The sequence below is a fragment of the Oncorhynchus mykiss genome, chromosome 24, assembly GCF_013265735.2.
Source record: "Oncorhynchus mykiss isolate Arlee chromosome 24, USDA_OmykA_1.1, whole genome shotgun sequence".
Classification (NCBI taxonomy): domain Eukaryota; kingdom Metazoa; phylum Chordata; class Actinopteri; order Salmoniformes; family Salmonidae; genus Oncorhynchus; species Oncorhynchus mykiss.
The window spans coordinates 23,654,245-23,777,613 of NC_048588.1; the positions used below are offsets into that span (position 1 = coordinate 23,654,245).

The following is a 123,369-nucleotide window of genomic DNA, read 5'->3' on the forward strand; positions in this document are numbered from 1 at the left end:
TCTTTCCTTTGATCCGTGTGCCAAATGGCCTCCCATCTGTGCTGCATGTGGAGGTACAGTGGAATAAATCTGTGTGCTGTGTGGTGTGTGTGTATGTGTGGAGGTACAGTAGAGTGGGAGGCAGATGTTGGCACACTGTGTTCATCATTCTCCATGTCATCACAGCATCTGCCTCAATACTCCTCAAGGCATTGTGGTCTAACCACAACAGCTGTTTATCACAGAGAAGGGATGCCAGGGGCTTCCAACACCACTTTACCATCTCCACTTTGTGAGTTACAGTGCCTTCAGAAAATATTCACACCCCTTGACATGTTCCACCCAAAGATTGTGTTACAGCCTGATTTTAAATTGATTAAATTTAGATTTTATGTCACTGGCCTACACACAATACCCCATAATGTTAAAGTGGAATTATGTTTTTAAATTTTTTATGAAAAACATGATGCATTCAACTCCTTTCTTATGTCAAGCCTAAATAAGTTCAGGAGGAAAAATGTTCTTAACAAGTCACATAATAAGTTGCATGGACTGTGTGCAATAATAGTGTTTAACATGTTTTTGAATGACTAACTCATCTCTGTGACCCACACATACAAATATTTGTAAGGTCTCTCAGCTGAGCAGTGAATTTCATACACAGATTCAACCATTAAACACCAGGGAGGTTTTCCAATGCTTTGCAAAGAAGGGCACATATTGGTAGATGGGTCAAAGTAAAAAATTTTTTTTTAAAAAAGACAATGGATATCCCTTTGAGCAATGTAAAGTTATTTATTACACTTTGGATGGTGTATAAATACACCCAGTTACTATAAAGATGCAGACGTCCTTCCTAACTCAGTTGACGGAGAGGAAGGAAACTGCTCAGGGATTTCACCATGAGGCCAATGGTGACTTTATAACAGTTGCAGAATTTATGGCTGTGATAGGACAAAACGGAGGATGAATCAACAACATTGTAGTTACTCCACAACACAACCTAAAAGACAAGGTGAAAAAAAGGAAGCCTATACAGAATACAAATATTCCAAAACATGCATCCTATTTGCAACAAGGCACTAAAGTAAAACTGCTGAATATTTGTCAAACAAATAATCTTTATGTTCTGACTACAAAGCGTTATGTTTGGGGCAAATCTAACACAACACATCACTGAGTACCACTTTTCATATTTTCAAGAATGCTGGCATGCATCATGTTATGGGTATGCTTGTCATCGTCAAGGACTAGGGAGTTTTTTTAAATAAAAATAAACTGAATAGAAGCACAGGCAAAATCATAGAGGAAAACCTGTTTCAGTCCGCTTTCCAACAGACACTCGGAGACAAGTTCACCTTTTAGTGGGACAATAACCTAAAAAACAAGGCCAAATCGGTTGCTTACCAAAACGACATTGAATATTCCTGAGTGGCATAGTTACAGTTTAGACTTAAATTGACTTTAAAATCTATGGCAAGTCAAGAAAATGTCTGTCTAGCAATGATCAACAACCAAATTGACAGAGCTTGAAGATTTTTTTAAATAAAAATATTGTACAATCACAGTCTGCAAAGCTCTTAGAGACTTACCCAGAAAGACTTGCAGCAGTGACATGTACTGATTGACTCACAGTACCAGTCAAAAGTTTGGACACACCTACTCATTCAAGGGGTTTTCTTTCTTTTAGAATAATATTGAAGACATCAAAACTATGAAATAACACGTATCGAATCATGTAGTAACCTAAAAAGTGTTAATAAAATCAAAATATATCTTATATTTGAGATTCTTCAAAGTAGCCACCCTTTGCCTTGATGACAGCTTTACACGCTCTTGGCATACTCTCAAGCAGCTTCATGAGGTCGAACACTTGGAATGCATTTCAAACCTCTCTGGGATAGGGGGCAGTATTTTCACGTCCGAATGAAAAGCGTGCCCAAAGTAAACTCCCTGCTAGAAGCTAGGATATGCATATTATTAGTAGATTTGGATGGAAAACACTCTAAAGTTTCTAAAACTGTTTGAATAATGCCTGTGAGTATAACAGAACTGTTTTGGCAGGCAAAACCCCGAGCACAATCCATCCAGGGAAAACATTTTTTGAGGTCAATCTGTTTCCATTAGGTTTCTATGGCAAGCCTGTTTTAATAGAAATATGCTTGCAGTTCCTATGGCTTCCACTAGATGTCAAGTCTTTAGAAATTGGTTGATGTTTTTCCTTTGAGTAACGAAGAAGTAGCTCTTTCCTTTCTGGGAGTCGAGCCAAGTGGACTCTTTTGTTTGCGGCGCACGACCTGAAGCTCGCTCCACTTTGATTTTATCCGCTATTGAATACAGTTTATCCAGTCTTAAATTTGATCAATTATTTACGTTTTAAAATACCTAAAGTTGTATTAGGAAAATTGTTTGAAATGTTTGGACCAAGATTACAGGTAATTTATTATATACTTTGTAGTCATTTTGGGTGAGATGGAACCGGTGTTTTTCTGAATCAAACGCGCCAAATAAATTGACATTTTGGGGATATAACGACGGGATTAATCAAACAAAAGAACCATTTGTGATGTTTATGGGACATATTGGAGTGCCAACAGAAGAAGATCTTCAAAGGTAAGGCATGAATTATATCTGTCACACCCTGACCATAGTTTGCTTTGTATGTTTCTATGTTTTGGTTGGTCAGGGTGTGATCTGAGTGGGCATTTTATGTTGGATGTCTTGTTTGTCTATTTCTATGTCTGGCCTGATATGGTTCTCAATCAGAGGCAGGTGTTAGTCATTGTCTCTGATTGGGAACCATATTTAGGTAGCCTGGGTTTCACTGTGTGTTTGTGGGTGATTGTTCCTGTCTCTGTGTTTGCACCAGATAGGACTGTTTAGGTTTTCACACATTTATTGTTTTGTTAGTTATTTCATGTCTAGTGCCTTTATTAAAGAACATGAATAACCACCACGCTGCATTTTGGTCCGCCTCTACTTCACCACAAGAAGACCGTTACAATATCGTTATTTCTGAGTTTTGTGTCGTGCCTGGCGGGTTGAAATATGATTGTTATGTGTTTGTTTGATGGGGTGCTATCCTCAGATAACAACATGGTTTGTTTTCGCCGTAAAGCTTTTTTGAAATCTGACACGGTGGCTGGATTAACAAGAAGTTAAGCTTTATTTTGGTCTATTGTACTTGTGATTGTATGAAAGTTAAATATTTATAATAATTTAATTTGAATTTGGCGCTCTGCCATTTCATTGGATGTTGTCAAATCAATCCCGCTAACGGGATTTGATCCATAAGAAGTTAACAGGTGTGCCTTGTTAAAAATGATTTGTGGAGTGTATTTCCTTCTTAATGCGTTTGAGCCAATCAATTGTGCTGTGACATGGTAGGGGTGGTATACAGAAGATAGCCCTATTTGGTAAAAGACCAAGTCCATATTTTGTCAAGAACAACTCAAATAAGCAAAGAGAAATGACAGTCCATCATTACTTTAAGACATGAAGGTCAGTCAATCTGGAAAATGTCAAGAACTTTGAAAGTTTCTTCAAGTGCAGTCGCAAAAACCATCAAGCGTTATGATGAAACTGGCTCACGAGGTTCTCCACAGGATGGGAAGACCCAGAGTTACCTCTGCTGCAGTAGATAAGTTAATTCAAGTTACCAGCCTCAGGAATTGCAGCCCAAATACATTTTTCATAGAGTTCACGTAACAGACACATCTCAACATCAACTGTTCAGAGAAGACTGCGTGAATCAGGCCTTCATATAGGGGCTCAGGGCCAGACCCAGATGCAGACACGTGAGGCAGATGGTTTGAGTGTTTGATATTTATTAGTTCCAAAAAGGGTTAGGCAAGAGAATGGTCTTGGACAGGCAAAGGGTTAAACCCAGATCAGAGTCCAGGAGGTACAGAGTGGCAAGCAGGCTCAAGGTCAGGGCAGGCAGACTGCTCAGGCAGACGGGTACAGAGTCTAGAAAACAGGCAAGTGTCAAAACTGGGAGGACTATTTTTTTAAACAAGACAATGACCCAAAACATCTCCAGGCTGTGTAAGGGCTATTTGACCAAGAAGGAGAGTGATGGAGTGCTACATCAAATGACCTGGCCTCTACAATCACCCAACCTCAACCCAATTGAGATGGTCTGGGATGAGTTGGACTGCAGAGTGGAGGAAAAGCAAAGCTGTCATCAAGGCAAAGGGTGGCTACTTTGAAGAATCTCAAGTATAAAATATATTTGTATTTGTTTTTTGTTTACTACATGATTCCTTATGTTATTTCTTAGTTTTGATGTCTTCACTACTATTCTGCAATGTAGAAAATAGTAAAAATAAAGAAAAACCCTTGAATGAGTAGGTGTGTCCAGACTTTGGACTGGTACAGTATGCAAATGAGACATGAAACATGTTTTCACTTTGTCAGTATTGGGAATTGTGTGTAGATGGGTGAGATTTTTTCTTGAATCCATTTTGAATTCAGGCTATAACACAACAAAATGTGGAATGAGTCAAGAGTTATGAGTACTTTCTGAAGGCACATTACATACAGGAGAGTTTACCGAGCAGAGGATTTAACAATATTTCAGACATGTGTACAATAACATTGATATCCAATGTTTCTTTTTTACTCTATGTTTATTCACCAGTCAGGGACATTCTATTGTGCTGATGAAGGACAAAATATGTTATGCATCGCCAAGTCCTGGCAATAAAACTGTGAGTCCCATATACTGTACCATGATAACATCATACATAATCAGATCTTTCAATACTGTTTGTAAACAGGCTAATAATATTTCCAGTTTGTAGTTTGTCATTTATAGCATAGCCATACATGCCAGATAAATGTGATAAAGGGCTATGTACAGGATCATATCTCTATCCATTGCGCTACAGTTGTTGGCTTGTAGCGTCGACATTTCATGCTTCTCACATTGCCCTTAACCTTTGAAACCCAATGAGGATGAGACAGGGAACATGCATTTGTCATTTATGACAAAGAACCATGAAATGTCAACGCTACAAGCCAACAACTGTGTAGCCATTGATATGATCCTGTACATAACATTTTATGTGGGGGACAGGGAATCAATCTGTGTCTTTCATTTTGAAAATGATTAGGTCTGCTGTGTATGCTTCTGTAAAAAGCCATTTGATTTCTGAAACAAATGACCGCCAATATATGTCAAGCCGTCAATATGTCAAAGGTAACCTTTTGAGGAAATTTATGAAATTAGAATGCCCAGACAAGATTTGAGAGCAGTGGAGTGTATCATCACTGGTCATCAGTTTGAAGCTATACCGTCCAGTGGTTTTAATTTGCTGCCACAGAATTTGAGTTGATATAGGAAGTCAGTGGAAAGGCTTGTGTGAAGAAAATTGGTATTCACAGCCACAGCTTCATAGGAAATTGTATGTTTTTTGTAAACTTTAAAAAGGATAGTGTCAAAGCAGATAATCCTGACTAAACAATGAGGGGTTAGATGATAAGATGTTAAAGGTCATTTTACAATAGTTCCTGTCATGCCTGATCGTGACTTGTTGTACATGTCACTTGTTATCCACATTGTATTAGGCGGTACACAAGAAAGGGTCTGTGGAGGTACAGATAAACCAGTCTTGATTGTTCCACCAATTAATTAGGGAACATCCGTCGTAAATACTGGGGACTGCTTTAGACCTGTCTGTCCATATTCTGTACAGTAACTTGTTCACACAAATCTACCATTAGTAAATGCATGATCTTAAACGATACATTTCAAGTTGTCTGTCAAGTATCTCATTGTAGTTTTCAACCATACATTCATGACATCTTCCAATGAGAGTGTTGTCTCACTCCCCAGAGATTTCTAAGAAATATATGGATGAACAGTCCTCATTTATTATATGTAAATTCCATAAGGTGTATGATTTGTCCACGGCACTCATATAAATTCCACCGTTTATATTCCCAAAGATAAGTCTTTCTGTGCCAATATGGGAACACTGGGTCTTCCAGCTGAGAGAGATAATTTGTTCTTTGATCTATGCCTGAGGTTTCAGCTTTCACAAGCACAAGTGCAAACTGTGGCCTGTTAAATAGCTCCTTCTGTTGACATTCCTTATGTATTTTTTATGTGGAGCTCATGAAAAGTTTTCAGAGATTCAGATTGCACAGCGGATATGTTATGCATATTCACCAGACAGATTTTCTCTGTCAGATCTGCCCAAATCATGAAAATAGGATAAGTTCCTCTTGTTACAGTTGGGATTTCATCTCTAATTTGAATGAAATGTTTAATGAGTTGGAGGTTCTGTAGTGTGTATTGCATTCATAAACTATTCATAGCTACCAATGATTGAGAGGTGAAATACTGTTAGGTTTAATATTCTTACTGTATGTGCAGTGGCGGAACTAGAGTTTTCTACATTGCTACTTCAGAGGTTCCATAGTCCATGACAGAAAATGAGCGTGTAACCCTAACCTGGCATCTACAGAGCAGTGATAATTCACTTAACCTGGAGATCTTCAATATGGCAGATAGTGTGGTCCAAAAGGGTTACTTCACTAGAATTCTTTAACATATTATGAATAGTCAGTGTCTCTACCTCGGAACTGCAGCTCAATTTCTTTCTCTCTCACATACGCATGCACGCATGCACGCATGCACGCATGCGCACACACACACACACACACTGGAGAGACTCTCCCTGTAGCGCTGTCTTAGGCGTCTCACAGTACGGACATTGCAATTTATTGCCCTGGTCACATCTGCAGTCCTCATGCCTCCTTGCAGCATGCCTAAGGCATGTTTACGCAGATGAACAGGGACCCTGGGCATCCTACTTTTGGTGTTTTTCAGAGTCCGTAGAAAGGCCTCTTTAGTGTCCTAAGTTTTCATAACTGTGACCTTAAGACAGGGTCCTGAAAAAGGGACTTTCTTTTTTTGTTTGAGTTTAGTTACCCCACATTCGTATAGTGAACATTCGTATATTGTAGCTAAACATTTGAAAAGTGTAACTTACGTCACTGCACTGTTTATGCGTGTACTACTAGCACAGATGTAAACATAATGTTAGGCAAAATTGGGAACCAATTTCTCTAATCTGATTAACTGTCTGTTAATGGAGCCAAAGGTCTAACGTTAACTCACACAGCAACTCAACTTTCGTAAAAATTGTTCAGGAAACCTAAACCCGATGCTAAACCTAAAACTTACTTCAAATATGATGCTTTCGCCAATAGCAAAAAGATCGCATGGAGCTGTGGAAATATTCTCTCTTCTTCTTCTGTATGTTCTTCTGATTCTCCTTCTTCTGTATCTCACAACCAACGTTAATATTCCCTCTTCCTCGTCCTCGATTTGAAAGATGCGCTGCCGAACGTCAAAGTAAATGCGTCTTTCAACAAGAGGTGAAATGAGGTCTATCAGCATCAAACTGCCAGTCGCAAATTACATTTTGGGGTGGCCAATCAGATGTCAAGGGTGTCCAGTGTCACCCCGGACACCCTTCTGGCTCCGTCCCTGTGTATGTGTAGTATTGTCTGTAAGTGGGCCACACAGAATACATTCTCCTTTCAACATGTTATTGTCCTTGATGCTTTGGGTTGCCTGAGGTACTTGAGTAACTCGTTTTCCGTGTTAAAAAAATATGCAGAAAAAATAAAGTGTCCTTTATCAGTAGATGTTTTGAGCTGTGACATGCCACATGTTATCACCGAAGAGTGAAGTGGAAGGTTTCAACCACTGTCAATTTCATCCATGGTCCGGTCGGCTCTGACAACAAACTGTGGAACAATGTTTTTGTCTTATTCCATCTGACCGGTCATAGTTGACAAGAGAGTGCTGTGTAAAAATGTATCTGAACTGAGATGATGAAATGTGTGTCTGATCAGCAATGAAATAGCAAAGAATCATGAGGTAGTCTAACATTGAACAGTCTGCTGAGTGCCTCTCCAACTACTGCATCAAACGGGGTTAATTCTGTCCATGGTCATTTCAGATTACATTATAAACTCCATTATGCCCAATTAAATGCACTAACAGCACTCAATGAATTGATCACATATAATACTGAGCTTGACTTTTCCTGTTGACTTCGTCATAACCTACTGTTGGATTCCTTCCATAGATCTCATTACTAATTGGCTAATGAGTCAATTTAATAGGAATGGGTCCAATCTATAATAGGCAATTGAAGGGTTTTCTTCCACCTGGACACTAATACTTCATGACCAAGGACATTACACAAAACACACAAAAAAAATAGACATTTGTTTTATTTACAATGGGGTCCGAAATGATTGACACCCTTGAAAAATATGAGCAATAATGACTATAAAATAAATAATTCATAGTGATAGCGAGCTGTGTTGTATGCTCAAAATAATTGGGAAATTATATTATTTTATACAAATACATTTGCTCAGAGATAGAGATTTGTGAATCACATGTAATACTTTTTTTTCAGAAATGTAGGGGTCAAAATTATTGACATCCCTAAATATTCTTATACTGTAAATCTTGTAAATGCCCCAAAAATTCCCAATAGAAATGAATGGTAAATAAGGTGTCGTTTTGGAGTCACTTTCATTTGAAATAAGAATAGAATATCTTTCTTAACACTTCTACATTAATGTGGTTACTACCATGATTACGGATAATCCTGAATTAATATTAAATAATGATGACTATGAAAGTTACAGAGGGTTAAAGATCATACCCACAAGACATGCTAATCTTCTGTGTTATTGGTAATCGTGAAAAGTTTAATGGCCAATTGCAGTTTTTATTGGGCACAAAATCAACAGAAACACATCCAAAACTAACTGCAAATGCTCCCAACAGAGAGAAAACAGTAGACGGCATGTGTCAAAAAGTGATTGATGAGGTATTTTATGGGTCACGTGTTTATGCCCATATATGTACATCCTGGACGGAAGTTCTCACGGTATTGAGTGAGTGTTTATGTAACCTGATAGTGCAGCTGTTCCTTTGAAGTAAAACCTGTGTTTACATTAAAGCTGTCAAGGTGATTGATGGGTAGTGACCTCGTTGAACTGTGGAATGTGTTTGAAGCAATGTTTTTTTTCTAACCAATTCAGCAGTACACAAGACAACACAACATTAAACAATACAGTACGGTGACAAACCGTCCCCACAAACCACAAACTGTTAGGGCCTACATAAAGCTATCCCAACAGCAGAGCTTTCTTTTCAGCACCATCGAGTGAATCCTTACCACCACTACACCTGGCTATCAGCGGAGTCTTGTCTGGCAGCGAAACAGTTCATTGAGCCTCATATACTGCCTTTTTTTTAACATAGCTGATATGGCTGACTTGCTTAAACAAATGTGGTTTCTACTGTCAATTGTGATGTACAAACTATAGCATAAGGGAACACCGAGTGGATAAGAGGCAAGCCATAATTTCGATTAAAACATTAATGAGCTGGCTAGGACGGACGTAGTCAATTTAACTACTTGTTCAGCACTTTTTGAAATGTAACCCTAACCTGGCATCTACAGAGCAGTGATAATTCACTTAACCTGGAGATCTTCAATATGGCAGATAGTGTGGTCCAAAAGGGTTACTTCACTAGAATTCTTTAACATATTATGAATAGTCAGTGTCTCTACCTCGGAACTGCAGCTCAATTTCTTTCTCTCTCACATACGCATGCACGCATGCACGCATGCGCACACACACACACACACACTGGAGAGACTCTCCATGTAGCGCTGTCTTAGGCGTCTCACAGTACGGACATTGCAATTTATTGCCCTGGTCACATCTGCAGTCCTCATGCCTCCTTGCAGCATGCCTAAGGTATGTTTACGCAGATGAACAGGGACCCTGGGCATCCTTCTTTTGGTGTTTTTCAGAGTCCGTAGAAAGGCCTCTTTAGTGTCCTAAGTTTTCATAACTGTGACCTTAAGACAGGGTCCTGAAAAAGGGACTTTCTTTTTTTGTTTGAGTTTAGTTACCCCACATTCGTATAGTGAACATTCGTATATTGTAGCTAAACATTTGAAAAGTAACTGACGACACTGCACTGTTTATGCGTGCACTATTAGCACAGATGACAACACAACATTAAACAATACAGTACGGTGACAAACCGTCCCCACAAACCACAAACTGTTAGGGCCTACATAAAGCTATCCCAACAGCAGAGCTTTCTTTTCAGCACCATCGAGTGAATCCTTACCACCACTACACCTGGCTATCAGCGGAGTCTTGTCTGGCAGCGAAACAGTTCATTGAGCCTTAATGAGCTGGCTAGGCCGGACGTAGTCAATTTAACTACTTGTTCAGCACTTTTGAAATGTACAGCAACATAATTCAGAACATGGGCCATTCTTACAGTATTCTACGGTTCATTTATCCTACGGTTCTAGTCAGAACCGTAGGATAAATGAAGGGGGCATATAAGCAGACAATGAAAGCTCTTACAGTATTCAATGATTATATTTCTCTAAAACAGGCTATAGGCTAAAATGTTCAACACCAAGTCAGAACAGTAGGCTAAGTTATGAGGGGGAAAGGGATCAAATTATTAGGGTGAGGCACATGGTCTGCTAACAGCTTACTACACTTATTATTACTTTCTTAGCTACAGTATGGCATATAACATAATTTATGCAGCAGCATACAATACATTTGTGGAATCATCCTGTTCTGCTGTGCTCACTTGAACAGGAAGGTGGAAAGGCGGTCCTTCTTTTGGGCAAATCTTTTCATCAAACTTTGTCATCGAAGTCTGGCATTCTATAGATTAGTTGTGTTTTCAAGACAACTGGGAAGTGAAAAAAAACAAGGTTGAATCATGACATCAGTGATCTTCAAGTCGGAGCTCTAAAAAGAGGCCATTGTTCCCGACTTCGGATTCCAAGTTGGATAATCGTTCAAAACATATTTTTTCAGAGTTCCCAGTTGTCTTGAACTCACTGAAGTAATATTTCCCAGTTACGATTTAACAGTTGTTTTGAACGTGGCAGAAGTCAAAAGAGACCCTTAACTTCTTATGGCTGGGGGAGAGTATTGAGTATCTTGGATGAATATGTTGCCCAAACTAAACGGTCTGCTCCTCAGTCTCAGTTGCTAATATATGCATATTATTATTAGTATTTGATAGAAAACACTCTAAAGTTTCCAAAACTGTCAAAATATTGTCTGTGAGTATAACAGAACTGATATTGCAGGCAAAACCCTGATGAAAATCAAACAAGGAATTGGCTTCTATTTTGAAAACTCCATGTTCCATAGCCTGCCTTTGCTCCATTTAAAGGGATATCAAACCAGATTCATTTTCCTATCGCTTCCTCAAGGTGTCAACAGTCTTTAGACATAGTTTCAGGCTTTTATTTTGAAAAATGAGCGAGAAAGATAACATTGTGTCATTGTATGGCCGGGTGCCAGCAGCGTTTTGTATGTGTAACAGAGCTTGGGCAGGCATTGCCTTTCCCTCTCCAACTGAAAAAGACAGTTGCGGTTGATATATTATCAACTATATATTTTAAAAACGACCTGAGGATTGATTATAAAAAACGTGTTCATAATGTTTTGTCGAGCGATCAATAAACTTACACAAACGCTTGGATTGCTTTCGTGTCAAAATATGACACGACAGGTGGATTAACAAAAGGCTAAGCTGTGTTTTGCTATATTGCACTTGTGATTTCATGAATATAAATATTTTTAGTAATATTATTTGACTGTGGCGCTATGCAATTCAGCGGTTGTTGATGACAATTATCCCGTTAACGGGATGGCAGCCATAAGAAGTTAAACCCAGACTTGGACCACACACACATGCCACTGAAATAGCAGGCTAGTGCTTGCTTTGCAATGCTAGCATTTAGCAACTGATTTCTTCCAAACCACTCATTGTTGAGTTGGCGATTTCCAACGTGTTGTGTAATGTTTATGTCCAATGGCCGATAAGCACCGATCTGTTTTATCTATAATTTATCTTCAAATGACAACGATTAAAAAGGATTTTCAGGAAGATTGTTGACTTGATTCATGATGATGACTGCTTGTCTAGCTTGCTAGCTAAGATTTTGAAAGTATGATGTCAATTCAAAGCTACGAAATGTATGAGTCCACGTGTTAATGTGTAACCTTGAATTATAAAACCAGTGATCTGCCATATACAGTTGAAGTCGGAAGTTTACATACACTTAGGTTGGCGTCATTAAAACTAGTTTTTCAACCACTCCACACATTTCTTGTTAACGAACATTATTTTTGGCAAGTCATTTAGGACATCTACTTTGGCATTGACACAAGTAATTTTTCCAACAATTGTTTACAGACAGATTATTTCACTTTTAATTCACTGTATCAAAATTACAGTGGGTCAGAAGTTTACATACACTAAGATGAATGTGCCTTTAAACAACAATTTCCAGAAAATTATATAATGGCTTTAGAAGCTTCTGAAAGGCCAATTGACGTAATTTGAGTCAATTGGAGGTGTGCTTATGGATGTATTTCAAGGCCTACCTTCAAACTCAGCCATGATGTCAAGCCTCTTGCTTGACATCATGGGAACATCAAATTAAATTAGCCAACACCTCAGAAAATAAACGTAGACCTCCACAAGTATGGTTCATCCTTGGGAGCAATTTCCAAACACCTGAACGTACCACGTTCATCTATACAAACAATAGTACACAAGTATAAACACCATGAGACCACGCAGCCGTCATACCGCTCAGGAAGGAGACACGTTCTGTCTCCTGGAGATGAATGTACTGTGGTGTAAAAAGTGCAAATCAATCCCAGAACAACAGCAAAGGATCTTGTGAAGATGCTTGGAGGAAACAGGTACAAAGTATCTATATCCACAGTAAAACAAGTCCTTTATCAACATTATCTGAAAGGTCGCTCAGCAAGGAAGAAGCCACTGCTCCAAACCAACATAAAAAAGCCAGACCACGGTTTGCAACTGCACATGGGGACAAAGATCGTACTTTTTGGAGAAATGTCCTCTGGTCTAACAAAGCAAAAAATAGAACTGTTTGGCCCTTATTACCATTGTCATGTTTGGAGGAAAAAGGGGAAGCTTGCAAGCCGAAGAACACCATCCCAACCGTGAAGCATGGGGGTGGCAGCATCATGTCGTGGGGGTGCTTTACTGCAGGAGGGACTGGTGCACTTCACAAAATAGATGGCATCATGAGGATAGAAAATTATGTGGATATATTGAAGCAACATCTCAAGACATCAGTCAGGAAGTTAAAGCTTGGTCGCAAATGGGTCTTCCAAATGGACAATGACCCCAAGCATACTTCCAAAGTTGTGGCAAAATGTCTTAAGGACAACAAACCCTGACCTCAATTCTATATTTAATTTGTGGGCAGAACTGAAAAAGCGTGTGCAAGCAAGGAGGTCAACAAACCTGACTCAGTTACACCAGCTCTGTCAGGAGGAATGGTCCAAAATTCACCCTACTTGCTTGTGGAAGGCTACCCGAAACATTTGACCCAAGTTAAACAATTTAATGGCAATGCTACCAAATACTAATTGAGTGTATGTTATCTTCTGACGCACTGGGAATTTGATGAAAAAAATAAAAGCTGAAATAATAATTTCCTCTACTATTATTCTGACATTTCACATTTCATAAAATGAAGTGGTGATCCTAACTGACCTAAGACAGGGAATTTTTACTAACATTAAATGTCAGGAATTGTGAAAAATGTATTTGGCTAAGGTGTATGTAAACTTCCGACTTCAACTGTATAACACCATTTTATCTGTGGCCAATGACCTTGAGCGTTGGATGGGCACTTTTAATGTATATCTATGGCAGCACCCAAAGGGCCAGAATTTTCGAGCCCTGCCCGTGAATTTTGCTGTGACAGTGTCCCTATGAGTGACAGAACACTGAGACAATCATGGCGCAACTAGAGAACATTTACTAGCCCTACACTCCGTATTTTCCGCTAGCTGCCCCACCACCACAGAAAGCACTGAACTAGGCTGAAACACCAGCATTTTGGAGGTGCCTTCGTCAAGAATGCAAAACAGAGACCATATTTGTACCTGGCTTTATTAACTCAAATAATATATTTTTTACACTGTTTGTTTACAGTAACATTAAAACATTTGAACACACCTACTCATTCCAGGGTTTTATTTGATTTATTCATTTTTATTATTTTCTACATTGTAGAATTATAGTGAAGACATCAAAACTATGAAATAACAGGTACGGAATCATGTACTAACCAAAAAAGTGTTCAACAAATTGAAATATATTTTATATTTGAGATTCTTCAAAGTAGCCACCCTTTGCCTTGATGACAGCTTTGCACACTCTTGGCATTCTCTCAACCAGCTTCATGAGATGAGAGAGTCACCTGGAATGAATTTCAATTAACAGATGTGCCTTTTTAAAAGTTAATTTGTGTAATTTATTTCCTTTTTAATGCATTTGAGCCAATCAGTTGTGTTGTGACAAGGTAGAAGATACGCAGTAGATAGTCCTATTTGTTAAAAGACCAAATACATATTATGGCAAGAACAGCTCGAATAAGTAAAGAGAAAGGACAGTCCAACATTACATTAAGACATGAAAGCTAGTCTATAAACAGTTGCAGTGACATTCTACTGAAATGGATACTTGCAGGGTGGAGTCTTTTGTTAAGACATGTAACTAGCTAGCTAGCTTAACAATGGACCATAATCACAACTCATGACGTTACTACTATGCATGAATCTGCAGGTAGCTAACCAAACAGGTTCTATGGCTATAACTAGTCAAGCAAATTGTCTGAGATATGAAGAATAAGGTCATACACAACATTAGCTAGCGACCCAGCCAACTAATGTTAGCTAGCTAAAAGTACCCTTGAAATGAAACCACTTTCTGTCAAAATTAGAAACCTGTAATATGTGAAAATGTAGCTAGCTAGACTATCTTACCAGTATACATCATGGTTGGACGCGTCTCCTGCCATGCATGGTTGCCCTTAGTTTGACGATGTAATCCAGACTGGTGTTCTCGCCATCTCCTTAGCAATCATACTCCAATTCCACTGATTTCAAAACTCGGTCCTCCAGAGAGTGGAGAGCACACACATAACATTAGCTAGCAAGCCAGCCAGCTAGTGTTAGCTAGCTAACAGTACACTTTAACTTGACATTAGGTTTGTATTCTACTACGAAATACGTTTAAAAAAACCTGCGTTTGACACGATGACCTAGACATACTGACCAGCTCCAATAGACAGACACGTGCTATATGGCAGACCAATCCAAACTCATCTCTCGGTATGTCCAGCCCATTCATTATCTCAGCCAATCAGGGCTAGCGGGAAGGTTGCTTGCTTTTTCTATGGCTAAACCAACTCGTAATTTAACAATTTTATTTGTGTTACAGATGGCATACAAGTTTGATATTAAGGCACATGAAAGTTCACATGTTCCAGAAGGCATTTCTGCCTCAAAACGCATTTTGATCCAAAAATATGTTTTACGTTCAAACAGCTCTCCTGTGAAGTCGTGACATGCGACATACGCCTGGTTCCCTGAATCGGGTCACATTTGTTTTTCAACACGACAATGAGCCAAAACACACCTCCAGGCTGTGTAAGGGCTATTTGACCAAGAAGGAGAGTGATGGAGTGTTGCATCAGATGACCTGGCCTCCACAATCACCCCACCTCAACCCAATTGAGATGGTTTGGGATGAGTTGGACCACAAAGTGAAGGGAAAGCAGTCATCAAGTGCTCAGCATATGTGGGAACGTCTTCAAGACTGTTGGAAAAGCATTTCCCATGAAGCTGGTTGAGAGAATGCCAAGAGTGTACAGAGCTGTCATCAAGGCGAAGGGAAGCTACTTTGAAGATTCTAAAACATAAAATATATTTTGATTTGTTTAACACATTTTTTGGGTACAACATGATTCCAAATAAATGTGTTATTTCATAGTTTTCATGTCTTCACTGCAGAACTTTTGACTGGTACTGTATATATAGATTTTTTTAGCTAAAGAGGGGGGCTCAAAACTCTACCCCACCTGCCCTGAATGATGGGTTGCCAATGCTAACAAAGATATATTGCATGTCTGGCCCTGCTTTGTACACAAACATTTTGCAGGAATAACTTCCAGCAGCACCAGCAGAACTGTATACTAAAAAGCTGATGACTTTACCTCCAGAGTCCCAGCCTCCTAGTCAGTGTAACTAGGCTGTTACCAGGCTGAAGGACATGACTGGGACTGCTGTACTGATTGATTGTGTTGTCTCTGACTGATTGCCTGTCTGACCCCGTGTGATGGCCTATTTTGCATTGAAGGCTCGTATGAAGCAAGACAACACTGCACAAACAGATGAGTGTAGGTATAGGGTGAACATGCAAATTGTGTGTGTTGTATACAGAAGTAATTTGAAATACTCCCTCCCTCACCCCTAGTTGTTGATGCCAGTGAGTGAGCCCTGAGGAGAAAGTCGGGTATATATTTTAGGAATTAAGTGAGCAGGAGATGAATGCACAGACATGATGGTTATTTTATGGGGCAATATGAAGACTTGATGTATGATGATGAGCACATTTTAATAAATACTTAATCATGAGAGGACTCTTTTTATTCCCCATGAACATGATGAGTTGCTTTGGCAGCCACACATTTTATTTTGCAGTCAAATCAAAGGGGAAATGTCTGCCATTGGCTATGGAGTGGCATCTATCTATTTGCCATCATACAAGTGACAAAGTCAATTTGGCAAAACCATGCAGTACAGTAGTTTAACATGGATCAATTTACCACACACTAAAGGAAGGTTATTATAAATTACGTGAAATGACAACAAAGATTTAAACAGCATTTGTTGCATTTAAAATTTCTTCAACAATTCAAATTAAATTGTTTAGTAGGCCGTCATTGTAAATAAGAACTTGTTCTAAACTGACTTGCCTAGTTAAATAAAGGTGAAATAAAATAATTACACATTAATTTGCAAATACAGTTCAGAATACACATGCTTTGTTGTGATATCATTTTACACTTTAACCATAGCTACTTCAGTAAAAGGTGGTGTGAATACCTCTCAAAGAAAACCAGGAAGGAATGGAGGACAGTTCCATTTCATTTTCCAGTCACACGTAAAGCGTACACAATTCCATCTTAAACCCCATTGTGAGGCGAAGCAGAGGCATCCATTACTTTCTCCCGGTATCTGATTTCTTCCAGGCACGCCACTCAGTCAGCACAACATGCCAGGCATGCTGGGAATGATCTCCATGTACCTGATTATCACCTAGCCTGCATTAGTCCAACCAATCCCCAACAGGCTGCCAGTCTACCTACAAACTAATGGTATCAGGTGGCCCCAGGGAAAAATAACCCCCATAGTTCTGTTCTCCCCACCGTTCCGTTCTGCATGGATGAAAGGACAGTCTGAGATCTGACTGATGCTTTTCCATGACCTACTGTCTTATTACACTTCCTGGACTCTGACACATTATCCAAACCAATCAGAATGTGGGCTGTTGTTTTAAATTGGCCTGTTTGTCTGTGTGTCTCTGCAGGCATCTGTGAAATGTTAAAATCCTCAGGCGATGAAGCAGGGTTAGTCATAACCTTGACTTTTTGTTGGATGTTTTCCATGATAGTTTGACTGGCAAGTGAGCCATCCAAAACGAATTCCTCTTATTAAAATGGCTGTTAATAATTTAAATGGCGATGCATTTTTCATGCTGTACTTCCCATTTCCTACTCAAATCTACTCTGAGAGGTACAGTGGTTATCACTTTCGCATTGTTACTGCCCTCTCTAAGATCTGTCAAAATCTGCTAATTAATTTTCACCCTTTGGTTATTAGCCACATTTTATATAAATCTAAGCAGTTCACATTGAAAATGGGCTCTGTTATATTATTTGAATGAGTGCCCGCTCTCCAAGCCTGCCTTTTCTTTCAGTTAATCTGCTTATCGTTCACAGATAGGGCACTTGAATGGGACTCGATAATGGTGCCAGGCTCATATAATGGTGTTTTCAATACTAACCTTTGGGAACTGTGTGTCTGTAAATGATGTATGCATATGCATTAGCCTCAAGTTTTATATGAACAATAATCTTCGAGAAAGTACTTCAAAACATTCATCCCTTTAGCCTATTGAGATGCTGATGTCCACAGCCCGGGTATCTCTAAACAATGACAAAGAAGTTCATGTAGCTTGAAATAATGTTAGTATTCATTTGAATGTACAGTAATATCACATTGACAGGGATGATGTTTTCTGCTGAGAGTTGAGGTTGTTGAAATGGAAAAAGTTGTTTGTTTACATGCTGTAGCTTCCACAGTTAGTAATGCCTGCCTCATGAGCTGGATAGCAGCCATTCGACGGGGATCAACAAGCCTATTCCCCTTAGTTTGATTTATGATGGCCTTATCACTGTTTGTGTTATATTATTTGCCTACATGATAGCGCTGTCATACATAACCAAGATATAGTGCCAGCGGTATGTTGATTATATCTACAGCGATTCTCTCGCTGTCATATTCTCTAAGATTGTCTCCTTATAAAAACAGCCTGTTTTCATCACTGCATTACTGTACTCTCAGAATAGAAAGAAATACAATTTTAGACGGTAATGGGAGATTTCAAAGGCTTGGATTCATAAATCCTTGATTTGAAGTAGGGGTTGATTTAAACTCCTTAGTGCTAGTGACAGTTTTCGCAAATACAATGCATCCAGTGGTAACAGGGTATATAATCTGAGCTTCGCTCACTGCAATAACTTCTGTAGAGTCCTTGAGAACTAATATTTACTACTAGATTTGTTTACATACAGAGATTGTAATGCTTAGCTATGTTAATGTTTGAATACCTCTCTGAACTACTTTATTGATTATTAGATCAAGTCTAGCATGGGTACTTTACGTTCATGACTATCAACACTTGTCATGTCTTCACTGTAAATTGAGGCAACTTGGGAGTTGGGTCCGGATGGTGAGATAGTATCACTTCTGGGGTTGAACTGGATCCACTCTGGCACTATACTGAGCTCATTAGATAGTGCTTTAGCTCTCGTAACACGGAGAGCTGCCATTCAGCCAGCTGCCATTTGGAGTTGGCAAACTCACAGAATGCAAATCTGAAGATTGAAATCCCTGAGCACTCATTTCCCTGAGACCAAAAGAAAAGCATCCTCTACCTTTTGATTCAGCTTATTCATTTTCAGTCACTTCATAGGAGCTCCGATAGACCCTCAAACAGAAGATTGCAGTACTGTACCTATACACCTGTTGTACTCGGCGCATGTGACAAACACAATTTGATTTGATTTGATACAGTATGTTCTGCTGCAGACCAGGCCACTCTGAGTGAGGCCCATCCGCCCAGTGTATGTTGCCTCCAACTAATCTCCTAATTACCACATTAGCTAATTATTTGCTCTGTTGGCACCACCATACGTTGGGAAGATAGAAGATAAGTTCTAAAATAAACAGGGTTTATGCCATCATCCATGTATTGACCTTGGCTTTTAGGTAAGATTTGGGGAAGTATTGGGTTTGGAGAAGAGCCTGGCAATTGGTGAATAGTGGAGGGACTTGCCTCTGTTTGCAATCTACTGTAGAGAGAGCTTGCAGATTCTGTCCTACTATCCAGGTCTATAACCAAACAGTTTGAGCTACTACTTTTAAAAATACATCTCTCCAGAAATAAGTCTCTCAATGTTGCCGCTTGTTATAGACCCCCTCTCAGCTTCAAGGGGTGTGCCCTGGACACTATATGTGAATTGAACGCTATCGTCAGAGTTCATACTGTTAGGTGACCTAAACTGGGATATACTTAGCACTCCGGATGTCCTACAATCGGAGCTATAGGCACTCAATCTCACACAAATTATCAAGGAACCTACCAGGTACAACACCAAATCCGTAAACATGGGCACCCTCATAGACATCATCCTGACCAACGTGCCCTCTAAATACAGCTCTGCTGTTTTCAACCAGGATCTCAGCGATCACTGCCTCATTGCCTGCGTCCGTGGTCATACGACCACCCCCCATCACTGTCAAATGCTCCCTAAAACACTTCTGCGAGCAGGCCTTTCTAATCGACCTGTCCTGGGTATCCTGGAAGGATATTGACCTCATCTTGTCAGTAGAGGATGCCTGGTTGTTTTTCAAAAGTGTCTTCCTCACCATCTTAAATAAGCATGCTCATTTAAAAAAATGTAGAACTAAGAACAGATATAGCCCTTGGTTCACTCCAGACTTGACTGCCCTTGACCAGCACAAAAACATCCTGTGGCACACTGCACTAGCTTCAAATTGTCTCCGTGATATGCAACTTTTCAGTGAAGTCAGGAACCAATATACACAGTCAGTTAGGAAACCTCTCTGCGAGTAAGGCTAGTTTCCTGAATTTCCGCCTGTCTGACGTGCCCAAAGTAAACTGCCTGTTACTGCCCACAAGCTAGGATATGCATATAGTTGGTAGGATTGAATAGAAAAAACTCTGACGTTTCTAAAACTGTTAAAAAAATGTCTGTGAGTATAACATAACTGATATAGCAGGCAAAAACCAGAGGAAAATCGATCCGGAAAATGTATTTGAGCTTGGAATGACTTCCAATGCAATGCTATTGAAATATCTTATTTCCGCCTCCCAGATTGCAGTTCCTATGGCTTCCAATGGATACAAGATTACAGGCTTGTTTTTTTTTTAAATAAGTACACTGCTCAAAAAAATAAAGGGAACACTAAAATAACACATCCTAGATCTGAATGAATGAAATATTCTTATTAAATACTTTTTTCTTTACATAGTTGAATGTGCTGACAACAAAATCAGACAAAAATTATCAATGGAAATCAAATTTATCAACCCATGGAGGTCTGGATTTGGAGTCACACACAAAATTAAAGTGGAAAACCACACTACAGGCTGATCCAACTTTGTTGTAATGTCCTTAAAACAAGTCAAAATGAGGCTCAGTAGTGTGTGTGGCTTCCACGTGCCTGTATGACCTCCCTACAACGCCTGGGCATGCTCCTAATGAGGTGGCGGATGGTCTCCTGAGGGATCTCCTCCCAGACCTGGACTAAAGCATCCACCAACTCCTGGACAGTCTGTGGTGCAACGTGGCGTTGGTGGATGGAGCGAGACATGATGTCCCAGATGTGCTCAATTGGATTCAGGTCTGGGGAACGGGCGGGCCAGTCCATAGCATCAATTTCTTCCTCTTGCAGGAACTGCTGACACACTCCAGCCACATGAGGTCTAGCATTGTCTTGCATTAGGAGGAACCCAGGGCCAACCGCACCAGCATATGGTCTCACAAGGGGTCTGAGGATCTCATCTCGGTACCTAATGGCAGTAAGGCTACCTCTGGCGAGCACATGGAGGGCTGTGCGGCCCCCCAAAGAAATGCCACCCCACACCATGACTGACCCACCGCCAAACCGGTCATGCTGGAGGATGTTGCAGGCAGCAGAACGTTCTCCACAGCGTCTCCAGACTCTGTCACGTCTGTCACGTGCTCAGTGTGAACCTGCTTTCATCTGTGCAGAGCACAGGGCGCCAATGGTGAATTTGCCAATCTAGGTGTTCTCTGGCAAATGCCAAACGTCCTGCACGGTGTTGGGCTGTAAACACAACCCCCACCCGTGGACGTCGGGCCCTCATACCACCCTCATTGAGTCTGTTTTTGACCGTTTGAGCAGACACATGCACATTTGTGGCCTGCTGGAGGTCATTTTGCAGGGCTCTGGCAGTGCTCCTCCTGCTCCTCCTTGCACAAAGGCAGAGGTAGCGGTCCTGCTGCTGGGTTGTTGCCCTCCAACGACCTCCTCCACGTCTCCTGATGTACTGGCCTGTCTCCTGGTAGCGCCTCCATGCTCTGGACACTACGCTGACAGACACAGCAAACCTTCTTGCCACAGCTCGCATTGATGTGCCATCATGGATGAGCTGCACTACCTGAGCCACTTGTGTGGGTTGTAGACTCCGTCTCATGCTACCACTAGAGTGAAAGCACCGCCAGCATTCAAAAGTGACTAAAACATCAGCCAGGAAGCATAGGAACTGAGAAGTGGTCTGTGGTCACCACCTGCAGAACCACTCCTTTATTGGGGGTGTCTTGCTAATTGCCTATAATTTCCACCTGTTGTCTATTCCATTTGCACAACAGCATGTGAAATGTATTGTCAATCAGTGTTGCTTCATTGACTTGTAGTTACATTGTGTTTAAGTGTTCCCCTTGTTTTTTGGAGCAGTGTATTTGTTGTCGTTCCAGGTTGAGCGCCAGGGCAAAGTAGTATTTTTTGCGCTCTTGAATGTAGGCGTGGTCTTCGTTCTTTTCCTTGGCTATTAAACATACTATTCTCCATCTGAAATTGAATCATTTATTTAGATATTAGACAACCTGTGTTTAATAAAAAACATTTGACTCGTATGCATGTTGAAAGACTGGATTATTGAATTCAATGGCACCAACTAAACAGCATATTTGGGATATAAAGAAGGACTTTATTGAACAAAACGACCGTTCATTGCGTATCTGGGACCCTTGGGATTGCAACCAGAGGGAGATCTTAAAAAGAAAGTCATTTATTTTATTGCTATTTATGATTTTGTGTCGCCAGTGCTGGTTTGAAAGATATGTTGACATGGGACGCTGTCCTCAAACAATCAGATGCTATGCTTTTGCCATAAAACCTTTTTGAAATCTGACAACGCAGTTAGATTGCCAAGATTCATAGCTAAAGAATCATGTATGACACATATTTTCATGAATGTTTAATATTGCGATTTTGTATTTTGAATTTGTTGCGCTCCGATTTCACCGGATGTTGTCTAATTTGATCCCGCTAGCGAGGATCTTCGTGCTAAAAGGTTAGGAAAGCAAAGGCTAGCTTTTTCAAATGGAAATTTGCATCCTGCAGCACTAATTCCAAAACGTTTTGGGACACTGTAAAGTCCATGGAGAATAAGAACACCTCCTCTCAGCTGCTAGGCTAGGAAACACCATCCCCACCGATATATCCACAATCGATAATTTCAATAAGCATTTCTCTACAGCTGGCCGAGCTTTCAACATGGCTACCGCAACCCCGGCCAACAGCTCCTCTCTTTCATATCGTCTGAGATTCCTAATGATTGGAAAGCGGCCTCGGTCATCCCCCTCTTCAAAGGGGGAGACACTCTAGACCCAAACTGTTACAGACCTATTTCCATCCTGCCCTGCCCTTCTAAAGTCTTTGAAAGGCAAGTGAACAAACAAATCAATGACGATCTCAAATCCCACCGTACCATCTCCGCTATGCAATCCGACATCCGAACTGGTCACGGGTGCACCTCAGCCATGGTCAAGGTCCTAAACGATATCATAACCACCATGGATAAAAAACAGTACGGTGCAACCGTCTTCATTGACCTGGACAAGGCTTTTGAGTCTGTCAATCACCGTATTCTTATCGGCAGACTCAACAGCCTTGGTTTCTCTAATGACTGCCTCGCCTGCTTAACTAACTACTTCTAAGATAGAGTTCAGTGTGTCAAATCGGAGGGCCTGTTGTCCGGACCTCTGGCAGTCTCTATGGGCGTTCTACAGGGTTCAATTCTCGGGCCGACTCTTTTCTCTGTATATATCAATGATATCGCTCTTGCTGCGGGTGATTCTTTGATCCACCTCTACACAGACGACACCATTCTGTACACATCCAGCCCTTCTTTGGACACTGTGTTAACAAATCTCCAAATGAGCTTCAATGCCATACAACACTCCTTCCATGGCCTCAAACTGCTCTTAAACGCTAGTAAAACAAAATGCAAGAGTTTCAACCGATCGCTGCCCGCACCCGCCCGCGTAGCATCACTACTCTGGACGGTTCTGACTTAGAATATGTGGACAACTATAAATATCTAGGTGTCTGTGTAGACTGTAAACTCTCCTTCCAGACTCATAATAAGCATCTCCAATCCATAATTAATTCTAGAATTGGATTCCTATTTCGCAACAAAGTCTCCTTCACTCATGCTGATAAACATACCCTCGTAAAACTGACTATCCTACCGATCCTTGACTTTGGCAATGTAATTTACAAAATAGCCTCCAACACTCTACTCAGCAAATTGTATGCAGTCTAACAGTGCCATCTGTTTTGTCACCAAAGCCCCATAGACTACCCACCATTGCGACCTGTATGCTCTCGTTGTCTGGTCCTCACTACATTTTCGCCACCAAACCCATTGGCTCCAGGTCATCTATAAGTCTTTGCTAGGTTAAGCACCGCCTTATCTCAGGTCACTAGTCACCATAGCAACACCCACCCGTAGCACATGCTCCAGCAGGTCAATTTCACTGGTCATCCCCAAAGCCAACACCTACTTTTTCCACCTTTCCTTCCAGTTTTCTGCTGCCAATGACTGGAACGAATTGCAAAAATTAGAGACTTCACTAACTCGGCTCACTAACTCGGCTGTCAGAGCAGCTTACCGATCGGTGTAGCTGTACACAGCCCATCTGTAAATAGCCCACCCAACCTACTACCTACCTCATCCCCATATTGTTAATTTTTTTTAATGCTCTTTTGTACAGCAATATTTCTACTTGCACATCCTCATCTGCACAGCTATCACTCCAGTGTTAATTGCTAAATTGTAATTACTTCACCACTATGGCCTATTACCTCCTTACTTAATTTGCACAGTGTACAGAATTTCTATTGTGTTACTGACTGTACATTTGTTTATCCCATGTGTGCCTCCGTGTTGTTGTTTTTGTCGCACTGCTTTGCTTTATTTTGGCCAGGTCGCAGTTGTAAATGAGAATTTGTTCTAAACTGGCCTACCTGGTTAAATAAAGGTTAAATAAACAAAAAAATGCTTGCTATGCTTTGTTGTGGACACATTATTGTGTCCCAGGTTTGAACCATATACCTTACATTAAGGATTATTGAATGTTATCTAACACATATCCCAGAAGTATAACCATGAATACAAAATAGTGAATTCTAGATGGTGAACTGTCTAAAATTGCCTTATCTTTAAGAGACATATTTCTTCACTTTCTGCTTCATATATATTTCATACTTCAAGAGGTTTTGACCACGTTACATGACACCGGGCATCTCTGTTTAAAAATAATCACAGCTTATGGGACTTTATCAATGTTGAAAATGGAGGGCTTTTTTCTTCCCACTGCAGTGTATAACACTTTACACAGGTGGGATTGAATTTGAAGGCAATTGCTCATGGAACCCTGTCAGCATTATTTTGAGAGAGAGCGAGAGAGAGAGAGAAAATGACCCTGCCTGACTCTAAAAAGCAGTTGTATGGGTCTTAAGCAAAATTAGAATTCCGGACTAATTCTGGGCGGTGAACAACCTTTACCGTGCCTTGTACTTATATTGCCTTGATTCCATCAAGGGTTTGGAGTGTGAAGCAATTATTCTCCCAGCCCTCAAATCTCTGCAGGTGCACAACTGCATGCTGTGAAGTCTATGTACAAACATAATTTCAAAGCTCCTCAATTTTTCACCTGATACGTCAACAAGGCAACCACTCTCACAGTAATTTGATTGTCTTGTATTCGGCGTCGGAATCTTCAATAAGTCATAATGCTGTAACTAGCTAACAACAGGGATACTGGGAAGCAGTTGAAGGAATCAGGGATAGCGTGAATGGCCTTTGTTTCTCATTCAAATGGTTGAATAATAATACTACAGTTAAACACGTCAATCAGTTTGAATGGAAAAAACACGTGTTGGTGTGCTATGACTAATCTTTGACAGCTAGACTGGCTCTTGTCAACTGTTTTCAGCCTCACCATTTTGCACTCTGAAATTCAGTTTCTGTTGAGAGGCATCAGTTAAACTTAAATGCAAAGACAGCAGCTTTTTTTAGTGTTGCTCTGCCTTTCCTTTGATTAGAATCTATCCCCCATCCCACATTGACTAAGGCGGCACAGCACAGTACAGTAATACCAATTTACTATTGTTACAGCTCCACCTGCTGGTCTAATGTAGTCCTAGCGTCCTCTTAGATCGAGGCACCTGGCGTGCCTCTCTCTGCTCAAATACAAATATAATACACCTTTCCATGCCCACTCTCGCATAATTCACTGAGTACTACAGTATGTGTCCCCCGCATGTTTAATGGAGTGCAACAGAAAGAAAATAATCTGCTTCATCTGTTTGCACAGCAATTCATTTTAATTATACCCCTAGGCTTGTTTTATGTTTTAAAGCACTGAATCATTTATCATCCAGCACAGGGACATTGTAATGTTAAAATAAATTAGAGGAATAGTAGTGGAAAGTCCGCCACCTAACCTAATTGCCACTGGCTTTGATTTAGTCTATTAATAATAAAGGGGTAAAGATATGTTTCTTTTTTTGGATTCAAGGATGAAAGAATAGAGTTGTAATTCCTGAAGGGGTTTCCTTTTGATGACGTACAGTACTGTATGTCTAATACCCCTAACGTTGAGATGCATAGACGATCAAGGATTTCAAAATATGTTTTAGCTCTGAACTTATAACCCTTTCAGGCTATAGTGTTGAGAAAAATAACCCTTATTAATAAATCCTTCTTGATAGCGATGCATTAGTTCTACCCTACTTGAGCAACTTCTAAGACCTAGAAGTACTCCAACCATCCCAGCCTGCTGTAAGGGCGGACTCCCAATTCACTGATGGCTTTGAAATCCACTTTGTTCTTGCCTACAGTGCCTTCAGAAATTATTCAGACCACTTGACTTTTTCCACATTTTGTTATGTTACAGCCTTTTTAAAAAATGTATTAAATCGTTTTTTTCTTCATCAATCAATACAAAAAAATCTCACTTAATGTCAGTAAAACAAAAGAGATGATCGTGGACTTCAGGAAACAGCAAAGGGAGCACCCCCCTATCCACATCGATGTGACAGCAGTGGAGAAGGTGGAAAGTTTTAAGTTCCTCTGTGTACATATCATTGACAAACTGAAATGGTCCAAGCACACAGACAGTGTGTTGAAGAAGGAGAAGCAGCAGCGCTTTCTTCATCCTCAGGAGGCTGAAAAATGTGGTTTGTCACTCAAAACCCTCAAACTTTTACAGGTGCACAATCAAGAGCCTCCTGTCGGGCAGTATCACCGCCTGGTACGGCAACAGCACCTCCCACAACCGCATGGCTCTCCAGAAGGTGATGCAGTTTGCACAACGCATCACCGGGGGCAAACTACCTGCTCTCCAGGACACCTACAACACCCGCTGTCACAGGAAGGCAAAAAGATCATCAAGGACAATAACCACCCGAGCCACTGCCTGTTCACCCCGCTTCCATCCAGAATGCGGGGTCAGTACAGGTGCATCAAAGCTGGGATAGAGAGATTGAAAAACAGCTTATATCTCAAGGCCATCAGATTGTTAAACAGCACCACTAGCACAGAGAGGCGGCTGCCTACCTACAGATTTGATATCAATGTCCACTTTAATAAATGGAAAACTAGTCACTTTAATAATGCCACTTTAAGAATGTTTACATATCTCACATTACTTATCTCATATGTATGTACTGTATACTACATTATCTATTGCATCTTAGCCGCTCTGTCACTGCTCGCCCATATATTTTATTTTTATATATGCTTATCCCATTCCTTTACTTGATTGTGTGTATTAGGTTTGTTGTGGAATTTGTTAGATATTAGGTTTTGTTGTGGAATTCTTAGATATTACCTGTTTGATACTGCAGCACTGTCAGATGTAGAGGCATAAGCATTTCGCTACACTCACAATAACATCTGCTAACCATGTCTGTGACCAACAAAATTAGATTCAATTTGATTATGATTTTACAGTGCCTTGCGAAAGTATTCGGCCCCCTTGAACTTTGCAACCTTTTGCCACATTTCAGGCTTCAAACATAAAGATATAAAACTGTATTTTTTTGTGAAGAATCAACAACAAGTGGGACACAATCATGAAGTGGAACGACATTTATTGGATATTTCAAACTTTTTTAACAAATCAAAAACTGAAAAATTGGGCGTGCAAAATGATTCAGCCCCCTTAAGTTAATATTTTGTAGCGCCACCTTTTGCTGCGATTACAGCTTTAAGTCGCTTGGGGTATGTCTCTATCAGTTTTGCACATCGAGAGACTGACATTTTTTCCCATTCCTCCTTGCAAAACAGCTCGAGCTCAGTGAGGTTGGATGGAGAGCATTTGTGAACAGCAGTTTTCAGTTCTTTCCACAGATTCTCGATTGGATTCAGGTCTGGACTTTGACTTGGCCATTCTAACACCTGGATATGTTTATTTTTTAACCATTCCATTGTAGATTTTGCTTTATGTTTTGGATCATTGTCTTGTTGGAAGACAAATCTCCGACCCAGTCTCAGGTCTTTTGCAGACTCCATCAGGTTTTCTTCCAGAATGGTCCTGTATTTGGCTCCATCCATCTTCCCATCAATTTTAACCATCTTCCCTGTCCCTGCTGAAGAAAAGCAGGCCCAAACCATGATGCTGCCACCACCATGTTTGACAGTGGGGATGGTGTGTTCAGCTGTGTTGCTTTTACGCCAAACATAACGTTTTGCATTGTTGCCAAAAAGTTCAATTTTGGTTTCATCTGACCAGAGCACCTTCTTCCACATGTTTGGTGTGTCTCCCAGGTGGCTTGTGGCAAACTTTAAACGACACTTTTTATGGATATCTTTAAGAAATGGCTTTCTTCTTGCCACTCTTCCATAAAGGCCAGATTGTGCAATATACGACTGATTGTTGTCCTATGGACAGAGTCTCCCACCTCAGCTGTAGATCTCTGCAGTTCATCCAGAGTGATCATGGGCCTCTTGGCTGCATCTCTGATCAGTCTTCTCCTTGTATAAGCTGAAAGTTTAGAGGGACGGCCAGGTCTTGGTAGATTTGCAGTGGTCTGATACTCCTTCCATTTCAATATTATCGCTTGCACAGTGCTCCTTGGGATGTTTAAAGCTTGGGAAATCTTTTTGTATCCAAATCCGGCTTTAAACTTCTTCACAACAGTATCTCGGACCTGCCTGGTGTGTTCCTTGTTCTTCATGATGCTCTCTGCGCTTTCAACAGACGCTTTCATCATCATTAGTCATTTAGGTCAACATTGGATCATTCAGAGATCCTCACTGAACTTCTGGAGAGAGTTTGCTGCACTGAAAGTAAAGGGGCTGAATAATTTTGCAAGCCCAATTTTTCAGTTTTTGATTTGTTAAAAAAGTTTGAAATATCCAATAAATGTTGTTCCACTTCATGATTGTGTCCCACTTGTTGTTGATTCTTCACAAAAAAATACAGTTTTATATCTTCATGTTTGAAGCCTGAAATGTGGTAAAAAGTTGCAAAGTTCAAGGGGGCCGAATACTTTCGCAAGGCACTGTATTTGACTAGTCTCCCAGTCCCTGCCACTGAAAAACATCCCCACAGTGTCACGCCCTGACCGTAGAGATCCTTTTTATTCTCTACTTGGTTAGGTCAGGGTGTGACTAGGGTGGGCAATCTATGTTTTCTATTTCTTTGTTGGCCGGGTATGGTTCCCAATCAGAGGCAGCTGTCTATCGTTGTCTCTGATTGGGGATCATACTTAGGCAGCCTTTTCCACCTGTAGTTTGTGGGATCTTGTTTTTCGTACTGTGCTGTTTAGCCCTACTAGACGTTACAGTTCGTTTTGTATTTGTTATTTTTCGGTGTTCATTTGATAAATTAAAATGTATGCCTACCACGCTGCACCTTGGTCCGATCCTTCCATCGATGAACGTAACACACAGCATGATGCTGCCACCACCATGCTTCACAGTAAAGATAGTGCCAGGTTTCCCCCAGACGTGACGCTTGGCAATCAGGCCAAAGAGTTACATTTTGGTTTCATCAGTCCAGACAATCTTGTTTCTCATGGCCTGAGAGTCTTTAGGTGCCTTTTGGAAAACCAAGAGGGCTGTCATGTGCCTTTTACTGAGGAGTGGTTTCTGCCTGGCCACTCTACCATAAAGGCCTGATTGGTGGAGTGCTGCAGAGATGGTTGTCCTTCTGGAAGTTTCTCCAATCTCCTCAGAGGAACTCTATAGCTCTGTCAGAGTGATCCTCAGGTTCCTGGTCATTTCCCTGACCAAGGCCGCCTTGGTGGTTCCAAATATCTTCCATATCTGTGCCTCGACACAATCCTGTCTCAGACGGACTGTTCCGGACGGACAATCCTGTCTCTTTACGGACAATTCCTTCGACCTCATGGCTTGGTTGCTCAGACATGCACTCTCAACTGTGGGACCTTATATAGACAGGTGTGCCTTTCCAAATTATATCTAATCAACAGAATTGACAACAGGTCAAGTCAAGTTGCTGAAATGTCTCAAGGATGATCAATGGAAACAGGATGCACCTGAGCTCAATTAGCAAAGGGGCTGAATACTTATGTAAATAATGTATTTCTGTTTGCAAAAATTTCTACAAATCTATTTTCACTTTGTCATTATGGGGTATTGTTTGTTGATTGCTGAGGATTAAAAAAATCAATTGTAGAAAAAGGCTGTAATGTAACAAAATGTGGAAAAATTCAAGGTGTCTGAATACTTTCCGAAGATACTGTACGTAAAAGTCATTTCTTCATACTGTGGCCTACACATTCTATAAGTGCTAAAAAAGAAAATGTGCTTTACAAAATGTGTTTAAGTCAATATCTTGTGTCGGGAAACAATTCCTTAATACATTTTTGTATGGACATGGGTGTAGAAAGAAAATAATTGAGAGTGACAACACTTTTCCCACACATCTTTCTTCCCCTTGTGCATGCCAACTTCTAATTATCTACTTGACAATCTATTGCAGCTCTACTTTCTCTTCTTCCCAGGAGCAGAAAGGGGGTTGCTTGGCAACAGGACTGCAGAGTACACATTTGGTTAAATCAAATCAAAGATAAAAAAGGAACAAGAATTGTTGTTATTGATGCTTGGCCAACGACATCTTCTAACTGATGCCGAGGTATAGCTAATATATCTGTGACCGATTGTTGTTTATCAGATTTATAGCTTTTTAATATAAAGATGGGAAGGACAAGAAAGTGTTTTTTAAACAACTGTCTATCATCCACAATGTCAAAACGTCCATTGTTTTGTGTGTGTCACAACTAAATGAATGTATTCATGTGTTCTGAATGCAGTGATCATAGTTGATGTGTCAGACGATGCTATTTATTCAATTGATAGTCCCTCACTCAGAATCGCTCCCTGGGGACTCGCATCAATGTAGTCTTCTCTTATGATCTAATGGCTTGCCATTGACATATAAAAGGTCATTAATTAATAATGGTTGTCCAGCCATTTGCATTTCACGTTGAAATCATTTTCTGTGTCCCTTAAGCTTTCCACATTATTTCATGATATTACAAAGAACATGTCTACCCATATAGTCATAATCCTCAGTGGAACTTTAATGAAGTACATGCTCCTAAAGAGGATGTGTTAATTTGCCAGTGGTAAATCATGTCGTCTTTGGAAGGATGCAGTCTATGTGGATTGTACAGATGGATAAGTTCCTCTAGATAAATAAGTTATTTTCTATTACCTGCTGAATTCCCTTTAACCTGTATCCAATGACAATGATGGCACCGACATAGAGGGCTGCCTCACTTCTATTTCCTCGGAAACTTTGCAGTATTTTTTTTTTCTGTATGATTTCTTACATTGTTAGATGAGAAAATCTTAAGGGTTATTACACACAGCCGGGAAGAACTATTGGATATCAGAGCGACGTCAACTTACCAGCACTACGACCAGGTAAATGACTTTCCCGAAGCGGATCCTTTGTCCGAACCACCCAGGGCATTTGAACTGATTCAAGAGGCTGACCCAAAACAACGCAGCCGGAGAAGAGGTAGATGGAACGGTCTTCTGGTCAAACTTCGGAGGTATGCACATCACCCACCGCTTCCGAGTATATTACTCGCTAATGTCCAGTCTCTAGCAAACAAGGTAGACTAAATTAGGGCAGGGATTTTAACATACTCTGTTTCACGGAAACATGGCTCTCTCGGATATGCTGTCGGAGTTGGTACAGCCACCTGGATTCTTTGTGCATCACACCGATGGGAATAAACATCTTTCCGGGAAGAAGAAGGGCGGGGGTGTATGTTTCATGATTAACGACTCATTGTGTAATTGTAACAAAATACAGGAACTCAAGTCCTTTTGTTCACCTGACCTATAATTCCTCACAATCAAACGCAGACCGTATTATCTCCTAAGGGAATTCTATTCGCTTATTGTCACAGCCGTGTATATCCCCACTCAAGCCGATACAACGGTGGCCCTCAAGAAACTTCACTGGACTTCATGCAAACTGGAAACCATATATACGGAGGCTGCATTTATCGTAACTGGGGATTTTAACAAAGCAAATTTGAGAACAAGGCTACCTAAAATTCTATCAGCATATTGACTGTAGCACTCACACTGGTGAAACACTGCATCACTGCTACTCTAACTTACACAATGCACACAAGGCCCTACCCCGCCCTCCTTTCGGCGAATCTGACAACGACTCCATTTTGCTTCTCCCTTCCTATAGGCAGAAACTCAAACAGGGTGTAGCCATGCTAAGAACTATTCACTACAGGTCTGAAATATCGGAATCCACGCTTCAAGATTGTTTTGATCACGCGGACTGGGACATGTTCCAGGTACCCTCAGAGAATAATATTGACGTATACGCTGATTCAGTGAGTGAGTTTATAAGGAAGTGCATAGGAGATGTAGTATTTACTGTGACTATTAAAACCTATCCTGACCAGAAACCGTGGAGAGATGGCGGCATTCGCGCAAAACTGAAAGCACTAACCCTTGCATTCAACCATGGAAAGTTGACTGGGAATATGGCCGAATACAAACAGTGTAGTTATTCCCTGCCAATCAAACAAGCAAAATGTCAGTATAGAAATAAAATCGAGTTGCAATTCAACAGCTGACACGAGACGCATGTGGCAGGTTTTACAGACAATCACAGACTGCAAAAGGAAAACCAGCTAGGTCACAGACACCGACGTCTTGCTTCCAGAAAAACGAAACACCTTCTTTACCTGCTTTGAGGACATTACAGTGCCACCGACGCAGCCCGCTACCAAGGACTGTGGGCTCTCCTTCTCCTTGGCCAATGTGAGAAAGACATTTAAACTTGTTAACCCTTGCAAGGCTGCCAGCCCAGAAGGCATCCCTAGTCGTGTCCACAGAGCATGCGCAGACCAGCTGGCTGGTGTGTTTACAGAAATATTCAATCTCTCCCAATCCCAGTCTGCTGTCCCCACATGCTTCAAGATGGGCACCATTGTTCCTGTACCCAAGAAGGCAAAGGTAACTGAACTAAATGACTCGCCCCGTAGCATTCACTTCTGTCATTATGAAGTGCTTTGAGAGGCTAGTCAAGGATCATATCACCTTCACCTTACCTGTCACCTTAGACCCACTTCAATTTGCTTACCACCCCAATAGGTCCACAGACGATGCAATTGCCATCACACTGCACACTGCTCTATCCCATCTGGACAAGAGGAATACCTACAGTGGGGCAAAAAAGTATTTAGTCAGCCACCAATTGTGCAAGTTCTCCCACTTAAAAAGATGAAAGAGGCCTGTAATTTTCATCATAGGTACACTTCAACTATGACAGACAAATTGAGGAAAAAAAATCCAGATAATCACATTGTAGGAATTTTAATGAATTTATTTGCAAATTATGGTGGAAAATAAGTATTTGGTCACCTACAAACAAGCAAGATTTCTGGCTCTCACAGACCTGTAACTTCTTCTTTTAGAGGCTCCTCTGTCCTCCACTCGTTACCTGTATTAATAGCACCTGTTTGAACTTGTTATCATTATAAAAGACACCTGTCCACAACCTCAAACAGTCACACTCCAAACTCCACTATGGCCAAGACCAAAGAGCTGTCAAAGGACACCAGAAACCAAATTGTAGACCTGCACCAGGCTGGGAAGACTGAATCTGCAATAGGTTAGCAGCTTGGTTTGAAGAAATCAACTGTGGGAGCAATTATTAGGAATTGGAAGACATACAAGACCACTAATAATCTCCCTCGATCTGGGGCTCCATGCAAGATCTCACCCCGAGGGGTCAAAATGATCACAAGAATGGTGAGCAAAAATCCCAGAACCACCTAGTGAATGACCTGCAGAGAGCTGGGACCAAAGTAACAAAGCCTACCATCAGTAACACACTACGCCGCCAGGGAATCAAATCCTGCAGTGCCAGACGTGTCCCCCTGCTTAAGCCAGTACATGTCCAGGCCAGTCTGAAGTTTGCTAGAGAGCATTTGGATGATCCAGAATAAGATTGGGAGAATGTCATATGGTCAGATGAAACCAAAATATAACTTTTTGGTAAAAACTCAACTCGTTGTGTTTGGAGGACAAAGAATGCTGAGTTGCATCCAAAGAACACCATACCTACTGTGAAGCAGGGGTGTGGAAACATCATACTTTGGGGCTGTTTTTCTGCAAAGGGACCAGGACGACTGATCCGTGTAAAGGAAAGAACAAATGTGGCCATGTATCGTGAGATTTTGAGTGAAAACCTCCTTCCATCAGCATTGAAGATGAAACATGGCGGGTCTTTCAGCATGACAATGATCCCAAACACACCGCCCGGGCAACGAAGGAGTGGTTTCGTAAGAAGCATTTCAAGGTCCTCGAGTGGCCTAACCAGTCTCCAGATCTCAACCCCATAGAAAATCTTTGGAGGGAGTTGAAAGTCCGTGTTGCCCAGCAACAGCCCCAAAACATCACTGCTCTAGAGGAGATCTGCATGGAGGAATGGGCCAAAATACCAGCAACAATGTGTGAAAACCTTGTGAAGACTTACAGAAAACGTTTGACCTCTGTCATTGCCAACAAAGGGTATATAACAAAGTATTGAGATAAACTTTTGTTATTAACCAAATACTTTTTTCCACCATAATTTGCAAATAAATTCATAAAAAATCCTACAATGTGATTTTCTGGATTTTTTTTCTAATTTTGTAGTAGTTGAAAATTACCTATGATGAAAGTTACAGGCCTCTCTCATCTTTTTAAGTGGGAGAACTTGCACAATTGGTGGCTGAGGAAATACTTTTTTGCCCCACAGTATGTAGGAATGCTGTTCATTGACTATAGCTCAGCATTCAAAACCATAGTACCCTCCAAGCTCATCATTAAGCTTGAGGCCCTGGGTCTCAACCCCGCCCTGTGCAACTGGGATCTGGACTTCCTGATGGGCCGTCCCCAGGTAGTGAAAGTATTAACCAACATCTCCATTCCGCTGATCCTCAACACTGAGGTCCCACAAGGGTGCGTTCTCAGCCCCCACCCATGACTGCGTGGCCATGCACGCTTCCAACTCAATCATCCAGTTTGCAGATGACAGAACAGTAGAAGGCTTGATTACCAACAACAACGAGACGTCCTACAGGGAGAAGGTGAGGGCCCGCAGAGTGTGGTGTCAGGAAAACAACCTCTCACTCAATGTCAACAAAACAAAGGAGATGATCGTGGACTTCAGGAAACAGCAGAGTGAGCACCCCCCTACCCACATCGATGGGACAGCAGTGGAGAAGGTGGAAAGTTTTAAGTTTCTCAACATACACATCACGGACAAACTGAAATCGTCCACCTACACAGACAGTGTGGTGAAGAAGGTGCAACAGCGCCTTCTTCAACCTCAGGTGGCTGAAGAAATTGTCTTGTCAACTAATACCCTCACAAACATTTACAATTGAGAGCATCCTGTCGGACTGTATCACTGCCTGGTACGGCAACTGCACCTCCCATTACCGCAAAGCTCTCCAGAGGGTGGTGCGGTCTGCACAACCATCATCGGGGTCACACTTTCTTCCCTCCAGGACATCTACAGCACCCGATGTCACAGGAAGGCAAAAAAGATCATCAAGGACAACAACCACCTGAGCCACTGCCGGTTCACCCTGCTACCATCTGGAAGGCGAGGTCAGTGCAGGTGCATCAAAGCTGGGATCGAGAGACTGAAAAACAGCTTTTATCTCAAGGCCATCAGACTGGTAAACAGCCATCACTAACACAGAGAGAGGCTGCTGCCTACATACAGACTTGAAATCATTGCACACTTTAATAAATGGATCACTAGTCACTTTAATAACGCTACTTTAATGATGTTTACATATCTTGCATTACTCATCTCATATCTGTATGCTGTATTTTATACCATCCATTGCATCTTGCCTATGCCACTGTCATTGCTCATCCATATACTTATATGTATATATTCTTATTCCATTCCTTTACTTAGATTTGTGTGTATTAGGTAGTTGTTGTGGAATTGTTAGATTACATGTTAGATACTGCTACACTGTCGGAACTAGAAGCACAAGCATTTCGCTACACTCGCAATAACATGTGCTAACCATGTGTATGTGACCAATAGAATTTGATTAGATTTTATTTGAAATGACAAGCACAGTTTTCAGTTTGCTTCTTGCATGTCCAACAACTCTTGCATTGTGCTTCTTGCATGTCCAACAGCCGCATAGAGACTATGACTGTGCCATTAGTCTTACTACTGTCAATGCAAAATCGAGCTGGGCAGTTCTGAATAAAGATGATTTTGTAACTTGTGGAAAGGCTCAACATTACAAAAATATCTCCCTTTAAATATAAACATCCCTGATTTACCCCCAGTCTGTTGATAGTGTAAGTCTATTTACTCCTTATAGCTTATCCAAATGTGTATCCATGTTGAGGCCATTTATCAAACCAGCATTGTGTGTGACTGATGCTAATGTGTCCAGTCCACCGACAGGCATTCTTCAACATGAGGCAGTGCAGTGTTTCACCTGCTACATATACATAGAGTACCATGCATGGCATGCTGTATGGACACTAGTAGCTAAAGGGAGGCCCTAATTGGTGGAATTTATCACATGATGTCTTAGAGGTCCTGCGTTATTAAACCTGTGTTGGGGTCCAGACGTCGCCCATTAATCTTGGGTTCGCGCGTGAAGCCACAAATGCATTTGCATCTCATCCATGAGAAATTATATGTAAAATCTGAAGGAACATTCTAGCTAATTCCACGGGCCACTAGAGGAGGGGCGGCTATTTTCAAACCAATTTCAGCGATCTAATGAACACTGATTTGTCTTAAGGCCTGTAGTGATTGTGTTCTCAGATTATTCTCATGGAATGTAGGCCTACTGTCATATCTGTTTGACTTAGGCAGTGTGTACAGCTGTAAGGAAAGTGCAAAACTGGAGCATGGGAGAACTGCTGCTACACACTGCATACAGCAGTCCATGGGCAGGTTTTAAGTTATGCATCTTGTTTAAAGATCTCAAGCCATGCAATCATGATACCATTTATCTTGAACACATGTAAACACTTCAGAAGGATGTCACAAGATGTCTGTACTCAACACATTAAACGAAATGCTGGTTGTGAATCTTGCTTCAAAGTAACACTCTTTTCCTTGGAAGGGAGACTGCAGTTTGAGGTCACTGAATATATCTCATATTGATTTTAATTAAATTCTCCTATTCAATTAGTTGCCATATGCTAATCTATATGATTTATTTCTGGATCTAATCCTTTGTGCATAAAGAAATAATGAAACTGAAAAAAATACTGTTTTCAACTGGAATTGTTCCTAAAATGGGGGACTGTATCCACCAAATACATTTCTAGACACAATTAGAAGTCCATCAAAAACATAATGCAGTAACTTCACATCAAATATCACAGTTAAATACATGTGGTACAGTTGCTAATGGAAACGTTAACTGCGCATACGAGTTAACCTGCCATGGTGCTTCTGAATCCATCACCATTCTATAATCAAAGGTCTTGCATGTGCTCTCTCTATTAACCATGTCAGACAGTCATTTGTAATTGCCATTACAGTGCCTTGCAAAAGAATTCATCCCCCTTGGTGTTTTTCCTATTTTGATGCATTTCAACCTGTAATTTAAATGGATTTTTTTTTAATGTAATGGACATACACAAAATAGTGCCTCTAAATAAGATCTGGTACAACCAATTACCTTCAGAAGTCACAAAATTAGTTCAATAAAGTCCACCTGTGTGCAATCTAAGTGTCAAATGATCTCAGTATGTACACAGCTGTTCTGAAAGGCCTCCAGAGTCTGCAACACCAGTAAGCAAGGGGCATCACCAAACCAGTGGCACTATGAAGACCAAGGAGCTCTACAAACAGGTCAGGGACAAAGTTGTGGAGATCAGAGTTGGGTTATAAAAAAAATATATATCTGAAACTTTGAACATCCCAAGGAGTCCCATTAAATCAGTTTTTTTTTTATAATGGAAAGAATACAGCACCACAACAAACCTGCCAAGAGAGGGCCACCCACCAAAACTCGTGGACCAGGCAAGGAGGGCATTAATCAGAGAGGCAACAAAGAGACCAATGATAACCCTGAACGAGCTGCAAAGCTCCACAGCGGAGATTGGAGTATCTGTCCATAGAACCACTTTAAGCGCTAGACACCACAGAGCTGGGCTTTATAGAAGAGTGTTCAGAAAAAAAAGCCATTGCTTAAAGAAAAAAGAAGCAAACACATTTGGTGTTCGCCAAAAGTCATGTGGGAGACTCCCCAAACATATGGAAGAAGGTACTCTGGTCAGATGAGACTAAAATGTTGCTTTTTGGCCATCAAGAAAAACACTTTGTCTGGCATAAACCCAACACCTCTCATCACCCTGAGAACAGCATCCCCACAGTGAAGCATGGTGGTGGCAGCATCATCCTGTTGGGATGTTTTTCATCGTCAGGGACTGGGAAACTGGTCAGAATAGAAGGAATGATGGATGGTGCTAAATACAGGGAAATTTTTGAGGAAAACCTGTTTCAGTCTTCCAGAGATGTGAGCCTGGGACGGATGTTCACCTACCAGCAGGACAATGACCCTAAGCATACTGCTAAAGCAACACTCGAGTGGTTTAAGGAGAAACCTTTAAATGTCTTGGAATGGCTTAGTCAAAGCCCAGACATCAAAACAATTGAGAATCTGTGGTATGACTTAAGGATTGCTGTACACCAGCGGAACCCATCCAACTTGAAGGAGAGGGAGCAGTTTTGCCTTGAAGAATGGGCAAAAATCCCAGTGTCTAGATGTACCAAGCTTATAGAAACATACCCAAAGAGACTTGCATCTGTAAATGCTGCAAAAGGTGTCTTTACAAAGTTTTGACTATGGGGGGTGAATAGTTATGCACGCTCAATTTTTCTGTTTTTTTGCCATATTTGTTGTTTGTTTCACAATACAAAATATATAGCATCTTCAAAGTGGTAAGCATGTTGTGTAAATCAAATGATACAAACCCCCAAAAAATCTATTTTAATTCCAGGTTGTAAGGCAACAAAATAGGAAAAAAGCCAAAGGGAGGTGAATACTTTTGAAGACACTGTATGTAGAGTAATTACCATGCATTTATCCACAACTCTTGCATTTAAAGTACATGTCTGGTCCTCAGAAATGTGTAATTAAAGTTGTTATATGATGTAATGGAATTATTTAAAATGAATACAATTCTAATTCAGTTGAGAGTAATTAAGACAATGTTTAGCATATTTATGCTTTCCCTCTCTGTAATGCACATGATTATTTATGACATTCATGTGTGTATGGGTTGATGATGGTCACTAGACTTGTTACTGAATGTTATATCGCTTGATAGTGATTGACGCCGGGAACGGCCGTGCACAGACCTGGATTTGAATGTGTTCTGCTACTGACAAACAGTCGATCTGCAGTTACCCCTGCCCCTGTCACCCCTTCCCCTGTCCATGACAGTAAGAGATAGCACATACTAGCAACTCCAAAGTAACCTACTACCCAGTTAGCAATGAACACTCTGGACGGACAGCCTCCAGAGAGGTTGATCGCGTGCTACAGCTTTTTTGCCCATCACGTAATTTCATATAACATACTAAAAATAATAAAAAGTCTAAATAAACTAAATAAAGTGCAAGAGGCATGTAGAAAAAAGAAAATGCCCGAAAGGCATTAAAAAATGCCTATAGGGATATAGTATGGGCATTGTTTGCCGATGTGCAAAGTTAGTGGTATAGGGTACAGTGCAGTAGCAGCATATAATTGTATGAAAGTATATACAGTACATTCAGAAAGTATTAAACCAATTTTCATTTCCTAAATTAATCAAATTAATGATAACTAAAATCCAACAACTGAACTGAGCAGGTCATAGATCTTATTTCTTCAGATGTCCAGGAGGAACAAGAGAACAATGATTTAGAATAGGAGGAGGTATCTGAAGAAGATCAGGAAGAATACAACCCAGAGTACGATGCATCATCTTCAGATGAAGAAGAAATCCCTCAAGCTGAAAGAGACATTTTTGTCAAAAAACTGCAAAACGTCATAAGAATGACCCCTGGGCCCACAAGACATGCAGTTGCCCATGACCAGGACATCGCCTCAACATTCTACATGTTCATCACACAAGCCATCAAAAAAATCATCCTCGAGGTGACAAATTTGATGACAAATTATTTCTGTAAATACGGAGACAACTGGTAAAGGATGGATGAGATTGACCTGCGTGCCTACATGGGGCTGCCAATCTTAGCGGGTGTGTATAGGTCCCGAGGCATGGCTACATGTAGTCTCTGGGATGCAGAGAGTGGAAGGGCAATTTCTTTCACTCTTTCTCAAGAATGCTACGATTTGTCAACCGTGAGTCAAGACCTGCAAGACGTGTGAGAGACAAACTGGCGACCATAAGAGAGGTCTGGAAGAAGTGGGTGGAGCGTCTGCCATATCTCTACAACCCTGGGCCTGAAGTAACAGTGGCTGAGCAACTGGTTCCATTCAGAGGTAAAAACAAAATGCATATCTGTAATGTAAGTGATTTTTACTGTTAATTTTATTATGTATTGCTGTAATATCATTGATTTAAGTGATTGTTTTCTGTGACACTGACACTAATTACTGATAGTGATCTCTTTTGTCAAAAGGTCGCTGTCCTTTCCGGCAGTATATGCTCAGTAAGCCAGCAAAGTATGGCATCAAGATATGGGTGGCCTGTGACCCACAATCCAGCTACGCTTGGAAGATGCATGTCTATACAGGGAAGCCGACCAGTGGAGGCCCAGAGAAGAACCAGGGGATGCGGCTTGATGTGACAGTTGGACTGAGGGGGCAGAATGTCACGTGTGACAATTTCTCCACCTCCTATGAACTCAACCACCAGCTCCTGAAGAGGAAGATCACTATGGTTGGCACAGTTGGAAAGAACAAGCCTGAGCTCCCACCTGCACTCCTTGCAACAAGGGGGAGGCCTAACGGTGTCAAACGGTGCCCACAAACTGTTAGGGCCTACAAAAAGCTGTCCCAACAGCAGAGCTTTCTTTTCAACACCATCGAGTGAATCCTTATCACCGCTACACCTGGCTATCAGTGGGGCCTTGTCTGGCAGATAAACAGTTAATTCAGCCTCATTTACTGCCTTTAAAAAAAACATAGCTGATATTGCTGACTTGTTTAAACAAATGTGGTTTCTACTGACAATTGAGATGTACACACTATGACATAAGGGGACGAAAAGCGGATAAGAGGCCATCCGTAATTTCGATTAAGACATTAATGAGTGAGCTGGGACGGACGTAGTCAATATAATTGTTCAGCACTTTTGAAATGTACAGCGACATTATTCAGAACATGGGCCGTTTTTACAATATTATCCCTGTACACCAAGTTAGAACTGTAGGATAAATAAAGGGGGCATACAAGCAGACAATGAAAGCTCTTACAATATTCAATGATTGCATTTCTCTAAAACAGGCTATAGGCTACATGTGCACCACCAAGGCAGAACAGTAGGCTAAGTTATGAGGGGGAAAGGGACCAAATTATTAGGGTGATGCATATGGGCTACTAACAGCTTACTATACAATATACACTTAGCATTACTTTCTTAGCTACAGTATGGCATATTAAACCAACCTGGATAAAACCTAGTTTTAAACATATTTTTTGATATCGAGAGACACATTCAACTTTACGGTTGGTAAGTAGAGTTCTTGATATTATAGACTTGCCTTTGTAGACAGGAAAAGTTGTTTGCAGGGGTAAAGCCGGCTATATTGTAATAGGGTTATTTTTTTCTCAATTTCCCACATTTTTCATAACCAAGAGTCCAGCACAATGTAAAACTTTTGGTTGCATCAAAGCTATTATACAGTCATTGGCAGCAACGCACTACCACACTCGCAGTGGTAGGTTGGGAGAGGGGACTATTTTCAAGAATCATGAATTAGGAAACAAGGTCTAGTTTGATAGGCAATTCATTGAATGTAAAGTTACAATAGAGAAAATAGACAAAAAAATAAAATAAGTAATACGTTTTAAAAAACGCCACCAATCAAAAGAGCACTTATTTAATAGGAGGGCAAAGGGGCAGGTCCTCCTGCACCCCTAGGGCTCTATCTCTACATACAGTTAAAAATTTGTGTGACATGGAAAATAAGTGACATCCTATATTTATTCATAGGTAGGTGATCATCAGTCATTGACTTGCCATAGAAACATGCAGCATTAATGCATCATTAGACAAAGGGTAGCTCTATGCACAGGAAGGTATGGTTAACAGTCTTGCATATGGTAAATGCTAGAGGAGGACATGCATTTCTTGTCCATATGGTGTCTGACAGTGTTTGCCTGCAGAGCGCTGATATCATGACTGCAGTGAAAATGATCTTAAATAATGTCATATTATCAGATAAAGTGTATCTGCCAGAGATATTGCATGCAAATTCCATAAAACAGATACTGTATGCAATTATTGTTTCCAGGGGCTTTCATTTTTATGAAGAAAAAAAAACATGTTGGTGTACCAAGTAGATTTAGAAAGAACTGTCTGCAACTGTGCATTTGCTCTTTTCTCTTATAAGAAAAGCATATACAAATGTATGAAAAAGGCATGTCTGAATGGATTTGTATTTTGTCTGCATATTATTAGCACCTCATGGTAGAGAACAGTACAGCACAGGCATCATTCTGAGTCTGGACATGCCTCCTACACACAGATGTGAGTGCTAGCACTGCAGGATCTCTACGAGTGTGGGAGTAGAAAAACAAGATGAGTGAATAGACAGATTATAGTCAGGCTCAGACAAAGAAATACATTCAAGTGACTATCTGTTAATGAAAATCCAATTATGCATACACATACCGACGTCTAAGAGAACACACAGGGTCTCAGACATTTATAATCCTCTGAGGAGACACTGTACGGCTAAATACAGAATCAAAAACAAAATCCTCCTTTTTACAGTGTGTTGTTTATCGTGATGCTAGGCTATACTGTATTTGAATGACAGTTGTTTTGTAACTCTACTGTTAGAAGTGGTTTGCAGGTGTGCTGACATGACATAAGGCTTGAAATGACTGCAACTCTAATTATCAGAGATGTATGTTGGGGAACGACCAAGCATGAAGCACTCTGACAATCTACAGGGACATTAAGGTCAACAAATGAATTAACGCTAGCAGAAAAAAAACATCTTCAGCAGATATCCTAGTGGTTTGTGAAGCAGAAGTGCCAAGAGGACAATTTAGACATACACATGTAAACCAGCACCTCTCTCTCTGGGCACATGTAAACCAGCACCTCTCTCTCTGGGCACATGTAAACCAGCACTTCTCTCTCTGGGCACATGTAAACCAGCACCTCTCTCTCTCTGGGCACATGTAAACCAGCACCTCTCTCTCTGGGCACATGTAAACCAGCACCTCTCTCTCTGGGCACATGTAAACCAGCACCTCTCTCTCTGGGCACATGTAAACTAGCACCTCTCTCTCTGGAGAATAACACCTTTGAAAATATGGAGAACAACATCTTTGATATTATGGTATTTGTCAGTTTTGTGAAATGACCGTCATAAATATAAACTCCATAATTACCTGGGAAAGTAATCACTCCTGTGTATAGCCTTTTCATGAAGCTGAACATAAGAAGTGTAACTCTCGTTAGTCATCGCTCCATCTGAGGCAACATCTTTTCAATTATCTTCCCATCATCAATCATACATTTCTGCTGCATGGGAACTTTATTTTAATTACATACATGCGAGTAAATCATGGCATGTTCATTTGTCTTCACAAAAGGCCAGCATGTAAAAAAAAATCTTACATAAAAACGGAATATTGTGTTTCTCATTTGTTACTTGGTGATGTCATGGAAATTAACAACAGGGACTCAAAGTCAAACTAAAATTAATCATTCTTTGTTATCAGCAAGCTGGAGAGGTTCCAACAAACTTAATGCACCATAGTACAAGTCGTCCGGGAGCTCTCCCGATAGCTCTCTTATGAGCTGAAGAGCTCAATGACTTTCAACGTGGCACTGTCATCAGATGTCATCACCTTTCCAAAAAGTCGGTTTGTCAAATTTCTGCCCTGCTAGAGTTTCCCCAGTCCACTGTAAGTGCTGTTATTGTGAAGTGGAAATGTCTAGGAGTAACAATGGCTCAGCCGCAAAGTGGTAGACCACAGAAGCTCACAGAAAGGGACAGCAGATTGCTGAAGCGTGTAGCATGTAAAAATCGCATGTCCTTGGTTCCAAAACTATCTACCTCCGGAAGCAACGTCAGAACAAGAACTGTTCACCGGGAGCTTCATGAAATGGGTTTCAATGGCCGAGCCGGCGCACAAAAGCCTAAGATCACCATGCGCAATATCAAGTGTCGGCTGGTGTGGTGTAAAGCTTGCCGCCATTGGACTCTGGAGCAGTGGAAATGCGTTCCCTGGAGTGATAAATTACGCTTCACCATTTGGCACTCCGACGAACTACTGGGTTTGCGGGTGCCAGGAGAAAGCTACTTGCCCGAATGCATAGTGCTAACTGTAAAGTTTGGTGGAGAAATAATCATCTGGGGCTGTTTTTCATACTTTGGGCTAGGCACCTTAGTTCCAGTGAAGGGAAATCTTAATGCTGCAACTTACAATGACATTCTAGACGATTCTGTGCTTCCAACTTTGTGGGAAAAGTTTGGGGAAGGCCCACAAAGCGAGGTCCATACAGAAATGGTTTGTCACCTGTGTGGAAGAACTTGACTGGCCTGCATAGAACCCTGACCTCAACCCCATCAAACACATTTGGGATAAATTGGAACATAGATGCGAGCCAGGCCTAATAGCCCAACATCAGTGCCCAACCTCACTAATGCTTGTGGCTGAATGGAAGCAAGTCCCCGTAGCAATGTTCCAACATCCTATTGGAAAGTCTTCCCAGAAGAGTGGAGGCTGTTATCACAACCAAGGGGGGGGGGGACCAACTCCATATTAATGCCCATGGTTTTGGGATGAGATGTTGACGAGCATATTTTTGGCCATATATATATATATACACACACACACATACAGTGGGGAGAACAAGTATTTGATAACCTGCCAAATCGGCAGTGTTTCCTATTTACAAAGCATGTAGAGGTCTGTAATTCTTATCATAGGTACACTTCAACTGTGAGAGACGGAATCTAAAACAAAAATCCAGAAAATCACATTGATGATTTTTAAGTAATTAATTTGCAATAAAATGCAAATTAATGACTTAAAATCATACAATGTGATTTTCTGTTTTTTTGTTTTAGATTCAGTCTCTCACAGTTGAAGTGTACCTATGATAAAAATTATAGACCTCTACATGCTTTGTAAGTAGGAAAACCTGCAAAATCGGCAGTGTATCAAATACTTCTCCCCACTGTATGTGTACATACATACATGTGAATGTATATGTACGTGTATGTATATATATGGTATGTATGTGTATGTATGTATGTATATGGTATACAGTGCCTTGCGAAAGTATTCGGCCCCCTTGAACTTTGCGACCTTTTGCCACATTTCAGGCTTCAAACAAAGATATAAAACTGTATTTTTTTGTTAAGAATCAACAACAAGTGGGACAAAATCATGAAGTGGAACGACATTTATTGGATATTTCAAACTTTTTTAACAAATCAAAAACTGAAAAATTGGGCGTGCAAAATTATTCAGCCCCTTTACTTTCAGTGCAGCAAACTCTCTCCAGAAGTTCAGAAGTTCAGCATGTCTAATTCCTTGACAAAGACACAATGGTCTTTAACTGTATTAGCCGAAGAAAGAAAACGGGATGAGAAATTCTTTCTGGAGAATCATGACAGGACATTGCAGAGAGATAAGGATAGTTTGAAAGCTCTTTCTTGTCAGATCAAAACCTTGAAAGAAAAGATTCAATAATTACTGGCAAGGGTCGTAAAATCAGACTTGGCTCCAACATGTGGAGGACCATATGTCCCTTCAAATCCACTCTCACACCGAGTTACGCAAGGATGATCGGGTTTCAAGCATCTGGTCAGCACTGCCTGGCTTTGAGTCAACAGATACTGATAGCGGTAACGGATGATGTCTTAGGCCAACCAGAACACAGGCTGTAAAAGGTAATAAAGAGAAGCCTCCAGTGACAGTATTCAGACATAAATCAGCTTCTCCAAACAGTTGGATGAATGGTCGAAAACTTTGAAACGTCCCAGAGAACTGGCTATGAAAACGTGGGATAATTTGAAGCATTGTAAGAAACTACAATCTTTTATTGTATTTATTTTTTATTTAACCTTTATTTAACCAAGTAGGCTAGTTGAGAACAAGTTCTCATTTACAACTGCGACCTGGCCAAGAATAAAGCAAAGCAGTTTGACACATGCAAAAACACAGAGTTACCATTGAAATAAACAAATACAGTCAATAATACAGTAGAAAAAAATCTACAGTGTGTGCAAATGAGGTAAGATAAGGGAGGTAAGGCAATAAATAGGCCATGGTGGCGAAGTAATTACAATATACCAATTAAACACTGAAATGATTGATGTGCAGAAGATGAATGTGCAAGTAAAGATACTGGGGTGCAAAGGAGCAAGATAAATAAATAAATAAATACAGTATGGGGATGAGGTAGTTGGATGGGCTATAATACAGTTGGGCTATGTACAGGTGCAGTGATCTGTGAGCTGCTCTGACAGCTGGTGCTTAAAGCTGGTGAGGGAGATATGAGTCTCCACATTCAGTGATTTTTGCAGTTTGTTCCAGTCATTGGCAGCAGAGAACTGGGAGGAAAGGTGACCAAAGTAGAAATTGGCTTTGGGGGTGACCAGTGAGATATACCTGCTGGAGCGCGTGCTACGGGCAGGTGCTGTTATGGTGACCAGTGAGCTGAGATAAGGAGGGGTTTTACCTGGCAGAGACATGTAGATGACCTGGAGCCAGTGGGTTTGGCGCCAAGTATGAAGCGAGGGTCAGCCAACTAGTGTGTACAGGTCCCAATGGTGGCTTGTATATGGGGCTTTGGTGACAAAATGGATGGCAACGTGATAAACTGCATCCAATTTGTTGATTAGAGTGTTGGAGGCTATTTTGTAAATGGCATCTCTGAAGTCGAGGATCGGTAGGATGGTTAGTTTTATGAGTGAAGGATGCTTTGTTGCGAAATAGGAAGACGGTTCTAGATTTAATTTTGGATTGGAGATGCTTAATATGAGACTCAAAGGAGAGTTTACAGTCTAACCAGACACCTAGGTATTTGTAGTTGTCCACATATTCTAAGTCAGAACCGTCCAGAGTAGTGATGCTGGACGGGTAGGTAGGTGCGGGCAATAATCGGTTAAAGAGCATTTATTTCGTTTTTGTTAGCGCTGCAACTCGACGCGTGACTTAGGGACGGGCCAATCAATGACAGCTTGGACCTTAGCGGGATCCATCTTAATGCCTTCAGCGGAAATAACAGAACCGAGAAATGTGACGGAGGAGGCATGAAAAGAGCACTTCTCAGCCTTCACAAAAAGACAATTCTCTAAAAGGCGCTGGAGGACACGTCGAACGTGCTGAACATGAATCTGGAGTGACAGTGAAAAAATCAGGATATCGTCAAGGTAAACGAAAACAAAGATGTTCAGCATGTCTCTCAGGACATCATTGACTAATGCCTGAAAGACAGCTGGAGCGTTAGCGAGGCCGAAAGGAAGAACCCGGTATTCAAAGTGCCCTAACGGAGTGTTAAACGCCGTCTTCCACTCGTCCCCCTCCCTGATGCGCACGAGATGGTAAGCGTTACGAAGGTCCAACTTAGTGAAAAACCTGGCTCCCTGCAGGATCTCGAAGGCTGAAGACATAAGAGGAAGCGGATAACGATTCTTCACTGTTATGTCATTCAGCCCTCGATAATCTATGCAGGGGCGCAGGGACCCGTCCTTCTTCTTAACAAAAAAAAACCCCGCTCCGGCGGGAGAGGAGGAGGGGACTATGGTACCGGCGGCAAGAGCTACAGACAAATAATCTTCGAGAGCCTTACGTTCGGGAGCCGACAGAGAGTATAGTCTACCCCGGGGGGGAGTGGTTCCCGGAAGGAGATCAATACTACAATCATACGACCGGTGTGGAGGAAGAGAGGTGGCCCTGGACCGACTGAACACCGTGCGCAGATCGTGATATTCCTCCGGCACCCCTGTCAAATCACCAGGCTCCTCCTGTGAAGAAGAGACAGAGGAAACAGGAGGGATAGCAGACATTAAACATTTCACATGACAAGAGACGTTCCAGGAGAGGATAGAATTACTAGACCAATTAATAGAAGGATTATGACAAACTAGCCAGGGATGGCCCAAAACAACAGGTGTAAAAGGTGAACGAAAAATTAAAAAATAAATGGTTTCGCTATGATTACCAGAAACAGTGAGGGTTAAAGGTAGCGTCTCACGCTGTATCCTGGGGAGAGGACTACCATCCAGGGCGAACAAGGCCGTGGACTCCCTTAACTGTCTGAGAGGAATGTCATGTTCCCGAGCCCAGGTCTCGTCCATAAAACAGCCCTCCGCCCCAGAGTCTATTAAGGCACTGCAGGAAGCTGACGAACCGGTCCAGCGTAGATGGACCGACAAGGTAGTGCAGGATCTTGAAGGAGAGACAGGAGTAGTAGCGCTCACCAGTAGCCCTCCGCTTACTGATGAGCTCTGGCTTTTACTGGACATGAAGTGACGAAATGACCAGCAGAACCGCAATAGAGACAGAGGCGGTTGGTGATTCTCCGTTCCCTCTCCTTAGTCGAGATGCGGATACCTCCCAGCTGCATAGGCTCAGCACCCGAGCCGGCAGAGGAAGATGGTAGTGATGCGGAGAGGGGGGCAACGGAGAACGCGAGCTCCTTTCCACGAGCTCGGTGACGAAGATCAACCCGTCGCTCAATGCGAATAGCGAGTTCAATCAAGGAATCCACGCTGGAAGGAACCTCCCGGGAGAGAATCTCATCCTTTACCTCTGCGCGGAGACCCTCCAGAAAACGAGCGAGCAAAGCCGGCTCGTTCCAGCCACTGGAGGCAGCAAGAGTGCGAAACTCAATAGAGTAGTCTGTTATGGATCGATTACCCTGACATAGGGAAGACAGGGCCCTGGAAGCCTCCTCCCCAAAAACAGATCGATCAAAAACCCGTATCATCTCCTCCTTAAAGTCCTGATACTGGTTAGTACACTCAGCCCTTGCCTCCCAGATTGCCGTGCCCCACTCACGAGCCCGTCCAGTAAGGAGAGATATGACGTAGGCGACACGAGCAGTGCTCCTGGAGTAAGTGTTGGGCTGGAGAGAAAACACAATATCACACTGGGTGAGGAACGAGCGGCATTCAGTGGGCTCCCCAGAGTAACACGGCGGGTTATTGATTCTGGGCTCCGGAGATTCGAAAGCCCTGGAAGTGGCCGGTGGATCGAGGCGGAGATGGTGAACCTGTTCTGTGAGGTTGGAGACTTGGGTGGCCAGGGTCTCAACGGCATGTCGAGCAGCAGACAATTCCTGCTTGTGTCTGCCTAGCATCGCTCCCTGGATCTCGACGGCTGAGTGGAGAGGATCCGAAGTCGCTGGGTCCATTCTTGGTCGGATTCTTCTGTTACGGTGCGTGAATGAGGACCCAAAAGCGAATTAACGTAAACAGAGCTTCTTTAATAACAAAACAAAACGTAGGCTCAGATGGACCGGCAGGTTCCGACAGGACAGGACAAGGTTGCAGCAAACATGACGATAGTCTGGTTCAGGCATGAACAACACAAACAAGAATCCGACAAAGACAGGAGCAGAAACAGAGAGAGATATAGAGGACTAATCAGAGGGAAAAAGGGAACAGGTGGGAAAAGGGGTGACGAGGTAGTTAGGAGGAGACAAGGCACAGCTGGGGGAAAGAGGGGGAGAAAATGTAACCTAACAACGACCAGCAGAGGGAGACAGGGTGAAGGGAAAGGACAGAAACAAGACACAACATGACAGTACATGACAGTTTTACTTGCATTTAAGAACAGTTGAAGGCAATGGAAGAAGAGTTGTATGGCATTGAAGCTCATCCGGAGGTTACTTAACACAGTGTCCAAAGAAGGGCCAGAAGTATACAGAATGGTGTCGTCTGCGTAGAGGTGGATCAGAGAATCACCAGCAGCAAGAGCGACATCATTGATGTATACAGAAAGAGTCGGCCCGAGAATTGAACCCTGTGGCACCCCCATAGAGACTGCCAGTGGTCCGGACAACAGGCCCTCCGATTTGACACACTGAACTCTATCAGAGAAGTAGTTGGTGAACCAGGCGAGGCAGTAATTTGAAAAAACAAGGCTGTTGAGGCTGCCGATAAGAATGACCACAGAGTCGAAAGCCTTGGCCAGGTCGATAAATACGGCTGCACAGTAATGTCTCTTATGGAAGTTATACTATCGTTTAGGACCTTGAGCGTAGCTGAGGTGCACCCACAACCAGCTCTGAAACCAGATTGCATAGCGGAGAAGGTACGGTGGGATTCGAACTGGTCGGTAATCTGTTTGTTACCTTGGATTTCGAAGACCTTAGAAAGGCAAGGTAGGATAGATATAGGTCTGTAGCAGTTTGGGTCTAGAGTGTCTCCCCCTGTGAAGAAGGGGATGATCGCGGCAGCTTTTTAATCTTTGGGAATCTCAGACGATACAAAGGAGAGGTTGAACAGGCTAGTAACAGGGGTTGCAACAATTTCGGCAGATAATTTTGGAAAGAGATGGTCCAGATTGTGTAGCCGGCTGATTTGTAAGGGTCCAGATTTTGCAGCTCTTTCAGAACATCAGCTGTCTGGATTTGGGTGAAAAAGAAATCGTGAGGCTTGGGCGAGTTGCTGCGGGGGGTGCCGGGCAGTTAGGGGTAGCCAGGTAGAAAGTATGGCCAGCAGTGGAAAAATGCTTATTGAAATTCTCAATTATAGTGGATTTATCGGTGACGACAGTGTTTCCTAGCCTCAGTACAGTCGGCAGGAGGTGCTCTTATTCTCCATGGACTTTACAATGTCCCCGGACATCCTTATGATGGGTTACACTGTGAACGTGGTGTACTTGAAGAAAAGGTTTATAGAGCTGTGGGTGGTGAAGAGCAAGATGTGGCTGATGGATGGAGTTCCATATATGTTTTCCTTCAGGGTCTGTCCAATGCAACCACCAATTGGGGAGAGATTACTAAATGTGTTCAAAAAACGAAATAACCATTAGTTGAATTTGAAGAAAGGTTTAGAGCAGAGGTAGTTAGACACAGTGGGTTACCTGACATGGAAGATGAAGATTCTCTAAATTCCTCCAAAAATGGGCCAATCAATCTTCAGCTGATACAATCTATACATGATGATTTGCAAAAAACTGGTTTCCACAACTAATGACTGGGAGAGACAAAACGACACGGGCATCATCGACAGACTGTCACGGCTGGACAGAGACATCAATCAACATAATAAACCGGCTGTTATCAGAGTTGTGCAAGTTCCTAGTGAAACCAACAACATTATTTATTCAGCAGAAGAGAAACCTGATGAATGTCATTTTGGCGGGATATCTGGTCACTGGCAACGAGAATGTCGGAAAAGAAAAAGTGTTCTTATGAGGAATCGCCAGGAGAAGCAGGGTCCATCTAAGAGAAAATGTAATCAAGACAACAGCCCCAATAACACAATGTTGATGCAGAAATTTAAGAATCTCTCTCCGGCTTAGCATCCGAGTTTGCTGGATGCTGTGGAGGTAAACTAATAGACTCCCTCGGATGGAATTTATGCAATAGATTCCTTAGTAGATATGGGTGTTGAAGTCACTGTATTTGCAATGTATTGTGCAAAACATACAGTGCCTTGCGAAAGTATTCGGCCCCCTTGAACTTTGCGACCTTTTGCCACATTTCAGGCTTCAAACATAAAGATATAAAACTGTATTTTTTTGTGAAGAATCATCAACAATTGGGACACAATCATGAAATGGAACGACATTTATTGGATATTTCAAACTTTTTTAACAAATCAAAAACTGAAAAATTGGGCGTGCAAAATTATTCAGCCCGCTTAAGTTAATACTTTGTAGCGCCACCTTTTGCTGCGATTACAGCTGTAAGTTGCTTGGGGTATGTCTCTATCAGTTTTGCACATCGAGACACTGAATTATTTTCCTATTCCTCCTTGCAAAGCAGCTCGAGCTCAGTGAGGTTGGATGGAGAGCATTTGTGAACAGCAGTTTTCAGTTCTTTCCACAGATTCTCGATTGGTTTCAGGTCTGGACTTTGACTTGGCCATTCTAACACCTGGATATGTTTATTTTTGAACCATTCCATTGTAGATTTTGCTTTATGTTTTGGATCATTGTCTTGTTGGAAGACAAATCTCCGTCCCAGTCTCAGGTCTTTTGCAGACTCCATCAGGTTTTCTTCCAGAATGGTCCTGTATTTGGCTCCATCCATCTTCCCATCAATTTTAACCATCTTCCCTGTCCCTGCTGAAGAAAAGCAGGCCCAAACCATGATGCTGCCACCACCATGTTTGACAGTGGGGATGGTGTGTTCAGGGTGATGAGCTATGTTGCATAACATAACGTTTTGCATTGTTGCCAAAAAGTTCAATTTTGGTTTCATCTGACCAGAGCACCTTCTTCCACATGTTTGGTGTGTCTCCCAGGTGGCTTGTGGCAAACTTTAACCGACACTTTTTATGGATATCTTTAAGAAATGGCTTTCTTCTTGCCACTCTTCCATAAAGGCCAGATTTGTGCAATATACGACTTATTGTTGTCCTATGGACAGAGTCTCCCACCTCAGCTGTAGATCTCTGCAGTTCATCCAGAGTGATCATGGGCCTTTTGGCTGCATCTCTGATCAGTCTTCTCCTTGTATGAGCTGAAAGTTTAGAGGGACGTCCAGGTCTTGGTAGATTTGCAGTGGTCTGATACTCCTTCCATTTCAATATTATCGCTTGCACAGTGCTCCTTGGGATGTTTAAAGCTTGGGGAATATTTTTGTATCCAAATCCGGCTTTAAACTTCTTCACAACAGTATCTCGGACCTGCCTGGTGTGTTCCTTGTTCTTCATGATGCTCTCTGCGCTTTTAACGGACCTCTGAGACTATCACAGTGCAGGTGCATTTATACGGAGACTTGATTACACACAGGTGGATTGTATTTATCATCATTAGTCATTTAGGTCAACATTGGATCATTCAGAGATCCTCACTGAACTTCTGGAGAGGGTTTGCTGCACTGAAAGTAAAGGGGCTGAATAATTTTGCACGCCCAATTTTTCAGTTTTTGATTTGTTAAAAAAGTTTGAAATATCCAATAAATGTCGTTCCACTTCATGATTGTGTCCCACTTGTTGTTAATTCTTCACAAAAAAATACAGTTTTATATCTTTATGTTTGAAGCCTGAAATGTGGCAAAAGGTCGCAAAGTTCAAGGGGGCCGAATACTTTCGCAAGGCACTGCATATGTCCTCAGGACATGGGCAAGAAGATGAGAGCAACAGGAGTGGGAGGGGGAGACAGATATGAAACAGACCATTATCAATTTCCGTTGGTCCAATGAAGATTGATGCAGCGGTGTGGGATAGGCTCATTTGAACAACCTATTTTAGGTCTTGATGTTATTATGCAACTTGACTCTAAATTGAATATTTCTGGAGGGAAGTTGACGTGGCAAATTAGGCAACTGCAGGGATCTACAGTTCAGAACCATGCTATTTGGACTACAAATAAAAACAATTTAGGAACTTTGGATATGGAACCAGTGTGCTTGACAGGTGTTGCCCCACCTTGCACAAAACAATATCCCATTAGCAAGGAAGCTATGGATGCTACTAAAGTAGTGAGTAAAGATCTATGGGACATGTGTATAGTTGAAAAGACACCATGTAATCCAGTTCTCTGATGTATCCTACAGATACCACGTTACTTGAACACGACTGTTATGAGTTGTTTTGGTCGGTTAATAGAGTCTGGTGGGTTAATAGAGTCATTCGTTGAAAAACCCTGAGTATATCTTATACACAGACGGTTCAAGCATTGTGAAGGGGGGTGTGAGGAAGGCAGGCTGGGCAGTTACTACAGTGGACAATGTGATAGTGACAGGCACGTTACCTGCAGGAACATCAGCACGGGTGGCGGAATTGGTGACTTTGACACAAGTATGTAAACAAGCTGAAGGAAAAACAGCTACTATCTACACAGACTTAAGGTATGCTTTTGGTGTTACCCATGATTTTGGAAAAATATATGGAAAAACAGAGGATTCATGACATCACTGGGAGCTCCTTTGAAGAATGGACCAGAGGTGATGGCTCTACTGAATGCTCTCCAGTTACCTGAACAAGTTGCAATTTTGAAAAGGAAAGCACATGGAAAAAGATTTACAGACGAGGGTAAAAGTAATGATTTGGCTGACAGTGCTGCCATGGTGGCTGCTAAGAGAACACCTCTGTCGCCTAAACTGATTAATAGATACACCTTGGATACCCCTTGCATACATTGCAACACATTGGAGATACACAAAACATGAAGTGTGGGAATGGATGGCTGCAGGATGCAAACTCAATCAAGAAGGTGTGTGGAAATACAACCTGAGATGTGTAGCGCCAAATGCACTCTTATCCTACCTGGTGACACAGATCCACTCTTTGGGACACATTGGTGTGGACAAGATAGTTTATCATTTTGTGGGAAAATGGTGGAATCCTGGTGTGGGGAAAGAGGCTGAGGCTGTCGTGGCAAATTGCAACACTTGTATGGAAAACAACACCAAGGGACGAGTGAAAGTACAGACACGACAAGCCCCACCAGGACCCTTCAGACATCTACAGCTTGAATACATCATGCTGCCAAAATGTAAAGGACATGAAGATGTGCTCGTCATTGTTGATCGTTTCTCACAATGGGTTGAAGCTTCCCCTACTAAGAAAGGATCTACACAACACGCAGCTAAAAATTCTGATTCAAGAAATCATACCCAGATGGGGATATCTGGAACAATTAGATTTTGACCAAGGCACTCATTTCACAGGAAAATGGTGTGGGGAGGTAGCTCGTCTTCTGAACATAGACTGGCAACTTACACTGCCCTTATCATCCTCAATCGAGTGGACAGGTAGAACACACAAATTGAGTTTTGAAAGAGAGACTTTCAAAGTTGCATCAAGAAGGGTTGGCATGTCCAGATGCATTGCCTACGGTATTATGTAGTATATGGGCAACACATAACAAAACCACAGGGTTGAGTCCGTTTGATGTTGTCACAGGTTGACCCATGTCACTACCAGGTATGTTAGATTTGAAAAAAGCAGACTTTCACCTTATGAGTGACACAATGCTTAACTATTGCACACAACTCTCTAATGCAGTAGGGGAAGCAGACAGACAAGGTAAAGAGACACGGGGAATAACTCCAGAGGGGAGACATGACGTAGTACCAGGACAGTGGGTGATATGCATATGTAACAGACACATTAGGGCCAAAATGGGAAGGTCCTTATCAAGTTTTGCTCATAACGAGTCCAGCAGTAAAAGTCCAGGGAAAATCAAGATGGATACATGTCACTCATTGCAAGGTTATCAATTTTGATGCAAAGCGGAGCCTGGAGAATAATGAACTGATTGATTAGCAATCGGGGGCCAATCTTGGGTAAAGAAGCATAGTAAGATGATCCGAACCTGATAAGCTTCTATGTTGTATACTGCAGTATTTGTATTTGTATTTATTATGGATCCCCATTAGCTGCTGCCCAAGCAGCAGCTACTCTTCCTGGGGTCCGGCAAAATGAAGGCAGTTTATACGATTTTTAAACATTACAATACATTCACAGATTTCACAACACACTGTGTGCCCTCAGGCCCCTACTCCACCGCTACCACATAGCGACAGTACTAAATCCATGTGTATGTCTAGTGCGTATGTTATCATGTGTGTGTATGCATGTGTCTGTGCCAATGTTTGTGTTGCTTCACAGTCCCTGCTGTTCCACGAGGTGTTTTTTTTATCTGTTTTTTAACTTCTTTGGGACTGGGGGGCAGTATTGAGTAGCTTGGATGAATAAGGTGCCCAGAGTAAACTGCCTGCTACTCAGGCCCAAAAGCTAGATTATGCATATAATATATTTGGATAGAAACCACTCTGAAGTTTCTAAAACTGTTTGAATGATGTCTGTGAGTATAACAGAACTCATATGGCAGGCAAAAACCTGAGAAAATATCCAACCAGGAAGTGGGAAATCTAAGGTTTTTAGTTTTTCAAGTCATTGCCTATCCAATATACAGTGTCTATGGGGTTATATTGCACTTCCTAAGGCTTCCACTAGATGCCAACAGTCTTTGAACCTTGTTTCAGGCTTCTACTTTGAAGGGAGAGAGAATAAGAGCTGTTTGAGTCAGAGGTCTGGCAGAATGCCATGAGCACAGTCAGGCCCACGACCATGAGAGCTAGCTGCGGTCCTTTTCATTTCTAAAGACAAAGGAATTGTCTGGTTGAAACATAACTGAAGATGTATGAACCTCTACTGACTCCCCATCCCGCATGCGGGATTGTAATCATCGCCTGACACTAATTAGCATAACGCAACGGACATAAATATCCCTAGAAAATATTCCTATTCATGAAAATCACAAATGAAATATATTGAGACACAGCTTTGCCTTTTTGTTAATCACCCTGTCATCTCAGATTTTCGAAATATGCTTTACAGCCAAAGCTAGACAAGCATTTGTGTAAGTTATTCGATAGCCTAGCATAGCATTTTGTCCAGCTAGCAGCAGGTAACTTGGTCATGGAAATCAGAAAAGCAATCCAATTAAATCATTTACCTTTGATGAGCTTTGGATGTTTTCACTCACGAGACTCCCAGTTAGATAGCATATGTTCTTTTTTTCCCCAAAATATTATTTTTGTAGGCGAAATAGCTCCGTTTGTTCTTCACGTTTGGCTGAGAAATCGCCCGGAAATTGTAGTCACGAAAACGGCAAAAAATATTCAAAATTAGCTCCATAATATCGACAGAAACATGGCAAACATTGTTTATAATCAATCCTCAAGGTGTTTTTCAAATATTTATTCGATAATATATCCATCGGGACAATCAGTTTTTCAGTAGGACCGATTGGAGTAATGGCTACCTCTGTATTTTACACGAGAATCTCTCTGGGGGCATCAGGTGAGCACTTGTGCAATGTAGCCGCCTACGGCTATTCTTCAACATAAATGCGTAAAACTACGCCACAATGCTGTAGACACCTTGGGGAATACGTAGAAAGCGTAAGCTGGTTGATAGCACATTCACAGCTCAATAGGGACTCATTGGAACTCAGCGCTTTCAAAATATGGGGCACTTCCTGATTGGATTTTCTCAGGTTTCGCCTGCAACATCAGTTCTGTTATACTCCCAGACAATATCTTTACAGTTTTGGAAACGTTAGAGAGTTTTCTATCCTAATCTGTCAATTATATGCATATTCTAGCATCTTGTCCTGACAAAATATCCCGTTTAAAACGGGAATGTTTTTTTCTCCAAAAATGAAAATACTGCCCCTAGAGTCGCAACAGGTTAAAAACATCCTAAAGTTCTACGAACTGTAATATAACTTTTTTGACTTTTTGTCTGAACTACAGTGCCTTGCGAAAGTATTCGGCCCCCTTGAACTTTGCGAGCTTTTGCCACATTTCAGGCTTCAAACATAAAGATACAAAACTGTATTTTTTTGTGAAGAATCAACAACAAGTGGGACACAATCATGAAGTGGAACGACATTTATTGGATATTTCAAACTTTTTTAACAAATCAAAAACTGAAAAATTGGGCGTGCAAAATTATTCAGCCCCTTTACTTTCAGTGCAGCAAACTCTCTCCAGAAGTTCAGTGAGGATCTCTGAATGATCCAATGTTGACCTAAATGACTAATGATGATAAATACAATCCACCTGTGTGTAATCAAGTCTCCGTTTAAATGCACCTGCACTGTGATAGTCTCAGAGGTCCGTTAAAAGCGCAGAGAGCATCATGAAGAACAAGGAACACACCAGGCAGGTCCGAGATACTGTTGTGAAGAAGTTTAAAGCCGGATTTGGATACAAAAAGATTTCCCAAGCTTTAAACATTCCAAGGAGCACTGTGCAAGCGATAATATTGAAATGGAAGGAGTATCAGACCACTGCAAATCTACCAAGACCTGACCGTCCCTCTAAACTTTCAGCTCATACAAGGAGAAGACTGATCAGAGATGCAGCCAAGAGGCCCATGATCACTCTGGATGAACTGCAGAGATCTACAGCTGAGGTGGGAGACTCTGTCCATAGGACAACAATCAGTCGTATATTGCACAAATCTGGCCTTTATGGAAGAGTGGCAAGAAGAAAGCCATTTCTTAAAGATATCCATAAAAAGTGTTGTTTAAAGTTTGCCACAAGCCACCTGGGAGACACACCAAACATGTGGAAGAAGGTGCTCTGGTCAGATGAAACCAAAATTGAACTTTTTGGCAACAATGCAAAACGTTATGTTTGGCGTAAAAGCAACACAGCTGAACACACCATCCCCACTGTCAAACATGGTGGTGGCAGCAACATGGTTTGGGCCTGCTTTTCTTCAGCAGGGACAGGGAAGATGGTTCAAATTGATGGGAAGATGGATGGAGACAAATACAGGACCATTCTGGAAGAAAACCTGATGGAGTCTGCAAAAGACCTGAGACTGGGACGGAGATTTGTCTTCCAACAAGACAATGATCCAAAACATAAAACAAAATCTACAATGGAATGGTTCAAAAATAAACATATCCAGGTGTTAGAATGGCCAAGTCAAAGTCCAGACCTGAATCCAATCGAGAATCTGTGGAAAGAACTGAAAACTGCTGTTCACAAATGCTCTCCATCCAACCTCACTGAGCTTGAGCTGTTTTGCAAGGAGGAATGGGAAAAAATTTCAGTCTCTCGATGTGCAAAACTGATAGAGACATACCCCAAGCGACTTACAGCTGTAATCGCAGCAAAAGGTGGCGCTACAAAGTATTAACTTAAGGGGGCTGAATAATTTTGCACGCCCAATTTTTCAGTTTTTGATTTATTAAAAAAGTTTGAAATATCCAATAAATGTCGTTCCACTTCATGATTGTGTCCCACTTGTTGTTGATTCTTCACAAAAAAATACAGTTTTATATCTTTATGTTTGAAGCCTGAAATGTGGCAAAAGGTCGCAACGTTCAAGGGGGCCGAATAATTTCGCAAGGCACTGTAAGTGATTGCGCATTGAGCATTTGGATTACTGGGCTAAACGAGTTAACAGAAAGGAGGTATTTGGTCATAAATGATGGACTTTATCAAACAAAACAAACATTTATTGTGGAACTGGGATTCCTTGATCAAATCAAATAAAATCAAATAAAATTTTATTTGTCACATACATATGGTTAGCAGATGTTATTGCGAGTGTAGCGAAATGCTTGTGCTTCTAGTTCCGACAATGCAGTAATAACCAACAAGTAATCTAACTAACAATTCCAAAACTACTGTCTTGTACACAGTGTGAGGGGATAAAGAATATGTACATAAGGATATATGAATGAGTGATGGTACAGAGCAGCATAGGCAAGATACAGTAGATGGTATCGAGTACAGTATGTACATATGAGATGAGTATGTAAACAAAGTGGCACAGTTAAAGTGGCTAGTGATACATGTATTACATAAGGATACAGTCGATGATATAGAGTACAGTATATACGTATGCATATGAGATGAATAATGTAGGGTAAGTAACATTATATAAGGTAGCATTGTTTAAAGTGGCTAGTGATATATTTACATCATTTCCCATTATTAAAGTGGCTGGAGTTGAGTCAGTGTCAGTGTGTTGGCGACAGCCACTCAATGTTAGTGGTGGCTGTTTAACAGTCTGATGGCCTTGAGATAGAAGCTGTTTTTCAGTCTCTCGGTCCCAGCTTTGATGCACCTGTACTGACCTCGCCTTCTGGATGATAGCGGGGTGAACAGGCAGTGGCTCGGGTGGTTGATGTCCTTGATGATCTTTATGGCCTTCCTGTGACATCGGGTGGTGTAGGTGGCCTGGAGGTCAGGTAGTTTGCCCCCGGTGATGCGTTGTGCAGACCTCACTACCCTCTGGAGAGCCTTACGGTTGAGGGCGGAGCAGTTGCTCTCGATTGTGCATCTGTAGAAGTTTGTGAGTGCTTTTGGTGACAAGCCGAATTTCTTCAGCCTCCTGAGGTTGAAGAGGCGCTGCTGCGCCTTCTTCACAATGCTGTCTGTGTGAGTGGACCAATTCAGTTTGTCTGTGATGTGTATGCCGAGGAACTTAAAACTTGCTACCCTCTCCACTACTGTTCCATCGATGTGGATAGGGGGGTGTTCCCTCTGCTGTTTCCTGAAGTCCACAATCATCTCCTTAGTTTTGTTGACGTTGAGTGTGAGGTTATTTTCCTGACACCACACTCCGAGGGCCCTCACCTCCTCCTTGTAGGCCGTCTCGTCGTTGTTGGTAATCAAGCCTACCACTGTTGTGTCGTCCGCAAACTTGATGATTGAGTTGGAGGCGTGCGTGGCCACGCAGTCGTGGGTGAACAGGGAGTACAGGAGAGGGCTCAGAACGCACCCTTGTGGGGCCCCAGTGTTGAGGATCAGCGGGGAGGAGATGTTGTTGCCTACCCTCACCACCTGGGGGCGGCCCGTCAGGAAGTCCAGTACCAAGTTGCACAGGGCGGGGTCGAGACCCAGGGTCTCGAGCTTGATGTCGAGCTTGGAGGGTACTATGGTGTTGAATGCCGAGCTGTAGTCAATGAACAGCATTCTCACATAGGTATTCCTCTTGTCCAGATGGGTTAGGGCAGTGTGCAGTGTGGTTGAGATTGCATCGTCTGTGGACCTATTTGGGCGGTAAGCAAATTGGAGTGGGTCTAGGGTGTCAGGTAGGGTGGAGGTGATATGGTCCTTGACTAGTCTCTCAAAGCACTTCATGATGATGGAAGTGAGTGCTACGGGGCGGTAGTCGTTTAGCTCAGTTACCTTAGCTTTCTTGGGAACAGGAACAATGGTGGCCCTCTTGAAGCATGTGGGAACAGCAGACTGGTATAGGGATTGATTGAATATGTCCGTAAACACACCGGCCAGCTGGTCTGCGCATGCTCTGAGGGCGCGGCTGGGGATGCCGTCTGGGCCTGCAGCCTTGCGAGGGTTAACACGTTTAAATGTCTTACTCACCTCAGCTGCAGTGAAGGATAGACCGCAAGTTTTCGTTGCAGGCCGTGTCAGTGGCACTGTATTGTCCTCAAAGCGGGCAAAAAAGTTATTTAGTCTGCCTGGGAGCAGGACATCCTGGTCCGTGACTGGGCTGGATTTCTTCCTGTAGTCCGTGATTGACTGTAGACCCTGCCACATGCCTCTTGTGTCTGAGCCGTTGAATTGAGATTCTACTTTGTCTCTGTACTGACGCTTAGCTTGTTTGATAGCCTTGCGGAGGGAATAGCTGCACTGTTTGTATTCGGTCATGTTACCAGACACCTTGCCCTGATTAAAAGCAGTGGTTCGCGCTTTCAGTTTCACGCGAATGCTGCCATCAATCCACGGTTTCTGGTTAGGGAATGTTTTAATCATTGCTATGGGAACGACATCTTCAACGCATGTTCTAATGAACTCGCACACCGAATCAGCGTATTCGTCAATGTTGTTGTCTGACGCAATACGAAACATGTCCCAGTCCACGTGATGGAAGCAGTCTTGGAGTGTGGAGTCAGCTTGGTCGGACCAGCGTTGGACAGACCTCAGCGTAGGAGCCTCTTGTTTTAGTTTCTGTCTGTAGGCAGGGATCAACAAAATGGAGTCGTGGTCAGCTTTTCCGAAAGGGGGGCGGGGCAGGGCCTTATATGCGTCGCGGAAGTTAGAGTAACAATGATCCAAGGTCTTTCCACCCCTGGTTGCGCAATCGATATGCTGATAAAATTTAGGGAGTCTTGTTTTCAAGATGAAGATCATCAAAGGTAAGTGAATATTTATAATGCTATTTTTTAGTTTTGTGACACCTCTCCTTCTTTGGAAAATGTTTTTCTGTGACTTGGCGCTGACCAAACATAATCGCAAGGTGTGCTATCGCCGTAAAGCCTTTTTGAAATCTGACACTGTGGCTGGATTAGCGAGAAGTTTATCTTTAAAATGGTGTACAATACTTGTATGTTTGAGGAATTTTTTGCTTTCTGATTTCTGTTGTTTTGAATTTGTCGCCCTGCAATTTCATGCTAGCGTCCCACATATCCCAGAGAAGTTTTTTAAATCAAGTTTCACTGCTTGTGTCAGTTACTTGATGTGGAATAGAGTTCCATGTAATCATGTATATATGTAGTACTGTGTACCTCCCATAGTCTGTTCTGGACTTGGGGACTGTGAAGAGACCTCTTGTGACATATCTTATGGGGTATGCATGGGTGTCCGAGCTGTGTGCCATTACTTTTGACAGACAGCTCGGTGCATTCAACATGTCAATACATCTCATAAATAAAAGTAGTGAGGAAGCCAATCTCTCCTCCACTTTCAGCCATGAGAGATTGACATGCATATGATTAATATTAGCTCTCTGTGTACATCCAAGGGCCAGCCATGCTGCCCTGTTCTGAGCCATTTGCAATTTTCCTAAGTTATTTTTTGTGGCACCTGACCACACGACTAAACAGTAGACAAGGTGCAACAAAACTAGGGCCTGTAGGACCTGCCTTGTTGAGAGTGTTGTTCAGAAGGCAGAGCATCACTTTATTACAGACAGACTTCTCTCCATCTTAGCTACTACTGCATCATTATGTTTTGACAATGACAATTTACAATCTAGTGTTACTCCAAGCAGTTTAGTCATCTCAACTTGCTCAATTTCCACATTTATTACAGTATTTAGTTTAAGTTTAGGGTTTAGTGAGTGTTTTGTTCCAAATACACTGCTTTTAGTTTTAGAAATATTTAGGGCTAAGTTATTCCTTGCCACACACTCTGAAACTAACTGCAGCTCTTTGTTGAGTGTTGCAGTCATTTCAGTTGCTGTATTATCTGACGTGTATAGTGTTGAGTTGTCATCCGCATACATAGACACTCTGGCTTTACTCAAAGTCAGTGGCATGTCGTTAGTAAAAATGGAAAAAAGCAAGCAGTCATCATATTAGGGATATCTAGGTGAAAGATCACAACCCGGAGGTTTGTTGGGCCATTGTCCTTTTGAAAAACAAATGATTGTCCCACTAAGGCAAAACCAGATGGCATGGCGTGTCGCTGCAGAATGCTGTGGTAGCCATGCTGGTTAAGTGTGCCTTAAATTCTAAATAAATCACAGACAGTGTCACCAGTAAAGCACGCCCACTCCTTAACCCCTCCTCCTCCATGCTTTACAGTGGGATCCACACATGCGAAGATCATCCGTTGGAACCAAACATCTCAAATTTGGACTCTAGACGAAAATACGAATTTCCACCAGTCTAATGTCCATTGCTCATGTTTTTTGGCACAACTAAGTCGCTTTATCTAATTGGTATCCTTTAGTAGTGATTTTTTTTGCAGCAATTCGACCATGAAGGCCTGATTCACACAGTCTCCTCTGAACAGTTGATGTTGAGATTTGTCTGTTACTTGAACTCTGTGAAGCATTTATTTGGGCTGCAATTTCTGATGCTGCTAACTCTAATGAACTTATCCTCTGCAGCAGAAGTAACTCTGGGTCTTCCATTCCTGTGGCGGTCCTCATGAGAGCCAGTTTCATCATTGCTCTTGGTGGTTTCTGCGACTGCACTTGAATAAACTTTCAAAGTTCTTGAAATATCCCGTATTGATTGATCTTCATGTCTTAAAGTACTGATGGAATGTCTTTCTCTTTGCTTATTTGAGCTGTTCTTGCCGTAATGTGAAATAGGGCTATCTTCTGTATACCACCCATACCTTCTCACAACACAACTGATTGGCTTAAATGCATTAAGAAGGAAAGAAATTCCACAAATCTTTTAACAAGGCACACCGGTTATTTGAAATGCAGTCCAGGTGACTACGAAGCTGGTTGGGAGAATGCCAAGAGTGTGGAAAGCTGTCATCAAGGCAAAGGCTACTTGTAGAATCTCAAATTTAAAATACATTTAGATTTGTTTAACACTTTTTTGGTTACTCCATGATTCTATGTGTGTTATTTCATTGTTTTGATGTCTTCACTATTATTCTACAATATAGAAAATAGTAAAAATAAAGAAAAGCCTTTGAATGTGTCACATCTGTCCTGCTTACACTCCTTAGTGGACATCCGGTGTCTCCTTGACCTGCAGTCATTCCCCCAGTTCTCTCCCCCTCCCTCTTCTTCTCTGTGTGATTGTGTGGTTGGAAACCAGCTGCAACCCGTTCTATAATCAAGACCTCTACAAATACTCATTCTTGCCACTTCCACTCTGCCAGATCATGCGTCTAGCTATTTGTTTTTATTTTACCCCTCTGGGATATGTGGGATGCTAGCGTCCCACCTGGCCAAAAAACAGTGAAAATACAGAGCGCCAAATTCAAATAAATTACTATAAAAATCAAACTTTCATGAAATCACACGTAAGATACCAATTTAAGCTACACGTGTTGTGAATCCAGCCAACATGTCAGATTTCATAAAGGCTTTTCGGGGAAAGCAAACGATGCTATTATCTGAGGGTAGCACCTTCGTAAACAAAGAGAGAAAACATATTTCAACCCTGCAGGCGCAGCACAAAACGCAGAAATAAAAATATAAATCATGCCTTACGTTTGACGAGCTTCTTTTGTTGGCACTCCAATATGTCCCATAAACATCACAAATCGTCCTTTTGTTCGATTTATTCAGTCTATATATATCCCAAAATTCCATTTATTTGGGCGCGTTTGATCCAGAAAAACACTGGTTCCAACTTGCACAACGTGACTACAAAATATCTCAAAAGTTACCTGTAAACTTTGCCAAAACATTTCAAACTACTTTTGTAATACAACTAGGTATTTTTTTAAGTAAATAATCGATAAATTGAAGACGGAGTTATCTGTGATCAATGCAGGAAGAAAACAAACTGATGCTACCTTTCTGGTCACGCACCTCTATCTAACAGTACACTTGAAGTGACCCTCGTTTTGAACAGGGCTACTTCTTCATTACACAAAGGAAAAACCTCAACCAATTTCTAAAGACTAGTGACATCCAGTGGAAGCGGTAGGAACTGCAAGAAGGTCCCTTAGAAATTTGGATTCCCAATGAAAGCTCATTGAAAAGAGTGACCTTTCCTCAGGGTTTCGCTTGCTACTTAAGTTCTGTTATACTCACAGACATGATTCAAACAGTTTTAGAAACTTCAGAGTGTTTTCAATCCAAAATAATATGCATATCGTATCTTCTGGGGATGAGTAGCAGGCAGTTGAATTTGGGCATGCATTTCATCCGGATGTGAAAATACTGCCCCCTGTCACCAAGAAGTTAAGATCTTGTATCCTGCTCTGCCTATTTCTTTGCCTGGTGCTGTTTCTCCTCTCACTGCAGTTTTGCTGCTCTGACTCTGGTTCCTGTCTCCTGTTCCACATCTCACCACCCTTCTACCCTGCTCTGGATTCAACTCATCATCACTCCCTTAGATTCCCCTCCGGACCTGTTTACCCTGCCCCAACACAGCTCATTCCAACCTCAGCCTCCATATCTGGTTTCCTACAACTCATCCAAGCTTCCCTGGATCTGCACTTCATCTCTCCCTGTGTTACAATAAAAAATATTGGTTCATTCATCCCTGTTTCCTGGTCTGAGTCTGCCCTTGGGTTCCCCTGTGCTGCTCTGCTGAGCATAATAAGTAGATGTCCTAAAACTTTCGACCGATAGTGTAGGTAGAGAAAGAGCGTAGGTGATACAAGTAGGTAGATAGAGCCCGATGGGTACAGGAAGGTAGAGAAAGGGCTTAGGGGGTACAGATAGGTAGAAAAATAGCCTAGGGGCTACAGGTACAGTGAGGGAAAAAAGTAGTATTTGATCCTCTGCTGATTTTGTACATTTGCCCACTGACAAAGAAATGATCAGTCTACAATTTTAATGGTAGGTTTATTTAGACAGTGAGAGACAGAATAACAACAAAAAAATCCAGAAAAACGCATGTCAAAAATGTTATAAATTGATTTCCATTTTAATGAGGGAAATATGTATTTGACCCCCTCTCAATCAGAAAGATTTCTGCCTCCCAGGTGTCTTTTATACAGGTAACGAGCTGAGGTTAGGAGCACACTCTTAAAGGGAGTGCTCCTAATCCCAGGAGTGCTCCTAATCTCCACCATTGTTACTCTGCCTCTCACTGTTCAAATAAACCTACCATTAAAATTATAGACTGATAATTTCTTTGTCAGTGGGCAAACAAAATCAGCAGGGGATCAAATACTTTTTTCCCTCACTGTAGGTAGAGAAATAGCCTAGAGGGTACAGCTTTGTAGAGAAAGTCTGTGCCAAACTGCTCTGCCTCACCTTCTAGATTGTGCTCCACCCTCATGCTGTCATCAAAGCCCTGGTGTCTCTGGTAGGGCTCAAAGTTGCCCGAGGTGTTGTCCTCCAACAGGCTGTGTAGAGCCTGGCCATGGACGACACACCTCGAAACGGATCCAGAGATAACTGTACAGGGACATATCAAACCAATAAGCAACACATAAGTCGTTTAGCTCTACGTACTTTAGCAGATATGAGAGAGCATATTAAGGTCAGTTCCTCTGAATTCAGGAAATGCACCAATTGCAATCTCCACAAAGATAATGTGCAATGTTCAACTCATTTCCTGTGAGGTATCTGACATACTTGAGTACTAGAGACGCAATTGCAGCACTTGTGTCTCTTGGGAAGCGCTGGATAAGGTTCTGGACGGTGGAGTGGGAGAAACAAAAAAAGTCTGCTCCTGAAGACATGATGTGGGCCATAAATGTAAGATAATGAGAGAAAAATCATACTATGAAATGTATCCACCGATTCTATAAGCCAGTCTAAACAGCAAGCAGGTACCTTAGAGCACCAATGGCCTTCAGCAGGTGAGGGAAGAGGAAGCAGCTATGGCATTCTTATGGTTTTCCTCAGGCACTATCTCAAAGTGGGGGGAAAAGAGATGGTTTGATAAGGAAAACACTTCTCGCAAGCACATTCATAAGCTGTCTCACAACACCTATTTGACTTACTTAGCATTTGACTTCATAATGTTTTGTAGCTAAATTAGTGTGAGGCTACCTGTGGGCCACCACCCCTGTCCTTAATCTGGCAGGTGTAGAGGCACTGCTGATCAGGGCTCTTCATGCTGGAGAAGAAGTGTGACTTGCAGAAGCTCACTGGGTAGATGGCACACTGATCATGGAATAGCATGCTGTCTGTGATCATCTTGAACATGAAGGACATCATTCATTATTCTCTACCCACTGATCTGAGAACAGTCATGGGGTGTGTCCCAACAGTCTTGAATAGCTTCTCCTGGTCTCCTTTCATGGATAATGACCCTGAGAAAAATGGGAGGACAATTTGGTGAAAATCTGATCAGTACTTTCAACTAAGAGTGGTCATGCTAATGAGGAGATATGGAGAAAACCATGTAAGATCATTTGGAGAGTGTTTGTACAGAGCAAATGTGAGGCATAAGTATGATTTGAGACATAGACATCCCCTAGACTGTACACAGTCAGACCCCCAAGTACTATGGGGAAGACAGGACGTCCTGAGGAGTCCAGAGCGATGAGCTGAACCAGCTTACGAGACCCCTGTCAGCAACCTTCTGCTTTTCAACATTCTTTTTGGTCCTGAGGAAAATATATTTTATGGAGAATACTTTGTGCTTCCCATCATCACAGGACATAAGAATGTGTCTAATCTACAGGTAGTCTGGTATAAACATGGCTCTAACATGTCTTCTTCTCCATTCTCCCTGCCTCCTTCCTTTCGTTCTTTCTTGGTCTTCTTACCAAGGCCAGGCTTAGGGGCCAGACGCCCACGTTGGGCTGGAGCTGAATGTCATAGGGGAGTGAGAACTGGTACTGGCAGCGATAAGCATCTCCCCCTCTGACACAGACTGGTACTGCAAAAGTGATTTCAGTAAGAACCTGAAAAACAAAGCACAAGAGATGTCTGATTAGACAACAAAAACAGTTTTCAAAGTACCTGTCAATCAGTGGCCGAAAGTGAAAATGTTTTTGCATCAATACAATGCAGTTCGAGGGAAGGTATTGGGTTGCATGCACAGCCATAAGTGTACTCACCTGTGCTCCTCTTTTACTCGCACAAACTTCTCCAAGTGTGCAACTTCATCACAGAGAGACTGATTCTCCTGTGGGTTACATACCATGTGACTTCAATTAGTGACTTCAGCCCTCAGCTTATAGTACCATAGTCTACTACACATCACCTACATTTCTCCTCCATGCATCTAAGTGTAAAGGGGGAAGCATGTAGCATCTGAATTCATTGTGTTACAGAAATTACTTGAATAATAGTGATTAAAATCATTGTCTTTAGTATTTTTTTTTAACCTTTTTTTAACCTTTATTTAACGAGGCAAGTCAGTTAAGAACAAATTCTTATTTTCAGTGACGGCCTAGGAACAGTGGGTTAACTGCCTGTTCAGGGGCAGAACGACAGATTTGTACCTTGTCAGCTTGGGGATTTGAACGTGCAACCTTCCGGTTACCTTCCGATTACCTTCCGGTTACCTTCCAGTTACTAGTCCAACGCTCTAACCACTAGGCTACCCTGCCGCCCCAAGTAGGTAGTACTTGGGATGGCAGGGTAGCCTAGAGGTTACTCACAAATATCATGGCCCTTGCTGTTTTGTGTGTAGACTTTACTCACAAATATCATGGCCCGTGCTGTTAGTCTGAGGTACTTTAGTCGGTACTATTCGGTTAGGTTCTTGCTTGGGCCTGTTTGGTCGGGGAGACCTGTGGGGAAGGGGAAGGGAGGCATAGAGGATGCAGAACCCAAGCTGGAGAAGGTTGACTCGGGGGGAGTCCCCGTGAAAGATTGGGTGGTGAAGGACTGTAGAGCCTGCTGCCCCTCATCATCTGTCTGTGGATGGATAGAGTGGGCATTGCATCATAACACCACATCCAAATACTAGTGGCAATGTAGGCCACGATCCACACTCTTGACCATTTCAAAAGAGTGTGTATACAATGACAATCTTATGTGGATGAGATATATCTGGAAAAGTAACTGATGCAACTCAAAAGAAAAATTGTGACAGAGCAAAGTAACATAGCTAAAATGAATATATTTTTTCTTTATAAGAATGTTAATTATCCAAACACATTGATCTTCAACTGCACTCCCCTAAATGTGTATATTTGTCAGATCAGCAGTGATATAACTGAACTAAAGGAATTTATTCTGATAACCTTTGCATAATGAGAGCAAAGACCCCATTCCTGTTCTCAATCCTCATTAACCTCCTGCTGTCTTTCTGTGTCTGCAACATAGTGGGATACTGAGGCAAAGGCTAGGTATTGGGGAACTGACATGTCTTAATAAGGGTGTGTTTCACTGTTGTAACCTTGAATGACTAAGATCTAGTCTGTATTAAGTGCAACTAAGAGAGCATCATGATGAATGTTCTAGTCCTGCACACTGTAGCAGAGAGAGAACTATCACCCAGATAGGCCATTCGTGTGAGAAACTCGTCATCATGCAAGCGGTCACACAAGTGAAAATTATAGTCATTAAAGAAAACTTTAAGCTCGTCTCTCAATTTGAAAAAATGTGTCAATACTTTGCCACCTGATAGCCAACGCACTTCTGTATGCTGTAAAAGTGTTACATGGTCACTGCTTAGTGCAGAAAATACACAAATGTTCAGGGGGCCTTGCAAGTTTCACATTTTCACTGTAGTGTCCATAACGTCTTTCAAGCTGACAGGCATTCCTTTGGCAGCAAGAGCCTCTCGATGGTTGCTGCAGTGTACCTCGAGAGCAACTCCACTATGTCTCCCTGTCATGGATTTTGCTCCACCAGTACAGATATCAACACATCTTGACCACTAAGTCTATTTGATGTCACAAAGCTGTCCAGTACTTAAAAAATATCCTCTCCTGTTGTCCTGGTTTCCAGTGGTGTGTAGAAGAGGATGTCTTCCTTAATTGACCCCCCATAAACATAACAGACATATACCAGGAGCTGTGCAAGGCTCAGTCTGTTGACTCATTCATCTGTAACGCATAGAAATAACTGGCTTGTATGCGAAGCAGTAATTGTTTCAAAACATTTCCTGCCATGTTACTGATGTGTCGTGAAAGTGTTTTTTGATTTTTTGTGGGGCCTTTTCCCCCAGCATTGTCGCAGCCATATCCGCGGCAGCAGGAATTATTAAGTCTTCTACAATAGTATGGGGCTTGCCTGTCCTTGCCACTCGGTAGCTCACCATATAAGGCTCTTCTAGTCCCTTCTTATTAATGGTATTTGTTGTTTTTATACATGTTTTACTACTCAAAAGTCATCTTAATTCTCGCTCAAAAAACTCCTGTGGCTTATTTTTGGCTTAGTTTTGTTTCTAAACGTCTGCGTAAGAGTGAACATTTCATTGAGTTCTGAGATAGACTTTTGCACATATAACACACTGTGGCTGCGGAAAGGCACTACTCCCAATATAAGTGAACCCCAAATCAATGTAGTTCTCATCATATTTGTGCCTCTTCGATGGTCCAACGTCCATGTCTGTTGTTCGGTGCTTTCCCGGGTATGGGGGCAGTAACTCTTCGGCTGCATCAGAATCACAACTGTCAGTGTCCATGCTAGCTGGGCTAACAACAAATGTAGAATTACTGATGCTAGCATTGGATGCGCTTGTGGAAGCAGAACAACTTGTGTCGTCGACAGGTGCAGGTGTAGTACTGCTGGTAGTAGCAGTACTACCAGTATAGCTGGTACAGTATGTGTCTCTATGGAGGCAGGCCTTACTTTTGTTAACCATTTATCAATTTTCGAGCAAACGGAATGAGCAGCAGCTACGTTTGGCTACATATGGACCGTTAGTGGAATTCCCGCGAGAGAGTAACGGTTAATGTGTTTATTATATTCTATTAGTCTATTATATTCCAACAGTTATTTGAATATCATTTGATGCAAATCAAAGACAGCAATCACTTACAAATCAAAGACAGTAATCACTTCTTTACAGTATTTAACCATGAAGGGGGACTCGCAATGCCGACGGGGGTACGCCAAATAAAAATGTGATTCGCAATACTTATTTGTTAAAATAATAAATAAATACTGTAAAACGATATTCATTATTATTACATACATGAGTTAATAAAGCCTTCAGTACAACTTGTTCTATTGATAAAGACCGTTTTTTTCTCCTATAGGTTACCTTTACTTCTCAGATGGTCCAGTTCTCCTGAACTACGGCTGGTTGGATTGCTACTAAGGTACTACTAACTAAGTACTACTACTATTGATAATAAGATTTAGTTCTATATCAAATCAAAGTTTATTTGTCACGTGCGCCAAATATAACAGGTGAAATGCTTACTTACAGGCTCTAACCAATAGTGCAAAAAAGGTGTTTGGTGAAAAATAGGTAAGTAAAGAAATAAAACAACCGTAAAAAGACAGGCTATGTACAGCAGCGAGGGTATAAAAGTAGCGAGGCTACATACAGACACCGGTTAGTCAGGGTGATTGAGGTAGTATGTACATGTAGATATCGTGATTGCCTCAGAGAGGCTTCTGCCTACATACAGACTCAAATCATTGGCCACTTTAATAAATGGATCACTAGTCACTTTAAATAATGCCACTTTAGTAATGTTTACATTAACAGTTGTTTTGAGCGTGGCAGAAATCATACTTTATTGAAAGCATGTCCAATTTTGAATGTTTATAATTTCAAACTAGGTAAAGAGACCCTTAATATTAGACTAGGGACCACACTGCCACTCCACTGAATAGCAGGATAATGATTGCTTTGCAATGCTTGCAATTAGACACTGATTCATTTCAAACCACTCATTGTTGAATTTGCGATTTTCCAACTTGTTGTGAAATTTATGTCCAATGGCCGATGAGCGCTGATACGTTTTATCTATAATTTCTCTTCATTATTTATTTATTTTGAAAAAACAGGTTTACCCCTTTTTTCTCCACAATTGGTAGTAGTCTTGTCTCATTGCTGCAACTCCCATAACATAACCCAACAAAGCACAATGCACATCAATGTGTCTGAGGAAACACTGTACACCTGGCAACCTGGTCAGCATGCACTGCACCCAGCCAGCCACAGGAGTCACTAGTGCACGATGAGACAAGGATATCGCTGCTTGCCAAACCCTCCCTAACCCGGACAATGCTGGGCCAATTGTGCACCGCCCCATGGGCCTCCCAGTCGCGGCCAGCTTTGACAGAGCCTGGGCTCAAACCCAGAATCTCTGGTGGCACAGCTAGCACTGCGATGCAGTGCCTTAGACCATTGCGCCACACAGGAGGCCCATAATTATTTCTCTTCAAATGACAATGATTAAAAAGGATTTGAAAAAATCTGTAGTTCTGCCCCTGAACAAGGCAGTTAACCCACAGTTCCTAGGCTGTCATTGTAAATAAGAATTTGTTCTTAACTGACTAGTCTAATAAAATAATAAATAGTAGTAGTATCTTAGCAGCAATCCAGCCAGCTGTAGTTCAGGAGAACATGTATCACCCAGTAGTACTCACTCTGCCTTGGACCATCTGAGAAGTAAAGGTAACCTATAGGAGAATAAAATGGCTTTATCAGTAACCTATAGGATAATAAAATGGCTTTATCAGTAAAAGAAAGTTGTGCTGAAGGCTTTATAAACTCATGTATGTAATACAAATTAATATAGTTTTACAGTATATACTGTTTTATGTTTTTTTTAAAATGTGAATCACAAGTTTATTTGGCTTACCCCAGACGGGATTGAGCTACCGCTGGTGGTAAGCGTACCTCAGGTTAGGAATACCTGCTCCAAGCTCATCATTAAGCTTGAGGCCCTGGGTCATCAACCCTTTGTGCAATTCGGTCCTGGACTTTCTGACGGGCCGCCCCAGGTGGGGAAGGAAGGAAACAACATCTCCACGTCGCTGATCCTCAACACTGGGGACCCACAAGGGTGCGTGCTCAGCCCCCTCCTGTACTCCCTGTTCACCCATGACTGCGTGGCCATGCACGCCTCCAACTCAATAGTCAGGAAAACAACCTCTCACTCAACGTCAACAAAAGGAGATGATCGTGGACTTCAGGAAACAGCAGAGGGAGCAACCCTCTATCCAAATCGACAGGAAAGCAGTGGAGAACTTGGGAAGTTAAGTTCCTCGGCGTACACATCACAGACAAACTGAAATGGTCCATCCACACAGACAGTGTGGTGAAGAAGGAAGGTGCAACAGTGCCTCTTCAACCTCAGGAGGCTGAAAAGTTTGGCTTGTCACCTAAAACCATGACAAACTTTTATAGATGCACAATTGAGACATCCTTTTGGACTGTATCACCGCCTGGTACTTCAACTGCATCGCCCTCAACCGCAAGGCTCTCCAGAGGGTAACCTATAAAAATTGGCTTTATCAGTAAAAAAAGTTGTGCTGAATGCTTTATTAACTCATGTATGTAATAATAATAAATACAGTTTTACAGTAAGTGATCATCAAAGTTCTGAAAGACAGCATCCACTTTGGAGTCAATGCCTGGAAAATCCTGAGTTACGGATTGGGGATATCCATAGTGCATTTGGCATCTTGCCTCATCAAAGCTGAAACATAATATCAAATTATTTTATTTAGATTTTTTAATAAATATAATTATGCATATTATCATACAGAAAAATGCATGACGTATCAATTATTGGTGTCTAATTAAACCATGTTCCAAACACCTCCAGTATTTGTTGCCCACAAATAAGGTTTTCCCTTAGTCACTGATGAGTGGAAGCCAAAGTTTGCTTTGGATAGCCAGGGAGGATCGTCTTTGCATAAGCCCTTATTCCCCAGTATTTGTCACCTGTGGAAATATGAGAAGTAAATACTGTTTGTACGAGAGAGAGTTTGAGAGTGGGAGTACACAAATCATTAGCTGTCATGTTTACAGATATCTTTAAGATAACACACATCACATAAACATACCAATAGTATTCAATAAAGATGGTAATAAAAAACACATACTGTGAACAGAATTATTCTATAGAAATGCTGTCAATGTGTTTCATGACCATTCAGGGCTTGGACCCCATGTCTGTCATCATCAGGCAGTGTGTATCCATTGGTGTTGACATACTGATAGGTGGGGAACATCAGAGCTCCCCGGTCCCTGGAGTGGTTCAGCCTCAGAGGATGACCAAACTCATGGGCAGCCACCAACAGCAGATTCACTCCTGAGTACAACATTACATGTGTGTGTTGAATCAGTGAATCGGGCTACACTTTGTCTTAAATAGAGTTGTGTGTTCAGATGGCCACCCCTCTGGCTCAGTGTCCAGGTTTTATCGTCATCAAAGTGTGTGTCCCCACCTTGGTTCAGTCCAGGGGAGTTGGAATGGGCTAAGACAGCATTTGGCCCATCAAAAGGATAGAAGTCTGTATGATCTGTGTTGAGACAAGCAAGATTTAAGACGTTCATCAGTAGTGTAGTGATGGTATTGAGTCAATACCATTGTCATAGTCCATACTCACATCCACCCTTGAAGAGGATCATGACGTTGACAGTGTCAGTGTAGATCTGTTTGAAGTCCAGGGGGATCACATCACTGTAGATCACTGTTGCATCTACGTACATCACTGCCTCGGGTCTGGTGTGTACTGAGTGATTTTGTCAAACACAAGTCATTCAGCACTCACTCATTGACATTACCTGACAAGTAAAAGGGACCCGTTTTACTCCTGCAGTGCAGGCATTGCACAATGACCCAGGCTGGGCAACAACGGATTTGACATTTTTAACAGATGATCAACAATGAACCATGAATACGATATTATTTTCCTTGATTATAGCTGTCAAACGTAATGCATTTTAAAAGAAGTCAAAGTGCTCATCTACAGTCAGAGCTTTCACTACACCTGTAGGTAACAGTGTTCTTCTCCCATTTTGGTTTCCTGTGGAGTGTTCATATCTGCTGATGTCAGACACTCCACATCTGGACTCCTTCATCACCTCCAGAGTGTTTTTGTCCAGAACCCCAGTGACCTCCAGGCCAAAGAGTGCCTGGATGGCCTCCAGGCTCTTGTTGAAGTCTGGCTTGATAATACTCTGGGAAGTTGAGTTTGTCAACCCCACATCTGTGTACTATTGAGACAGATAGTCCTGGCGTTGGAGGAGGATTAGAGACAACATTTTAAACAATCGGTTTTCTCATGCCTATTACGACTCTCATGCGAAACAGTACAAGCATAACAAGTAGGCTAACTTGTATTTTCCCGCATTATTCTGAGATAATACTGACGATACGGGTAGCAATATACTGAGCCATGTGATGCAATTCTTCAGATAAATTACCTCATCGACTGTCTTGTCGTCCTCTGATGATGTTTGGACCTCTGGAGCACTGGCGGGGGCAGCCTAACACAGACCAAAACAGGCCAGAAACAGGACCGCGGAACCCGTATAAAGACAATTTCCAAACCTGTGGTAATGCAGAGGGGAGACTCCCTCTCTTTCTCTATCACTCTGCCCTGTCCAAATTCTCTTTTGAATGATCCCTAACAGTCTGGGGTGTACATGGTTCCATTCAGAACATGAGTGAGATGCCAAGGTAAGCTTTGTGCTCTTGAACATTCCTGTAAACTTTTGGACAAACCCCTATCCTCAAGGAAGAGGGACAGTTCTCCTGATAACATTGTTGGAGGTGGTGTGTAGAGTTTTGGGTGATTGTTAGGGTGAGGTTTAGGTATACTGTAGGTACACATAAGTTGTAAGGATAAAACAGTGGTTAGTTTGAATATCTTTGATCAGTCAAGCACATTTATTAACAATCAAACTTCAAAATACATTTCAAAGCATAACATGTTACTACATTATAATACAATTAATTCATTTGTAATTTCTGTTCCGTACCCATACAGTAAGTTACCACAAGGATTTAAGTGAAATGGCCTTGAAGATGGTGGCTCTGATGATGCAATTTCACTTCTTGCAACACTTTCATCAACATTCAGCTAGTGAATTATCTTGGTTCATGCTAGATGAGGTAGCCCTGAGGTACTTAGATACTGCATATTAATCTTACTCAATACAAGATTCAATTAATCCGATTTAAAATATCAAATAAATAAACTACTTTGAACAGCAATTCTTGACCTAGCGGTTAGAGCGTTAGGCCAGATACCAAAAGGTCGCTGGTTCATAGCCCCGACCCAAATTGGTAAAACAGATCTGTCGATGTGCCCTTGAGCAATGTACTTAAATCGAATTGCTTATGTAAGTTGCTCTGTATAAGAGTGTCTGTAGGTAGGGTCACATCTAGTGTCTTTGACAGATATGTTAGCAGTCCAGCCATGCATTGGCTAGGAGTCGATTCAGCACCTGGTTCTGTCTGTAGTCATAGTTGTATGCCTTTGTTCCACTGAAGAGATATATAGTACCTGTTGATGAGAAATATGATAATGTTTTGTTAAAGGGGGCCTAGTAATCAAGGTAACACAAAAGTGTCATGATATTATAATGTATGCAATTTAAGTCAAGGTGACATGGTGAAGTGTTTTATGGCTACCTTGTAACTCAAATGCAGCATCAACACTCCTCCCAATACCTGGCCAGTCTGTTTGGATGTTTCTTGGAAATCCTGGATCCATCCTACGCCTGTGTTCATCGTATCTGTACAATAGATAACAAATAAACATTGAACTTATAAATAAATGACGGATAGCTTATGTGCAGTTCCTTTCTAACAAATGTCTCATTGTTAAACACTAGATGGCAGGCTTTGCCTCTCAGGTGCTGGAATGCCTATTCATCAAAACATTGCTACAGTGAAAACATACTGCTCCTACCTAAACAGTGGACTTTGGAACAGTATATTTTCTGCAACATAATATTGTATTATACATTTACCAAAAAACATTTTGTTAGAGGCTGTTTACCTATAGTAATCGTGTCCTATGAAGAAGAAGGTTTTTCCATATTCACTGATATGAACAGCAGCGTCAATGTTCCTTACTCTGGCTGGGAATCCATAGTCATATATGGAGCCAAAGTGGCTTTTCATCTTAAGCTGTCGAACCACCCAGTACTTAGGACCTGAAACACAGGGCACTTTTACTGCATCTGGAACCCTATGAAAACATACAACAAGAACTGCCAGATGCCACTGAGCTTTGAGAGTTTCTTGCATGAAGTGCGACAATTTTGACGCAGGGCTATAATTTAGGTCCAGTGGTTCTTTGAAACAACGTTCTGTTTCAAATCTAGCCCTGTCATGCTACGAAAGCCTAAGTGAGGCCTTTGAGACGATCAGGCAGCACATTACCAGTGAAGACATATGCCACGCCTTTGGCAGGGATGTCATAGGCTGCGTCCACAGGAGAGTTTATGCTGGGGAGGTATGTGCTGCTGGGGCCCTCTCTCAGGCGGTTCCAGTATGTCGTCCATGTTGTCCTCAACCACATGTACCTGGAGGAAAACAAACCGCTGTGTTGGGGCAAATAAGAACCTATACTATAAAAATGATATTGCATAATTCAAAACTCCTTTACCTGTTTTTAAAGAACATAATTTCCTTCCCGAACACTGCCACTGCATCAACAGAAAAGTTGGGATCGCACTTCTTAGGAAGGTTTGGTGGATCCTGTTTTCTGACTGGCTTGCCTTGGAAACAAAAGCAAAGTCTCCAATGTTTAGATAGAAATCTACCCAAAAATGTACCATGTGATAATTATGTTATTGCTCATTTCTACTTACCATACAGCGCCTGGATTCCCAGTGCGTCATCTTGTGGAAGTGTGTACTGTGCTCCAATGTAATAATTGTAGTTGGGGTACATGAGAGATGAGGGGTCTTTGGAATGGGAGAGGCCCAGGGAGTGGCCTAACTCATGAGCCGCAACAGTGAACAGGTTATAACCTAATCCAATAAGAAAATGTTTATTTGTCTACAAACATATTTTGAATCCTAATTCATTGTGTTTTATAAAATAAATTCAGATCATGTTATGCTTATAACAGTGGTCCTACCTAGCTTGGAATGCCCCATCGTCCAGATTTCGTCCTCGTCAAAGTGCACATCTCCCCCCATGTCCTCCCCTGGTGCGAAGGCGTGGGCCAGAACACCCTTGGGGCCGTCAAAGGGAAAGAAGTCTCCGTGAGCTAGGATGGATGGAGCGAGATGGATTATCATGCATGTACCTGGAAACTGGTTCCAATAAGTATATAATTATAGCACAATTAAAACCTCACATGCAGCCACATACATTCTCTACCACCTCTATTAGAAAATATGCTGAACTGAACGGAGAATGATTCAGGGTCAGAATACTTTTTTTTGCGAAGGAAAGGATGATGTCTGCCTTGTCGTGATTGACCTTGATGAACTTCAGTGGGGCCGCGTCACTCCAGATCTTCAAGGCCAAACGGAAGGAAGTATCCACCTCCTCCTGTGTAAGGTCAGGGGTGTACTGATCAATCCTGCAGGTCATTGGCACACAGACAACACAGAAAAGCATGAAGCAGCCTGAAAGAAAGCATAAAAAACTGGGCTAGTTAGATCCAGTGAGCTGGTGATCTATTGGCAGCTGTCTGGTTTTAAAAGGGACCTAGTCAGGTGGGGGGGGGGGGGGCAGCCATAATCGACATCGATGTCTTCGGCGCCTCTGGAACTGCCTTGCTCAGTGGCAAAACGACAGATTTTTACCTCGCCAGCTCGAGGATTCAACCGGCAACCTTTTGGTTACTGGCCCAATGCTTGAACCACTATACAACTCAGTGATGAAACAAAACTCTAATCTTATGATGAAACATGGTTAATTTTGGGGATTATGTCATTCCTTTTATACACAGTGTACAAAACAGGAACACCTTCCTAATATTGAGTTGTACCCCATTTTTCCCTCAGAACAGCCTCAATTCATTGGGCTGTGAACTCTAAAAGGTGTCGAACGCATTTCACAGGGATGCGGGCCCATGTTGACTCCAAATTTTCCCGTAGTTGTGTCAAGTTGGCTGGATGTCCTTTGGGTGGTGGACTATTCTTGATACACATGGGAAACTGTTGAGCATAGGGTGGCACCTACTACCATATCCCGTTCAAAGGCACTTAAATCTTTTGTCTTGCACATTCACGCTTTGAATGGTACACATAAACAATCCATGTCTCACTTGTCTCAAGGCTTAAAATCCTTCTTTAACCTGTTTCCTCCTCTTCATCTACTCTGAGTGAAGTGGATTTAACAAGTGACATCAATATCATAGCTATCATAGCTTTCACCTGGATTCTCCTGGTCAGTCTATGTCATGAAAAGAGCAGGTGTTCCTAATGTTTACTACACTCAGTGTAATTCCCTGCCGTTAAAAAAATGTGAAAGTCTGTTTTAGGAAGTAATATCTATATTCTGACAGATTTTGAATATCAATAGAGCAAATCCCAAAAGATGAAATGTATTTATTTTATCTTTATTCTTTCCAGTCAGGTCTATTAAGAACAAATTGTTATTTACAATGACGGCCTGGCTAGAGGCAAAAGGCATCCTGTGTGGCAGGGGCAGGGGATAAAAAAATGGTACAACAAGATGGATAACACAGATGGAAGACAATTGTCAGCAAAAAAGAAGACATTGTGACCGACAACCGATACTAGACAGATAACAGATAATAATATGCACCTGTATGTGATGGTGGAATTCTTCCACTTGATCTGGTCAGGGTAAAAGCTGTAGTTTTCCATGTCAGGCACTCCACACCTATGCTTCCTCATCACAGAGAGTGTCTGGAGGTCCAGTCTGCCAGTCTGCTTCAGACTGAAGAAACCCTGCATCTCCCTGATCTTTTCCCCCAGGGCTGAGGTGGTGGTGGCCCTCCTATTACGGGGCTGGGGGCCACTGCTGGGGCTCATGTGGTAGAACCTCCTCAGGTAACCCTATCATACAGCTGGTTACTAACCAAACTTCCACTGATAGCAGGTCACTTCTCTTACAAGGACAAATAAGTCCTAAAGTAGGCACAACTTTAAGTTGTCCAGAAGACGACAGATTTTGCTTGACCTAAAGTAGTCTTAACATTAAGTTGTTCTAAAGTGCACCTCATAAATGTACTCAACATTTACCATTGAAAAACAGACAATAACTAGAATTGCAATACCTGGGGAAATAGTCAAAACACAATCAATGTATTCCAATACAGTTTTTTTTCTAGAGATAGGATTCTCCAGAAGATTTTCTAAAGAGTGGATGAAGACACAAACCTCAGCCAGTTCCAAGTCCTCAAGCCTTGGCCATTGTTCCTTAGAGATAGGTAAAGTCCACAACAGGTCTGTGAGCACTAGAAAGCACAGCACTTGGATCCAGGGCCAGAGCCACTCCATCTTTAAATGAACAAGCTCTTTACAGCCCATGGCTTTATAGATAAGAGCATGCTTAAGGTCTGTGGTGAATCACATGGTTTCCAAGCCCTCAATCCTGCAGTTGCAGCAGTTCTACCTGCACCTATTACCATGAGGTGTGTGGTAAGAATAATTACTCTATGAAAACCCTGAACTATATCTTGTTTACCTCAATCCAGGTCTTAAGAGTGTGAAACGGGATAAAGGGATGTCCTATAGCCCTACCTGTCAACACTGGGCTTGTTACTTTGGTTACCAAGTATATTGTTTCCTGCTTTTGCAAGTCAATAGTCTTTCTAATATTTCCAAAATGTCCAAATGACATATGGCCTTATTTTGGCCATGATTTTTAAACAACAACTGTATTAGACTAGAGTTATTTGGACTAAGTTTACTATACTGGAGTTATTTGGCTGAACTGTTGAATTGCACGTGTCAAATAGGCAGTGTTGTCCTCCCTTAGTCGTAATGTGTCAATTGGCACACAGCTCCAATAAAATAGATACTCTCGGTCTGGTTTGATAGCTTCATTACAATCTCAACCGTACTTGTAGATGTCTGAAATGAAATATGTGATTTAGGAAATGTTTATGAAATTAGCCATAGAAACTCACCCACTAATTTCTGCCTGATGTGCTGGGAGCATGTTGGTATTATGTAACACATTCCTTTCTCACGGTATTGATTCATGAACCTGAAAATATTACCAAAATGTTTTGCTTACAGGCAACCCAAAACATTGGACTGAACTCAACATGTTAGAAGTATGCAAACAGTTTTATACAGCTTTGCATAGCCTTTATTGCATTTTGGACACAAACATTTCATTTCCCATTAAATGTTTTTGGTCACTTCATATCAAAATCCTTCAGCATCCGAGCTAGGTATTTGCTTTCTCAGTTCCAACAACTTGTTTCTGGGTATAATCGTACTTATAAACTTGTTGTCCAACGAAGAAGTAGATAAAGTCTTGGATAAACAAAAATGTAACAATTAAAAGGAGTTTTACAAAATGAAATGTTCAAATTGAGCTGGCATGGCCTTTGTTGTTGTGATATAATAGTAGCTTACCATCTTTGTAGACAGCTGCATCGATAGTAGTATTGAGCCATGGGAAGTCAGTGATGTACAGTGGGTATCCAGTATCCATAACTCTTTGTTTTTCATTATAACTGAAAATAAATATATATAAATACAGTACCAGTCAAAAGTTTGAATACACCTTCTCATTCAAGGGCTTTTCTTTATTTTGACAATTTCCTATAGTGTAGAATAATAGTGAAGACATCAAAACTATGAAATAACATATATGGAATAATTTAGTAAACAAAAAAGTGTTAAATAAATCTAAATGTATTTTATATTTGAGATTCTTGAAAGTAGCCACCCTTTGCCTTGATGACAGCTTTGCCCACTCTTGGCATTCTCTCAACCAGCTTCATGAGGTAGTCACCTGGAATGCCTTTCAATTAATAGGTGTGCCTTGTGGAATTCATATCAATCTTAACGCGTTTGAGACAATCAGTTGTGTTGTGACAAGGTAGATGTGGTATACAGAAGATAGCCCTATTTGGTAAAAGACCAAGTCCATATTATGGCAAGAACAACTCAAATAAGCAAGGAGAAATGACAGTCCCTCATTAATTTAAGACATGAAGGTCAGTCAATCCATAACATTTCAATAACTTTGAAAGTTTCTTCAATTGCTGTTGCAAAGACCATCAAGCACTATGATGAAACTATCTCTCATGAGGACCGCCACAGGAAAGGAAGACCCAGAGTTACCTCTGCTCCAGAGGATAAGTTCATTAGAGTTACCAGCCTCAGAAATTGCAGCCCAAATAAATGCTTCACAGAGTTCAAGTATCAAACACATCTCAACATCAACTGTTCAGAGGAGAATGCGTGAATTAAACATTCATGGTTGAATTGCTGCAAAGAAACCACTATTAAAGGACACTAATAAGAAGAGGAGACTTGCTTGGGCCAAGAAACAGGAGCAATGGACATTAGACCGGTGGAAATCTGGTTCTAAACGCTGTGTCTTTGTGAGACGCAGAGTAGGTGAACGGATTATATCCGCATATGTGGTTCCCACCATGAAGCATGGAGGAGGAGATGGGATGGTGCCAGGTCTCTGACCTCCTCCCTATAAGCTGTCTCATCGTTGTCGTTGATCAGGCCTACTTGTGTCGTCAGCAAACTTAATGCCGGTGTTGGAGTCGTGCTTTGTCACGCAGTCGTGGGTGAACAGGGAGTACAGGAAGGGACTAAGCACGCCCCCCTGAGTGGCCCCAGTGTTGAGGGTCAGCGTGGCAGATGTGTTGTTGCCTACCCTTACCACCTGGGTATGGCTTGTCAGAAAGTCCAGGATTCAGTTGCAGAGGGAGGTGTTTAGTCCCAGTGTCCTTAGCTTAGTGATGAGCTTTGTGGGCACTATGGTGTTGAAAGCTAAGCTATAATCAATGAACAACATTCTCACATAGGTGTTCCTTTTGTCCAGATGGGAAAGGGCAGTGTGGAGTGCGATTGAGCTTGCGTCATCTGTGGATCTGTTGGGGGGGTATGTGAATTGGAGTGGGTCTAGCATTTACGGCATGATGGTGTTGATGTGAGCCATGACCAGCTTTTCAAAGCACTTCATGGCTACTGACGTGAAGTTTAAAATGTCAGTGAAGACACTTGACAGTTAGTCGGCGTATGCTTTGAGTACACGTCCTGGCAATCCATCTGGCCCCTCGGCTTTGTGAATGTTGACCTGTTTAAAGGTCTTGCTCACATCGGCTACAGAGAGCGTGATCTCACAGTCGTCCGGAACAACTGGTGCTCTCATGCATGGTTCAGTGTTGCTTCCCTCAAAGCGAGTACAAAAGGTATTTAGCTCGTTTGGTAGGCTCGCGTGACTGGGCAGCTCGAAGTTGGGTTTCCCTTTGTAGTCCGTAATATGTTTCGAGCCCTGCTACATCCGACGAGCGGTTTAGGAGGATTCAATCTTAGTCCTGTATTGACGGTTTGTCTGTTTGATATTTCGTCTGAGGGCATAACAGGGCTTCTTATAAGTGTCCGGATAGGTTTCCGGCTCCTTGAAAGCGACAGCTCTAGCCTTTAGCTCTGTGCGGATATTGCCTGTAATCCATGGCTTTTATTTGGGAAATGTATGTACGGTCACTGTGGGGACAACGTCATCGGTGCACTTATTGATGAAGCCGGTGACTGAGGTGGTATACTCCTCAATACCATTGGATGAATCCCGGAACATATTCCAGTCTGTATCATTGCAAAAATAGTCCTGCATTCATGTCATCTGACCACTTCCATATTGATTGAGTCACTGGTACTTCCTGCTTTACTGAGTGATTGAGTCACTGGTACTTTCCTGTTTTTGCTTTTAAGCAGGTATCAGGAGGATAGAATTATGGTCAGATTTGCCAAGTGGAGTGCGATGGAGAACTTTGTATGAGTCTCTGTGTGTGGTGTAAAGGTGGTCTGGAGTTTTTTATCCTCTGGTTGCACATGTGACAACCTGCATTATTAAAAGCCACGGCCACTAGGAGCCCCGCTTCAGGATGAGCATTTTCTTGTTTGCCTATGGCCGTATACAGCTCGTTAAGTGCCTTCTTAGTGCCAGCATCGGTTTGTAGTGGTAAATAGACGGCTACGAATAATATGGATCTTTGTAGATAGCGTAGTCTACAGTTTATCATGAGGTATTCTACCTCAGTCTAGTAATACTATGAGACTTCTTTAATATTCGACATAGCGCACCAGCAGTTATTGACAAATAGACACACCTCCACCCCTTTTCTTAGCAAACGTAGCTGCTCTGTCCTGCAGATGCACAGAGAAGCCAGCCAGCTCTTCATTATCTGTGTCGTCGTTCAGCCACATCTCTGAAATTTGTAAGATATTACAGTTTTTAATGCCCCATTGGTAGGATAGTCTCAATCGTAGATTTGTTTTCCAATGATTGCATGTTGGCCAATAATACGGAGGGTAGTGGTGGTTTATCTACTTGTCTGCAAATTCTTACAAGGCAACCCGCACTCCTCCCACTTTTCCTCCATGTTTTCTTCAGGCTGTGGACTACGATTTGGGCCTTGTAGTCACACCAGCCTTTGCTTTGAATCCCCCTCGTGTCCATCTCAGGCGTTCAGCGTCGCTGGCCTTCTAGCTGCTGCTGAACCTGCTGCTGGCAAACACCCTTCAATCATCAACCCCGGAATTGTCTCGTCATCATTACACACACCTGGTTCCAATCCCGACTCTATCACTGTATATACAGTGCCTTGCGAAAGTATTCGGCCCCCTTGAATTTTGCGACCTTTTGCCACATTTCAGGCTCCAAACAAAAAGATATAAAACTGTATTTTTTTGTGAAGAATCAACAACAAGTGGGACACAATCATGAAGTGGAACGACATTTATTGGATATTTCAAACTTTTTTAACAAATCAAAAACTAAAAAATTGGGCGTGCAAAATTATTCAGCCCCCTTAAGTTAATACTTTGTAGCGCCACCTTATGCTGCGATTACAGCTGTAAGTCGCTTGGGGTATGTCTCTATCAGTTTTGCACATCGAGAGACTGAAATGTTTTCCCATTCCTCCTTGCAAAACAGCTCGAGCTCAGTGAGGTTGGATGGAGAGCATTTGTGAACAGCAGTTTTCAGTTCTTTCCACAGATTCTCGATTGGTTTCAGGTCTGGACTTTGACTTGGCCATTCTAACACCTGGATATGTTTATTTTTGAACCATTCCATTGTAGATTTTGCTTTATGTTTTGGATCATTGTCTTGTTGGAAGACACATCTCCGTCCCAGTCTCAGGTCTTTTGCAGACTCCATCAGGTTTTCTTCCAGAATGGTCCTGTATTTGGCTCCATCCATCTTCCCATCAATTTTAACCATCTTCCCTGTCCCTGCTGAAGAAAAGCAGGCCCAAACCATGATGCTGCCACCACCATGTTTGACAGTGGGGATGGTGTGTTCAGGGTGATGAGCTGTGTTGCTTTTACGCCAAACATAACGTTTTGCATTGTTGCCAAAAAGTTCAATTTTGGTTTCATCTGACCAGAGCACCTTCTTCCACATGTTTGGTGTGTCTCCCAGGTGGCATGTGGCAAACTTTAAACAACAATTTGTATGGGTATCTTTAAGAAATGGCTTTCTTCTTGCCACTCTTCCATAAAGGCCAGATTTGTGCAATATACGACTGATTGTTGTCCTATGGACAGAGTCTCCCACCTCAGCTGTAGATCTCTGCAGTTCATCCAGAGTGATCATGGGCCTCTTGGCTGCATCTCTGATCAGTCTTCTCCTTGTATGAGCTGAAAGTTTAGAGGGACGGCCAGGTCTTGGTAGATTTGCAGTGGTCTGATACTCCTTCCATTTCAATATTATTGCTTGCACAGTGCTCCTTGGGATGTTTAAAGCTTGGGAAATCTTTTTGTATCCAAATCCGGCTTTAAACTTCTTCACAACAGTATCTCGGACCTGCCTGGTGTGTTCCTTGTTCTTCATGATGCTCTATGCGCTTTTAACGGACCTCTTAGACTATCACAGTGCAGGTGCATTTATACGGAGACTTGATTACACACAGGTAGATTGTATTTATCATAATTAGTCATTTAGGTCAACATTGGATCATTCAGAGATCCTCACTGAACTTCTGGAGAGAGTTTGCTGCACTGAAAGTAAAGGGGCTGAATAATTTTGCACGCCCAATTTTTCAGTTTTTGATTTGTTAAAAAAGTTTGAAACATCCAAAAAATGTTGTTCCACTTCATGAATGTGTCCCACTTGTTGTTGATTCTTCACAAAAAAATACAGTTTTATATCTTTATGTTTGAAGCCTGAAATGTGGCAAAAGTTTGCAAAGTTCAAGGGGGCCGAATACTTTCGCAAGGCACTGTATATACTCCCTCTGTCATTTGTCTTTGTCGGTCATTGTAAATGTTGCTTGTGTTCCTGAGAGGAATCTCTCCTACTATTTTCCTGTGTACTTTAATATTTTGCACTTTGTTGTCGTCACGCTTTTATATATATATAAGCAGTATATCCTTAGCGTCGGACTCATTTAAAGAAAACATTGTTGTCCAGTTTTAGGTGATTAATCACTGTTCTGATGTCCAGAAGCTCTTTTCAGTCATAAGAGACGCTAGCAGCAACATTATGTGCAAAATTAGTTATAAACAATGCGAAAAATCAAGCAAAATAGCACAGTTGGTTGGGAGCCCGCAAAAAGGCAGCCATCCCCTCCGGTGGCTGTATTGAATCCTGGTTCTTTGTCACGCTCATCGTAATGATTAGACCAAGGTGCAGCGTGGTAGGCTTACATTTTCCTTTTAATAAATGAACACCGAACAAAAACAACAAAATCAATGAACGAAACGTGAAACTATACAAATAGTGCTGACAGGCAACTAAACATAGACAAGATCCCGCAAACACAAATGAGTAAATGGCTACCTAAATATGATCCCCAATCAGAGACAACGATAAACAGCTGCCTCTGATTGGGAACCATATCAGGCCACCATAGAAATACAAAAACACCTAGATGACCCAACCAAGTCACTATCACGCCCCAACCAACACAGAGAATAAACAGCTTACTATGGTCAGGGCGTGACAGTACCCCCCCAATGGTGTGGACTCCGACCGCAGAATCTGACTCAATAGGGGAGGTTCCGGGTGGGCATCTATGATGGATGACACAGGACGTCGGGGGCGGCTTCAGTGCGGGGCGCATCACCGGAAGATCCGGACCATGGGTTGTCGCTGGAGGCACCGGACCGTGGATCGTCGCCGGAGGCTCCGAACCGTGGATCGTTGCCGGAGGCTCCGGACCGTGGATCGTTGCCGGAGGAACCGGACCGTAGATCAGTGCAGGAGGCTCTGGACTGAGAATCCCTGCTGAAGGTTCTGGACCGCCAACCGTCACTGGAGGCTCCGGAAGGTGACCGTCGCTGGAGGCTCCGGACCGCAGACAGTCGCTGGAGGTTCCGAGACCGCAGACCGTCTCAGGAGGTTCTGGACCGTGGATCGTCTTAGGAGGTTCCGGACTGTGGACCGTCTCAGGAGGTTACGGACTGTGAAACGTTGCCGGAAGCTCTGGACTGGGAACTGTCGCTGGAAGCTCTGGACCGGAACTGTTGCAGGAAGCTCTGGACTGGGAACTGCCGCCAGAAGCTCTGGACTGGGAACTGTCGCCGGAAGCTCTGGACTTTGGATGCGCACTGGAGGCCTGATTCGTGGTGCCGGCACTGATGGTACTGGGCTGGTGACACGCACCTCAGGGCGAGTGCGAGGAGGAGGCACAGGACGTACTGGACTATGGATGCGCACTGGAGGCCTGATGCGTGGGACCGGTACAGGTGGCACCGAGCTGATGACATGCACCTCAGGGCGAGTGCAGGGAAGAGGCACAGGACGTACTGGACTGTGGAGGCGCCCTGGAGGCCTGATGTGTGGGACCGGTACAGGTGGCACCGGGCTGATGACATGCACCTCAGGGCGAGTGCGGGGAAGAGGCACAGGACGCACTGGACTGTGGAGGCGCATTGGAGGTCTAGAGTGCAGAGCTGGCACAACCCTGGATGCTCACTCCAGCCCGGTAAGTGCGGGAAGCTGGCACAGAATGCACTGGGCTGTTAAGGCGCACTGGCGACACAGTGTGTAGAAACGACGCAGGATATCCTGGACCGAGGAGACGTACTGGAGACCAGGAGCGCTGAGCCGGCACAATTCGTCCTGGCTGAATGTCAACTCTAGCACGGGAACTGCACTGGAGACACCGTGCGCATCACCGCATAACACGCTCCCCACGGTAAGCACGGGGAGTTGGCTCAGGTCTGAACCCTGACTCCACCAATCTCCCCGTGTGCCTCTCGTGCTTGCTTCGTTGAGCTATCTCCTCGTATCGTCGCCGTTCCACTTTTGCTGCCTCTATCTCCTCCTTCGGACAGCGAATCTCTCTGGCCTGCGTCCAGGGTCCTTCTCAATCCAGGATATCCTCCCATGTCCATTCCTCCTGGCCACACTGCTTGGTCCGTTTTAGGTGTGATCTTCTGTCACGCTCGTTGTAATGATTAGACCAAGGTGCAGTGTGGTAGGCGTACATTTTCCTTTTAATAAATGAACACCGAACAAAAACAACAAAATCAACGAATGAAACGTGAATACAAATAGTGCTGAAAAAAACATAGACAAGCTCCCACAAACACAAATTAGGGAATGGCTACCTAAATATGATCCTCAATTAGATACAACGAAAAACAACTGCCTCTGATTGGGAACCATATCAGGCCACCATAGAAGTACAAAAACACCTAGATGACCCACCCAAGTCACTATCACGCCCCAACCAACACAGAGAATAAACAGCTTACTATGGTCAGGGCGTGACAATTCTTAGCGAGGTTGAGTGCCTCTGATGTCTTCACAATCAGAATGTGTTCTGCCGCTAAGGGCTTTCACAATCCAGGGCCTAAAGCAGATGAGCCAGTGTGTACGCAAACACCCTAAGCACACAGCTTACATTGCACAAACCAGACTCACAGGAGCTTGCTTTTAACCACTTAAAAATGTCAACACACTAAACTGCACCACTGGAACAAAATGTCACCACTTTATCAAAATAATATTAACTAACAAACCATTCTCAGTAGCTTCATAACCACATCCATAGCAGATATACAATGTTTACTGTTGGAGATTTTAATCTGACATCTTAAAACCACATGATACATTTCTTGTGCAACCTGGTATTGGTCCACCATGTTCCATGTCTAATCCAAAATAAAACCTGATCATGAATGATATTTTATATGATGTTATGTGACACAAAAAAAATTGACTCACCTGTCACCTCACACATTCTGTTTAGGCCACCCTAAAACAGGATCATGGCTCAGGCAGTGTTGCCTGAGGAGCTCTCCAAACAGGTTATAAAAAAAATATAAGAAACTTTGAACATCCCACGATGCACCATTAAATGCATTATTAAAAAATGGAAAGAATATGGCACCACAACAAACCTGCCAAGAGAGGGCCGCCCACCAAAACTCACGGACCAGGCAAGGAGGGCATTAATCAGAGGCAACATGAATCAAAATCAAATCAAATGTATTTATATAGCCCTTCGTACATCAGTTAATATCTCAAAGTGCTGTACAGCAACTCAGTCTAAAACCCCAAACAGCAAGCAATGCAGGTGTTGAAGCACGTTGGCTAGGAAAAACTCCATAGAAAGGCCAAAACCTAGGAAGAAACCTAGAGAAGAGCCAGGCAATGAGGTGTGGCCAGTCCTCTTCTGGCTGTGTCGGATGGAGATTATAACAGAACATGGCCAAGATGTTCAAATGTTCATAAATGACCAGCATGGTCAAATAATAGGTCGGGGACAGGTAGCACGTCCGGTGAACAGGTCAGGATTCCATAGCCGCAGGCAGAACAGTTGAAACTGGAGCAGCAGCACGGCCAGGTGGACTGGAGACAGCAAGGAGTCATCATGCCAGGTAGTCCTGAGGCATGGTCCTAGGGCTCAGGTCCTCCGAGAGAGAGAAAGAAAGAGAGAAAGAGAGAATTAGAGAGAGCATACTTAAATTCACACAGGACACCGGATAAGACAGGAGAAGTTCTCCAGATATAACAAACTGACCCTAGCCCCCCGACACATAAACTACTGCAGCATAAATACTGGAGGCTGAGACAGGAGGGGTCAGAAGACACTGTGGCCCCATCCGATGATACCCCCGGACAGTGCCAAACAGGAAGGATATAACCCCACAAACTTTGCCAAAGCACAGCCCCCACACCACTAGAGGGATATTTTCAACCACCAACTTACCATCCTGAGACAAGGCCGAGTATAGCCCACAAAGATCAGAGACAGCAAGGGCGGTTCGTTGCTCCAGAGCCTTTCCGTTCACCTTCACACTCCTGGGCCAGACTACACTCAATCATATGACCCACTGAAGAGATGAGTCTTCTGTCAAGACTTAAAAGTTGAGACCGAGTTTGCGTCTCTCACATGGGTGGGCAGACCATTCCATAAAAATGGAGCTCTATAGGAGAAAGCCCTGCCTCCAGCTGTTTGCTTAGATATTATAGGGACAATTAGGAGGCCTGCGTCTGGTGACCGTAGCGTACGTGTAGGTATGTACGGCAGGACCAGGTCATAGAGATAGGTAGGAGCAAGCCCATGTAATGCTTTGTAGGTTAGCAGTAAAACCTTGAAATCAGCTCTTGCCTTGACAGGAAGCCAGTGTAGGGAGGCTAGCACTGGAGTAATATGATCAAATCTTTTGGTTCTAGTCAGGATTCTAGCAGCCGTATTTAACACTAACTGAAGTTTATTTAGTGCTTTATCCGGGTAGCCGGAAAGTAGAGCATTGCAGTAGTCTAACCTAGAAGTAACAAAAGCATGGATAAATATTTCTGCATCGTTTTTGGACAGAACGTTTCTGATTTTTGCAATGTTACGTAGATGGAAAAAAGCTGTCCTTGAAAAAGTCTTGATATGTTCGTCAAAAGAGAGATTAGAGTCCAGAGTAATGCCGAGGTCCTTCACAGTTTCATTTGAGACGACTGTACAACCATTAAGATTAATTGTCAGATTCAACAGAAGATCTCTTTGTTTCTTGGGACCTAGAACAAGCATCTCTGTTTTGTCCGAGTTTAAAAGTAGAAAGTTTGCTGACATCCACTTCCTAATGTCTGAAACACAGGCTTCTAGCGAGGGCAATTTTGGGGCTTCACCATGTTTCAATGAAATGTACAGCTGTGTGTCATCCGCATAGCAGTGAAAGTTAACATTATGCTTTCGAATGACATCCCCAAGAGGTAAAATATATAGTGAAAACAATAGTGGTCCTAAAACGGAACCTTGAGGAACACCGAAATGTACAGTTGATTTGTCAGAGGACAAACAATTCACAGAGACAAACTGATATCTTTCCGACAGCTGAGATCTAAACCAGGCCAGTACTTGTCCGTGTAGACCAATTTGGGTTTCAAATCTCTCCAAAAGAATGTGGTGATCGATGGTATCAAAAGCAGCACTAAGGTCTAGGAGCACGAGGACAGACGCAGAGCCTCGGTCTGATGCCATTAAAAGGTAATTTACCACCTTCACAAGTGCAGTCTCAGTGCTATGATGGGGTCTAAAACCAGACTGAAGCATTTTGTATACATTGTTTGTCTTCAGGAAGGCAGTGAGTTGCTGCGCAACAGCCTTTTCAAAAAAAATTGAGAGGAATGGAAGATTCGATATAGCCCAATATATTTTAATATTTTCTGGGTCAAGGTTTGACTTTTTCAAGAGAGGCTTTATTACTGCCACTTTTAGTGAGTTTGGTACACATCTGGTGGATAGACAGCTGTTTATTCTGTTCAACATAGGAGGGCCAAGCACAGGAAGCAGCTCTTTCATTAGTTTAGTTGGAATAGGGTCCAGTATGCAGCTTGAAGGTTTAGAGGCCATTATTATTTTCATCATTGTGTCAAGAGATATAGTACTAAAACACTTGAGTGTCTCTCTTGATCCTAGGTCCTGGCAGAGTTGTGCAGATTCAGGACAACTGAGCATTGAAGGAATACGCAGATTTAAAGAGGAGTCCGTAATTTGCTTTCTAATAATCATGATCTTTTCCTCAAAGAAGTTCATGAATTTATTACTGCTGAAGTGAAAGCCATCCTCACTTGGGGAATGCTGATTTTAAGTTAGCTTTGCGACAGTATCAAAAATAAATTTTGTTTTGTTCTTATTTTCCTCAATTAAGTTGAAAAAATAGGATGATCGAGCAGCAGTAAGGGCTCTTCGATACTGCACAGTATTGTCTTTCCAAGCTAGTCGGACGACTTCCAGTTTGGTGTGGCGCCATTTCTGTTCCAATTGTCTGGAAGCTTGCTTCAGAGCTCGGGTATTTTCTGAATTCCAGGGAGCTAATTTCTTATAAGTAATGTTTTTAGTTTTTAGGGGTGCAACAGCATCTAGGGTATTGCGCAAGGTTAAGATGAGTTCCTCAGTTTGGTGGTAAAAGATCAACGATAACCCTGAACGAGCTGCAAAGCTCCACAGTGGAGATTGGAGTATCAATCCATAGGACCACTTTAAGCCGTACACTCCACAGAGCTAGGCTTTAAAGCCAGAGTGGCCAGAAAAAAAGCCATTGCTTAAAACCTCTAGTGACTACCCATCCTGCATGCGGGAGCGTAATCATCGACTGACACTAATTAGCATAACGCAACGGACATAAATATTCCTAGAAAATATTCCTATTCATGAAAATCACAAAGGAAATATATTGAGACACAGCTTAGCCTTTTGTTACTCACCCTGTCATCTCAGATTTTCACCTTATACAGTATGTTTGGCCTATACAGTAATAACACTGTATACAGTATGTTTGGCCTGTACAGTAATAACACCTTACAGTATGTTTGGCCTATACAGTAATAACACCTTATACAGTATGTTTGGCCTATACAGTAATAACACCTTATACAGTATGTTTGGCCTATACAGTAATAACACTGTATACAGTATGTTTGGCCTGTACAGTAATAACACCTTATACAGTATGTTTGGCCCGTACAGTAATAACACTGTATACAGTATGTTTGGCCTACAGAGTAATAACACCTTACAGTATGTTTGGCCTACACAGTAATAACACCTTGTACAGTATGTTTGGCCTATACAGTAATAACACCTTATACAGTATGTTTGGCCCGTACAGTAATAACACTGTATACAGTATGTTTGGCCCTTACAGTAATAACACTGTATATTGTATGTTTGGCCTATACGGTAATAACACCTTATACAGTATGTTTGGCCTATACAGTAATAACACCTTATACAGTATGTTTGGCCTACACAGTAATAACACCTTATACAGTATGTTTGGCCCTTACAGTAATAACACTGTATATTGTATGTTTGGCCCTTACGGTAATAACACTGTATATTGTATGTTTGGCCTATACAGTAATAACACCTTATACAGTATGTTTGGCCCGTACAGTAATAACACTGTATATTGTATGTTTGGCCCGTACAGTAATAACACCTTACAGTATGTTTGGCCCTTACAGTAATAACACTGTATATTGTATGTTTGGCCCTTACGGTAATAACACTGTATATTGTATGTTTGGCCTATACAGTAATAACACCTTATACAGTATGTTTGGCCCATACAGTAATAACACTGTATATTGTATGTTTGGCCCGTACAGTAATAACACCTTACAGTATGTTTGGCCTATACATTAATAACACTGTATACAGTATGTTTGGTCTACACAGTAATAACACCTTACAGTATGTTTGGCCCGTACAGTAATAACACTGTATATTGTATGTTTGGCCCGTACAGTAATAACACCTTACAGTATGTTTGGCCTATACAGTAATAACACCTTATACAGTATGTTTGGCCTACACAGTAATAACACCTTATACAGTATGTTTGGCCCTTACAGTAATAACACTGTATATTGTATGTTTGGCCCTTACGGTAATAACACTGTATATTGTATGTTTGGCCTAAACAGTAATAACACCTTATACAGTATGTTTGGCCCGTACAGTAATAACACTGTATATTGTATGTTTGGCCCGTACAGTAATAACACCTTACAGTATGTTTGGCCTATACAGTAATAACACCTTACAGTATGTTTGGCCTATACAGTAATAACACTGTATACAGTATGTTTGGTCTGTACAGTATATATCACACCTTATACAGTATCCCACCATCTTATTTATTTATTTATTTTACCTTTATTTAACCAGGTAGGCAAGTTGAGAACAAGTTCTCATTTACAATTGCGACCTGGCCAAGATAAAGCAAAGCAGTTCGACAGATACAACAACACAGAGTTACACATGGAGTAAAACAAACATACAGTCAATAATAAAGTATAAACAAGTCTATATACAATGTGAGCAAATGAGGTGAGAAGGGAGGTAAAGGCAAAAAAAGGCCTTGGTGGCAAGGTAAATACAATATAGAAAGTGAAACACTGGAATGGTAGTTTTGCAATGGAAGAATGTGCAAAGTAGAAATAAAAATAATGGGGTGCAAAGGAGCAAAATAAATAAATTAATTAAATACAGTTGGGAAAGAGGTAGTTGATAGGGCTAAATTATATGTGGGCTATGTACAGGTGCAGTAATCTGTGAGCTGCTCTGACAGTTGGTGCTTAAAGCTAGTGAGGGAGATAAGTGTTTCCAGTTTCAGAGATTTTTGTAGTTCGTTCCAGTCATTGGCAGCAGAGAACTGGAAAGAGAGGCGGCCAAAGAAAGAATTGGTTTTGGGGGTGACTAGAGAGATATACCTGCTGGAGCGTGTGCTACAGGTGGGAGATGCTATGGTGACCAGCGAGCTGAGATAAGGGGGGACTTTACCTAGCAGGGTCTTGTAGATGACATGGAGCCAGTGGGTTTGGCGACGAGTATGAAGCGAGGGCCAGCCAACGAGAGCGTACAGGTCGCAATGGTGGGTAGTGTATGGGGCTTTGGTGACAAAACGGATTGCACTGTGATAGACTGCATCCAGTTTGTTGAGTAGGGTATTGGAGGCTATTTTGTAAATTACATCGCCAAAGTCGAGGATTGGTAGGATGGTCAGTTTTACAAGGGTATGTTTGGCAGCATGAGTGAAGGATGCTTTGTTGCGAAATAGGAAGCCAATTCTAGATTTAACTTTGGATTGGAGATGTTTGATATGGGTCTGGAAGGAGAGTTTACAGTCTAACCAGACACCTAAGTATTTGTAGTTGTCCACGTATTCTAAGTCAGAGCCGTCCAGAGTAGTGATGTTGGACAGGCGGGTAGGTGCAGGTAGTGATCGGTTGAAGAGCATGCATTTAGTTTTACTTGTATTTAAGAGCAGTTGGAGGCCACGGAAGGAGAGTTGTATGGCATTGAAGCTTGCCTGGAGGGTTGTTAACACAGTGTCCAAAGAAGGGCCGGAAGTATACAGAATGGTGTCGTCTGCGTAGAGGTGGATCAGAGACTCACCAGCAGCAAGAGCGACCTCATTGATGTATACAGAGAAGAGAGTCGGTCCAAGAATTGAACCCTGTGGCACCCCCATAGAGACTGCCAGAGGTCCGGACAACAGACCCTCAGATTTGACACACTGAACTCTATCAGAGAAGTAGTTGGTGAACCAGGCGAGGCAATCATTTGAGAAACCAAGGCTGTTGAGTCTGCCGATGAGGATGTGGTGATTGACAGAGTCGAAAGCCTTGGCCAGATCAATGAATACGGCTGCACAGTAATGTTTCTTATCGATGGCGGTTAAGATATCGTTTAGGACCTTGAGCGTGGCTGAGGTGCACCCATGACCAGCTCTGAAACCAGATTGCATAGCAGAGAAGGTATGGTGAGATTCAAAATGGTCGGTAATCTGTTTGTTGACTTGGCTTTCGAAGACCTTAGAAAGGCATGGTAGGATAGATATAGGTCTGTAGCAGTTTGGGTCAAGAGTGTCCCCCCCTTTGAAGAGGGGGATGACCGCAGCTGCTTTCCAATCTTTGGGAATCTCAGACGACACGAAAGAGAGGTTGAACAGGCTAGTAATAGGGGTGGCAACAATTTCGGCAGATAATTTTAGAAAGAAAGGGTCCAGATTGTCTAGCCCGGCTGATTTGTAGGGGTCCAGATTTTGCAGCTCTTTCAGAACATCAGCTGAATGGATTTGGGAGAAGGAGAAATGGGGAAGGCTTGGGCGAGTTGCTGTTGGGGGTGCAGTGCTGTTGACAGGGGTAGGAGTAGCCAGGTGGAAAGCATGGCCAGCAGTAGAAAAATGCTTATTGAAATTTTCAATTATGGTGGATTTATCAGTGGTGACAGTGTTTCCTATCTTCAGTGCACTGGGCAGCTGGGAGGAGGTGTTCTTATTCTCCATGGACTTTACAGTGTCCCAGAACTTTTTTGAGTTAGTGTTGCAAGAAGCAAATTTCTGCTTGAAAAAGCTAGCCTTGGCTTTTCTAACTGCCTGTGTATAATGGTTTCTAGCTTCCCTGAACAGCTGCATATCACGGGGGCTGTTCGATGCTAATGCAGAACGCCATAGGACGTTTTTGTGTTGATTAAGGACAGTCAGGTCTGGGGAGAACCAAGGGCTATATCTGTTCCTGGTTCTAAATTTCTTGAATGGGGCATGTTTATTTAAGATGGTTAGGAAGGCATTTTTAAAAAATATCCAGGCATCCTCTACTGACGGGATGAGGTCAATATCCTTCCAGGATACCCCGGCCAGGTCGATTAGAAAGGCCTGCTCGCTGAAGTGTTTCAGGGAGCGTTTTACAGTGATGAGAGGAGGTCGTTTGACCGCTGACCCATTACGGATGCAGGCAATGAGGCAGTGATCGCTGAGATCTTGGTTGAAGACAGCAGAGGTGTATTTAGAGGGGAAGTTGGTTAGGATGATATCTAAGAGGGTGCCCGTGTTTAAGGCTTTGGGGAGGTACCTGGTAGGTTCATTGATAATTTGTGTGAGATTGAGGGCATCAAGTTTAGATTGTAGGATGGCTGGGGTGTTAAGCATGTTCCAGTTTAGGTCGCCTAGCAGCACGAGCTCTGAAGATAGATGGGGGGCAATCAGTTCACATATGGTGTCCAGAGCACAGCTGGGGGCAGAGGGTGGTCTATAGCAGGCGGCAACGGTGAGAGACTTGTTTTTAGAAAGGTGGATTTTTAAAAGTAGAAGTTCAAATTGTTTGGGTACAGACCTGGATAGTAGGACAGAACTCTGCAGGCTATCTTTGCAGTAAATTGCAACACCGCCCCCTTTGGCAGTTCTATCTTGTCTGAAAATGTTGTAGTTTGGAATTAAAATGTCTGAATTTTTGGTGGTCTTCCTAAGCCAGGATTCAGACACAGCTAGAACATCCGGGTTGGCAGAGTGTGCTAAAGCAGTGAATAGAACAAACTTAGGGAGGAGGCTTCTAATGTTAACATGCATGAAACCAAGGCTATTACGGTTACAGAAGTCGTCAAAAGAGAGCGCCTGGGGAATAGGAGTGGAGCTAGGCACTGCAGGGCCTGGATTCACCTCTACATCGCCAGAGGAACATAGGAGTAGTAGAATAAGGGTGCGACTAAAAGCAATAAGAATTGGTCGTCTAGAACGTCTGGAACAGAGAGTAAAAGGAGGTTTCTGGGGGCGATAAAATAGCATCAAGGTATAATGTACAGACAAAGGTAAGGTAGGAAGTGAATACAGTGGAGGTAAACCTAGGTATTGAGTGATGAAGAGAGAGATATTGTCTCTAGAAACATCATTGAAACCAGGAGATGTCATTGCATGTGTGGGTGGTGGAACTAATAGGTTGGATAAGGTATAGTGAGCAGGACTAGAGGCTCTACAGTGAAATAAGCCAATAAATACTAACCAGAACAGCAATGGACAAGACATATTGACATTAAGGAGAGGCATGCTTAGTCGAGTGATCAAAAGGGTCCAGTGAGTGGAGAGGTTGGTTTAGGGTCACGGCGATTTAGACAGCTAGCCAAGCCAACCGGTAGCAAGCTAGCATAGGATGGAGTCTGTTGTTAGCCACCTCTTGCGTTCGGTCAGTAGATTAGTGGGGTTCCGTGTGGTAGAGGGGATTAATCCAAATCACACAACAACAAAAATAAGAACAATAGATATAGTTATAGAGGCCCGAGAAGAAAACATAATAATTCAAATAAATAAATTGTCCGATTGTCTATTCAGATAGCAGATAGCAGATAGCTTATGTCTTATTGATTTACTAAAATAGCATATAACATAAAAATTTGCACCACAATTTCTTCATTTGATAACGTTTTGTGTTTTTTTTTATAGTTATTTGATTATGAATGTCAGTGAAATAGGCTCCATGTTTTTCACTGTGTGGGGTAAATACCAGCCTGTCACAGATGTCCCAGTTACATTATACACTGCTTCCATCTAGTGGAAATAAATAAAATTACCAATTGTGAAATGAACTGTCTTTATGTGGACTAGACTTTTTCCTAAATGTTAATCTGTTCATCTCTTCTTTCAGAGGTAGAGAAAAAGGAGAAGAATAAGAAGGAGGAGTCTGATGAAGACAAAGGTTGGTATCTTTGATGAGTTTTCTTTCTGATCTTTGTTTAAATAAAAAAAAAAAATCTACCTATATAGCTTTTCTGCTTTGTTTTTTTTTTAACTAAACAAGCCAGTTAAGAACTAATTCTTACCAGCTCCTGTGTCCTGTCTGCTGGCCAATTTCAGAAAGTGTATTAAAGGGGTCATTTATTATTGGTACATCCACATTTCTCCAGCCCCGTCCCTCAGCTGTTTACCAAAAAAAGTGTCAGGGTGTCCACTTTGATGTTTTTGAATCCCAGATTATCCTTTAATGCTTCAATTCAAATGTTTTGTAAAAATGATTTCATCTGTGATGTTCCTGAACCGGTGGTTGTGAATGACTGTAGTGTGTGTATGACTGTAGTTCATGACACTCTGTTATATCACTGAACTGAACAAGCAACACATGCAGAGTTGATCCTTAAACCACACAATACACAGACTCCAGTCTTTGAGACCCTATGGGGGTGGGCACCCTTATCAGTGGTGTATGTATTAGTCAGACACCGTAGCAAAACAGTTTTGAATGGATACGGTTTGTTTACTCCTAACGAAATAAAAATTGCAATGAAATGCTTCTATTGGATGAATGAAGGTAGATCCTGCCCAGTTTGGTTCTGTTTGCTTCTGTTTAGTTTCTAGTGAATACACCCTTCTTATGTATGTGTAGGCAGCAAGGCACCATGGTTGAAGTTGTGAGGCAGTGAGGAAATCAGATCAGTCTCAGTGGGGAGCTGAAACAAAATCAGATTGATGCTTTAGAACATCACATGGAGCCGTATTCACAAAGCGCCTCAGAGTAGGGGTGCTGATGTAGGATCACTTTTGCCTTTTAGATTATAATGAGTAAAATATGGGAACTGATCCTAGATCACCAGTAACTATCAGAGACGCTTTGTGAATAGGGCCCTGGGCTCTGATTACCATGGCTACGTAGATCAGCTTCCTGTTTCTACAGTACAGAGAGACAGCAGAGCAGACTATTCATTCACAACACAGCAGAGAGACACATGCACACACTGGGATAGAAGAGGTCTGGGAGAGAAGAGACCTCCAACTGATTGTGTTTAATCTAATTTGATTGATAGTCTATGATGTGTAAAATTGAGGACGGCACACCTTTCACCTAGAGAGCCAGGGGCTGCTAATCACTGTCATCAGACTGAACTAGTGTGGACTGATACACTTACTCTCTACTGGACTACTTAAAGAGCAACTCAAGTGAAGAATTTCGGATCTACTCACTCTGTTTCACCTCCTCAAACAAGAACCTCAAACAAGTCTAGATAGACATTGATGTGAAGTTTGGAAAATAACCACGCTACTGCTCTGCTTGCTAAAAGCTCAGATATTCTCCTGGTGAGAAGAAGACTGATACCCCATAGAGGTTTTGAAGAAGACTAGTCAGACATCCTCTTCTCTCCTCTCCTCTCCTTGGACACCAAAGACAGTCCGGTTGTTATTCCTGCAGCCTAAACATGTCTCCAGCAAAGTCCAGTGGTCAGTCTGATGCTGTTCAGTCTTTATCCAATGGGAAGTCTGTTGCTGGTCAGTTCATTGCTAGTCAGTCTATGGAACCGCTTCCCAGGGGGCAGTCTGTGTCTGGTCATTCTGTGGATGTTCAGTCTGTGGATGGTCAGTCTCTCTCCACTGGGCAGTCGATGGAATCTCTCTCTACTGGTCAACAGTCTGTTCCTTCTCTGTCCAGTCCACTTATGGCTGGTCAATCTGAGCCTGCTCCTCTGTCCATCTCCTTCTCTGCATCAGGGTTCCAAGCCACTTACCAGTTGGGTGTGGCCCAGAGTATGTTGGACCTGGCCCCGTTGGTGCTACAAGCAGCCCCTAAGGTAATGGGGGCCTCGGCCGGGTCCCTGGTAGCTGCTGCTTTGGTCTGTGGATCCAGCCTAGGTGAGAAGGTTTATTCGGTACATTACATTGTTAATGTTTTATTGTTGGCTGAATGTACATGTAATAACATTGGACTAATAGAGTGATTTTCAAGGACCCAACGTCGCTTTACAATAAAACATTTTTTTTTTTAAGTATACAAAAATAACAGGAGTCAAAACAAAACATCAGACTAAACAAAACATAATTTAAGAGAGAGGTGGGCTCCAAGAAGGGAAAGATTGTGATGTATGGGGAGGGTAGTGATGGGATTTGGATGCAAACACGGTTTAGGGTAAGGCACGGGATTGGGGTTAGGATATGAATCTGGTTTAGGGTGAGGGGTATGGTAAGGGTTAGGTTTATGCTCAGTATGGTGAAAAGAGGAGTGTCTTTGTAGTGTATTTATTTGTGTGTGTAGTGTATTTATTTGTGTGTGTGTGTGTGGGGGGGGCTTAGGTGGGGCTTTAGGATGGACTGAAAGATAGTGATGGCTGAAGGGAGGGAGTTTCAGGGAGCCAGGAGAGTTCACGAAGGAAAGTGGTGATGTGCTACCAGGATTTAGTGCGGGTGTGGTGTCGGGCTGTAGAGTTTTGAACCGTTTCAAATGAAATTAAATGTATCAATAAAGCCCTTTACATCCCCCAATGTCACAAAGTGCTATACACCAAACAGCAAGCAATGCAGATGTAGAAGCACACTGGCTAGGAAAAACTCGCTAGAAAGCCAGGAACCTAGGAAGAACCCTAGAGAGGAACCAAGGCAGTACATTGCCAAGATGTTCAAACATTCAAACTATCCCTCTTAGCACTGCCTGGACTGCGCAAAAATGCAAATGCTTTCAGTTTGAGTTATATTAGGTTTTATTTTCATTGACCCAGCAGGGTAAAATAATAATAATCACAGTGGTTTTAGACGGTGCAACAGGTTAGCACCTCAGAAGCAAATGTCAGTTGGCTTTTCATAGCCGATCATTCAGAGTTAGAGACAGCAGGTGCGGTAGAGAGAGAATCAAATACAGCAGGTCCGGGACAAGGTAGCACGTCTAGAGACCAGGTCAGGGTACCATAGCCGCACGAAGAACAGTTGAAACTGGAGCAGCAGCATGACCAGGTGGACTGAGGACAGCAAGGAGCTTATAGAGAGAGATTTAGTTTGCCGGAGAGTAGTGAGTTACAGTAGTCAAGATGGAGGAGATGAATGCATGTATGAGGGTTTCATTGGCAGGACGGGAGAGGGAGGACCTGATTTTGGCATTGTTGCGGAGGTCGAAGAATGAGGGTGGAGTCCAGGATTTGATTTGATTTATTAGGATCCCCATTAGCCAACGCCAATGGCAACAGCTGGTCTTACCGGGGTCCGACACATCACGAAGAATACATTACAAACAAAAGACTCAACCATTTACATTACATCACTTTAATAATAATAGTTTACATACTGTTTTACTCATTTCATATGTATATATTGTATTCTACTGTATTCTAGTCAATGCCACTGCTACACAACTTTTCAAGATTCAACTTACATTGTTTTTCTTTCAACATTGATTTGTTCATGCATGAATACAATGACTCACTGTTCGTTGTTGGCATTTCCTGCCGAAGTTTGCTCACTTTGCCAATGAAATAATCAATAAAAATATTTGGCTACATCAAATGGTTTTGTGATGAATAAGCCATCTGATTCGATGAAAGATGGAGCTGAATTTGTCTTTCTGCCCTCAAACGTTTTTTCCATCATTCTTTATATCCTTGATGTTGGCTTCATAATACAGTTTCTTCTTCTTTTTTTGAGTTTAGTCATATTTAGACATATTTGCAGTAATTTTCAATAATGTAGACATAAATATTAGCCACATCTCTTTTAACCATACAGTTTTTCACTTCTTCATCAACCAACATCAACCCAACAGTCAGTTACTTTATCAATAATTGGAAGAAGCAATTTCAAAAAGTGCAGCATCTGGATGCTCCTTATTAATCACATCAGACCAACAAATATGTTTTAACATCATCCACATATGAGTCACAGCAAAATATTTTGTATGATCTCTTATACACAATTTTAGGCCCAGCCTTTGGAATTTTGGCTTGAGTGCATGGAGGGAGGGAGAGGCAGTGGTGTCAACAATGTCGAGGGTGAGGTAGCCAGCTTTGGTGAGGGTGGATTTGTTCTGTTTTATCACTGTAGGGATTAAGGAAGTTTTGTTGCATACGTGTTTTTATTGCAGAGAGGTAGGATTCAATGTGGGTCAGAGGTGGGTTGAGGAGAGATTTGGTGCTGAGGAACATCTGGGTGTCATCGCTTTAGTAGTGGTTGAAGTGACGTAGGATCTGACCAAGATAGAGGATGTAGATGATGAAGAGTAAGGGACCCAGCACAGAGCTCTAGAGTATAGTAATGCATGGCTTGACTCATAACCCGCAGTCTCCCTGGTTATATTTGCAGGGCGGATGGGTTTAGGATCGTTAAATATTGTGGGCGGTTGAATAAAAATCAAATACTTTAAAAAATCCATACATTTATAATTATTGTACAATTCATATTGATTGGCTACATTGATTTTTTTTCTTTCATTATTTTAGGCTAACTGTACTTGCGCCAAATAGCCTTCACGCCAATTGCCAAATTATTTTGGGAATGGCAGAAAAAGGCGGAAAAAGTTAGTCAATCCATTGAGACAAAAAGGACATTGTCAGAGATTAATTTAATGAGACATAATCTGTGAAAGGAGAATTGAAAATAAGGAGAAGGGCCAGAAAATTGTGTCTGGGAAAGATTTGGTGAGGTGGTGAAAGAGGATGATAGCAGTGCTGGCTAAATTACAGTATGTGTGATCACCTGTTCTCAGAGCATTTCGTACTATTCTGTACGTAAATCGCAACACTCCATTTAGTATGGTATCTTATGTTTCGTATGGTGCGTATAAATTTGTTGATGTCCATCACCCATTTTGCATGTTCTTTACTTTCAATTTGTATTGTATGTTAAAGTAGCAATACGCATTAAGGTATGAATTAGCAAAAACGTTCAATATGCTTACAAATTTGCAAAACGTATGTGACAAATTCGCAAAATGTATGATATATCCAAATTGTGGCTAGATGGCAAATGTTAGCTATGTTAACTTCTTATGGCTGGGGGGCAGTATTGAGTAGCGTGGATGAATAAGTTGCCCAAAGTAAACGGCCTGCTCCTCAGTCTCAGTTGCTAATATATGCATAGTATTATTCGTATTGGATTCCGTAAACTTTTTTTTAAATCAGACACAGCGGTTGCATTAAGGAGAGGTATATCTATAATTCCATGTGTATAACTTGTATTATCATCTACATTTATGATGAGTACTTCTGTTGAATGATGTGGCTATGCAAAATCACTGGATATTTTTGGAACTAGTGAATGTAACGCGCCAATGTAAACTCATATTTTGATAAATATGAACTTTATCAAACAAAACGTACATGCATTGTGTAACATGAAGTCCTATGAGTGTCATCTGATGAAGATCATCAAAGGTTAGTGATTAATTTGATGTCTATTTGTGCTTTTGAAAACTCCTCTCTTTGTCTGGAAAAAATATGGCTGTGTTTTTCTGTGGCTATGTGGTGACCTAACATAATCGTTTGTGGTGCTTTTGCTGTAAAGCATATTTGAAATCGGACACTGTGGTGTGATTAACAAACAGATTAGCTTTAAAATGGTATGAGATACATGTATGTTTGAGGAATTTAAATTATTAGATTTTTGATGTTTTGAAATTGGCGCCCTGCACTTTCACTGGATGTTGTCATATCGCTCCCATTAACGGGATTGCAGCCATAAGAAGTTTAAACCTCTTGCCGCTCCGATCCCTTTAGCGGGATCATTTTCTTCTACATCCGGTGAATTGCAGAGCGCCAAATTAAAATGAAAATACAAAAAATATTTAATTTTCATTAAATCACAAGTACAATAAACCAAAACACAGCTTAATTTGTTGTTAATCCAGCCGGCGTGTCAGATTTCAAAAAGGCTTTATGGTGAAAGCAAACTATGCGATTATGTGAGGACAGCTCTCGGCATACAAAACATTACAAACAGCTAGCAGCAAAGTAGATTGGTCACGAAAGTCAGAAAAGCAATCAAATGAATCACTTACCTTTGATGATCTTGGTATGTTTGCACTCACGAGACTGCCGGTTACACAATAAATGTTTGTTTTCTCGATAAAGATTCTCTGTGTAGACAAAAACCTCCATTTGGTTGGCGTGTTTTGTTCAGTAATCCACAGGCTCGTGTGGTCACGACGGGCAGACGAAAATTCCAAATAGTATCCGTAAAGTTCGTAGAAACATGTCAAATGTTTTTTATAATCAATCCTCAAGTTGTTTTTACAATAAATAATCGATAATATTTCAAACGGACGGTAGCCTTTTCAATAGAAGAGAGAAAGAAAAGGTCTTGCTCCCGGTGCGTGCGCATGCACAAATCTGAGGACTATCTGGCTATCCACTGACGCGATGTGATCATTCTCGCTAATTTTTCAGAATAAAAGCCTGAAACTATGTCTAAAGACTGTTCACACCTTATGGAAGCCATAGGGGAATGAATCTGGTTGATATCCCTTTAATTGGAGGATAGGCTTGCAATAGAAAATATTTGTTTCAGAAAAACAGCACTTCCTGGATGGATTTTCCTCAGGTTTTCGCCTGCCATATCAGTTCTGTTATACTCACAGACAATATTTTGACGGTTTTGGAAACTTTAGTGTTACGTTCTGACCTTTATTTCCTTTGTTTTGTCATTATTTAGTGTGGTCAGGGCGTGAGTTGGGGTGGGCAGTCTGTTTGTTTTTCTATGATTTTGGGATTTCTATGTTTCGGCCTAGTATGGTTCTCAATCAGAGGCAGGTGTCGTTAGTTGTCTCTGATTGAGAATCATACTTAGGTAGCCTGGGTTTCACTGTTTGATTGTGGGTGTTTGTTTCCGTGTCTGTGTTTTTTCACCACACGGTACTGTTTCGGTTTTCGTTCGTTTTACGTTTATTGTTTTTGTATCAGTTGTGTTCATGTTGAGTATTTCTTCTTAAAAGAACCATGGACACCTACCATGCCGCATATTGGTCCTCCGATCCTTCTTGCCTCTCCTCTTCAGACGAAGAGGAGGAAAACCCTTACAGAAACACCCACCAACCAAAGACCAAGCGGCGTGGTAACAGACAGAGGCAGCACGGCAGCGCGACAGGTACGAGAGGCAGCCCCAAAACATTTTTGGGGGAGGGCACACGAGGAGTGGGGCAAAGCCAGGTAGCAGACCTGAGCTCACTCCTCGTGCTTATTATAAGCAGCGCGTTACTGGTCAGGCACCGTGTTATGTGGTTAAGCGCACGGTGTCGCCAGTATGTGCCCATAGCCCGGTGCGCTATAGGGCAGCCCCCCGAAAGTGTCATGCGAGTGTATGCATCCAGCCAGGGCGTATGGTGCCTGCTCAGCGTGTCTGGTCGCCGGTACGTCGTTTCGGTCAAGGGTATCCTGCCCCGGCTCTGCTCGCTGTGTCTCCGGGGCGCTGGGAGGGTGCAGTGCGTCCTATGCCTGCGCTCCGCTCGTGCCGGGCAAATGTGGGAGTGGAGCCTAAGGGAGAGGTGCGCGTAGTAGGCACTAGATCTGAGATGCTTACCCACAGCCCAGTTCAACCTGTGCCTGCATTCTGGAGGGTTAGGGCTAAAGTAGTTTTCCAACCTGGGGGAGTAGTGCACCAGAGCTCCAGTGCTCCCCCACAGCCCGGTCCTTCAGGTGCCTCCTCCTAACACCAAGCCTCCTGGATGTCTCTCCAGCCAGTCCTGTGGCAGCCCCACGCACCAGGCTGTCTCTCTGTCTCCTCCCTACGGGTGTTCCCGTCTGTCCAGAGCTGCTAGAGTCTCCTGTCTGTCCAGAGCGGCTAGAGTCTCCCGTCTGTCCAGAGCTGCTAGAGTCTCCCGTCTGTCCAGAGCCGCCAGAGCCACCAGTCTGCAAGGAGCCGCCAGAGACTCCATTCTGTAAGGAGCCGCCAGTGCCGCCAGTCAGCATGGAGCCGCCAGAGCCGCCAGTCAGTCAGGATCCGCCAGAGCCGCCAGTCAGCCAGGATCCGCCAGAGCCGCCAGTCAGCCAGGATCCGCCAGAGACGCCAGTCAGCCAGGATCTGCCAGAGACGCCAGTCAGCCAGGATCTGCCAGAGCCGCCAGTCATCGAGGATCTGCCAGAGCCGCCATTCATCCTGGATCTGCAGGAGGCAGAAAGTTCTGAATAGCGCTTTATTCAGCACCGTGCAAAATAGTCTATACAACGAAACTGAGCATTATAAAACAAATGCCCAAAACAGGAACCAAACCAAGATCGCACTACCACACATACAAAGTGGGAATAAACAAGCCCGCACGAAGAGCAGGAGGGCCTACCAACTTAAATAGCCAAACTAAAAGTCTAAACAAGAAACAGGTGAAACAAATCAGACCAAACCAACAGAAAAGGGAAAAAGGGATCGGTGGCAGCTAGTAGGCTGGTGACGACGACCGCCGAGCAGCACTCGAACAGGAAGGGGAGCCACCTTCGGTAGGAGTCGTGACACACACAAACTGTTAGGGCCTACGTAAAGCTGTCCCAACAACGTACCACTGCTACACCTGGCTATCAGTGCAGCCCTGTCTGGCAGCGAAACAGTTCATTCAGCCTCATTTACTGCATAAAAAAAACATAGCTTATATGGCTGACTTGCTCTTAAAGATATTGGTTCCCATTTGGGACTCTACCCTCCCACGTTCAGCTGAAACGGTGGCGCATGGAACGCAAAAATATTCTTAGAAATATTTAACCTCCACACATTAACCTGTCTACGATACTGGTTCCCAATTGGGGATCAACCCTCCCACGTTCAGCTGAAACGGTGGCGCATGGAACGCAAAAATATTCTTAAAAATATTTAACCTCCACACATTAACAAGTCCAATAGCTCAAATGAAAGATAAACACCTTGTTCATCTAGCCAGCAAGTCAGATTTCTAAAATGTTTTACGGTGAAAACATAGCACATATTTATGTAAAACCACCACCAGACACAGCTCATTTGAATAGCCAAAACATGCAATCAACAAACGCAGGATTAAAAAATAAATCGCTCACTAACCTTTTGAAAATCTTCATCAGATGACAGTAATATGACATGTTACACAGTACATTTTTTTTTTTTTTCAATAATATGCCATTTATATCCATAAATGTCCATTTACAGTGAGTTCACGTTCAGAAATTACTCAAAAATGCCCGCAGGAAATCTATGTAGCGCGGCAAGATAACGTAAATAGACATCATAAACTTTGACTAAATATACATGTTCTACATATAGTTAGAAAGATACACTGCTTCTTTATGCAACCGCTGTGTTAGATTTATTTTTAACGTTACAGAAATCGCACACTATTCCATATGCTGAGACAGCGCTCAGTTCCAAGCTACATTTCCACGTAATGTTGGAGTCAACAGAAACACAGATTTAAGCATAAATATTCCCTTACCTTCGATGGTCTTTGTTCAGAATGTTCTGGAAGGCTTCATACTTACCCAATACATCGTTTGGTTTCAAGTCTTGCGTCTTTGTATTAGCTACTGCTAATAACATCAGCTGAAATGCACCCAAAATGTCCTCTGGTCCGGAAAAGTTGCGCATCAAAACTTCAAAATTACATATTATATGTCGACTAAACAGGTCAAACTAAGTGCAGAAGCAAGCTTTATGATGTTTTAAACACACAAAACAAATTTCAATTCAACCGGTCGTCGTCTGTCCTTCTTCTGGGTACTGGAACAAAGGAATGGCTGTGACCAATTTGAGCCCTAACGCACAGGTTTTTTTCTCGCGGCACTTACTCAAATCACTCCCATAGGGCCAATTCTCGCGGGATTTGAACGATTTAAAGCTCTACTGAATGAGGACATCTAGTGGAAGACATAGAAAGTCTCCCCAGAATCATAACTGGTTGGGAAGGGTGGGGGCGATGACGTCAAAGTTGCTCCAACTTTCATGACCACAAAAACTAGTTTGGAAGAATGCCTGCCCTGTGAGTTCTGCTATACTTACAGACATAATTCCAACGGTTTTAGAAGCTTTAGAGTGTTTTCTATCCAATAATAATTATTATATGCATATATTAGCAATTTTTGACAGATTTTTTTTTCAGTTTACTAGGGGTACCCAATTCCTCCAAAGGGGGCATAAGTCTGCCATATCCTTAACAGGTTTTGTAATTACAAATGTGATTTCTACCGACCATTGAGATGTACAAACTATGGCATAAGGGGACAATAAGCGGATAATAGGGAATCTGTCATTTCGATTAAGACATTAATGAGCGAGCTAGGACGGACGTAGTCAGTTTAACTATTTGTTCAGCACTTTTGAAAAGTAAAGCGACAGAATTCAGAACATGGGCAATTCTTACAGCGTTCTCCCTGTACACCAGGTTAGAACCGTAGGATAAATAAAGAGGGCATATAAGCAGACAATGAAAGCTCTAACAATATTCAATGATTATATTTCTCTAAAACAGCTTATAGGCTACATGTGCACCACCAATTCAGAACAGTAGTTGAAATTAAGAGGGGAAAATAGACCAAATCATTAGGGTGAGGCACATGTGCTACTAACAGCTTACAACACAACATACACTTAGTATTACTTTCTTAGCTACAGTATACATATCTCCCTGTCATATTACATCCTTTATGCAGCAGCATACAATACATTTTTGGACTCACTTTGTTGTGCTGTACTCACTTGAACAGGAAAGTTGAGTGGCAGTCCTCCGTGAGCGAATTCTGTCATCAAACTTTGTCATCTAAGTCTGGCATTCTCTGGATTTATGGTGCTTTCAAGACAACTGAGAGGTCAAATCGTGATGACATCAGTGATCTTCAGGTCGTTGCTCTAGAAAGAGGCCCGAGTTCCTGACTTACAATTCCAAGTTGGATGACCGTTCAAAAAGTATTTTTCCAGTTGGAGCTTGTTTTTTTCCCAAGTTCCCAGTTGTCTTGAACTCACTGAAGTCAGATTTCCCAGTTCCGAGTTAACAGTTGCTTTGAGAGCGGAAAAAATCATGCTTCATTGACAGCATGGTCAAATGTCAATTTTTATCATTTTAAGCTTGGAAAAGAGACCCTTAAACCCAGACTTGGGACCACACAGCCACTCCACTGAATAGCAGGCTAGTGATTGCTTTGCAATGCTTGCAGTTTGCCACTGATTTCTTCCAAACCACTCATTGTTGAATTAGGAATTCCCAACTTCTTGTGTAATGTTTATGTTCAATGGCAGATGAGCACCGATACGTTCTATCTATAATTTCACTTCATTATTTATCTTTCTATGACAATGATTAAAAAGGATTTGTCAGAAGATTGTCGACTTGATTCATGATGAAAATATTCAAAATAAAATTTTGAAAGCATTTTGACCTGATCACTCCAATCAAAGCTACTGTAGATATCATGTGATTTGATGTAATTTTAGCTATGGCCAATGACCTTGAGCCTTCCTTGATGAGCACTTCTAATGTAACGCTATTGCAGCACCCAAGGGGCTTGAATTTTCAAGTTCTACCCTTAGACTTGGCGGTAACGTGGTGTCCCAATGGGTGACAGAACACTGAGCCAATCACGGCGCCACTAGAGAACATTACATTGGCCTCAGATTTTCACTTTTTCACATATAATCCGGCGATGTGGATGGGTTATTAGCGAGGTGAACAAACAGCTGAGACGTGCACAACTACTTGGGGTCAGACACCCTGTAAAAGTGTAGCTGAGTCTGAGGTGTGGCCATTGAGGGAGATGTAGTGGGTCCCAGTATGTGAGGTATTATTGTAGCCAGGGGAGTGCAGGGCCCTCAACCCAGACCCTCATGTAATGTGAGATGCATTGATTCATGGTTTAATCACACTGCAAGTGTAGCTTACATCTGTGCCATGCGGACTGTATGTCATGCTGACTGTCTATGTCTGTCTCTCTGTGCCTCTGTCTGTGTGTGTGCCATGTTGACTGTGTGACATGCAGACATGGTGCGTGATGAGATGCTGAGGTTTGCGCTGCAGAGTAGGGGGCCACTGCACCTGGCGAGGAACGTGTTTGTGTGGATAGAAGGTCTGTTGCGCCGCTCACTACCAGACGACGCCCACATCCGGGCCAGTGGACGCCTCGCCGTCGTCATGACACGCATTCCAGATGGACAGAATACTGTGGTGTCAGAGTTCACATCCCGAGAGGACGTTGTGCAGGTGTTTGGGCGGGGGTTGAGTGCGTGTGCATTGCTATAGACTATGACATTAAGAAAGCTAATATTTTGTGTAAATCTCAGTTGACCCTTGTTCACCCTAAAGCATTAGATAGAAGAATCAACATGTGAAGAACTTGGTCATACTGTCTGTATATTAGGCAGTGATGTTTAACTGCATTCCTCTTTTCCCTACATGGAGGCGCTGTTGTGCAGCTGCTTTATCCCTGGGTACCATGGTATACAGCCACCGTCTTACAAAGGAGTGGTGAGTGCTCACACTGCTCACTGTCTGTAGGCTAATAATAATACTAATATACTTTCACTTAATGCACACCCTCAAACACTTTTACACCTGCATGTAAGACATACACACTCCAGTCAGGCTATCAGCAAACATTTTACAATTTTGTTGTAGCCCTGAACTAGCACACCTGATTCAAGTAGTCAAGGGCTTGATGATTGGTTGAGAAGTTGAATCAGGTATGTTATCTCTGGAATAGAAAAATAATGCTATAAAAGCTGTGTGTGTTGTCTCACAGCATTATGTGGACGGTGGTATGTCCAGTATCCAGCCAACCCACTCCTCTCCCTATGCACACACCCTCACTGTGTCGCCATTCGCTGGAGAGGCGGACATCTGTCCACCAGACCCTGGCTCCATGTACGTCATCGTCATGAGCGGCATGCCCCTCAACTGCAGTGTGGCCAACGGTTACCGGATCCTTGAAGCCCTCTACCCCTACAACTGGGAGGTTGGACCCCAAAACAACTCTTACTCTATCCACCCAGCCCTTTACCCCTCCACCGAGCCCTCTACTCATTCACCCAGCTCTCCACCGAGCCTTCTGCCCCTCCACCCAGCCCTCTACCTCTCCGACTAGCCCTCTACTCCTTCCCCTAGACCCCAAAACAACCTTGATACCACTACACCTAGCCCTCTACCTCACCACCTAGCCCTCTACTTCTCCAACCAGCCTTCTACCTCTCCAACCAGCCCTCTACTCCTTCCCCTAGACCCCAAAACAACCCCTAACCTCCTTCCCCTAGACCCCAAAACAACCTCTATACCTCTAAACCCAGCCCTCTACTCGTACCCCCTTCCCCTAGACCTGACAACAACCCTTCCCATAGGGGAGGCAGAGTAGCCTAGTGGTTAGAGCGTTGGACTAATAACCAATCCCTGAGCTGACAAGGTACAAATCATCATTCTGAAACCGACAGTTAACCCATTGTTCCTAGGCTGTCATTGAAATTAAGAATTTGTTCTTAATTGACTTGCCTAGTTAAATAAAGGTAAAAAAAATGTTTTTAAAAAGACATGAAAACAATCCCCAACCCCCTTCCCCCAGACCTGAAAACAATCCCCAACCCCCTTCCCCCAGACCTGAAAACAATCCCCAACCCCCTTCCCCCAGACCTGAAAACCATCCCCAACCCCCTTCCCCCAGACCTGAAAACAATCCCCAACCCCCTTCCCCCAGACCTGAAAACAATCCCCAACCCCCTTCCCCCAGACCTGAAAACAATCCCCAACCCCCTTCCCCCAGACCTGAAAACAACCCCCAACCCCCTTCCCCCAGACCTGAAAACAATTCCCAACCCCCTTCCCCCAGACCTGAAAACAATCCCCAACCCCCTTCCCCCAGACCTGAAAACCATCCCCAACCCCCTTCCCCCAGACCTGAAAACAATCCCCAACCCACTTCCCCCAGACCTGAAAACAATCCCCAACCCCCTTCCCCCAGACCTGAAAACAAGCCCCAACCCCCTTCCCCCAGACCTGAAAACAATCCCCAACCCCCTTCCCCCAGACCTGAAAACAATCCCCAACCCCCTTCCCCCAGACCTGTGTCTTTGCTTGCCAGACAATTTTAGAGGAATGATTCCATTCCTTGTTCAAGTTAACTACCAATCTGCCAACATTTCATTCAAACAATGTAGTCAATCCACAGCCATACACTGACTCAAATCAGTATATGATAGGATTTACACAAGTTGTAAATTCAACAAGTATCTTATAATAGTGCTCACAGTTTACCAAGAAAAGAAAAATCTGAGACATTTATGGTCTGTTTACATATATTTTGAGACTAAACTGGGTAAAAAAGGGTCCATATCAGGGGATATACATGTTTTATATTCCAGAGTATACAGATCATTTCCAATGCATGCTTTGAGTTTCGTGGATATTAACCATATCCTGACGAATTCTGAATCACAATGGGTCTTTTTAACATACTGTGTATGATATTGGGATTACTCCTAATATCACACATGGACATTTCCTGTGGACTCATGTGTCATCCTATTTTCTCTCTTCATGTTGACAAATACTGACTGTATACATCGGATATCTGTGTTTTCTCGTCAAATTCAAGATATGAAGCTTCTCTTCCATATCCTGATCTTGACATGTTTTTTGATATGTTGAAAATAAGCAGTGTTGTAGTGCTACGCTTTTCAGGTGAGGGAGCGTAAATGTCTTTTAAATGACTTCATCATTTCCTCAATCAAAGTTTGTACCGACAGATGTAGCCTATTGAATATCCTATCATTACAGGGCTCTCCAACCCTATTCCTGGAGAGCTACCATCCTGTAAGGTTTCACTCAAACCCCAGTTGTAACTAACTTGATTAATCTTATAAACCAGCTAATTATTAGAATCAGGTGAGCTGTTAGGGTTGGAATGAAAACTTACGGGATGATAACTCTCCATGAACAAGGTTGTAGAGCCCTGTTAAAGAATACGCATAAAATGCATTCTCCAAATGCAACGTCTGCCTATGCTCACCAATAGAGGTGTGTGGGTAAAATCATTGAGGAAGCCAATCCCCCCAAAAAAGCCGTATTACAACCTGCAGTATGTGTTGTGATAAATGAGTTGTTTGCTCTATAACCTGCCAGCTCATATGCCTTACAATCGAGATTCTAGACCTAAAGGCTCAGACAATACATTCAACTACACCTTTGTTTCATCACAAAACCGGAGAACAACCTCTTTCTGCTGTAGCCCACAAAGCATATGGCATGTAACAAACAGTTACATGACCTACAGCATGGTCAAGTAAGTTAATGTTTCTGACATTTTCAGAATACTAAACAACTATTGATTTAGAACGACGGAGAGTTACCGCAAGTCACAAAGAAAACAGGAGCTGCCTCCACTATTCCAGCACCATTTCAACTTCAACATTTCAACATCATCAAATCACCTATGCTTAGTCTTATCAGTGGCGATTTTAGCATGTAAATCTTGGTGGGGCAAATAAAAAAAGTGGGTTAAATGCCAGGAAACCCATTACACATCACAACACTAAGCAATACATTAATTACACTATAACGGTGACAAACTGGGCCTACATAAAGCTGTCCCAACAGCAGAGTCCCAACAGTAGTCCCAACACCTTACCACTGCTACAACTGGCTTTCAGCGGAACCTTGTCTGGCAGCGGAAAAGTTCATTCAGCCTCATTTGCTCCCTTTTAAAAAAACATAGCTTTTATGGCTGACTTGCTTAAACAAATGTGATGTCTACTGACAATTGTGATGTACAAACTACGACATAAGGAGACGCCCAGAGGATAAGAGGCCATCCGTAATTTCGATTAAGACATTAATGAGCGACCAACGACGGACAGTATAACTATTTGTTCAGCACTTTTGAAATATACAGCGACAGAATTCAGAAAATGGGCCGTTCTTACAGTGTGCTACTATCAGTAACACATTCAAAGCTGTACAAAAAAAGTTAGCAAACAAGCACACACCTGCCACGAATGATTTATTTACAGTACCGTGTTGTTGAAAATAGACCAAATTATTAGGGTGAGGCACATGGGCTACTAACAGCTTACTACACAACATACACTTAGTATTACTTTCTTAGCTACAGTAACATATCTCCCTGGCTTCCTTCATAATTTATGAAGCAGTATAAGACATCTATGGACTCATGTTGCTGCGATGTGCTCGGTAAGGAAAATGCTGTCATGATAGAAAAAGATGCCGAGTTGACAATGCCGAGTTGAATGACCGTTCAAATCGTATTTTCCCAGTCGTAGCTCATTTTTCCCTGTTCCCAGTTGTCTTGAACTCACAGTTGGCCACTGATTCCTTTCAAACTACTCATTGTTGAATTTGCGATTTCAAACTTGTTGTGTAATGTTTATGTCTAATGGCCGATGAGCACTGAGATGTTTAATCTCTAATTTCTCTTCATATGACAAAGATTGAAAATGTTTTGCCAGTAGATTGTCAACTTGATTCACGATGACGACTGCTTGCTAGCTAAGATTTTGAAAGTAGGATGTTGACATGATCAATCCAATCAAAGCTACTGTAGACTTAACATGATTTGATGTCATTCTATCTGTGGCCAATGACTTTGAGGCTTCTTGGATGGGCACTTCTAATATAACTCTATGGCAGCACCCAAGGGGCAAAAATTTTCGAGCTCTAACCTTATAGACAAGGGTGTGACGTACTGTCCCATGAGTGCAGAAAACTGAGCAAATCATGACAGAAAACTGAGCCAATCAGGCCCGACGCTCTGTATTTTCTGCTGGCCTGCCCCACCACCGCAGAAAGCACTGAGCTCGGCTGAAACACCTGCATTTTGGAGCTGCCTTACTCAAGAAAACCAAAAAGAGACCATGTTAGTATGTGGATTTATTAAATCAATTACATTTTTTACATTGTTTGCAAACTGATATGTGACACGTATTACTGCAAAACATAACAAGCAAAACTGGCAAGCCTCCCTCAAAATTATATATATACAGTTGAAGTTGGAAGTTTAAATACACCTTAGCCAAATACATTTAAACTCAGTTTTTCACAATTCCTGACATTTAATCCTCGTAAAAATTCCCTTTCTTAGGTCAGTTAGGATCACCACTTTATTTTAAGAATGTGATGTGTCAGAATAGTAGTAGAGAGAATGATTTATTTCAGCTTATATTTCTTTTATCACATTCCCAGTGGGTCAGAAGTTTACATACACTCAATTAGTATTTGGTAGCATTGCCTTTAAATTGTTTAACTTGGGTCAAATGTTTCGGGTAGCCTTCCAATACCTTCCCACAATAAGTTGGGTGAATTCTGGCCCATTCCTCCTGACAGAGCTGGTGTAACTGAGTCAGTCCTTGCTCGCACACACTTTTTCAGTTCTGCCCACAAATGTTCTATAGGAATGAGGTCAGGGCTTTGTGATGGCCAATCAAATACCTTTACTTTGTTGTCCTTAAGCCATTTTGCCACAACTTTGGAAGTATGCTTGGGGTCATTGTCCAAGCTTTAACTTACTGACTGATGTCTTGAGATGTTGCTTCTATCCACATAATTTTCATGTCTCATGATGCCATCTATTTTTCGAAGTTCACCAGTCCCTCCTGCAGCAAAGCACCCCCACAACATGATGCTGCCACCCCCGTGCTTCACGGTTGGGATGGTGTTCTTCGGCTTGCAAGCCTCCCCCCTTTTCCTACAAACATAACGATGGTCATTATGGCCAAACTTTTCTATTTTTGTTTCATCAGACAAGAGGACATTTCTCCAAAAAGTACGATCTTTGTCCCCATGTGCAGATGCAAACCGTAGTCTGGCTTTTTTATGGCAGTTTTGGTGCAGTGGCTTCTTCCTTGCTGAGCGGCCTTTCAGGTTATGTCAATATAGGACTTGTTTTACTGTTGATGTAGATACTTTTGTACCTCTTTCCTCCAGCATCTTCACAAGGTCCTTTGCTGTTGTTCTGGGATTGATTTGCACTTTTCGCACCAAAGTACTTTCATCTCAAGTAGACAGAACCCGTCTCCTTTCTGAGCTGTATGACGGCTGCGTGGTCCGATGGTGTTTACACTTGCGTACTATTGTTTGTACAGATGAACATGGTACCATCAGGCATTTGGAAATTGCTCCCAAGGATGAACCAGACTTGTGGAGGTATACCATTTTTTCTGAGGTTTTCCTGAGGTCTTGGCCAATTTCTTTTGATTTTCCCATGATGTCAAGCAAAAATTAACTGAGTTTGAAGGTGGGCCTTGAAATACATCCACAGGTACACCACCAATTGACTCAAATGATGGCAATTAGCCTATCAGAACTTCTAAAGCCATGACATAATTTTCTGGAATTTTCCAAGCTGTTTAAAATTAAAGGCACAGTCAATTTAGTGAATGTAAACTTCTGACCCACTGTAATTGTGATACAGTGAGTTATAAGTGAAAGAATATGTCTCTAAACAATTGTTAAAAAATTACTTGTGTCATGCACAAAGTAGATATCCTAACCGACTTGCCAAAACTATTGTTTGTTAACAAGAAATTTGTGGAGTGGTTGAAAAACGTTTTTTAATGACTCCAACCTCAGTGTATCTTAACTTGGGACTTCAACAGTGTATATATGTATATATTCATTAATATATTTTTTTTTACCTTGACCTCTAGCGTCGAGCAATCCCGTATCCGGGAGCGTAATCATAGCCTCAAGCTCATTACCATAACGCAACGTTTCCTATTCATGAAAATCGCAAATGAAATTAAATAAATATATTGAAACACAAGCTTAGCCTTTTGTTAACAACACTGTCATCTCAGATTTTCAAAATATGCTACACAAGCTACACAAGCATTTGTGTAAGAGTATTGATAGCCTAGCATAGCATTAAGCCTAGCATTCAGCAGGCAACATTTTCAACATTTTCACAATCCTCAAGGTGTTTTTCACAATTCTATTCAATGAAAAATCATTCCTGGCACTCGGTTTCTCATCAGAGTCAAACGGAAAAATACTGCAGCTGGAGATTACGCAATAATTGCGACAGAGGACACCAAGCGACCACCTGGTAAATGTAGTCTCTTATGCTCAACCTTCCAATGATATTCCTTCAAATACGTCACAATGCTGCAGACACCTTGGGGAAAACGTGGAAAAGGTAAGCTGACTCCTAGCTCCTCCACAACCATATAAGGAGTCATTGCCATGAGGCGGTTTTAAAAAATGCGGCACTTCCTGTATTTTTATCTGGGATTTTTCTGTAACATCAGTTCTGTGGCACTCACAGAGAATATCTTTTGAAACGTCAAAGTGTTTTCTTTCCAAAGCTGTCAATTATATGCATAGTCGAGCATCTTTTCGTGACAAAATATATTGTTTTAAACGGGAACGTTTTTCATCCAAAAATTAAAAGAGCGCCCCCTTTATCGAAGAAGTTCAAGTGTGGGTCCTGAATGACCGGTCGCCACTGAGTCTAATACAGTGACAACTAAAAGATAGCAAAAACGATTTAGTCCAATCAACGTAAGCTTAATATGATGTGGCTGTCCATGGTTCTGATTTCTCTGTGTGTAGGTGTGTGTTCATGCATGTACAAAAAAATGTTGACTCACCCTAGCTGTAGGGAAACACCAATGTCATCCTCTCTTTCATGTTGACAAAATGGTGTATGACTTTGTCATGCAGTACATACTTTTATTTGTTGTTGTCCCAGGAAACCTAGCTAAAATGCTTGCTCGCTAGCCTCACATCCTTTCATGGGCAACGATGAGCCAGCTAGTTAACATTAGCCTTCTACATTTAGCTACATGTTGAACTTCCATCCTCTCAGTCCAGGCGCACCATGTATGAATTTATGGTTGAATAAGAATCACCGCTATAATCAATGGCCAGTATGGATAATCAAGGAAAACCACTAGTAATTTAGACCTTCTTAATTAAGGATCGGGGCAACTTCCGGTAAAACTGGAGGGCGAACAATTCAAATAAATAATCATAAATATTATGGATTTTAAAAATGTAGGTACATATAAGTGTCTCATATCGGCTGAAAGCTAAAATTCTTGTTAATCTAACTGCACTGTCCAATTTACATTAGCTATTACAGCAAAAAAATGCCATGCGATTGTTTGAGGACGGCGCCCCACATCAAAATATTTTTCCACCAGCACAGGTTTCATACATTCACATATAAAGATTAAATATTCACTTACTTTTTGAAAATATTCCTCTGATTTGTCATCCAAAGCGTCCCAGCTATAACATGTAGTGTCATTTTGTTAGATAAAATCCTTCTTTATATCCCAAAAAGTCTGTTTAGTTGGCGCCATCGATTTGAGTTAACCACTCGTTCAATTTGCAGAGAAAGGAATCCGGAAATCTACCCCTAAACTTTGTTTAAACAAGTCAAAATGCATTTCTATTTACTCCTCAGATACCCTAAAATGTAATCAAACTATAATATTTATTTTGGAAAGAAGTATGTTCAATAGGAAACCAATTTTAGGTGCGTAATTTCTTCATGGCGCATGTCATTTGCGCGCACATCATGGCGCGCACAAACACAGATTTCTAAGACTGTGTCCTTCTGCTAAAACTGTTATTTCTTATTAGTTTTTGAAGTTACAAGCCTGAAACCTTGAACATAGACACCCTGTGGAAGCCACAGGAATTGCATCCACGGAGCTAATTTTCAAATTCTCTTGCATTTCTTAGAGAATGGTCTCTCAAAAAAACCAATTCTGGTTGTTTTTTCTTTGGATTTTCTCCTACCATTTCTATTGTGTTATATTCTCCTACAGTATTTTAACATTTCAACAAACGGAAAATTGTTTTCTTTCCAATGGTACCAATTATATGCATATTCTGGCTTCAGGGCCTGAGCTACAGGCAGTTTACTTTAGGCACGTCATTCAGGCAGAAAATTTAGAAAAAAGGGGCCTAGCCCTATGCAACTTTAGGAAAGGGAAACAATTTGAGCTAGTTAGCTAGTCACCAAAGTACAACAAGATGCAACAATACAAGTTTTTTCTGTCAATTATGTTTTGCTCTAGATTCGATTTTTTGGGTAAGCTTGGCTTCCCTTGACATCCATGAATATGCGTCACTGATGCCCACAGATATTGTCTCAAGAAAAGGTTCTACTTTTAGTACCCTCAAAAACCAAGTTAGGCATACCTCATTTCAAAATAGGCCATCATCATTGTCAATTGAATTATAATAATTCTTAATGTTTTACAGGTGAAACTGCGTCTGCAAGCCAATCATTTGATTGATCTCAATCAGTTTAATTTAAATAACCTATGCATTTCGATCTTCTTGAAATACTATTTCGTGAGCGAATAAAATAAAACAGGGAGGTGAACCATCAATTCATAAAATGTATTTGCGTAGATTATATCTTCAAATCAATTGACCAAGTAGTGAACATGAATCATTGATTTGCAGGAAATTTGTTTTAAAAGAGCCATAAAATCAAGCTTTTCATGCATCTCAATAAGCTATAATCAAAATGCATTATTACCTCCAGCTTTGCCCAATTCACATTTGCAATTTCCCACCCTGACAATAATTTATGTTACATATCAGTTTGCAAACAATGTAAAAAAAAAAAAAAAAAATTGTTGAGTTAATAAAGCCACTTACAAACTTGGTCTCTTGAGTAAGGCAGCTCCAAAATGCAGGTGTTTCAGCTTAGTTCAGTGCTTTCTGTGGTGGAGGGGCTGCCAGCAAAAATACAGAGCGTAGGCTTTGGTCGTTTTTTATAGTTGTGCTGTGATTGGATCAGTGTTCTGTCACTCATGGGCAGTGGTGATTTTGGCATGTACATTTTGATGCATGCCAGAACAGTCACAACGCAACACTAAACAATGTATTAATTGCACTATAACAGTGAGAAACAGTGTCTACAAACTGTGTGCCGACATAAAGCTGTCCCAACAGTGGAGCTTTCCATTCAGCATCTTGGAGGGAATCGTTACCACCACTACACCTGGCTATCAGTGGAGCCGCATCTGTCTGCAAAAAAAGTTAATTCAGACTCATTTACTACCTTTTTTTAAAAACAATAGCTGATATGGCTGACTTGCTTAAATAAATATGGTTTCTACTAACTCCTTGCAGATTTGTGTAACTGCATTCTCCTTCAATAAGAATAAATGTCGACATGAGTTTTGACATTTCAACCATATGCAAACATTATTGCATTTGTGTTCAGTAAATGTATAATGTTTGCTCTTAAATCATTAACACTCACTAAATATCACGATCCTGATGTGGACATCTTATTTTCTCAATATGAGCCAAATTCTGACGGTAGGCCCTCATAATATATTTTCAGTTACAATGCATTATGTTGTTGAATGAGGTCCATATCAGGATCTTGATTTGCTAAATAAGGACCATTTCTGATGCTTATTTTACACAACAACAACAAAAAGTCTATTCTATTTGTATTGGTCCCATGTTTCATGCGGCAGAAATAAAATATCCCAGAAAATGTTCCATTTGCACAAAATGCTTATTTATCTCAGATTTTGTGCACAAATTTGTTTACATCCCTGTTAGTGAGCATTTCTACTTTGCCAAGATAATACATCCACCTGACAAGTGTGGCATATCAAGAAGCTGATTAAACAGCATGATCATTACACAGATGCACCTTATGCTGGGGAAAATAGAGGCCACTCTAAAATGTGCAGTTTTGTCACACAACACAATGCCACAGATGTGTCGAGTTTTGAGGGAGAGTGCAATTGGCATGCTGACTGCAGGAATGTCCACCAGGGTTGTTCCTTTCATGTTAATTTCTCAAACCTTTCAAGTTCATTTATATACCTTAAGCCTCCTCCAGTGGTTTTTTAGAGAATTTTGGCAGTACGTCCAACAGGCCTCTCAACCGCAGACCACGTGTCTGGCGTGTGTGGGTGAGCGGTTAGCTGATGTCAACGTTGTGCCCCATGGTGGCGGTGGGATTATGGTATAGGCAGGCATAAACTACAAAAACAATTGTGTTTTATCAATGGCAGTTTGAATGCACAAAGGTACTGTGACGAGATCCTTAGGTCCATCCGCTGCCACCAACTCATGTTTCAGCATGATAATGCACAGACCAATGTCGCAAGGATCTGTACACAATTCCTGGAAGCTGAAAATGTCCCAGTTCTTCCATGGCCTGCATACTCACCAGACATATCATCCATGTTTTGGATGCTCTGGATCGACGTGTATGACAGCGTGTTCCAGTTCCCACCAATATCCAGCATCTTCGCACAGCCATTGAAGAGGAGTGGGACAACATTCCACAGGCCACAATCAACAGCCTGATCAACTCTATGCAAAGGAGATGTGTCAAGCTGAATGAGGCAATTTGTGGACTCACAAGATACTCACTGACTTCTGATCCATACCCGTACCTTTTTTTTGTGACCAACAGATGCATATCTATATTCAAAGTCATGTGTAATCCATAGATTAGGGCCTAATGAATTCATTTCAATTAACTGATATCCTTAAATGAACTGTAACTCTGTAAAATCTTTGAAATTGTTGTGTTTATATTTTCGTTCAGTATAATCTGCAGGACATGCTCAATAATTTGACAAATATTAAATCCATATCATTATTTTAGACACTAGCTATACGTTTTGTATTACCTCTGGATAAAGGTGGGCACAAACCGCAAGTTAAAAGCGCTACCTGGTTGCCTAGCAACAATAATCATATATTTTCTTCTGTGGAGTTACAACTGTAATTTTTCAATTGCTGATGCATCTCATGACTTTTATTTTCCTGCATAAGAAAAAGCAGGAAATGCATCACCTACACCTCTACTGCCAATCATTCCAATTAGGATAGTTTTGGACTAATCACTGACCAAGATGGCTACCATTTTCACCCCAAAATTTTACTTTGAGGGTTTATGACATGGCCCCTCTAGAAATGTAATGGGATCTCTATGGGTGGAAGCTCATAAGCATATCAGAAGGATAGGAGTACTGTAGAGTCATCACTTGCAGTACAGTAAATGTCATAATGCTGTATTTTTATGAACTTTTATTACAGTTTTTCCCAATTGTTAACACACGTTTGCTGAAACTACATCTCAGGTACTCAACTCTAATCACAAAACAGTTAGCCAATTTCCCCAAACCCCACAGACATCTTGCAAAAAGAAACACAGCAGTCAAAACAATGTACTCCCTGCTCAAAATGAAACTCATCATACAAATGAGACACACACATCAAACTGATCTAACTTAGTGACAACCCAGATCACACTGACATATTCAAAACACTACTATCAGAACCTATTTCAGTGTAAAGATTAAGATTTTTTTATGAATCTGTTTATTGTTTACTCAAGCTAGAAAGGACCATAAATGCAAAGTAAAAGTAGGCTACCTGCACAGTTTGATGCACCATAATAATTCCATAATAATTGACTTTGGTGATACTCTGCATTCTCGGTATAGTCTACTCGCTTGGGCTACATTCACCCCTAA

The 123,369-nt window shown here is 42.0% G+C and overlaps 2 protein-coding genes and 2 pseudogenes across 2 annotated transcripts; 1 reads left to right on the plus strand and 3 right to left on the minus strand.

The window, feature by feature from the left end:
• Positions 1-66,702: 66,702 nt before the first annotated feature.
• LOC110503372 lies at positions 66,703-69,793 on the minus strand (annotated as a pseudogene).
• A 4,681-nt stretch (positions 69,794-74,474) lies between these two features.
• LOC110503373 lies at positions 74,475-76,003 on the minus strand (annotated as a pseudogene).
• Positions 76,004-76,755: 752 nt separating this feature from the next.
• Positions 76,756-80,784, minus strand: mmp20a (matrix metallopeptidase 20a (enamelysin)). The gene is given in 10 exon segments (XM_021581726.2): positions 76,756-76,856; positions 76,985-77,088; positions 77,355-77,511; positions 77,741-77,883; positions 77,967-78,078; positions 78,124-78,333; positions 78,444-78,575; positions 78,745-78,893; positions 80,087-80,340; positions 80,665-80,784. Coding segments are annotated over 10 exon segments (1,482 nt in total).
• A 17,905-nt stretch (positions 80,785-98,689) lies between these two features.
• LOC110503375 (patatin-like phospholipase domain-containing protein 2) lies at positions 98,690-111,974 on the plus strand. The gene is made up of 7 exons (XM_036961089.1): positions 98,690-98,708; positions 98,858-98,908; positions 100,690-100,796; positions 108,079-108,104; positions 110,917-111,094; positions 111,293-111,358; positions 111,633-111,974. Exons 1-7 carry the CDS (start codon positions 98,690-98,692, stop codon positions 111,972-111,974), a joined length of 789 nt encoding a protein of 262 aa, XP_036816984.1.
• The last annotated feature ends 11,395 nt before the right edge of the window (positions 111,975-123,369 follow it).

What these genes read in the sequence shown, in the direction of transcription:
- LOC110503375 (XM_036961089.1), top strand. An exon ending in AATGCCCGCAGGAAATCTAT is followed by an intron (nt 108,105 to 110,916) that starts GTAGCGCGGCAA and finishes GCTGCAGAGTAG; the next exon opens with GGGGCCACTGCACCTGGCGA. An exon ending in CCCGAGAGGACGTTGTGCAG is followed by an intron (nt 111,095 to 111,292) that starts GTGTTTGGGCGG and finishes CCCTACATGGAG; the next exon opens with GCGCTGTTGTGCAGCTGCTT.